General features: G+C 42.9%; 7 protein-coding genes across 11 annotated transcripts in view; 3 read left to right on the forward strand and 4 right to left on the reverse strand.

Annotated features, from left to right (window-relative positions):
- The first annotated feature begins 7,093 nt into the window (after window positions 1-7,093).
- LOC120064628 (transketolase-like) lies at window positions 7,094-28,215 on the forward strand. Of its 2 annotated transcripts, XM_039015249.1 has the most exons (14): window positions 7,094-7,200; window positions 9,345-9,462; window positions 9,791-9,904; window positions 11,549-11,646; window positions 12,511-12,702; window positions 12,909-13,027; window positions 13,454-13,650; window positions 14,019-14,183; window positions 21,971-22,127; window positions 23,609-23,739; window positions 25,494-25,577; window positions 25,956-26,049; window positions 26,608-26,730; window positions 27,895-28,215. In XM_039015249.1, exons 1-14 carry the CDS (start codon window positions 7,094-7,096, stop codon window positions 28,080-28,082), a joined length of 1,887 nt encoding a protein of 628 aa, XP_038871177.1. In that variant the 3' UTR covers window positions 28,083-28,215. The 2 variants fall into 2 exon arrangements, with proteins under 2 accessions (XP_038871177.1, XP_038871178.1); XM_039015250.1 differs by lacking the exons at window positions 7,094-7,200; window positions 9,791-9,904.
- An 11,974-nt stretch (window positions 28,216-40,189) lies between these two features.
- Window positions 40,190-47,713, reverse strand: LOC120065364 (zinc finger and SCAN domain-containing protein 2-like). Its single transcript, XM_039016297.1, has 2 exons — window positions 47,430-47,713; window positions 40,190-41,807 (listed from the first exon to the last, which is right to left on the reverse strand). The coding sequence occupies exons 1-2, from the start codon at window positions 47,620-47,622 to the stop codon at window positions 40,489-40,491; spliced, it is 1,512 nt and encodes a 503-aa protein (XP_038872225.1). The 5' UTR covers window positions 47,623-47,713; the 3' UTR covers window positions 40,190-40,488.
- A 12,578-nt stretch (window positions 47,714-60,291) lies between these two features.
- LOC120065365 (zinc finger protein 583-like) lies at window positions 60,292-65,271 on the reverse strand. Its single transcript, XM_039016298.1, has 2 exons — window positions 64,972-65,271; window positions 60,292-63,667 (listed from the first exon to the last, which is right to left on the reverse strand). Exons 1-2 carry the CDS (start codon window positions 65,162-65,164, stop codon window positions 62,685-62,687), a joined length of 1,176 nt encoding a protein of 391 aa, XP_038872226.1. The 5' UTR covers window positions 65,165-65,271; the 3' UTR covers window positions 60,292-62,684.
- A 14,526-nt stretch (window positions 65,272-79,797) lies between these two features.
- On the reverse strand, window positions 79,798-81,828 carry LOC120064823 (zinc finger protein 79-like). Its single transcript, XM_039015421.1, has 3 exons — window positions 81,636-81,828; window positions 80,565-80,932; window positions 79,798-80,495 (listed from the first exon to the last, which is right to left on the reverse strand). The coding sequence occupies exons 1-3, from the start codon at window positions 81,826-81,828 to the stop codon at window positions 80,037-80,039; spliced, it is 1,020 nt and encodes a 339-aa protein (XP_038871349.1). The 3' UTR covers window positions 79,798-80,036.
- Window positions 81,829-98,282: 16,454 nt separating this feature from the next.
- LOC120065366 (protein bicaudal D homolog 2-like) lies at window positions 98,283-131,016 on the forward strand. 4 transcript variants are annotated; one of them, XM_039016299.1, is made up of 9 exons: window positions 98,283-98,775; window positions 117,311-117,523; window positions 118,615-118,767; window positions 119,087-119,545; window positions 120,218-121,252; window positions 121,516-121,667; window positions 123,220-123,469; window positions 130,549-130,688; window positions 130,899-131,016. In XM_039016299.1, exons 1-8 carry the CDS (start codon window positions 98,536-98,538, stop codon window positions 130,618-130,620), a joined length of 2,574 nt encoding a protein of 857 aa, XP_038872227.1. In that variant the 5' UTR covers window positions 98,283-98,535; the 3' UTR covers window positions 130,621-130,688; window positions 130,899-131,016. The 4 variants fall into 4 exon arrangements, with proteins under 4 accessions (XP_038872227.1, XP_038872228.1, XP_038872230.1 ...); XM_039016300.1 differs by having other exon boundaries at window positions 130,553-130,688; XM_039016302.1 differs by lacking the exons at window positions 130,549-130,688; window positions 130,899-131,016 and adding exons at window positions 125,317-125,672; window positions 125,817-127,588.
- LOC120064824 (caspase recruitment domain-containing protein 19-like) lies at window positions 130,887-132,167 on the forward strand. The gene is made up of 4 exons (XM_039015422.1): window positions 130,887-131,055; window positions 131,347-131,412; window positions 131,541-131,606; window positions 132,058-132,167. The coding sequence occupies exons 1-4, from the start codon at window positions 130,887-130,889 to the stop codon at window positions 132,165-132,167; spliced, it is 411 nt and encodes a 136-aa protein (XP_038871350.1).
- A 3,085-nt stretch (window positions 132,168-135,252) lies between these two features.
- Window positions 135,253-144,179, reverse strand: part of LOC120064629 (ninjurin-1-like) — an 11,340-nt gene continuing 2,413 nt past the window's right edge. Inside the window, exons 2-4 of the mRNA XM_039015251.1 lie at window positions 140,057-140,303; window positions 137,422-137,605; window positions 135,253-135,991 (exon numbers count right to left, since the gene is read on the reverse strand). Coding sequence (XP_038871179.1) covers window positions 137,463-137,605; window positions 140,057-140,303 — 390 coding nt within the window. The 3' untranslated portion in view covers window positions 135,253-135,991; window positions 137,422-137,462. The remainder of the gene's footprint in view (window positions 135,992-137,421; window positions 137,606-140,056; window positions 140,304-144,179) is intronic.

Consider the following 144,179-nt stretch of genomic DNA (forward strand, 5'->3'; position numbering starts at 1 on the left):
TGTGTGTGGATGACACCAGGCCAGTGCTCAGTGATGTGTGTGTGTGTGTGTGTGTGTGTTTTGTGTGTGTGTGTGTGTGTGTGTGTGTGTGTGTGTGTGTGTATGGATGACACCAGGCCAGTGCTCAGTGATGTGTGTGTGTGTGTGTGTGTGTGTGTGTGTGTGTGTGTGTGTGTGTGTGTGTGTGTTGTGTGTGTGTGTGTGTGTGTGTGTGTGTGTGTGTGTGTGGATGACACCAGGCCAGTGCTCAGTGATGTGTGTGTGTGGATGACACCAGGCCAGTGCTCAGTGATGTGTGTGTGTGTGTGTGTGGATGACACCAGGCCAGTGCTCAGTGATGTGTGTGTGTGTGTGTGTGTGTGTGTGTGTGTGTGTGTGTGTGTGTGTGTGTGTGTGTGTGTGTGTGTGTGTGGGTGACACCAGGCCAGTGCTCAGTGATGTGTGTGTGTGTGTGTGTGTGTGTGGATGACACCAGGCCAGTGCTCAGTGATATGTGTGTGTGTGGATGACACCAGGCCAGTGCTCAGTGATATGTGTGTGTGTGGATGACACCAGGCCAGTGCTCAGTGATGTGTGTGTGTGTGTGTGTGTGTGTGGATGACACCAGGCCAGTGCTCAGTGATGTGTGTTTGTGTGTGTGTATGTGTGTGTGTGTGTGTGTGTGTGTGTGTGTGTGTGTGTGTGTGTGTGTGTGTGTGTGTGTGTGTGTGTGTGTGTGTGTGTGTGTGGGTGACACCAGGCCAGTGCTCAGTGATGTGTGTGTGTGTGTGTGTGTGTGTGTGTGTGTGTGTGTGTGTGTGTGTGTGGGTGACACCAGGCCAGTGCTCAGTGATGTGTGTGTGTGTGTGTGTGTGTGTGGATGACACCAGGCCAGTGCTCAGTGATATGTGTGTGTGTGGATGACACCAGGCCAGTGCTCAGTGATATGTGTGTGTGTGGATGACACCAGGCCAGTGCTCAGTGATGTGTGTGTGTGTGTGTGTGTGTGTGGATGACACCAGGCCAGTGCTCAGTGATGTGTGTTTGTGTGTGTGTATGTGTGTGTGTGTGTGTGTGTGTGTGTGTGTGTGTGTGTGTGTGTGTGTGTGTGTGTGTGGATGACACCAGGCCAGTGCTCAGTGATGTATGTGTGTGTGTGTGTGTGTGTGTGTGTGTGTGTGTGTGTGTGTGTGTATGAATGACACCAGGCCAGTGCTCAGTGATGTGTGTGTGTGTGGATGACACCAGGCCAGTGCTCAGTGATGTGTGTGTGTGTGTGGATGACACCAGGCCAGTGCTCAGTGATGTGTGTGTGTGTGTGGATGACACCAGGCCAGTGCTCAGTGATGTGTGTGTGTGTGTGTGTGTGGATGACACCAGGCCAGTGCTCAGTGATGTGTGTGTGTGTGTGTGTGTGTGTGTGTGTGTGTGTGTGTGTGTGTGTGGATGACACCAGGCCAGTGCTCAGTGATGTGTGTGTGTGTGTGTGTGTGTATGGATGACACCAGGCCAGTGCTCAGTGATGTGTGTGTGTGTGTGTGTGTGTGTGTGTGTGTGTGTGTGTGTGTGTGTGTGTGTGTGTGTGTGTGTGTGTGTGTGTGTATGGATGACACCAGGCCAGTGCTCAGTGATGTGTGTGTGGATGACACCAGGCCAGTGCTCAGTGATGTGTGTGTGTGTGTGTGTGTGTGTGTGTGTGTGTGTGTGTGTGGATGACACCAGGCCAGTGCTCAGTGATGTGTGTGTGTGTGTGTGTGTGGATGACACCAGGCCAGTGCTCAGTGATGTGTGTGTGTGTGTGTGTGTGTGTGTGTGTGTGTGTGTGGATGACACCAGGCCAGTGCTCAGTGATGTGTGTGTGTGTGTGTGTGTGTGTGTGTGTGTGTGTGTGTGTGTGGATGACACCAGGCCAGTGCTCATGTATGTGTGTGTGTGTCTGTGGATGACACCAGGCCAGTGCTCAGTGATGTGTGTGTGTGTGTGTGTGTGTGTGTGTGTGTGTGTGTGTGTGTGTGTGTGTGTGTATGGATGACACCAGGCCAGTGCTCAGTGATGTGTGTGTGTGTGTGTGTGTGTGTGTATGGATGACACCAGGCCAGTGCTCAGTGATGTGTGTGTGTGTGTGTGGATGACACCAGGCCAGTGCTCAGTGATGTGTGTGTGTGTGTGTGTGTGTGTGTGTGGATGACACCAGGCCAGTGCTCAGTGATGTGTGTGTGTGTGTGGATGACACCAGGCCAGTGCTCAGTGATGTGTGTGTGTGTGTGTGTGTGTGTGTGTGTGTGTGTGTGTGTGTGTGTGTGTGTGTGTGTGTGTGTGTGTGTGTGTGTGTGTGTGTGTATGGATGACACCAGGCCAGTGCTCAGTGATGTGTGTGTGTGTGTGTGTGTGTATGGATGACACCAGGCCAGTGCTCAGTGATGTGTGTGTGTGTGTGTGTGGATGACACCAGACCAGTGCTCAGTGATGTGTGTGTGTGTGTGTGTGTGTGTGTGTGTGTGTGTGTGTGTGTGTGTGGATGACACCAGGCCAGTGCTCAGTGATATGTGTGTGTGTGGATGACACCAGGCCAGTGCTCAGTGATGTGTGTGTGTGGATGACACCAGGCCAGTGCTCAGTGATGTGTGTGTGTGTGTGTGTGTGTGTGTGTGTGTGTGTGTGTGGATGACACCAGGCCAGTGCTCAGTGATGTGTGTGTATGTGGATGACACCAGGCCAGTGCTCAGTGATGTGTGTGTGTGTGGTTGACACCAGGCCAGTGCTCAGTGATGTGTGTGTGTGTGTGTGTGTGTGTGTGTGTGTGTGTGTGTGTGTGTGTGTGTGTGTGTGTGTGTGTGTGTGTGTGTGTGTGTGGATGACACCAGGCCAGTGCTCAGTGATGTGTGTGTGTGTGGATGACACCAGGCCAGTGCTCAGTGATGTGTGTGTGTGTGGATGACACCAGGCCAGTGCTCAGTGATGTGTGTGTGTGTGTGTGTGTGTGTGTGTGTGTGTGTGTGTGTGGATGACACCAGGCCAGTGCTCAGTGATGTGTGTGTGTGGATGACACCAGGCCAGTGCTCAGTGATGTGTGTGTGTGTGTGTGTGTGTGGATGACACCAGGCCAGTGCTCAGTGATGTGTGTGTTTGTGTGTGTGTGTGTGTGTGTGTGTGTGTGTGTGTGTGTGTGTGGATGACACCAGGCCAGTGCTCAGTGATGTGTGTGTGTGTGTGTGTGTGTGTGGATGACACCAGGCCAGTGCTCAGTGATATGTGTGTGTGTGGATGACACCAGGCCAGTGCTCAGTGATATGTGTGTGTGTGGATGACACCAGGCCAGTGCTCAGTGATGTGTGTGTGTGTGTGTGTGTGTGTGTGTGTGTGGACGACACCAGGCCAGTGCTCAGTGATGTGTGTGTGTGTGTGTGTGTGTGTGTGTGTGTGTGTGTGTGTGTGTGTGTGTGTGTGTGTGGATGACACCAGGCCAGTGCTCAGTGATGTGTGTGTGTGTGTGTGTGTGTGTGTGTGTGTGTGTGTGTGTGTGTGTGTGTGTGTGTGTGTGTGTGTGTGTGTGTGTGTGTGGATGACACCAGGCCAGTGCTCAGTGATGTGTGTGTGTGTGTGTGTGTGTGTGTGTGTGTGTGTGTGTGTGTGTGTGTGTGTGTGTGTGTGTGGATGACACCAGGCCAGTGCTCAGTGATGTGTGTGTGTGTGTGGATGACACCAGGCCAGTGCTCAGTGATGTGTGTGTGTGTGTGGATGACACCAGGCCAGTGCTCAGTGATGTGTGTGTGTGTGTGGATGACACCAGGCCAGTGCTCAGTGATGTGTGTGTGTGTGGATGACACCAGGCCAGTGCTCAGTGATGTGTGTGTGTGTGTGGATGACACCAGGCCAGTGCTCAGTGATGTGTGTGTGTGTGTGTGTGTGTGTGTGTGTGTGTGTGTGTGTGTGTGTGGATGACACCAGGCCAGTGCTCAGTGATGTGTGTGTGTGTGTGTGTGTGTGTGTGTGTGTGTGTGTGTGTGTGTGTGTGTGTGTGTGTGTGTGTGTGTGTGTGTGTGTGTGTGTGTGTGGATGACACCAGGCCAGTGCTCAGTGATGTATGTGTGTGTGTGTGTGTGTGTGTGTGTGTGTGTGTGTGTGTGTGTGTGTGTGTGTGTGTGTGTGTATGACACCAGGCCAGTGCTCAGTGATGTGTGTGTGTGTGTGTGTGGATGACACCAGGCCAGTGCTCAGTGATGTGTGTGTGTGTGTGGATGACACCAGGCCAGTGCTCAGTGATGTGTGTGTGTGTGTGGATGACACCAGGCCAGTGCTCAGTGATGTGTGTGTGTGTGTGTGTGTGTGTGTGTGTGTGTGTGTGTGTGTGTGTGTGTGTGTGTGTGTGTGGATGACACCAGGCCAGTGCTCAGTGATGTGTGTGTGTGTGTGTGTGTGTGTGTGTGTGTGTGTGTGTGTGTGTGTGTGTGTGTGTGTGTGTGTGTGTGTGTGAGTGTGTGTGTGTGTGTGTGTGTGTGGATGACACCAGGCCAGTGCTCAGTGATGTGTGTGTGTGTGTGTGTGTGTGTGTATGGATGACACCAGGCCAGTGCTCAGTGGTGTGTGTGTGTGTGTGTGTGTGTGTGTGTGTGTGTGTGTATGGATGACACCAGGCCAGTGCTCAGTGATGTGTGTGGATGACACCAGGCCAGTGCTCAGTGATGTGTGTGTGTGTGTGTGTGTGTGTGTGTGTGTGGATGACACCAGGCCAGTGCTCAGTGATGTGTGTGTGTGTGTGTGTGTGTGGATGACACCAGGCCAGTGCTCAGTGATGTGTGTGTGTGTGTGTGTGTGTGTGTGGATGACACCAGGCCAGTGCTCAGTGATGTGTGTGTGTGTGTGTGTGTGTGTGTGGATGACACCAGGCCAGTGCTCATGTATGTGTGTGTGTGTGTGTGGATGACACCAGGCCAGTGCTCAGTGATGTGTGTGTGTGTGTGTGTGTGTGTGTGTGTGTGTGTGTGTGTGTGTGTGTGTGTGTGTGTGTGTGTGTGTGTGTGTGTGTGTGTGTGTATGGATGACACCAGGCTAGTGCTCAGTGATGTGTGTGTGTGTGTGTGTGTGTGTGTGTGTGTGTGTGTGTGTGTGTGTGTGTGTGTGTGTGTGTGTGTGTGGATGACACCAGGCCAGTGCTCAGTGATGTGTGTGTGTGTGTGTGTGTGTGGATGACACCAGGCCAGTGCTCAGTGATATGTGTGTGTGTGGATGACACCAGGCCAGTGCTCAGTGATGTGTGTGTGTGTGTGTGTGGATGACACCAGGCCAGTGCTCAGTGATGTGTGTGTGTGTGTGTGTGTGTGTGTGTGTGTGTGTGTGTGTGTGTGTGTGTGTGTGTGTGTGTGTGTGTGTGTGTGTGTGTGTGTGGATGACACCAGGCCAGTGCTCAGTGATGTGTGTGTGTGTGTGTGTGTGTGTGTGTGGATGACACCAGGCCAGTGCTCAGTGATATGTGTGTGTGTGGATGACACCAGGCCAGTGCTCAGTGATGTGTGTGTGTGTGTGTGGATGACACCAGGCCAGTGCTCAGTGATGTGTGTGTGTGTGTGTGGATGACACCAGGCCAGTGCTCAGTGATGTGTGTGTGTGTGTGTGTGTGTGTGTGTGTGTGTGTGTGTGTGTGTGTGTGTGTGTGTGTGTGTGTGTGTGTGTGTGTGTGTGTGTGTGTGTATGGATGACACCAGGCCAGTGCTCAGTGATGTGTGTGTGTGTGTGGATGACACCAGGCCAGTGCTCAGTGATATGTGTGTGTGTGTGGATGACACCAGGCCAGTGCTCAGTGATGTGTGTGTGTGTGTGTGTGTGTGTGTGTGTGTGTGTGTGTGTGTGTGTGTGTGTGTGGATGACACCAGGCCAGTGCTCAGTGATGTGTGTGTGTGTGTGTGTGTGTGTGTGTGTGTGTGTGTGTGTGTGTGTGTGTGGATGACACCAGGCCAGTGCTCAGTGATGTGTGTGTGTGTGGATGACACCAGGCCAGTGCTCAGTGATGTGTGTGTGTGTGTGTGTGTGTGTGGATGACACCAGGCCAGTGCTCAGTGATATGTGTGTGTGTGTGTGTGTGGATGACACCAGGCCAGTGCTCAGTGATGTGTGTGTGTGGATGACACCAGGCCAGTGCTCAGTGATGTGTGTGTGTGGATGACACCAGGCCAGTGCTCAGTGATGTGTGTGTGTGTGGATGACACCAGGCCAGTGCTCAGTGATGTGTGTGAAGTGAGACAAGAGAAATAAAACAATTCTCTCTCACTCTCTTTCATCCTCTTTCTTTCGTTCTTTCTTTCTTTCTTTTTTTTTCTCTCTCTCTCTGTCTCTCTCTCGCCCCCTTCTCTCTCAAACAAACAAATTAAACCTTTAAACCTTGGCGTGCCACTGAAATTATTTAACTTTCTCTCTATAGCGTAGCCTACCTCTCTCTCGCTCTTTCGCTCTGTTACTCTCTCTCTCTACACACATAGACAAAGATACATCTTTATCTCTGTGACATGAAGCACACAAAACAAAGGCACGATCGACGAGGCGCACACTGAGGTTGACAGGAACAAAGGACAAGACTCACATATCTCAAGTCTGGTAATGAGTTTAGACACTGAAGCCTAAGGCAGATGGTTCAACTTTGGGCAACCCCCCCCCCCCCCCCCCCCCCTCTCTTTCAGACACACAACCCTCTTTCTAACACACACCCCTAACACAACCCTCCTTCTAACACACACCCTTAACACACACCTCTTTTTAACACACACCCCTAACACAACCCTCTTTCTAACGCACACCCTTAACACAACCCTTCCTTGCACACTCATGCATGTGCCCTGTCCTCTTTCTCCTCCTTCTTCTGTGTGTGTGTGTGTGTGTGTGTGTGTGTGTGTGTGTGTGTGTGTGTGTGTGTGTGTGTGTGTGTGTGTGTGTGTGTGTGTGTGTACACTCACTAGGGATAAATCCTGCCTCTCCTCCTTTCTTTCCCTCTTCTCTTTGCCACTCACACACACGAGCAGGGCTCCCTCTGCCAAACCTCACTCCCATACAAATACACACACAGCCCAGCCTCTGTGCAGTCTAGTCCACATTGGTTCTTTTGGTGCTTTGACATTTTGCCTTCATGGAGGACTACCACAAACCCGACCAGCAGACAGTGCAGGCGCTCAGGAACATCGCCAACCGCCTCCGAATCAACTGCATCAAGGCTACCACCGCAACGGGCAGCGGGTAAGACCCAGACACAGACAGACAAATACACACACACACACATACAAATACACACACACAGATTACACAGTCGTAAATCTAGGGAAGAGTGTATAAAGACTCATTCATAAACACATGAAAACGTAATAACACACACACACACACACACAGTCTTGTTTTGCTAACCTTGTGGGGACACACATTTGATTCCCATTCAAAATCCTATTTCCCCTAACCCTTACCCTAACCTTAACTCCAAAACCTAACCTTAACTCCAAACCTAACCTTTAACCCTTAACCCTAATTCTAACCCAAACACTAATTCTAACCCCCCCTAGAAATAGCATTTTCCTTGTGGGGACTGGCAAAATGTACCCAGTTGGTCAAATTTGTCCTTGTTTACTATACTAGTGGGGACTTCTGGTTAAACAGGTCCACACACACACACACACACACACACACACACACACACACACACACACACACACACACACACACACACACACACACACACACACACATACACACACACATACACACACACATCCATGTGAAATGCAAAGTGAAGCGCATGTTCTCTCTTTGTTGTTTGAGCTATGGAGAATGAATGAATGAAACAGAAACAGGATGTATGATATGAGTCCTTCGGAGAAAGTTCTGACACTTAATCTGCTTAATATCTTTAAATTGCAGAAAACTGTGTACTTATACACATTATTTATTTATGTCTATTGAACAAGATTGATTTTATGGCCATTGTGGCTCAATTCTTTTGTTATTAGAAATGTTCTATTGTGAACAAAATCGGGAAATTATATTGTCTTCATCTGTCTAACCGTGCGAGTAAGTGACGGAGGAGGCCTCGGAGTTTGTTAGCACAAGACAAAGCTCATGGTGATGAACCTGTCTGGGATGTTGGTCAGTAAATATTCATAATAAATAGTCAGCAATTCATCTTATTGTGTGAACACCCACTTGAAGTGCATTATTATTGCTAAATGAATAAACATCCCGTGTGCAAACAAGTGCACCAAACGGAATTTAATTTAGATTTTTGTGGGGGAAATCACAAATCTTTTTGAGTAAGCTATCAATCACTATATATTGCACATACACAAACTACCGCATCCATGAATTCCATTGTGGCTCCATCCTTCGACCGTAGCCTATCCACGAATAGCCCAAGAGCGTACACAGCCTAGACAATATAAGCAACAGCCATGCAGTCGATGATTGAGAGAAAACCCCTCTACGCATTTCGTTACTGGGGAAAGTCAAGTGTGTTTTTTTGGTTGGGCTAGGCTACTTGCCAGCATTACTGAGTTTTGTTGAGTTTTTAGAGCATCTGATCGGTACTTTTAGTTTTACGCAGATCTTTACACATTTTTTAAAGAGCATCTATTCCTTCAACAGAATATTTTTAGATTATGCCTCAGTGGTTATGTTAAGTATTTTGCTGGCTGGAGATGGAAGGTAACCGTTATAGGCCCGGTGATGAATGTGACTTCAAATGGCGCCCTCTGACTGATCGTCTGACTCCGTGCGCACAGAAGCCAAAATGGTCCCCATCTCTCCCCAGCCTCCGGTTAGTCTCGTTGTAGCAGGGATAGGTCTGTGTTGTGACCTGAACTGGCGCTGCAAGGGGCGGGTTTACCCCTCTGATGTTGACGTCACTGTAATTGGGATAAAGAGAGAGCAGGCTGCTGAGGGGAGAACGGCTCATAATAATGGCCGGAACAGAGGAAATGGAATGCCGTCATGATGTATTTGATACCATTGCACTGTTAATGCTCCAGTCATTACCACAAGCCCCTACTCCTTAATTAAGGTGCCACCAAACCTCTTGTGAGAGAGAGCCAATAGGGCATCTCGGTTTGAGCATGGCCCCCTCATTAGTATTTTGGATAGACTAGTACACTCTAAATAGTGTTACCCATCCTTCCCCATTGTGCCCTAAGATTTGATTGGCAAGCTCAGACTTTAGACTGTGCCACTTCGAATCCAGTTGGAGGCTCTGTGTCAATTCTGAATGTTTATGAGTTTGTAAAGTGGTCTGTCTGTTCTTTGTGTGTGTGTGTGTGTGAGTGAGTGTGAGAGAGAAAATCAGTCTGTGTCTAACTTGTTGTAACCTCCCTCCCTGCTCCTATATACCCCTGGTCTCCCAGACACCCTACATCATGCTGCAGCGTGGCAGAAATCATGTCTGTCCTGTTCTTCAACACAATGAAGTACCGCCCAGAGGACCCCAAGAACATCAACAATGACCGCTTCATCCTCTCTAAGGTGAGACACCGTAGATTAACAAAGTTCTATTGAATTGAAGTTTTACATTTTATTTAATTGATTTGACCACCAGCCACTGTTTTGGTTGGATAAAAGTCATATAACGGTCAACATCTGCTTCTTTATGGCTGTGTTGTGGCTTGTAATAGATTTTTCATAGATATTACAGTTGGTCTGCAATTGTCATAGGCATATGTACGATTATTTGGCTGGCAAGCAGCAACAGTGTATTTTACTCTTCCTGTACAGTTATATTGTGGTTGTGTTGTAGGTTTTGTTATAGTATCATATACTAGTACTATAGTAAGATGTCTGTTCCTCTCCTCAGGGTCATGCCGCCCCGGCCTTGTACTCCATGTGGACAGAGACTGGCTTCCTGAAGGAGAGTGAGCTGCTCTCTCTGTGCCAGGTGGAGTCCAACCTGGAGGGACACCCCACACCTGTAAGTGATAACTACTACACATCACCTTTAATAGCTTAGCACTAAATTATGTTTTTCCTCTGTTTTGTATCATATTGTACAACAGCTGTTGAAACTAACATTGTAAAAGTGCCCCAAAAAATGATCAGTGTTATTTCCTGATAGTTGCTGGTTGAAAATACAGTCTACACAGAACCTTATAATCAGCAGGTTTTGCATGGACGGGAGTTTCAGCTTGCCATGGTGACATCACCATGAGGTAAATTGGTCAATAGACCAATAACAAAGAGTGTTCCAAACCTCTCTGCCAATAACAGCTAGTTTTCAGTTTTCCCCTCCCCACTCAGACCACTCCTAGACAGTCCTAGCAAAATAATTTGTTGAGAAATAGTTTTTTGATAAAAAGCTATTTTTACCCATTAAATATATTACAGTAAGTTACTTAATTGTTACACAGAAATTATATGATATTGATATAAAACATCTGCATTGGGCCTTTAATAGCCTAAGAGTTAGCCTACACCTCACCTTTAATAGCCTAAGAGTTAGCCTACACCTCACCTTTAATAGCCTAAGAGTTAGCCTACACCTTACCTTTAATAGCCTAAGAGTTAGCCTACACCTCACCTTTAATAGCCTAAGAGTTAGCCTACACCTCACCTTTAATAGCCTAAGAGTTAGCCTACACCTTACCTTTAATAGCCTAAGAGTTAGCCTACACCTCACCTTTAATAGCCTAAGAGTTAGCCTACACCTCACCTTTAATAGCCTAAGAGTTAGCCTACACCTCACCTTTAATAGCCTAAGAGTTAGCCTACACCTCACCTTTAATAGCCTAAGAGTTAGCCTACACCTCACCTTTAATAGCCTAAGAGTTAGCCTACACCTCACCTTTAATAGCCTAAGAGTTAGCCTACACCTCACCTTTAATAGCCTAAGAGTTAGCCTACACCTCACCTTTAATAGCCTAAGAGTTAGCCTACACCTCACCTTTAATAGCCTAAGAGTTAGCCTACACCTCACCTTTAATAGCCTAAGAGTTAGCCTACACCTCACCTTTAATAGCCTAAGAGTTAGCCTACACCTCACCTTTAATAGCCTAAGAGTTAGCCTACACCTCACCTTTAGCCTACATCTCACCATTAACAGCCTAACAGTTAGGTCATGTTCTCCTGCTCAGACATTGATGACCATGCCAGATCTTACAACGCCTGGATAGGTATTTAACGTATCAGCTAACCATACCATATCATATGTTACAGCAATGTGGTGCCCGACTGCACAGTCAATGTGGCACGCAACCATTGGTTGATGCATGCAACGTCAGAGCAGGGGAACGCGACCTTAGCCTACTCCTCACCTTTAATAGCCTAACAGTTAACCTACCCATCACCTTTAACAGCCTCAATTAGGAACAGACAGATATCATCACACAACAACTCTAAACCTGGGTCATATTCCGAAGGACACACAGTAGCAAAAAGTTTTGCAACTGTAAACAAAAATCTGTGTTCTTATTGGACAAGTTCAGGTAGTGCCTCACTAAACTTGTCCAATAACTTGTAACTTATAATAATACATCAACGTTTTCCACCTACTGAACACATCCCTGCTCTCTATGGTGATAGTAACAGTCCTGTTCCTGTGTATGCGTTGGAGTTTCAGAAGCAGCAGTTTGTGGATGTGGCTACTGGCTCTCTGGGTCAGGGCCTGGGTGTGGCCTGTGGGATGGCCTACACCGGGAAGTACTTTGACAAGTCTAGGTAAGAGTTCACACACATGCACGCACAGATTTTAAGTCTTTGCATGCCTCTGAATTCTAAAGTGTTAAGCGTGGACTCTAGTTCATACTGTGGTATTTTAGAGGTCTTTAGAGCAGTGATCCCCGACCCTGGTCCTCCAGTACCAACAGAACACAGGTTAGTTGTAGCCCTGGACAAACACACCTCATGCAACTCATTAAGGGCTTGATGATTAGTTGACAAGTTGAATCAGGTGTGCTTCTCCAGGGCTACAATACACATGTGTACTGTTGGGGTACTCAAGGAGCAGTGTTGGGAAACATTGCTTTAGAGCATAGTGAGGTTTTTGAAGGTTCTCTGGGTGTACAGTGGCTGCATGCTCTGCTATCCCAATTGTTCTGCTCTAATTACCACAGCCCTGGCAGACACAACTCTGTTCTTTTTTACCATCCAGAAAGATTCTGTCTCAGAATCCGATTGGACCAGGTTTACATTAGTATTCATCACTCAGTCTATTGTTCAAAACCACACTCACATTCCTCAATCTAATTCGGCTTTTGTCTCGGAATGTGGATCTCCGATATGCAGAATGCTGATATTGCCAGTCTCCAAAATGTGCCCTAGATAGATTTGTACTGGAAAAGGATTTTGTGTGGACAGTGGTTAAAACTCATAACATAAGCAGATTATCAAACCATTTGATTAAAAGATGAGCGTTTGTTCTGTTCATAGGAGCCTGTGTGGCTAGAAGCCTCAGTGAAGATATGAGGGAACAGAGTAGGTGTAGGTGTTATAGAAAGAGAGAGGTGTAAAGGTTACCATCCAGCCCCCAGTCAGACACACACACACCCCTGTCTCACCCATCCGTCCCTTTCTCTTCCCCAGCTACCGTGTGTTCTGTCTGATGGGGGATGGGGAGCTGTCTGAGGGGGCAGTGTGGGAGGCCATGTCATTCGCCTCCTACTACCAGCTGGACAACCTGGTGGCCATCTTGGATATCAACCGTCTGGGCCAAACCGACCCTGCTCCCCTGCAGCACCACGTGGAGAAGTATCAGAAACGCTGTGAGGCCTTCGGGTGAGTGTGTGTGTGTGAAAGTGGGTTTACGGGGAGAGAGTGATCATCTTTGTGAATGTGCTGGGAGAACGAGTCTGTGAATGTGTGAAGGCATATGTCAACATTAGTGGGCATATGTGGAATGTATTGTTTATGTGTGTATGAGTAGAGAAAGTGTGTTCATGTGTTTCCATATGTGAAATGGGTTTTCTGACGTGTTTCTACAGTTGGCATGCCATCATCGTGGATGGGCACAGTGTGGAGGAGCTGTGTAAGGCTCTGAGCCAGGCTCGCCACCAGCCCACTGCCATCATCGCCAAGACCACCAAGGGCAAGGGCATCCCAGGTACTCTCAGCCTCACATGACTACTGGTTACATTATATTACTCATACTAGGCCTCTATCTCAGTGATGGGCTACCCTCTATCTCAGTGATGGGCTACCCTCTATCTCAGTGATGGGCTACCCTCTATCTCAGTGATGGGCTACCCTCTATCTCAGTGATGGGCTACCCTCTATCTCAGTGATGGGCTACCCTCTATCTCAGTGATGGGCTACCCTCTATCTCAGTATATGCACACACAAGTCACTACTGTATAATGTGTCGCGAAGGACTTTTTACTGACCATGTGACCTGACTTCAGTACCAGTTTTTACTGGTCAGGTCACATGATCAGGAAAAACTCCTGGGCCTATGTATGCGTATACAATATAATGTTGAGTATACTGTATGTATTTTGATGTTGTGTATTCTGCTGTCCACGCTTGCCAGCTGTGGAGGATAAGAGGGGCTGGCATGCCAAGCCCCTGCCCAAAGACATGGCTGAGGGAGTCGTGAAGGATCTGCAGGCGCGCATCATGAACAGCAGCAAGTGCCTGTACCCTGCCACGCCCATGGAGGACGCCCCGCCAGTCAGCCTGTGCAACATCCGCATGCCCAGCGCACCCGCCTACAAGCAGGGAGAGAAGGTAACACATAGAACACACACCTCACCACAGGAGGACAGGCTAGTGGTCTTCCCCTCAGCAGCCTCCATTGCACCTCACCATTTACAGTACATCTGGGATTGTGCTCTCATCCCAATCACAGAGGTGTCGACATTATTGACTGCACTGACACTAGGGACTCAGCCCACAGTCCCAAACAAGATATCATAAAATAAACTGTCACAACTTTGAGTACTGTCAACTAGAATGTCGTATAATGATGCATAAATAACAGGTAGACTTATTGGCTTATTGACTTATTGCTTTCGTATTATTATTAATGACTGGTTGATTGATTGATTGATTAGTTGATTGGTTGACTAATTGATTGAATGGTTGTCTTTCTACAGGTTTCCACCAGGAAAGCCTATGGCATGGCCCTGGCTAAACTGGGTCGTTACAACGAGCGCGTGGTGGTCCTGGACGGAGACACAAACAACATCACCTACTCTGAGATCTTCAAGAACGAACATCCCAACCGCTTTGTGGAGTGTTACATCGCTCAACAGAACATGGTAGGAAATGAAACCCTCTTGAGTTGGTCCTGGTCACAGGTGATGCTGTCAGGGTCAGGAGAAACCTATTGGAACTAAGTATGACCACTCTATAAACACAGACAAACACTTTCTCTAACCTCAACAAGCTTTTAAAAGATGACCTGTCCTCCAAACAAATATTTGTGTAAAAAATTAAATAAGAATCTATCCTGAAACATAGAGATATACTCAGATTAAAATAAGAAATACAATTGCAGCAGCATTTAGTGGCTCAGTTTAGCTGTCCTCTCTCCTCTACTTACGTCTCTCGCTCTGATGCTAAACAGAATGCCCTGTCCCCAGACCTGGGTTTGAACAGAATGCCCTGTCCCCAGATCTGGGTTTGAACAGAATGCCCTGTCCCCAGACCTGGGTTTGAACAGAATGCCCTGTCCCCAGACCTGGGTTTGAACAGAATGCCCTGTCCCCAGACCTGGGTTTGAACAGAATGCCCTGTCCCCAGATCTGGGTTTGAACAGAATGCCCTGTCCCCAGACCTGGGTTTGAACAGAATGCCCTGTCCCCTGATCTGGGTTTGAACAGAATGCCCTGTCCCCAGATCTGGGTTTGAACAGAATGCCCTGTCCCCAGACCTGGGTTTGAACAGAATGCCCTGTCCCCTGATCTGGGTTTGAACAGAATGCCCTGTCCCCAGATCTGGGTTTGAACAGAATGCCCTGTCCCCAGATCTGGGTTTGAACAGAATGCCCTGTCCCCAGATCTGGGTTTGAACAGAATGCCCTGTCCCCTGATCTGGGTTTGAACAGAATGCCCTGTCCCCAGATCTGGGTTTGAACAGAATGCCCTGTCCCCAGACCTGGGTTTGAACAGAATGCCCTGTCCCCAGACCTGGGTTTGAACAGAATGCCCTGTCCCCAGATCTGGGTTTGAACAGAATGCCCTGTCCCCAGACCTGGGTTTGAATATTATTTTAAATATTTTAGATCCTTTGAGAATTTGCTCTAGCCTGGTTGAGGTGGGAGATATGTGGGATGTTTAGACTTCTCTTCACTGTCCTTTCTCATTAAATACAATTTTTTAAAGGTCTGATTGGCTGAATCAAAAAATGTTCTCTCTCAGTGTTACTGAGGCTGGTCTGGTGAATAATGCATGTGGGTCCAATCATAATGTAACACTAGGACTGTAGAGAGAGCCTGAGATGTGGGTCCAACCATAATGTAACATTGGGACTGGAGAGAGAGGCTGAGATGTGGGTCCATCCATAATGTAACACTGGGACTGTAGAAAGAGGCAGAGAGGCTGAGATGTGGGTCCATCCATAATGTAACACTGGGACTGGAGAGAGAGGCTGAGATGTGGGTCCATCCATAATGTAACACTGGGACTGGAGAGAGAGGCTGAGAGGCTGCGACATGACCTACTTACAGTATGCCATGCTCCCTCCCTCCCTCCATTCCTCCGATGCCTCGCCATGCTCCCTCCCTCCCTACACACAGCTGGCTGCTGCCTATGGCTCTGCAGCCTCTCATACAGTATACTGCCCACCACTCGCTTTCTGTCTATTTCTCTCTTTCTCTTTCTATCTCTGTCTGTCTTTGTAGGTCTCTCTCTCTTTCAAATCAAAATCAAATCAAATCGTATTTGTCACATGCGCCGAACACAACAGGTGTAGACTTTACAGTGAAATGCTTACTTACAAGCCCTTAACCAACAACGCAGTTTTAAGAAAAATAAGTGTTAACAAAATATTTAGTAACTAAACTGAATTAAAAAAAAAATATATATATATATATATATATATATATATATATATATAAAAATAGGAAAATGTATCTGTATCTTTCTGTTTCTCTCTCTCCCCTCCCCACTTATTTCACCCTCTCATTGCAATCTGCCCATACATTAACATTTTGGAAGAGTCAGCCATTCAGGCCTGGCTGTACTGTATACAGTAGCTGCCTGGCCATTTGTCTGGTTCCTCCTGGCAGTCTGTTCAGATGTAGGTCAGGGCTGTGTTTGAGCAGCCGTTATAACAAGTCAGTCATGCTGAGTTGAGAGGTGAAATATTCATCAGAGAGGAGGGTGGATGTGGCCGTCTGGCTGATCTCACTGACTGACTGGCTGGCGGACTGGTTTACTGGGTGACTGGCTGACTGACTGCCTGACTGACTGGGTAGGTGACTGCCTGGCTGACTGACTAACTGACAGACTGACTGACATACTGACTGACTGGTTGACTGACTGGCTGGCTCGCTGGCTGCTAGACTATTATCATAAAGACGATGTGCAGAAAAGAGCCAGAATGACAGGTTCAAATGAGACAGACAGATTCTCTAATGAGGAATCATTAATATTGATATGAGAAAATCAGAGAGGCACCGGTGTTAATGTTATGACTGATTTATGACTGCATTATGTCATGTGTTTGTGAATACTGTATCAAAGGTGCAAGCTGCAATTCAAATAATCACACAGTGGACACCCCGCCACTGTTTTTGGTAAACAGAAAATAAAAAAAAATATATGTTGCGAAAGAGATACAGAAAAGGAGACTAATTAAATTCTCTTCTATACAATGACAGGAGTCAATAACAGGAGTTCTGTCCTCTTTGTCCAGATTCAAAGTAGTGGAGAATAGGGACATAGGATAATAGTTCCTCTGTTTGGTACTGCTATAGAATATGAATGAGTCCATATTACATTGAGGAGAGGAGCAGGGGGATTGGGGAGGGAGACAGGAAACAGGAAATGACAATGCATGAGAGTGATTCCTCACATATGGTACTGTAAGCTCCTGTGCTTTTGGACTGACTGACTTCTCACTGACTTTTACATAACTTCTGGAGGCATGAACCTTTGATTGTGATTGGCTCAGCAGTTATCGTTCCCATGGAGACCTCACTTGACCCTTTGGATCCTCAGGTCATAGAGATACAATAAATATTGTTCTATGTAATTTTGTGGTTCTACTGAACTTCAGAAGTACTGTATCTGCAGCTGATTTGTGTTCAGTAACTTCCTACATGTCTAAGACTCTGCAGGTGCAGGACCACCATACAAATGAAGTACAGTGCCCCCTGTAATTATTGGGACAGAGAGGGATTTCTTTTGGCTCTATACCCCAAAAGTTTGGATGTAAAAAAAATCAATGACTGGGGTTAAAGGTTAAAGGTTAAAGTGAGGACTGACAGCTTAAAGATGAAGGTATTTTCATCCATATTGGGTGAACTGTTTAGAAAATGACAGCACTTTTTGTACATATTCCCCCCCATTTTAGGGGACCAAAAGTATTGGGACAAATTCACTTATCTTTTCATTTTTTTATTTCACTTTTATTTAGCCAGGTAGGCAAGTTGAGAACAAGTTCTCATTTACAACTGCGACCTGGCCAAGATAAAGCAAAGCAGTTCGACACATACAACAACAAAGTTACACATGGAAAAAACAAAACATACAGTCAATAATACAGTTGAAGAAAATCTATATACAGTGTGTGCAAATGAGGTAAGATAAGAGAGGTAAGGCAATAAATAGGCCATGGTGGCGAAGTAATTACAATATACTAATTAGACACTAGAGTGATTGATGTGCAGAAGATGAATGTGCAAGTAGAGATACAGGGGTGCAAAGGAGCAAGATAAATAAATAAATACAGTATGGGGATGGGGTAGTTGGATGGGCTATTTACAGATGGGCTATGTACAGGTGCAGTGACCTGTGAGCTGCTCAGACAGCTGGTGCTTAAAGCTAGTGAGGGAGGTAAGAGTCTCCAGCTTCAGTGATTTTTGCAATTCATTCCAGTCATTGGCAGCAGAGAACTGGAAGGAAAGGCGGCCAAAGGAGGAATTGGCTTTGGGGGTGACTAGAAAGATATACCTGCTGGAGCGAGTGCTACGGGTGCTGCTATGGTGACCAGTGAGCTGAGATAAGGCGGGGCCTTACCTATCAGAGACTTGTAGATGACCTGAAGCCAGTGGGTTTGGCGACGAGTATGATGTGAGGGCCAGCGAACGAAAGCGTACAGGTCGCAGTGGTGGGTAGTATATGGGGCTTTTGGTGACAAAACGGATGGCACTGTGAAAGACTGCATCCAATTTGTTGAGTAGAGTGTTGGGGGCTATTTTGCAAATGACATCGCCGAAGTCGAGGATCGGTAGGATGGTCAGTTTTACAAGGGTATGTTTGGCAGCATGAGTGAAGGATGCTTTGTTGTGAAATAGGAAGCCGATTCTAGATTTAATTTTGGATTGGAGATGCTTAATGTGAGTCTGGAAGGAGAGTTTACAGTCTAACCAGACACCTAGGTATATGTAGTTGTCCACATATTCTAAGTCAGAACCGTCCAGAGTAGTGATGCTGTGCGGGCGGGCAGGTGTGGGCAGCGATCGGTTGAAGAGCATGCATTTAGTTTTACTTGCATTTAAGAGCAGTTGGAGGCCACGGAAGGAGAGTTGTATGGCATTGAAGCTCGTCTGGAGGTTAGTTAACTTCTTATGGCTGGTGGCGCTACTTTCACGTTCAGATGAAATGTTTCAGGCTTCAACTGTGAAGGGGGAGCGAATAAGAGCTGTTTGAACCAGGGGTCTGGCAGAATGCCATGAGCTAAGTCACGCGCGCAGCCTTGAGAGCGAGCTGCGTTCCCTTTCATTTCTAAAGACAAAGGAATTGTCCGGTTGGAATATTATTGAAGATTTATGATAAAAACATCCTAAAGATTGATTCTATACATCGTTTGACATGTTTCTACGAACTGTAATGGAACTGTTTGGACTTTTTGTCTGGACCAAGTGCCTGCGTCTTGTGAATTTGGATTTGTGAACTAAACGCGCGAACAAAAAGGAGGTATTTGGACATAAATTATGGACTTTATCAAACAAAACAAACATTTATTGTGGAACTGGGATTCCTGGGAGTGCATTCAGATGAAGATCATCAAAGGTAAGTAAATATTTATAATGCTATTTCTGACTTCTGTTGACTCCACAACATGGCGGGTATCTGTATGGCTTGTTTTGGTGGCTGAGTGCTGTACTCAGATTATTCCATGGTGTGCTTTCGCTGTAAAGCTTTTTTGAAATGTGACACAGCAGTTGCATTAAGGAGAAGTATATCTTTAATTCCATGCATAACACTTGTATTTTCATCAACATTTTTGAATATTTCTGTAAATTGATGTGGCTCTCTGCAAAATCACCGGATGTTTTGGAAGCAAAACATTACTGAACATAACTCACCAATGTAAACGGAGATGTTTGGATATAAATATGAACTTAATCGAACAAAACATACATGTATTGTGTAACATGAAGTCCTATGAGTGCCATCTGATGAAGATCATCAAAGTGATTCATTTTATCTCCATTTCTGCTTTTTGTGGCTCCTCTCTTTGGATGGAAAAAATGTTTTTTGTGACTAGGCACTGACCTAACATAATCGCATGGTATGCTTTCGTCGTAAAGCCTTTTTGAAATCGGACACTGTGGTGGGATTAACAACAAGTTCTTCTTTAAAATGGTGTATAATACTTGTATGTTTGAGGAATTTTAATTATGAGATTTCTGTTTGAATTTGGCGCCATGCACTTTCACTGGCTGTTGTCAAATCGATCCCGTTAACGGGATTTCAGACGTAAGAAGTTAACACAGTGTCCAAAGAATGGCCAGAAGTATACAGAATGGTGTCGTCTGCGTAGAGGTGGATTAGAGAATATCCAGCAGCAAGAGCGACATCATTGATGTATACAGAGAAGAGTCGGCCCGAGAATTGAACCCTGTGGCACCCCCATAGAGACTGCCAGAGGTCCGACAACAGGCCCTCCGATTTGACACACTGAACTCTCTCAGAAAAGTAGTTGGTGAACCAGGCGAGGCAGTCATTTGAGAAACCAAGGAATTTGTATGCCAATAAAAATGTGGTGATTGACCGAGTCGAAAGCCTTGGCCAGGTCGATGAATATGGCTGCACAGTAATGTCTCTTATCGATGGCAGTTATGATATCGTTTAGGACCTTGAGCGTGGCTGAGGTGCTCCCATGACCAGCTCTGAAACCAGATTGCATAGCAGAGAAGGTACGGTGGGATTCGAAATGGTCGGTAAACTGTTTGTTAATTTGGCTTTCGAAGACCTTAGAAAGGCAGGGCAGGATAGATATAGGTCTGTAACAGTTTGGGTCTAGAGGGTCTCCCCCTTTGAAGAGGGGGATGACTGCGGCAGCTTTCCAATCTTTGGGAATCTCATACGATACGAAAGAGAGGTTGAACAGGCTAGTAATAGGGGTTGCAACAATTTCGGCAGATAATGTTAGAAAGAGAGGGTCCAGATTGTCTAGCCCGGGCTGATTTGTAGGGGTCCAGATTTTGCAGCTCTTTCAGAACATCAGCAATCTGGATTTGGGTGAAGGAGAAATGGTGGGGGCTTGGGCGGGTTGTATGTGTATTAAATGTGTATTAAAGTAGTAAAAAGTTTAGAATTTATTAATATATTCATAGCACGCAATGACTACATCAAGCTTGTGACTCTACAAATTTGTTGAATGCATTTGCTGTTTGTTTTGGTTGTGTTTCAGATCATTTTGTGGCCAATATAAATGGATGGTAAATAATGTATTGTGTCATTTTGGAGTCAATTTTATTGTAAATAAGAATATAATATGTTTCTAAATACTTCTACATTAATCTGGATGCTATGGATAATTCTGACTGAATCGTGAATAATTATGAGTGAAAAAATGACAGACGCACAAATATCATACCCTCCCATAAATTCTAACCTCCCCTGTTATTGTAATGGTGAGAGGTTAACATGTCTTGGAGGTATGATATAAAATTCTAACCTCCCCTGTTATTGTAATGGTGAGAGGTTAGCATGTCTTGGAGGTGAATTTGGACCATTACTTTTGGTCCCCTAAAATGGTGGTACAATGTAGAAAAAGTGCTGTAATTTCTAAGCGGCTTAGCCGATATGGATGAAAATACCCTCAAATTAAAGCTGACAGTCTGCACTTGTCACGATCGTCGTAAGCATACTCGGACCAAAGCGCAGCGGGATATCGGTTCGACATATTTATTTATTATGTGACCCGCACAAAAAACAATAAAGAATAAACGAAACGTGACGTTCTGTAGTGCTCACAGGCATCAACACAAAAACAAGATCCCACAAAACACAGTGGGGAAATGGCTACCTAAATATGATCCAATCAGAGACAACGATAAACAGCTGCCTCTGATTGGGAACCATACCAGGCCAACATAGAAAAAGACAACCTAGATTACCCACCATAGTCGCACCCCGACCTAACCAAAATAGAGAATAAAAGGCTCTCTATGGTCAGAGCGTGACAGCACTTTACCCTCAGTCGTTGTTTGATTTTAAACCCAAACCTTTGGAGTATAGAGCCAAAATAATAAAAAATCCTTCACTGTCCCAATAATTGCGGAGGTCACTGGACATGTCCCCGAGGGGTTCAAGAGGGACTAGATTTACTGCCTGGCTCCAGAGGAGGCTCATCCAGGAAGGAAGAGGAGGATGGTCCTCCTGAATTTGTGCCTACATCTTGAATAGCACCCTATTCCCTTTATAGTATACTTTTAACCAGGGTGCACACAAAGTAATACACTATATAGGGAATATGGGGCCATTTAGGACGCATCCCTTGTAAATGAATAGACGGTGACTTGGAAGATGTCACCCTTGGCTTCATTAAAATAATTTCTATCCATTATTCGCCCAAACTAATCTTGCCAAAGTCACCAGCCGCCATTGTTATAGTATGATGGAACCCCTTCTTCCCCTCCTCCCTCTAGGTGAGTGTTGCCACTGGTTGCGCTGCCCGTGAGAGGAACGTTGTGTACGCCAGCACCCTGGCCTCCTTCTTCACCCGCGCCTACGACCAGCTCCGCATGGCTGCCATCTCAGAGAGCAACATCAATCTGTGTGGCTCCCACTGCGGCCTGTCCATCGGTGAGTCTGTCTGTCAGCCATTCATCCACCCCAAACACCCTCACTACATGCTACTCACACAACCTCCCACCATTACCCCCATGAACTGTAACCTATCATCTCACAACCCCACCCTTTCCCCAGTGACCTCACTCACTCTGCACTCTTTCTATTGGCTCCTCAAGTCTACGCATCCTCAAATGTTCTGAAAGCCTAACGTGACTGTCCTCCTCCTTGATCCAAGTTCCTATTTTTCTTTCTCTCTCTCCACTTCTGTGTTTTCCTCCTCACCTTCTCCTTCACCCCCTGAGTTCCCTAGCCTCCCTCTCTCCTCACCCTCCCTGACCCCTGACCCTGTCTGTCCTGGACGCTGTCACCTTCACCGGAGGACCTGATATCCCTCTCCTCTGTTAGTCCCTCAGGTACACTGCATGCCACCCTCTCAATCTGCCTGCCTGTCCTAGTGTCTGTCTGCACACCTGCCTACCACTCTCTCTGTCTTTCTGTCTCTCTCGCTCTGTCTGTCCTACTGTCTGTCTGCACACCTGCCTGCCACTTTGTCTGTCCTACTGTCTGTCTGTACACCTGTATGCCACTCTCTCTCTCTGTCTGCCTGTCTGTCTGTCTGCACACCGGCATGCCACTCCGTCTGTCTGTCTGTCCTACTCTCTCTGTCTGCACACCTGCCTACCACTCTGTCTGTCTGTCCTACTGTCTGTCTGCCCACCTGCATGACACTGTCTGTCTTTATGTCCTATTGTCTGTCTGCACACCTGCCTGTCTGTCTGTCCTACTGTCAGTCTGCACACCTGCCTGCCACTCTCTGTCTGTCTGTCCTACTGTCAGTCTGCCCACCTGCATGACACTCTCTCTGTCTGTCTTTATGTCCTATTGTCTGCCTGCACACCTGCATGCCACTCTCTGTCTGTCTTTCCTACTGTCTGTCCTACTGTATGTCCTACTGTCTGTCTGACTGCCTGCCACTCTCTCTGTCTGTCCTACTGTCTGTCTGCACACCTGCATGCTACTCTGTCTGTCTGTCCTATTGTCTGTCTGCACACCTGTCTGCCACTCTCTGTCTGTCCTACTGTCTATCTGCACACCTGCATGCTACTCTCTCTGTCTGTCTGTCCTACAGTCTGTCTGCACACCTGCCTGCCACTCTCGCTGTCTGCACACCTGCATGCCACTCTGTCTGTCTGTCCGTCTGCACACCTGTCTGCCACTCTCTCCGTCAGTCTGTCCTATTGTCCTCATTCCTTTCTGGTCTTATACACCTGCATGTCTGTCGGTCCACCAGGCCTTTCGCTTTATATTGGGTTGAAATAGTATTGAGGTTTTGTTGAGCCTGCCTGGAGTGTGGGATGGATGTGGTTTTCACCAGGCACGCTCAATGAAGCACGTCTAAAGTCCCTGACAAACAACATACTGTTTGCTTTCTGCTACATTTGACAACATTTTGGAATTAAATGATTCTAACTATGTGTATGTGTGTGTTCCAGGAGAGGACGGGCCGTCTCAGATGGGTCTAGAAGACATAGCCATGTTTAGGGCCATCCCCACGGCAACCATCTTCTACCCCAGCGATGGCGTTTCTATTGAAAAGGCAGTGGAGCTTGCCGCCAGCACAAAGGTACTTATTATATCCTCCCAGCAAAATGCTATTGGTCCTTATCCCCATACCTCCAAAAATATATTGGTTCTTATCCCCATACCCGCAAAATGCAATTGGACCTCATCCCCATACCCCCAAAAATATATTGGTTCTTATCCCCATGTTCCCAAAATGCAATTGGTCCTTATCCCCATACCCCCCCAAAAGCTATTGGTTCTTATCCCCATACCCCCAAAAGGCTATTGGTTCTTATCCCCATACCCCCTAAAAGATATTGGTTCTTATCCCCATGTTCCCAAAAAGATATTGGTCCTTATCCCCATACACCCCCAAAAATATTGGTTCTTATCCCCATACCCCCAAAAAGATATTGGTCCTTATCCCCATACCCCCCAAAAGATATTGGTTCTTATCCCCATACCCCCCAAAATATATTGGTTCTTATCCCCATACCCCCCAAAATATATTGGTTCTTATCCCCATACCCCCCAAAATATATTGGTCCTTATCCCCATACCCCCAAAAAGATATTGGTCCTTATCCCCATACCCCCAAAAAGATATTGGTTCTTATCCCCATACCCCCAAAAAGATATTGGTTCTTATCCCCATACCCCCAAAAAGATATTGGTTCTTATCCCCATACCCCCAAAAATATATTGGCCCTTATCCCCATACCCCCAAAAATATATTGGCCCTTATCCCCATACCCCCAAAAGATATTGGTCCTTATCCCCATACCCCCAAAAATATATTGGTCCTTATCCCCATACCCCCCAAAAGATATTGGTCCTTATCCCCATACCCCCAAAAAGATATTGGTCCTTATCCCCATACCCCCAAAAAGATATTGGTCCTTATCCCCATACCCCCAAAAAGATATTGGTTCTTATCCCCATACCCCCAAAAGATATTGGTCCTTATCTCCATACCCCCAAAAGATATTGGTTCTTATCCCCATACCCCCAAAAGATATTGGTCCTTATCTCCATACCCCCAAAATATATTGGTCCTTATCTCCATACCCCCAAAAGATATTGGTTCTTATCCCCATACCCCCAAAATATATTGGTCCTTATCCCCATACCCCCAAAAGATATTGGTTCTTATCCCCATACCCCCAAAAGATATTGGTCCTTATCCCCATACCCCCAAAAGATATTGGTCCTTATCTCCATACCCTCAAAATGTTATTGGTTCTTATCCCCATACCCCCAAAAGATATTGGTTCTTATCCCCATACCCCCAAAAGATATTGGTCCTTATCCCCATACCCCCAAAAGATATTGGTCCTTATCCGAATACCCCCAAAAGATATTGGTCCTTATCCCCATACCCCCAAAAGATATTGGTCCTTATCCCCATACCCCCAAAAGATATTGGTTCTTATCCCCATACCCCCAAAAGATATTGGTTCTTATCCCCATACCCCCAAAAGATATTGGTCCTTATCCCCATACCCCCAAAAGATATTGGTCCTTATCTCCATACCCTCAAAATGTTATTGGTCCTTATCTCCATACCCTCAAAATGTTATTGGTCCTTATCCCCATACCCTCAAAATGTTATTGGTCCTTATCTCCATACTCCCAAAATGCTATTGGTTTCTCATCCCCTCCCACAATATGTTATTTATCCTCCAACATTAATGTTTTCCCTCTACCTCCCACACCCCCCCAAAACCATGGGGTGGGCTTTGTGTTCTCACCCTACTATGTAATACCTGTTTACAATGAATTCCAATATACATTGTACTATGTTATCTTTTTTTAGGGTGTTTGCTACATAAGAACCAGCCGCCCCGAGAATCCCATCATCTACAGCAGCAATGAGGACTTCCATGTTGGACAGGCTAAGGTGAGCACAACTCAGCTCTGAAATATTTTCTACATTACGCTAACTACACAGACTAATCACAGCCTTGACTAAACCACTTTAGTTTTCTATCCTGCTTCAGGACGTGCTATGATTAGTAAAAGGATTAGTTTAATCAGTTGTACAGCATCCATAATAGGAACTACTGTATCTCACTGAGAACGTTTTGTCTGACAACTGAAAGAGTTTCTACTATGGATGCAGTACAAGTGGTTGAGTGGCTAGAACACAAGCCTGCAGACAGACAGGGTTGTCTTCTAGTAGGATAAACAATTAATCTCCCAACCAATAGTCTAGAGCAGGAAGAGCTGTATGAGATGTGCTAGAGCCTTGCTGTTAACCCTTCCCTGTCCATCTCAGGTGGTGCACCAGAGTACGGAGGACAAGGTGACCGTGATCGGAGCTGGGATTACTCTGCATGAAGCCGTGGCTGCAGCTGAGATGCTCAAGAAAGGTACAGTACAGCCAGATCAATGATATAACTATGTGGGTGTGGAGAAATACTTGGAACCCAGGACAAAACTTTATCTGAGTTTGATTACTCCTGTCTGGGGCAATGCTCTCTTTTCTTCATACGCTAATATTGGCTCCATGCACTAATGCGCTGTTATTTAATTCAATCAGTTCATTACCATTACGCGCACAACATCTTATTCTCCTATAAGTGTTAGACTTTCTCAACTATATGTTCAAGTTTATCCAGATTAGAAAGCTTTACCGCTCTCTCAATGATTTAAGGATCAGGTTTTAGAGTCATTCTCTGTGTAGCTGCCTGTGTCTTGTTATTGTTTCTCCACTGAAACACTCTACTCAAAGATCCTCAATTCCAGTAACTCCTGTAACAAATTTCCAGGTTTTCCAAAAATCCTGGTTGAAGGATTCCAGATGTCCTGCTTATTCACTTCTAATTCCGTGAATCTTCCAACCAGGATTTCTGAAAAACCTGGGAATTCTGCAATCCTCTGCACTACTGTTGATTAACGCTATGTTTTCCACCTTGTTGTTTTCCCAGAAAGGATCTTCATCAGGGTGATTGATCCGTTCACCATCAAACCCCTGGACTCCAAGACCATCATTGAGCATGCTCGCCAGACCAGGGGGCGTATCCTCACTGTAGAGGACCACTACTACGAAGGTACGCTTTTTCTGACCAGTGTTCCGACCTCCTTGGACCAAACATCAAGAAGTTAGAGAGGGACCAAACACCAGGAAGTAACCACTTCACCAGACTCCAGCACTCGAGGGTACTTTATGTAGTTTAGCCACATTGTAGTGTTTTAGCCATATATATTGCATGGCCTTTACAACCTGGCAACCTGAAATATTTTGCCATTATTTATTTATGAATATGCAGCCAGTGTCCTCTCATTGGCCCATAGACACTGGGGTGTGTTGTGGTGGCATGTTCCAATTGGATGAGTGGCTGAGACGTGATGCAGTGGCATGTTCTCATTGGCTCGAGAGGCACCACATGTTAGGCGTTGTCATGGTGGGCGAGATATATTCTGTTCTGGTGTATTTTGTTTGCTGAGGAGGGAGACTGTGTGTGTGTGTGTGTGTGTGTGTGTGTGTGTGTGTGTGTGTGTGTGTGTGTGTGTGTGTGTGTGTGTGTGTGTGTGCGCCAGGGAAGCAGAGTGCTGTCAGATTTCCTTAGTGGAGTGTGTTCCCATGGGGCTTTCTGTGACCCAGATATCACATAGACAGCTATGTCCAACACAGACAGCCATGCCTAGTCCTGCCCAGCCTGTGTAGGTTAGGTCCGGAGGAGATGAGAGTGGGGGTGGGGAGGGGACAGACTGGACCAAAGATGTGTGGCATCCAAAATCAGTAGCATCCCCCTCTCTGTCCCCTAAGGGGAGAGAAACTAGGGATAGCATGGGAGAAAAAGAGTCAGAGAACGAAAGACAGATAGAGGGTGAGAATATAGGGGGGGCTTGCATGGCAACAGAAATAGATCAATGGCTTCATCCAAATGACCAATGAGCAACGAGTGGCTACAGGTAGAACCTTTAGGCAGTGGGCACTGATCTAGGATCAGCTTATCTACCCACAATCATAACCTTTAAGTGTAGAGGGATAAACACAAAGCTGACCTTAGGTCAGTGTTTGAGCTCAACTTAATCCTAGTGTCTCAGATTGGGGTCAATTCCATTTCAATTCACCAAATTTCAGGAAGGAAACCGAATTTCAAATTGACTGAATTGAATATGAATTGACCATAACCCTGTCACAGAGAAGGTTCTTCCTGTCCCTTCCCTCTCTCATGTCACGTATTTAATGTATTGTTGCTGTTCCTCAGGTGGTCTGGGGGAGGCAGTGTGCTCAGCGGTGGTGAACGAGCAGGGCTTCACCCTACAGCGGCTGGCCGTGGCCCACGTTCCCCGCAGCGGCAAGCCCAACGAGCTGCTCAAGATTTACGGCATCGACCGCGAAGCCATTTGCCAGGCCATCAGGAAGATGCTCAGCGGCTCTTCCAACGCCAAGTAGCTCCACCCCTTTCTGCCTAAGCCCCACCCAATTCTACCACCCCTCAGATAAACGTTTCATGTCACATGACACCACCCCACCTGGTAACCTCGCCCCCTTACTGTGAAAGTCCACCCCTGTGTTTACTGAAGTAACGTGAGTTTGTGCTGTATGTACATTTTGATGTAACCGTCACACATTTCACCTTTTTTCCCTCATACATTTTACACACGCACACACACACACACACACACACACACACACACACACACACACACACACACACACACACACTTCCTGGTAACCATGGGTCATCACAGGGTCAAGTTTAGAAATTAAAATGAGTCATTGATTGTCAAACCCGGTTGGCAGGTGTAGATGGACATTCTCCATACCAAACAATCCAATAAAGACTGTACATGTTTTACTCAATGCAGGTACCTTTATGTGATGCTCATGTGTTTCTAAACTCTTCCTCTTTGATATTTTCAAACCCAAACAACCAGCAGCAGTCTATTTTAATACTTTTATATTGTTCTGATGATGTAGTTCTGAAGACAGGGTGGGGCATGTGGTAGTGAAATCTAGGTGTCGTCTCCATGACATGTTTGTAGAACGTAGTCCAATAAAAAATAAATACAGACGATCAAATAGAAATGTATGTGGGCCATAAATATCAGTGAAGTGAAAAGACCATACAGTTTGAACCATATGTCTCTTTATACCACAACACCCAACTTGTACTGGACAGCTCGTGTTAGCACAGCACACATTAACTTCCTTTCATCTCTACAGCTCAGGCGTAGACTAGCTAAACATATGGCGTCAGAACTGCCAAAATGTTGTGCGTTCAACCTTTCGCAGATATCTAACTCCATATTAACACCTTTTACCTGGATGAGCAAACCAGAAGAAGTACGTTATTTTTGTCATTTAGCGTATGCTCTTATCCAGAGTGACTTACAGGAGCAGGATCAATGTGTCCTCTACAGCAAATAGTTTGACTTGGAGGTCGGGGAGAGGGATAGCTAGGACTTACAGTAGGGTTGGGGTGAATTCCATTTGAATTCAGTCAATTCAGGAAGTGAATTGATCCTAACCCTGGATTAGAGAGAGTCTCTGTGCTTGTGGCCATGGTGATGTTGGGAGCATGCTGTTACATCTGAACTGTGAACCTAGTACAAACACCTCCTTCGTTACTTGAACTTCTGTATGTACCTTATACTTTTACTTATTAAAGCCCTCTGCATTTGAATTTTAGAGTGCAAGTAGTTGTGTGTTTTTTTGACTGTGTATCTGTGCGTTCTGTATGTGTGCATGCATATCAGAGTGTAGATCTATTGAAAGGCAGGTTGGTGTATTTGCTTATTCAAAACATTCGTATTAGACTGTTGTACATGGAAGACTAACCAAAGCGTACATTTTCAATAGATAAGACTAATAAACTAATATAAAACAATATGAAGAGTTTCATGACAAAACACTATATATACATTTTCAGAAATGTTAGTGAAAAAACACACCAAAGCTAATTTACCATCTAATCATAGCATGGGGCTGTTGAATGACAGATATGTACAGTATTTGTTTAAAATCTATCACTTGGTTTCATTTCAGAGAGACAAATAACCATGTTTTTTTCCTAAATGTTAAAAATCCATATAGTAGTATGAAATCTGTATGTAAAACATTTACATTTGACATCTTAGTCATTTAGCAGATGCTCGTATCCAGAGCGACTTACAGTACTGTAAGTGCATTCCTCTTAAGATAGCTTGGTGAGACAACCACATCACAGTCAAATATACAGGATACAAACGTTCCATTCCAGCTAAACAATAGATATATAGCGTTTAGCATAATTTTTTTTATACAATTCATACATCTAAAATCTGTTAATAAAAATCTGAGAGAAGTAATATTTTACACACACATGAAGGTACCCATAAGCAACCATTTCTGATGAGAAAAAACACAAATGTGAAGAATTGGTACATATAGCATTTTGGAAATAAACTTCATATTATAAACTTCAGGGGAGATATTTTCATGATAGAAAATATTTCAAATCTGTGTAAGAAATATTAGTACATTTTAAAATGTATTTTGTAGTGTGTCATTCAGTTTGAATAGGATTATAATTGCAGAAGGTTTATCTTTCTTTTCAATTCTGTACAATTTTCCATTTGATCAAAACCAGCAACTACAGAGAGTATCCAGATATGATTGTGAAAGATTGACAGATGACAGAGCAGAGTTGGTCCATCGGTCACCATGGTTATGCTGAGATCCTATCAGCAGACAGTATCAGTTTGAATATATCAGGTCCTGAGATCAGTTCATCCAATGGCAGCTCGGCAATGTGACCTTGTAGGTAGCACAGTAAATGCTACCTACAACTTAGTTGTCGTGTCTTTGGCTATGCTGGATTAAGTGATATGACATGCTATTCTATAAAATAATTTCTCTGTAATTAATATTACCTGATTTAAACTAATCATGTAAATGTAATTAACTAGAAAGTCGGGGCACCACGAAATAATGTTTATAGAGCTGTTATCTTCCGAATAAACTCTTAAAGACCTGGTAGTCTTTTACATCAGTAGTAGTCAATTATTAATCGTCACCTTACTCAGTCTCATCTGAAAGTTGTAAATTCTTGGCTATCTTCACGAACCCTGGCTAACAAGTAATACAAAATTTGGTTTAATTATTTATTTACTAAATACCTAAATAATCACACAGAATTACATCTACACAGAATGGATCATACATTGATTACAAATTATGTCATAAAGGAAAACGTTCCTAGCGGACGGAACAGATATGACGGCTGGTTACACAAAGAAAGGGGTTTGGGTTTTGAATGAAAGAGCGGGAAGACTGAGGAACAAAAATATTTTGTGTCTCTATCGGGTCGTAGGCAGCTATGCTATCGTAAATACAGTATCTTATGCATTCTAAATAACTGCCCATTTGGAAAATGAAAATGCAATAAATATTTACTCTGAGCTGCGCTTCGGTAGATTGGTCGTAGATAGAAGGCCAGGTTGTCCAGCATGGATCTCTTCTCCTCTGAAGAATGTCTAGTGGTGAACTGGAGCATGGTAGAATGGATACTCTGTCCGTCCTCTCCTAGCCCACGTTTACAGTTGCTGCGGCTAACTCAATCGGCTATGAGGTATCACTTCTTTAGTGAATAAGAGTTCAAAGTTCATACCAAGTTGCCATACTTTAAGCTCATGCTATATTCTGGCTGGTATAGTCGAAATTCATCCTTTCGGCGTGTTGATCGTCATCTTCACGTTGAAATTCAATGCTAATTTCGTTAGGTTCTTGTCGTTCAACCAGAGCTCACGCTCACGTAAGTTTATCTTGTACTTTTAACGCAGGGACCGCAAGTCCTCACCTCCTTGGAACAGAAAGTCGAATTTTCGTCAATGGGTTTGGTGAAAGAAGGGCGTGTTTCATAGTTTACAACCAATGTCTGTTCACTTGGGCGGGGCCTCTGAGTGAGCAGAGTTTACTCTATGACAACCAATTATCTCCTTTAGAAGCTAAAATTACATTTAATCTTTTCACAAATAGTTTCATATTTAAACATTTAAATTGCACAACAATTCCATGTGAATCTGATAACTAGAATGTGTAGACTTTCCAAGATAGAGTTTATGTCGTCCTATCATCCGTAATAATGTCTCAGACACCAACTGATCTGACATCATATTCATTAATTACCAACGCATATTTTCAACTGGTTGAATTACCGAAATATGGTTCCGTTTCCCACTTTTTGATGTTACCAGACTCTCTATGTTAACAAAGGGAATTTCAATAGTCACATCGGTAGAGTAGAGAGAGGAAAAAGGGGGTGGATATTTATGGGGGTCATAAACCTCCCCCAAAAGGCCAACGTCACGACATAGTGTTCTACAGTTGACAACGGCATGGGTCACCTGGGTCACCACCTTGCTATTATTTCGCTGGACAAAACCAACAGTGCATCCATACTTACATTTTAGTAATTTAACAGACTCTTATCCAGAGCAATTTACAGGAGCAATTAGGGTTAAGTGCCTTGCTCAGGGAAACATCGACAGATTTGTCACCTAGTCTGCTAGGGAAGTGTTCCCCTTGACAAACACACCTCATTCAGCTCATTGAGGGCTTGATGATTAGTTGACAAGTTGAATCAGGTGTGCTTGTCCAGGATTACAATACTAACGTGTACAGTTAGGGGTACTGGAGGACCAGGGTTGGGAAACACTGGGCTAAGGGGTTCGAAATAGCAACCTTTCGGTCTTAACCGCTAGGCTACCTGCCACCACATTTGACAGTATTATTTAGAATAGATGACTTAGATAGGATGACTGGTTGTTCTCCCTACTAAACTTATTCGCTCTGGATAAGATGTAAATGTAAAAAATACAAGTTTAGTTGGTTATAGGTCCATTTAGCAGGGTCTTTTGTCAATGATACCACAGCTGCCACACCATTTTACAGCATATACAGTGTAACACTGTAGTACACAGTGTATAGTGTAAGCACTTTCTTGTACAAAATAACATCCTGTATCACAAGTGTCTCTGTCAATTCACATGAGATATGGAAGCTTTCATTGTGCACTAGACAGCTGTGTTATATACAGTAGGTCTGTTGTCAGTTACCTACCATAGAGAACTGTATTTCTGCTTGGCTCCTCAAACTGCAAACACCATGATTCCACATCCATAAGACAGTGTGTAGACAGGGGAAATAATAATTCACATTTAATTATAATCAATAGTGAGTTCAACATGATTATATTTGTATTACAATCATATTACACTGTATTCATCACAATTACTTCAATGAATAATCAATTGTACCATAATATGAGGGAAGGTTTAAAACAGCCACAAACAGAGCAACAGACAACCCCCAGTAGACCTCAGAGAAGACAGTAATATGCTGTGGGTTGTTAAAGATACTAGGAAGGTAGAGGCAGAATGAGTTATCGTTGCATTCATCAAAAAGGTAGTTTTGTTGAAGTTCACTATGGATGTGAAGAAGAGTTTTGGACATCCTGTTGTTCTGTATTTGGGATGGACTTGAGGTTCGTGTGAGAGTATATATACGACATGCAGTACCTCTGCTATGATAGGGAGGGCCATCTTTTAATGTGAGCTGGCAGAGATGGAATGTATTGTGTTATTTCTCATTGTCATTAACTAGTAAGCCATTACACACACAAGACTATACACAAGAAGCTCATGCTTTTTACTATACATAAGACTATAAACACCTCAAATTACAGTATAAACATACACACAAGACGGACAGTACAGGTGACCTTACCAGAGAGCTTGACCACAAAGGAAAATGCAAGCGTCGAAACCACAGAGAAATGCTGGCGTCATACTGACTGGAAAGACAAGAACACTGATTGTAGACACAAAACCGCCCATATTGAGTGACGAAAAAACAAAGTAACAATTACTCAGGTTTCTTGAATAGTCAATGACATTTACTCACAGTAATATGGTCCGTAGACTGCCATACCACAACACAGTCCAAAACAAATTGAGAATACATTTGAAAAGTTATCTTCAAAAGAGAAGCATGTTGGTCAAAAGATTAAAAAGATCTTGCATTTTCTTATTTTAGTTTTAGCAAGCATGCAAACTTACAGTAGTGGAAGAAACAGATTTTTTTTAAAGTCTTGTCCTGGGTCCTGAAAATTGATACAATACACGAAAAAGATCAACATTTTAACTTTTGAGAGATTGATTGAGACAGAAAGAAGATGCCCATGGTTATTAACCACCATCCCATTCCCAACCCAGGGGCCTCGCATGGTGAGAGGTACCTACCATGAAGGAGTAGTAGGGTGTAGTAGGCCACTAGCTCCTGGCCCCTTAGTGTATGATGTAGCATTCAAGTGAAGCCAGACAGGCTCTGACAGTTTTACACTGCCTGTCAGACTGGTATACAGGTCCTATACTGCTCCGACCTTTCAGACTGGTATACAGGTCCTATACTGCTCCGACCTGTCAGACTGGTATACAGGTCTTGTACAACATCAACTTGTCAGACTGGTATACATCAGGTCCTTTACTGCTCTGACCTGTCAGACTGGTATACATCAGCTCCTATACAGCAACTTGTCAGACTGGTATACAGGTCCTATACTACAGCAACTTGTCAGACTGGTATACAGGTCCTATACTACAGCAACTTGTCAGACTGGTATACAGGTCCTATACTACAGAAACTTGTCAGACTGGTATACAGGTCTTATACTGCTCCGACCTGCAGACTGGTATACAGGTCCTATACTACAGCAACTTGTCAGACTGGTATACAGGTCCTATACTACAGCAACTTGTCAGACTGGTATACAGGTCTTATACTACTCCGACCTGCAGACTGGTATACAGGTCCTATACTACAGCAACTTGTCAGACTGGTATACAGGTCCTATACTACAGAAACTTGTCAGACTGGTATACAGGTCCTATACTACAGAAACTTGTCAGACTGGTATACATCAGGTCCTATACTGCTCCGACATGAGGGACAGTGGAAAATCCCAGACATATCACTTTCGTATTCACTTACCATAAACACAAACAAAAATACACTACATGAACAAATGTATGTGGACACCTGCACAAACATCTCATTCCAAAATCATGGGCATTAATATTGAGTTGGTCCCCCCTTTGATGATATAACAGCCTCCACTCTTCTGGGAAGGCTTTCCACTAGATGTTGGAACATTGCAGCGGGGACTTGCTTCCATTCAGCCACAAGAGCATTAGTGAGGTCAGGCACTGATGTTGGGCGATTAGGCCTGGCTCGCAGTCGGCGTTCCAATTCATTCCAAATGTGTTCGATGGGGTTGAGATTATGGCTCTATGCAGACCAGTCAACCTGTCAGGAGGCATTGTCATGCTGAAACAAGAAAGGACCTTCCCCAAACTGTTGCCACAAAGTTGGAAACACAGAATCGTCTAGAATGTAATTGTATGCTGTAGCGTTAAGATTTCACTTCACTGGAACTAAGGCGCCTAGCCTGAACCATGAAAAACAGCCCCAGACGATTATTCCTCTACCAAACTTTATAGTTTGCACTGGGGCAGGTAGTGTTCTCCTGGCATCCACCAAACCCAGATTCGTCCGTTGGACTGCCAGATGGTTAAACGTGACTCGAGAGAACGCGTTTCCACTGCTCCAGAGTCCAAAGGCGGCAGGCTTTACACCACTCCAGCCAATGCTTGGCAATCTTAGGCTTGTGTGCGCAGCTGCTTGGCCATGGAAACCCATTTCATGGATCTTCCTAACGAACAGTTCTTGTGCGGATGTTGATTCCAGAGGCAGTTTGTTACTCGGTAGTGAGTGTTGCAACCGAGGAGAGACGATTTCTACGCTCATCAGCACTCGGTGATCCCGTTCTGTGAGCTTGTGAGGCCTAACTCTTCACGGCTGAGCCGTTGTTGCTCCTAAATGTTTCCACTTCACAATAACAGCCCATACAGTTGACTGGGGCAGATCTAGCAGGGCAGAAATTTGACAAATTGACTTGTTGGAAAGGTGGCATCCTATGACGGTGCCACATTGAAAGTCACAGCCTTTCAGCAAAGCCATTCTACCGCCAATGTTTGTCTATGGAGATTACATGGCCGTGTGCTCGATTTTATACACCTGTCAGCAACGGGTCTGGCTGAAATAGTCGAATCCACTAATTTGAAGGGGTGTCCACAAACTTTTGTATACAGCGCATTCGGAACGTATTCAGACTCCTTCCCTTTTTCCACATTTTGTTACGTTACAGACTTATTCTGAAATTGATAGTTTTTTCTTATCAATCTCCACACAATACTCCAAATGACACAATATTCCAAATGACAAATTAAAAACAGGTTTTTAGAAATGTTTGCAAATTTATAAAAATAAAATAAAACTTTTTTACATAAGTATTCAGACCTTTTGCAATGAGACTTGAAATTGAGCTCAGGTGCATCCTGTTTCCATTGATCACCCTGGAGATGTTTCTATAACTTGGAGTCCACCTGTGGTAAATTCAATTGGACACGATTTGGAAAGGGACACACCTGTCTTTATAAGGTCTCACAGTTGACGGTGCATGTCAGAACAAATGCCAAGCCATGAGGTCGAAGGAATTGTCCGTAGAGCTCTGAGACAGGAGTATCGAGGCACAGATCTGAGGAAGGGTACCAAAAAATGTCTGCAGCATTGAAGGTCCCCAAGAACACAGCGGCCTCCATCATTCTTAAAGGAAAGAAGTTTGGAACCACCAACACTCTTCCTAGAGCTAGCCGCACGGCCAAACAGCAATTGGAGGAGATGGGCCTTGGTCAGCGGGGTGGCCAGGAACCCAATGGTCACTCTGACAGAGCTCCAGAGTTCCTGTCGAGATGGGAGAACCTTCCAGAAGGACAACCATCTCTGCAGCACTCCACTAATCAGGCCTTTATGGTAGTGGCCTGACAGAAGCCACTCCTCAGTAAAAGGCACGATAGCCCGCTTGGAGTTTGCCAAAAGGCACCTAAAGGACTCTCAGACCATGAAAAATAAGATTCTCTGATCTGATGAAACCAAGACTGAACTCTTTGGCCTGAATGCCAAGCGTCCCGTCTGGAGGAAACCTGGCACCATCCCTACAATGAAGCATGGTGGTGGCAGCTCTATACAGGATCGAAGGAAATATGAACGGCGCAAAGTACAGAGAGATCCTTGATAAAAACCTGCTCCAGAGTGCTCAGGGCCTCAGACTGGAGCAAAGGTTCACCTTCAACAGGACAACGACCCTAAGCACACAGCTAAGACAACGCAGGAGTGGCGTCGGGACAAGTCTCTCACTGTCCTTGAGCGGCTCAGCCAGAGCCCGGACTTGAACCCTGTCGAACATCTCTGGAGAAACCTGAAAATAGTTGTGCAGTGACGCTCCCCATCCAACCTGACAAAGCTTGAGAGGATCTGCAGAGAAGAATGGGAGAAACTCCCAAAATACAGGTGCCAAGCTTGTAGCATCATACCCAAGAAGACTCAAGGCTGTAATCACTGCCAAAGGTTCTTCAACAAAGTACTGAGTAAAGGGTCTGAATATTTATGTAAATGTAATATTTCCTTGTTTTATTTTTTATAAATTTGCTACAATTTCTAAAAACCTGTTTTTGCTTTGTCATTATGGGGTATTGTGTGTAGATCTACGAGGGAGGAAAAAAATGTAATACATTTTAAAATAAGTCTGTAACGTAACACAATGTGGAACAAGTCAAGGGGTCTGAATACTTTCCGAATGCACTGTATATCTTAAATTTGACATACTGTTTTATGGCATGCCAGAAAGTATAAGATGGATATCATGACTATGATTCTGAGCGATGGGTCTCTGAACAGGAAATTGTTTCATGGCAGCGTGTGTGCACAAATGAGGTGGCAGAGATGGACTGTATTTAATCTCTCTGCAATGTGGCTCTAGAATTCCTTTGACTGGAAACATCCCGTATGAGATCTCCTCCATTCACACGTGTGCGTGCACACGACATACACACTCACATACCCACCCCTGCTCATTTCTACCCCCTGCCGCCCCTAACACAGACACGCATCCCTGCACATAAATCCGCACTCACTCCTCCCCCGCCAAACACTAACAAACACATACCCAGACAGACACATACAGTCATCCATCCACTTTCAGTGGAAGCAATGTGTGTGCTGAACTGTAATTATGATAATGAGTAATGCACATTAATAAAGCATTATCCTAAGTGACAGAAAATGAGAGATGGGGAGGACAATAGTAGAGAGGGGCACACGGAGGGGGAGAGGAGCGATATAGGGAGGAAAGGGAGAGATGGGGGAGAGGGAGATATATATAGGGAGAGAGAGGAGACAAAGGGAGAGATGTAAAGGAGAGATACATGAAGAGAGGAGATGGAGAGAAGAGGGAGAGATACAAAGAGAGGAGAGGGAGAGATATAAAGGGAGAGATGTATGGAGAGATACAAAGAGAGGAGAGGGAGAGATAAAGGGAGAGATGTATGGAGAGAGGAGAGGGAGAGATATGGAGCAATATAGGAAGCGAGGAGAGGGAGAGATAGGGGAGACATAGGGAGAGAGGAGAGGGAGAGATAGGGGAGACATAGGGAGAGAGGAGAGATAGGGGAGACATAGGGAGAGAGGAGAGATAGGGGAGACATAGGGAGCGAGGAGAGGGAGAGATATAGGGGAGAGATAGGGAGAGAGGAGAGGGAGAGATAGGGGAGACATAGGGAGCGAGGAGAGGGAGAGATAGGGGAGACATAGGGAGAGAGGAGAGGGAGAGATAGGGGAGACATAGGGAGAGAGGAGAGGGAGAGATAGGGGAGACATAGGGAGAGAGGAGAGGGAAATAAAGATAGAGGGAGAGATATGAGAGCTATAGGGAGAATGTATAGGGAAAGAGAAGAGGGAGAGAGTGAGAGGGATAGAAATAGGGTCCACCACCCAAAGGACATCCAGCCGCCAAGCATTGGAGTCAACATCCAGCATCCCCGTGGAACACTTTCAACACCTTGTAGAATCCATGCCCCGACAAATTTTGGCTGTTCTGAGCGCAATATTAGGAAGGTGTTCTTAATGTTTTGTACACTCAGTGTACATCTTCTTGGACATATCATATAATTGAACACTTAAAGCCAAATTATGGTCATTCCGGAGTTTGCATTGGCCGTACAGCATTTACTGCGATGCGGCCTCTGCAGAAGTCAGGGCATTCATACTTCTTGCACTTCGCAGAGAGCTGTTGTGAAGGAAGCTGTCAAGGAAGTGAATTTGTTTCCACAGGACGTACCGCCCCCACCTACCTTCAACCAATCATATCAATGCAGAGCTATACGGAGCCCTCTGCATCGTTACAAAATACGGACGATGCGGTACAGAGCTTAATTTGGCATCCGCAAATGCGTCACACCCTCCGTACGGAAACTCTGGACCGCATAAATCGTCTTATAGGCAGGTAGCCTAGTGGTTAGAGTGTTGGGCCAGTAACCGAAAGGTTGTTAGAACGAATCCCTGAGCTGACAAGGTAAAAATCTGTCGTTCTGCCCCTGAACAAGGCAGTTAACCCACTGTTCCCTGGTAGGCCATCATTGTAAATAAGAATTTGTTCTTAACTGACTTGCCTAGTTAAATAAAGGTTAAATAAAAATAGGCTATCAGTGTCCTTTGTTTTGTCCTGGATGTGTTGTTCCGTCTATTTTGTATGAATAAACTACAGTAATTATTCTGAAAGACTTCAGCCCCTTTTAGACACATGGAAGTACATTTTTATTACATCAAAAGTATCATTTGATATGTAAATAACAGCAAGAATAACATTTGAGATGTAAATTTTAAAAAATCTAAAAGGAATTGAACATCAAGGGAAAACCTCAATTTCTCAATAATTTCACAACATGGATAGAAGGTTTTATTGACAGAGGAGGTAGCCTATGATGGTAGGCAAAGATCCTTCAACTACTTATTGTACCCCTCGAAATCGGGGAGGGGACTGTGGATCGGTCTCCGTCCGTTAATATGTTCGTCACATGCTTTGATTAAACTTGGGTGAATGATGTGTCTTGCCATAGAGCTCCGACATTTACAAAATTACACTGATTGGCCAGATGTTGGCGCCCCGTTTGATCAAAATTCATGAAATACGGTACATACACTACATGACCAAAAGTATATGGACACCTGCTCGTCAAACATCTCATTCCAGAATCATGGGCATTAATATGGAGTTGGTCTGTCCTTTGCTGCTATAACAGCCTCCACTCTTCTGGGAAGGCTTTCCACTAGACGTTGGAACATTAATGAGGGGACTTGCTTCCGTTCAGCCACAGGAGCATTAGTGAGGTCGGGTACTGTTGTTGGGCGATTAGGCCTGGCTCTCAGTCGGCATTTCAATTCATCCCAAAATTGTTTGATGGAGTTGAGGTCAGGGCTCTGTGCAGGACATTCATATTCTTCCACAACAATCTCGACAAACCATTTCTGTATTGACCTTGCTTTGTGCACGGGGCATTGTCATGCTGAAAAAGGAAAGGGCCTTCCCCAAACTGTTGCCACAAAGTTGGACGCACAGAATCGTCTAGAATGTCATTGTATGCTGTACAGTTGAGGCCTTGCCTGAACCATGAAAAACAGCCCCAGACTATTATTCCTCCTTCACCAAACGTTATAGTTTGCATTAGGTATTGGGCCAGGTAGCGTTCTCCTGGCATCTGCCAAACCCAGATTCGTCCGTTGGACTGCCAGATGGTGAAGTCTGATTCATCATTCCAGAGAACGCGTTTCCACTGCTCCAGGGCCCAATGGCAGCGAGCTTTACACCACTCCAGCCGACGCTTGACATTGCGCATGGTGATTAAACCTATACTCTTAGGGAGGGTTATTTAAGTAGGGTTTCAGACGTTTTCGGGCAGGGACTCCGCTGTACTGAACTTAGGGGGAAGCTTGTTCCACCATTGGGGTGCCAGGTCAGAGAAGAGCTTTGACTGGGCTGAGCGGGAGCTGCCCTCCTGTAGGGGTGGGAGGGCCAAGAGACCAGAGGTGGCAGAACAGAGTGCTTGGGTTGGGGTGTAGAGTTTGACCATAGCCTGAAGTTAGGGAGGGGCAGGTCCTCTTCCTGCTCCGTAGGTAGGCACCAGGGTCTCAAAGATGTGAGCTTCGACTGGAAGCCAGTAGAGTGTGCGGAGGAGCGGGGTGACATGGGAGAGCTTGGGAAGGTTGAACACCAGGCGTGCTGCGGCGATCTGGATATGTTGCAGGGGTTTGATGGCAAAAGCGGGGAAATGTATGATCTCTCCCCTGTGTGAGTCATAATATGATCTTTCAGGCATATCTTCTGACTAAAGCACTTTCCACAATCACTGCACTTATATGGTTTCTCTCCAGTGTGTATCCTCATATGTCCTGCCAAGTTTCTCATTCGGCTGAAGCATTTGCCACAATCTTTGCACTGATATGGTTTCTCCCCAGTGTGAATTCTCATATGTTCCGTCAGTGTTCCCTTCTGACTGAAACTTTTGCCACATACATTACAGAAATATGGTTTCTCCCCAGTGTGAATTCTCTGATGTGCTTTTAAAATGCTACTTTTCAGAAAGCATTTCCTGCAGACAGGACACCTGTGTGGTCTCTCCCCTGAGTGAGCCGCCCTCAATGGAACTTTCAGTTCACTGGCTTCCCTGGTCTTAATAGAGGTTTGTACTTTCTTTGTCCATGTTGTCTTTGATTTGAGTGGCTGTAACCCTGACATTAGTCCTCCACAGTCCACCCCATTGTCACTTTCACTGTTCCCAATCTGAGCTGCAGAGCAGTCTGGGTGTACTGCAGAGAGGGGTTGAGATTCACTTGTTGGTTCTGATGCACTGCAGCCCTCTCCATTAGGTTCTGTTTTGATGTCTTGTTCAGTTGTTTTGGTGGGAAGAGAGTCCCTCTCTCTGTTCTCCATAGTCTGGGTTTGGGGAAGATATACGGGCTGAGGGTCCTGATCATACTCACTTTTTACACAGGGTAGAGTGAATATGAACTCTTTGATATCAGACTCCAGCCCTTCAAGCTGCTCTTCCTCCTGACTGGTGCCAAACTCCTCCTGTTCCTCTTTAATCTGAGTGGGCTCTGGGTCCTCCTGGCCCGGACTGGGGCTCCAGTCCTGCTGCTCAGGAGGAATGTCTTCAGGGACAGGGAGAGTGAGCTGCTGGGAGTCTGAAGAGAAGAATAGGGTATCAATTAGATGTAGTTTCCAGTTCTACGTGGCCTTGAGCCCAACTATTAGATTAACAACAGTAAGCTACAATTGGAATGTTCAATTTCATCAGTTGTAAATAGTTCTAACATTACAGCTAAACAATTGAATGAATCAGGTGTTTAGTGGCAGTGGCCTGGCTAGCCCAGCTTCTCTAGACAAAGATTGTATCTCAGTCTAGCATTATAACACTAGCTCACAATGCACTGTGTGATTTATTTACCGACCTGTGCCTGTTTGGCAAAGCTTTTCCCACTTCGAGGGGTATATCCGTGGTCTGTGGACCGTTCTGATAAAGAATGTGTTGTTTGCGTCACCGTGTGATGCCCAGGAAATAATTAAATCCAATTGTTAGATGCTACCACCCCCCCCCCCCCCAAATTAAAACCAAACATGGATGTGAATGTTTTCGTGCGCTCCATTCTACTTCCAGTCTGCGGCAGCAAAAAAAGGTATTTCACTATACTTGTGCATGTTACATTAAAACAGACTTCCAGGCATTGCGCTAACGTTAGTTAGCATTGGCTGGCAAAACTACCTCCAACTTCCTTCATACTGGACACAGAGACATAAAAATGATATCCAAAAGTTAATCTGATGCTGGGGAAGTAGATAAATGGCATCATTGCAAAAATCTGAGCAAGAGAACAAGTACATTAGTGTCTAGTTTGAGAAACAGACGCCTCACAAGTCCTCAACTGGCAGCTTCATTAAATAGTACCCGCAAAACACCAGCCTCAAAGTCAACAATGAAGAGTCCGGGATGCTGGCCTTCTCGGCAGAGTTGCAAAGAAAAAGCCATATCTCAGACTGGCCAATAAAAAGAAAAGATTAAGATGGACAAAAGAACACACACACACACACACTGGACAGAGGAACTCTGCCTAGAAAGCCAGCATTCCGGAGTCGCCTCTTCACTTTTGACATTGAGACTGGTGTTTTGCGGGTACTATTTAATGAAGCTGCCAGTTGAGAACTTGTGAGGCGTCAATTTCTCAACATAGACACTAATGTACTTGTCCTCTTGCTCAGTTGTGCACCAGGGCTTCCCACTCCTCTTTATATTCTGGTTAGAGCCAGTTTGTGCTGTTCTGTGAAGGGAGTAGTACACAGCGTTGTACGAGATCTTCAGTTTCTTGGCAATTTCTCGCATGGAAAAGCCTTCATTTCTCAGAACAAGAATAGACTGACGAGTTTCAGAAAAAAAGTTATTTGTTTCTGGCCATTTTGAGCCTGTAATCGAACCCACAAATGCTGATGCTCCAGATACTCAGCTAGTCTAAAGAAGGCCAGTTGTATTGCTTCTTTAAATCAAAACGACAGTTTTCAGCTGTGCTAACATAATTGCAAAAGGGTTTTCTAATGATCAATTCGCCTTTTAAAATGATAAACTTGGATTAGCTAACACAACGTGCCATTGGAACACAGGAGTGATAGTTGCTGATAATGGGCCTTTGTACGCCTATGTAGATATTCCATTAAAAATCAGCCGTTTCCAGCTACAAATGTAATTTACAACATTAACAATGTCTACACTGTATTTCTGATCAATTTGATGTTATTTTAAATGGACAAAAAATTGTATTTTCTTTCAAGAACAAGGACATTTCTAAGTGACCCCAAACTTTTGAACGGTAGTGTATATTTCAGTTATGTGAGATACCCTGTAAGAGACTTCGTGCCCAAACCCATGAAGTGTGATAAAACGATTTGGACATGTGTCAAGTGTATGTAGACAGGAGTATTGTATGCCAGTTGAGACAAAATGCTGCAATTCTGGTAGTGAGCAAACACCCGATTCATGAAGTGCCCTGTTAGAGTGAAGGAGACAGAGGTGACAAGAATAAGGGCTGTCCAGCATGTCTCCTATCTGGAGGCGTTGAGAAGAGTAGAAGTGAGTAACGTTGAAGAAACCATGGTAGTTGGATTAGAGACAACCGTAAATGTTACTCGCCAACAGGATCCTGACATGATGCATGTTAAAAAGGTGGACTTCGTATCGTTTCTTGCACTGGTTATAAACTTGACAGCGCAAACAATGAGGAAATCTGAGAAAATAGGTATCGTTGAATTTGTATATAAACCCTTCCTGGGTTTCAAACACATTAGAACACTTACATTACATATTAAACAAAAGATAAAACCCCTACATATCTACCATACAAAATGTATAATACCACCATACAACAATATTACAATGCATGCGTGTGTCTGTACCTTTGTGTGTCTTCACAATCCCCGCTGTTCCATAAGGTGTATTTTTAACAGTTACATTTTTTTTCTGATTCTACTGCTTGCATCAGTTACCTGATGTGGAATAGAGTTCCATGTGGTCATGGCTCTATGTAGTACTGTGCACCTCCCATAGTCTGTTCTGAACTTGGGGACTGTGAAGAGACCTCTGGTGACATGTCTTGTGGGGTATGCATGGGTGACAGAGCTGTATGCTAGTAGTTTAAACAGACAGCTCGGTACAATCAGCATGTCAACACTTCTTACAAAAACAAGTAGTGATAAAGTCAATCTCTCTTCCACTTCAAGCCATGAGAGATTGTATGTATATGTATGTATATCATTAATGTTAGCTCACCGTGTACTTTTAAGGGCGGGCCGTGCTGCCCAGTTCTGAGCCAATTGTAATTTTCCTAAATCCCTCTTTGCGGCACCTGACCAGACTGAACAGTAGTCTCGGTGCAACAAAACTAGGAACTGTAGGACTTGCCTTGTTGATAGTGTTGTTAAGGCAGAGTAACGCTTCATTATGGACAGACTTCTCCCCATTTTAGCTACTGCTGTATCAATATGTTTTGAACATGACAGTGTTGCAGTTATTTCAGTAGCTGTAGTAGCTGACGTGTATAGTGTTGAGTCATCCGCATACATAGACACACTGGCTTTACTCAATGCCAATGGCATAACGTTAGCAAAGATTGAAAAAAGTAAGGGGCCTAAACAGTTACCCTGGGTAATTCCTGATTCTACCTGGATTATGTTGGAGGCTTCCATTAAAGAACACCCTCTGTTCTGTTAGACAGGTAACTCTTTATCCACAATATAGCAGGGGGTGTAAAGCCATAACACATACGATTTTCCAGCAGCAGACTATGATCAATAAATGTCAAAAGTCACACTGAAGTCTAACAAAACAGCCCCCACAATCTTTTTATCATCAATTTATCTTAGCCAATCGTCAGTCATTTGTGTAAGTGCTGTGCTTGTTGAATGCCCTTCCCTATAAGTGTGCTGAAAGTCTGTTGTCAATTTATTTACTGAAATGTATTTTATTACTAAGCGTTGGTAACAGGCTGATTGGTCGGCTATTTGAGCCAGTAAAGGGGGCTATACTATTCCTGGCCTGAGGGCACACACTTTCTAGTAGGCTTAAACTGAAGATATGGCAAATAGGGGTGGCAATATCGTCCGCTATTATCCTCTGTAATTTTCCATACAGATTGTCAGACACTGGTGGCTTGTCATTGTTGATAGACAACAATAATTAGTTCACCTCTTCCACACTCACTTTACAGAATTCAAAAGTACAATGCTTGTCTTTCATAATTTGGTCAGATATACTTGGATGTGTAGTGTCAGTGTTTGTTGCTGGCATGACATGCCTAAGTTTGCTAATCTTGCCATTGAAAAAGTCATTAAAGTAGTTGGCAATATCAGTGGGTTTTGATAAATGAGCCATCTGATTCAATGAATGACAAAGCAGTTTGCCTTTTTCCCAAAAATGTAATTTAAAGGTCCTCCAAAACAAATAAGTGATTCTTTATATCACTTATTTGTTTCATAGTATAGTTAATTTTTCTTAAATTTGCAGTACGCTTGCCAATTGATTGGGATGCCAGACTTATTTGCCATTCCTTTTGCGTCTCAATCATACAATTCCTCCTCAATCCAAGGGGATTTAACAGTTTTTACAGTAATTTTCTTAATGGGTGTATGCTTATTAGTAACCGGAATAAGAAATTGCATAAATGTGTCAAGTGCAGCGTTAGGTTGTGAGTGTGGCTGAATGTTTTTTGGGACTCAGAGATTTTACAGCAGAGGCATTACAAAGAACACTGTCAACTAACGTTCCATCCTCACAAGGCCCTGCGCCTGTATAGGGATGTGACTTGCTTGGATTATGACTGAAGGAGTGGCATGGGTTTTTGGATTAATTTTAGTACTGTATGTGATATTGGGTTTTTCCCCCTTTCCCACAATGGATTTTTTCCCCCTCGTTCACAGTAGGCGTTTGTTTGCGGACCACCATAATACCAGAGAAGAAGAAATGCAGGTGAGTGTCACCGTGACATGCGGTACTTCGGGGTGGACCCACCTGTCTCAATCAATGAGAGAAGATTGGAAATAGACAAGGTGGCGGCGTACAAATGGATCATTTTCTAAATTCAAACGCAACACCTGCATCTGGACACTGACATTTTAGAAGATACGTTTGGCCGAATCGATAACGAAGATGGTATTACTAAGTTAAGGCTGGTCAAAAATTCTCTGTGCTACACCAAACATAGCCCTTGATCATGTCTCTCAGTTCCAATTACTTTTATGTGTAATTTAATGGATGAAGGCGTCTTCTGTAGGAAGAAGTTTTATTAAGAGCCACTTGCGGCATGGCTTTGAAAGCATAAGGACATTATCTTTCATATCCGCAAGAAAAAGAAAAAAAAATACAATGTTAAATTGATACACACTTATAGGGTTAGGGTTCCCACACGGCCATATTACAGTGCTTGTTTGCGGAAAACGGACGTTAGACAGTGGACTATCTGTGCTAATTAACCATATGCATCTGTGAACATCAGTGTGTAAACGGAAGACAGACACCACAAACGTGTTGTTACTGAAAAACACTGTCGGCCAAACTGTTAACGGGTAAAATAGTGTATAGTGTATTTTGCATTTGTTAAATAATTTTGATGTGATATGAAAGTAGAGGGATTTATGTTTCTAGAACCGTACCGTGATTGAGAATCGATTCACGTTTAGTATTTGCCTTCCAGAGCCAATTCGCCTTTTAAACAGAAAATGTAAGGTCCTTGGACCAAGGAGCAACGTTGGGTCCAATATTTGGCTACACCAAACTGTACCTACCTCTTAAAAAAGATTTGGTTAAATCACATTCTGTTGTATCAATCTGTAGTTGCGAGGCTGACTAGGAAACACAGGTGTGCACACAAAGCAAGAACACATGAAATCTATGTTTGGTTTTCATTTCGATGGGGGGGTGTTAGCATCTACAATTGTATTTAGGCCTAATTATTTATTTGGGACTGATCTGTGATACAAACGAGGACTTCCTAATCAGAACCTTCTACCGATTACAGATATGCCCTGACGTTGGAAAAGTTGCCAAACAGGCACGGGTTGGCAAATAACTTGCCATTTAAAATGATCATTAACAATTTAGACTTTTCCTTTGAATGTTACAGAATGATATATGTAACAATAAAAGTAAAAAGTTACTATAAATTATTATTTAAATGGCTACTGTAGCTAGTTGCGGGACAAAGCTATGGCCTGCTAGGTGGTTCAATTAGATTGTTATAGCGGGGTCATAGCTACTCACTACTAACCTGCAATATGTAACTTTATGTCGGGTTTGAAAGCCAAATCCAGCAGCCTTTGTAGACGTTCGATCTCCTCCTTCGAACGGGATACTTCTTCCTTGTACTCTGCTATGGTATTTTCCACAGCCCCTAATATCTCAACAGCCGCTGCTGTTAAGCGCTCGTTTAGAAAAACCCGCAAAAGCTGAATTTTCGACATTTTGATGGAAATCTAAGTGCACTTTGTTTTACTATGAAGAGATGTGTTTTGCTGCTAACAAGGTGTCTAATGGTAGCAAGCATTATCAGCGTCTGGTCAGCGAAATAAATAAAAAAGTACTTCCGCGTCAGGGAATTTCAACAAATTTCAAAATAAAGGTCCCCATGTAATAGTAAAAAATAGTAACCTGTATTTATTCATGATGTATGGAACATAGTCAAAATATTAACAATTGTTAATATTTAAGTATTCAATGTCCATTCAATTTGGGTTTTAAAACATGTTCAAATAAATGCCCCCAAGTCAAATCACTGTATATGCATTCAGCTCATATTGGCTTATAGAGAAAAAACGATTATTTTTGTAAAAGTGGGGTGGGGAGTATTCAGTAGGGTTTGTAGAATCTAAATATAGTGTCATTTCATGGGGCTCTGAAAAAATACAGAATATTGCTGGCCTTTTACTGTGGTCAAACAGCTTAAAATTGGATGCCTTGATACTATATGGTTAAAATGTAGCACTGTACAGGAAAAACAATCGTGTGTCCATAAAACCAGTGTCCAGTCTACTCCCTAGAGTCCCTAAAATACAAAACAGGTGAGTTTGAACAAAAAGCTATGTTATAGGAAGCTTTATGTGACATTTGAACAGTGAGAGGCATATCAGCACCATTGACAGCTATCGTTTTAGAATGTTATGTTGTCAGCCTATTTTCAAATACTGTATGTGGCAAATATGTGGCCCAAAGCATGTCAATCCATCATTGGTAATAGGTCAGCATAATGACCCACTAGATTGATATATATCAATTACTCCCCTGGTTACAAGAATTGGGCATCAAACAGTGGTCAGTGCCATGCATACTGATAGCTGTGATCAGCATCTCACACAATGAGCTTTACTGCAACAAAATATCAGGTTCAACTAAATACAGACACATCATCGCTTGATATTCTATTCAAGCAATTAATCACAAAGGGGGGTCACCCACAAATTGCAGTCAATGTGATGGCGTATTGATTAGACAAACTGTTTGGACCACCACACCAGGTATTCTTGTTATTTGTATTCCCCGTGTAGCAGAAAATGGTAGTTAAGAGAAACCCAGTTCTTCCCATCCATTGCAATTAAAATCCCAGTTGGCAACAAGAAGCAGATGTACAGATTGAGCTCTGTAATATGTCACTCAGGCGCAAAATCTCAGAGGCTGCAGATCTGAATTTGACACCTTGACACCAATATACGAGCAGATGACTAACACATTTCTGTTGGCACGAGAACAGAAGGCGTTATATATTTCTAGGAAGTAGTTAATGAGCCTCACACACAAACAAATTGCAATGATGTACAAACACTTGATTCAGAATCAGAGATTTCTGTCATTCCACAGTATGAATACTTCTCCAATCACAAGTATATCGGACCAAATTATGAAAGACAAGAATTGTACTTTTGAATTCCGTAAAATCAGTGTGGAAGAGGTGAAATAGACAACAATATATATAGTTATCAACAATGACAAGCCACCAGGGTCTGACAATCTAGATGGACAATTACTGAGGATAATAGCAGATAATATTGCCACTCCTATTTGCCACATCTTCAATTTACAGTGGGGCAAAACAGTATTTAGTCAGCCACCAATTGTGCAAGTTCTCCCACTTAAAACGATGAGAGAGGCCTGTAATTTTCATCATAGGTACCCTTCAACTATGACAGACAAAATGAGAAAAGAAAATCCAGAAAATCACATTGTAGGAATTTTAATGAATTTATTTGCAAATTATGGTGGAAAATAAGTATTTGGTCAATAACAAAAGTTTCTCAATACTTTGTTATATACCCTTTGTTGGCAATGACAGAGGTCAAATGTTTTCTGTAAGTCTTCACAAGGTTTTCACACACTGTTGCTGGTATTTTGGCCCATTCCTTCATGCAGATCTCCTCTAGAGCAGTGATGTTTTGGGGCTGTTGCTGGGCAACATGGACCTTCAACTCCCTCCAAAGATTTTCTATGGGGTTGAGATCTGGAGACTGGCTAGGCCACTCCAGGACCTTGAAATGCTTCTTACGAAGCCACTCCTTCGTTGCCCGGGCAGTGTGTTTGGGATCATTGTCATGCTGAAAGACCCAGCCACGTTTCATCTTCAATGCCCTTGCTGATGGAAGGAGGTTTTCACTCAAAATCTCACGATACATGGCCCCATTCATTCTTTCCTTTACACGGATCAGTCGTCCTGGTCCCTTTGCAGAAAAACAGCCCCAAAGCATGATGTTTCCACCCCCATGCTTCACAGTAGGTATGGTGTTCTTTGGATGCAACTCAGCATTCTTTGTCCTCCAAACACGACGAGTTGAGTTTTTACCAAAAAGTTATATTTTGGTTTCATCTGACCATATGACATTCTCCCAATCTTCTTCTGGATCATCCAAATGCTCTCTAGCAAACTTCAGACGGGCCTGGACATGTACTGGCTTAAGCAGGGGGACACGTCTGGCACTGCAGGATTTGAGTCCCTGGCGGCGTAGTGTGTTACTGATGGTAGGCTTTGTTACTTTGGTCCCAGCTCTCTGCAGGTCATTCACTAGGTCCCCCCGTGTGGTTCTGGGATTTTTGCTCACCGTTCTTGTGATCATTTTGACCCCACGGGGTGAGGTCTTGCGTGGAGCCCCAGATCAAGGGAGATTATCAGTGGTCTTGTATGTCTTCCATTTCCTAATAATTGCTCCCACAGTCGATTTCTTCAAACCAAGCTGCTTACCTATTGCAGATTCAGTCTTCCCAGCCTGGTGCAGGTCTACAATTTTGTTTCTGGTGTCCTTTGACAGCTCTTTGGTCTTGGCCATAGTGGAGTTTGGAGTGTGACTGTTTGAGGTTGTGGACAGGTGTCTTTTATACTGATAACAAGTTCAAACAGGTGCCATTAATACAGGTAACGAGTGGAGGACAGAGGAGCCTCTTAAAGAAGAAGTTACAGGTCTGTGAGCCAGAAATCTTGCTTGTTTGTAGGTGACCAAATACTTATTTTCCACCATAATTTGCAAATAAATTCATTAAAAATCCTACAATGTGATTTTCTGGAATTCTTTTTCTCATTTTGTCTGTCATAGTTGAAGTGTACCTATGATGAAAATTACAGGCCTCTCATCTTTTTAAGTGGGAGAACTTGCACAAGTGGTGGCTGACTAAATACTTTTTTGCCCCACTGTAAGCCTACTAGAGAGCGTGTGCCCTCAGCCCCGGAGGGAAGCTAAAGTCATTCCGCTACCCAAGAATAGTAAAGCCCCCTTTACTGGCTTAAATAGCCTACCAATCAGCCTGTTACCAACCCTTAGTAAACTTCTGGAAAAAATTGTGTTTGACCAGATACAATGCTATTTTACAGTAAACAAATTAACAACAGAACTTAAGCATGCTTTTAGGGAAGGACACTCAACAAGCACAGCACTTACATAGATGACTAATGATTGGCTGAGAGAAATTGATGATACAATTATTGTGGGGGCTGTCTTGTTAGACTTCAGTGCAGCTTTTGACATTATTGATCATAGTCTGCTGCGTAAATGTGTTATGGCTTTACACACCCTGTGTAATGTGGATAAAGAGTTACTTGTCTAACAAAACACAGAGTGTTCTTTAATGGAAGCCTATCAAATATAATCCAGGTAGAATCAGGAATTCCCCAGGGTAGCTGATTAGGCCCCTTGCTTTTTTCCATTTTTACTAATGACATGCCACTGACTGAGTAAAGCCAGAGTTTCTATGTATGCGGATGACTCAACACTATACGTCGACCGATTAATCGGAATGGCCGATTAATTAGGGCCGATTTAAAGTTTTCTTAATCGGAAATCGGTATTTTTGGACACCGATTTTTTTTTTTACACCTTTATTTAATATTTATTTAACTAGGCAAGTCAGTTAAGAACACATTCTTTTTTTTCAATGACGGCCTAGGAACGGTGGGTTAACTGCCTCGTTCAGGGGCAGAATGACATATTTTTACCTTGTCAGCTCGGGGGATTCAATCTTGCAACCTTACAGTTAACTAGTCCAATGCTCTAACCACCTGATTACATTGCACTCCACGAGGAGCCTGCCTGTTACACGAATGCAGTAGAAGCCAAGGTAAGTTGCTAGCTAGCATTAAACTTATCTTATAAAAAAACAATCAATCAATCATAATCACTAGTTAACTACACATGGTTGATGATATTACTAGTTTATCTAGCGTGTCCGGCGTTGCATATAATCGATGCGGTGCGTATCGTTGCTCCAATGTGTACCTAACCATAAACATCAATGCCTTTCTTAAAATCAATACACAGAAGTATATATTTTTAAACCTGCATATGTAGCTAATAGAAATCCAGGTTAGCAGGCAATATTAACCATGTGAAATTGTGTCACTTCTCTTGCGTTCATTGCATGCAGAGTCAGTGTATATGCAACCGTTTGGGCCGCCTAATTTGCTAGAATTTTACGTAATTATGACATAACATTTAAGGTTGTCCAATGTAACAGGAATATTTAGACTCATGGATGCCACCCATTAGATAAAATATGGAACGGTTCCGTATTTCACTGAAAGAAAAAACATCTTGTTTTCGAGATGATAGTTTCCGGATTCGCCCATATTAATGACCTAAGGCTCGTATTTCTGTGTGTTATTATGTTATAACTAAGTCTATGATTTGATAGAGCAGTCTGAGCGGTGGTAGGCAGCAGCAGGCTCGTAAGCATTCATTCAAACAGCACTTTCCTGCATTTTGCCAGAAGCTCTTCGCTGTGCTTCAAGCCTATCAACTCCCGAGATTAGGCTGGTGTAACCGATGTGAAATGGCTAGCTAGTTAGCGGGGTGCGCACTAATAGCGTTTCAAACGTCACTCGCTCTGAGACTTGGAGTAGTTGATCCCCTTGCTCTGCATGGGTAACGCTACTTCGAGGGTGGCTGTTGTCGTTGTGTTCCTGGTTCGAGCCCAGGGATGGAAGCTATACTGTTACACTGGCAATACTAAAGTGCATATAAGAACATCCAATAGTCAAAGGTTAATGAAATACAAATGGTAGAGAGAAATAGTCCTATTCCTATAGTAACTACAACCTAAAACATATTACCTGGGAATATTGAGGACTCATGTTAAAAAGGAACCACCAACTTTCATATGTTCTCATGTTCTGAGCAAGGAACTCAAACATTAGCTTTCATACATGGCACATATTGCACTTTTACTTTCTTCTCCAATACTTTGTTTTTGCATTATTTCAACCAAATTGAACATGTTTCATTATTTATTTGAGGCTAAATTGATTTTATTGATGTATTATATTAAGTTAAAGTGTTCATTCAGTATTGTTGTAATTGTCATTATTACAAATAAATACAAATCGGTATCGGCTTTTTTGGTCCTCCAATAATCGGTGTAGAAAAATCATAATCGGTCGACCTCTACTATACACGTCAGCTACCACAGCGACTGAAATGACTGCAACACTTAACATAGAGCTGCAGTTAGTTTCAGAGTGGGTGGCAATGAATAAGTTAGCCTTAAATGTTTCTAAAACTAAAATAATTGTATTTGGAACAAAACACTCACTAAACCTCAACTAAATCTTGTAATAAATGTGGAAATTGAGCAAGTTGATATGACTAAACTGCTTGGAGTAAGACTAGATTGTAAAGTGTCATGGTCAAAACATGTTGATGCCGTAGTAGCTAAGATGGGGAGAAGTCTGTCTATAAAGCGATGCTCTGCCTTAACACTATCAACAAGACAGGTCCTACAGGCCCTCGTTTTGTCGACTGAACAGTACTCAAGGTGCGTGTGGTCAGGTGCCACAAAAAAGGACTTAGGAAAATTGCAATTGGCTCAGAACAGGGCAGCACTGCTTGCCCTTGGATGTACACAGAGAGCTAATATTAATAATATGCATGTCAATCACTCCTGGCTGAAAGTGGAAGAGAGATTGACTTCATCACTACTTTTATTTATGAAAGGTATTGACATGTTGAATGCACCAAGCTGTGTGTCTAAACTACTGGCACACACTACTCGGACACCCATGTATACCCCACAAGACATCTCTTCAGTCCTCAAGTCCAGAACAGACTATGGGAGGCACACAGTACTACATAGAGCCATGACTACATGGAACTCTATTCCACATCAAGTAACTGACACAATCAGTAAAATTAGATTTTAAAAAACAGATAAAAAACACCTTATGGAACAGCGGGACTGTGAAGCAACACAAACATAGGCACAGACACATGCATACGCACGCAAACACGATAACATACATACACATGGATTTAGTACTGTATGTAACGGATGTGAAATGGCTAGCTAGTTAGCGGGTACGCGCTACTAGCGTTTCAATCAGTTACGTCACTTGCTCTGAAACCTAGAAGTAGTGTTGCACCTTGCTCTGCAAGGGCCGCGGCTTTTGTGGAGCGATGGGTAACGACGCTTCGTGGGTGACTGTTGTTGATGTGTGCAGAGGGTCCCTGGTTCGCGCCCGTGTCGGGGCGAGGGGACGGTTAAAGTTATACTGTTACATGTAGATATGTGGTACTGGTGGAGTAGGGGCCTGAGGGTACACAGTGTGTTATGAAATCTGTGAATGTATTGTAATGTTTGAAAATTGTATAAACTGCCTTAATTTTGCTGGACCCCAGGAAGAGTAGCTGCTGCTTTGGCATAATAATAAATACAAAAAATACAAATCACAGTGGATAAAGTGTTAGCCATTTTAATGTTTCTGAATACTACATCAGTATTTTCTGAATGCCATAAGAGATTACACTGAACAAGTGAAACAGTCTCCTCACTTTAAAAAGGCCACTTCAGTTTGAAGCATTGAATTGGGGATATTTTCACAATCCATGGTTCAATAGCAACTTCATTAGTGGTGCAAAGGACATAGTTGAACAATTTTACACATCTCCAAATGCCGCTGTTCTCTTTTTCTGCCTCAAGTTTACAACTGGAGATTTTCTCGCCTAATTTGGGCTCTCCCTTCCGCCTCCAGTTGGAACTGTATTGAACGGACATCCCTCCTGGCATCACCGGTTGACTGTGGGGAGAGTGGGTCAAAACGGGGCAATGTGGCTGAGCTTTAGCCTCGCCCTCGTTCTCAGACACCAACGGGCTTACAGGAGCAGCAACAGCCCCTACAGGGGTAGTAGGCTCAGGCAGCGGTAATACAAGCACCTGCTCTTCCAACAACACATTTACCACTAGCTTTTTAACCTCCACCTTAACTAAACTCTGCGGAATCGATATTGAATAATGGTCAGCCAAGGTCATCAAATCAACTCTGACATTAGTCAAAAACCTCCCACGAAAGGTTATCCAAAAAGGATTTCAAATCAAAAGTAGCCATCTTGAAATACTACTTATATAAATAATACTTACTACTTACTCAAGAGCCAACAAATAGCAAACACTAATGCTACATCAGCTATGACGCTCAACTAAACCACTATCGACCTGCACGAGCAGCATGGGTGTCAGTACAGACAGATCCCGGACGAGCCCCCACTTATGTTACGCATCCCTTTGGCTCTACAGTCTAGGGGGATGGCAAGAAGACCCGTAACATAACTCATGCAAATTATAACAGTGGAAAAAGTAACAGTGAGAACAAATAACCACAGACAAATCTACCGTCAAACACTCATGGTTTATTTGGTAAACACACAGTAAAGGGGGGGGGGGGCAGGAAAAGGGGCTGAGCTGGACCCAAGGAAAGAAACAAATATCCAAAAACACCCCTAAGTTAGACTGCCTACTTCGATACAGCTAACTAACTAACCAAAAAATACAGTGGATGGTCCGCCCAGTTCTAACTAGTGTTCTTAAACAAAGTATTCCTACGGTAGTGTATGCCCATGGGCGACTTGTCTTGGTACCCCCTTTTCCCACCATCAAACAGTCAAACACCATAACAAAAACAATACTCACAGGGTAACGGACAAAGTGACATGTAGTTGCAAAAACAAGAGATCTACAGAGAGATTGCATAACAGAGAGATTGAGCTCCAGAGAGAACAACTGAATGGGATTTTTAACCAAGGGAAAGGAGATGTGATTGGGTAATGGAAACAGGAGGAGGTGTGTCTTCTGATTGATGACTGATTGGTGACTGATTGGGGAATGATGATTGAAAAAAAGGTGAGGGGAGAAGGAGAGAAAAGAAATACACACACAGGATACACACACACAGGATACCTGTACCCGTAACAGTTATGTAGGCTTCTTCTAACCCATCGCTTTCTACTACATATAATAATATGATACAATTATATAAATACATTTTAATTTTAATTGTATATTTTTTACCAGTAGGCTACTATGTTCTTGACATTCATTTACTTAAGCTCCAACTATTTCTCAATGTGCTGCACCTTATAATATTCTTTATCTTATAGAAAGTAGCAATTATCCTTGAGATTTTCCCCATGGAGTTATATTTGTTTTTACATTATGCAATATGCAATCATGCAAAAAAATATTGATTTTGTATCATGCACAGCACTTAAGGGCTTCCGAGTGGCGCAGCGGACTAAGGCACTGCATCTTAATGCAAGAGGCGTCCCTACAGTCCCTGGTTCGATTCCAGGCTATATCACATCCGGCCATGATTGGGAGTCCCATAGGGCGGAGTGCAATTGGCACAGCATTATTCAGGTTTGGCCTGGGTAGGCCATAATTGTCAATAAGAATTTGTTCTTAACTGACTTGCCTAGTTAAATAAAGGTTAAATAAAAAAAATATTGTTTACAGCGGACTTTTATTTTGAAGGCAAAATCCGAAAGACGGAAGTATAAATGTGGATAGGATCCAGTTAATGTTGCTGCCGTGACACGCATGCAAGCGTCCTGTCAGTGTAAACAATTCAAACTCTTCCTAGTCAAAGATATCAGTTTATAGTATGGGTGGTGATAAGGGACATATATCAGCCTAGGCACCCGTACCATCTGACATGATACCAACGCCTTACTAACGTCTGAGTGACGCCTACATCGCGTGTTAATGAGAGTCATAATGTACATCATTTATATTAATTAAATCTCAACCATAAATGTTAGAAACTTACTATTTTTCAGTGCAAGCAGACATTCCGAAGTAGCCACCTTGAACTATAGTGTAGCCTACGGCTTGTGTATTTCCTGTTATCGCTAATGGCCTAGAAAAGATGATGCCCAATCAATAGATAATCTCTCTTTCCCTCAACACCTCATGGCATGGTATGTTATCTTATCTAGCTGTATACAGATCTAAATGTTGTTAGCAATCACAGACTGTGTTGTTACCAGTTCCACATCAGACAACCAATCAGAGTTGTGACCACGGCTTTCAGAGGAGTTCATAGGTGCTATTCGGAATCCTTGGGATGTCCCTTCAGTCGAATAGAGCAGTTCATAGACTTTCCGAGAGGTTCGTGCTATTCGGGATGTCCATACCTCTATCAAGTATATATGTAAATTGGTTACGTTTAGTGTTAGTTTAGGGTTCAGGGTAAGGACATCCCAAGGAATCCGGATAGCAGTGACCGTTCATAGAGTGAGAGACTGGCACGGTATTTGAGAGTTCCGCGGCGACACACACATTCATAAAAAAAAATAATAATAATTACAAGCGGCAGAAGCGATTTGAGTGTCTGCCCCAGATAGTTTCATTAGAGACGATGGAAATAATTACCCAGATGTACTTGATCCAATTGAGGAGTAAGTAGGCTATATTTAAGTTGTCATCGTTAGGAAATATTTAGGGCTACAGTGTTAAGGCAAATGTGGTTTATTTGAAAATAATATTTTTTTGTTGATAACGTATTGTCAAAAGCACGAAGGCAATATTATTTACTGTGTCGATAGCGCAGTAGGCTAGTGTACAATAACGTAATTTGATGTGATAGTATTATTTATTTAATGGATTAATTCAATTGTAAATTAAATAACTACTTTTCACTGAAGGGAAACGAGGTACAACATGCAACTTCAATCGAAGACCTAAAATCATGCCTGACAATATCACAACGGTATCCTAATATAGTGTGAATACAGTAGTAGCCTATTCTACAACAATGTAACTGTATGTGCTAGTATTATTTATCTAATTTATCAATTAAATTGTGAATGTGGTTGGGTACGCTATTTCATTCAATGATTACGTAATTGTACAAGGTAGATACAGGAGTAGTCTATAGCCTACAATAGTAATGTAATTGAATGTGCTATAGCATAATTTATTTCATTGATGAATACAATTGTAAATGGGGATGGGTTGGCTACTTCATTCAGTGAATACTGCATGCATTGCTATCTCTGGGAGTATGTTAATGAAGGCTTTTCAGCTGTTGAACTATGCCAAAGTCGAACTAATTTCTAAATCTCTTTCTTTTAGTCAAGAAGATGTGATGAGCCAGAGCAACCAATCAGCTTCACTGCAGGTGCTCAACCCACCACCCTCACTGCTCTCCCTCCACAAGTAACCACATCCTCATCTCCTGTTCAACTACTGTGCCATCACACTGAAAATGACTGTACATACATACCCCTGTGCCCATCTCAGTGTAACATGATCCATCGAAGGCCTCAGCTGGATGCCTGAAATGTAAGCAAGATGCTATAGTATGTGTGTATGTATGTGTGTGTGTGTGTGTGTGTGTGTATGGAGTTCCAAGTAAAGACTTGAGAAGATGGCAAAGGAAATAGTGATGAGAGTGAGAGCATACAGTATGAAAATAAAGACCCTTGGGATCTAAAATGAGTGTGGGGTGCCTCTTGTGTCTCATTTTTTCCCATTTGAGGATACTAGTCACCCCTGGTGGAGGTTCTTGGAACACTGCGATTTAAGTCTGAGCAGAGGTTGACGAAAACCTTCAAAGGTGGGGGTGCTGTTGCATGTTTGGTTTCAGAGCAAGTGACGTAACTGATTGAAACGCTATTAGCGCGTACCCGCTAACTAGCTAGCCATTTCACATCCGTTACACTCACCCCCATTTCAACCTCCTCCTTTTCCACAGCAACCAGTGATCCGGGTCAACAGCATCAATGTAACAGTATAACTTTAGACCGTCCCCTCGCCCCGACACGGGCGCGAACCAGGGACCCTCTGCACACATCAACAACAGTCACCCACGAAGCGTCGTTACCCATCGCTCCACAAAAGCCGCGGCCTTTGCAGAGCAAGGGGAAACCCTACTTCAAGTCTCAGAGCAAGTGACGTAACCGATTGAAACGCTATTAGCGCGTACCCGCTAACTAGCTAGCCATCTCACATCCGTTACACTAGTCAAATGCTCTAACCACTAGGCTACTGCCTAAGATGCCAGAGATTCTGAGTTGAATGACTGTTCAAAACAAAAATCCCAGTCTGAGCTAATTTTTTCCCCCCCAGAGTTCCCAGTTGTCTTGAACATACTGAAGTCGAAAGTCAGAGATTGCCGACTTCCGAGTTGTTTTGAATGGGCCACTAGAGGCCTAGGCTACCTCTAACAAAGGAAAGGGGATACCCTAGAGACCTAGGCTACCTCTAACAAAGGAAAGGGGATACCCTTTCCTTTGTTAGAGGTAGCCTAGGTCTCTAGTGGCCCATTCAAAACAACTCGGAAGTCGGCAATCTCTGACTTTCGACTTCAGTTGCCTAGTCAGTTGTACAACTGAATGCACTCAATTGAAATGTGTCTTCCGCATTTAACCCAACCCCTCTGAATCAGAGAGTTGCAGGGTGATGCCTTAATCGAAATCCACATATTCGTTGCCCAGGGAACAGTGGGTTAACTGCCTTGCTCGGGCAAAACGACAAAGAACGTTTATCTTGTCAGCTTTGGGATTCAATCTAACAATCTTTAGGTTACTGGCCCAACGCTCTAACACTAGGCTACCAAGAAACCCTTGTGTTTCTATTGATGTGAGAAATAGGCATATCTACACAGTAATGGTGGCTGCAATATTAACTAGCCTAATAATTGTTGCATTGAGGTGATAAGCCTATTTTAGCTAAATCGACAAATGAAATTGATGAACTGAACAGACACAAACTAACACGTAACACATGTAGACGTTAAGGCTTTCATGGTAAGATCATTCATAATAAACTTACATGCAAACTGACACGTTACGCGAAGTGAACACCACGTCTACATGACGTGTATGTGTCACGTGTTGTGAACGCGTCGGCAGTTTGACGCTTTAGAAACAAACTTGTCTCCATTGACAGTCCATGTTAATTCATGCCGTTATTTTTATGGCGCTAGGAAGACGTTAGGTGACTTGGTGAGAGGTATCAGTAGCTTCACAAGGCTTAATTCTGGCATGAATCACCCCCCATATCGGTTTGTCTTTTTGAACCTGCACGAGGTAAAATTGTTATACCACCGCCTGCTGTAATGAAACTGTAGCGCATCTGAACTAAACAATCTCCTCCTGGCTGTGTTGCAATTCTATAATGCAAATCAAACACAGAGCAAAAGTTGTGGAGTAACTTTCCACTATATTCACAAATATATTCACTGTGAAATATCCTACATCTCATCTCTACCTGATGTATGACTAATAATAAAGGTTGAGAAACTACTCCATTTCTTTGAGCCCCTGTACTAACAAATCTATAAAAATAACCTACAACAAAAACATAAAAATGATAAACTAATTAAAAATAACATTTTATTAAGAAGCATGATATACCAATCCACTCTAAGATGCTCACAACAACATAGCATGGCATTACATGGACTGGGGCTATGTCAGGTTAAAGAGAAAGAACACCATGCAGTGGTGTCAAACCCACTACACAGACATAAGAGGTAATGACAGACTAGAGCTGGTGAGGTGACACTCCAACATTTGAACCAGGTGCCTTCTGCATGAAACAAAATATGTGCTGATTTTAGTACAGCTACAAGACAGTCACTGAAATGAATTGTGTATAATTCTAAACAAAAGAAAGGTAACTACATACATGTATGCTTAAAAATGCATGGTTCTGTTAGGCACAACATTGCGGGCTTCTACAATGTAGTGCATGTTTATCCCTTAATACATTCAGCCAATATCATTGACCTGATGGGTTCGTTTGTCCTCCTACTACAGGTATAAAGGTAGCATGTCTTCAAATCTGAAGCCCTTTCCCCTCTCTGAGGGTGACCCAGCAGTTGGATTTTTAACTGGAATCGGCAAGACAACATAAAGCTGATTTTCTGCTCAGGGTGAGGCTTTTTATTTGCAGTGAGAAAATAGTGGGCAAAGTTTTACAATATTTACAAAACAAAATAGACTGTTGGTTGCAACAGGATCATAAACTGTTCCACATAAGAGCTTGTTCAAAGAAAAATCCAGGCTACAATAATGTCAATTAACCCAGCAGCATGCCAACCTTTCCCTGGCTCTGTCCTGTCTCAAACAACGAAATGGCAAGGTTTAAATACCGCTACCCATAATGCAACGGCCAATGAGAATACATTCACAAAATGGTGATCAATTAACAAAGGCAACTATTACAATACATATGTAATATTCCCGGGAGGGACTTATAAAGGTGCTACAACATACCCCGTACCATGAATTAACCATGCACTCGAACACTCCCACTGTTTACCTGTCAAACTCTGATCAGGAAATGGACAGACCACCCTCAAAAATCACGGGGATAAACAAGGTAATCATTCACATTTCTTTAAATTAGCCTTCACGTTTTAAGTGTTACACATGATCACATTTTAGTTGAACTTTCTGATCGTTAAATGCATTAACAGAAAGAATAATATTATCGGAGACGCACAACAGAAGGTTTTAGCGACAAACCAATTTCCGACGTGCCAATGGGCGGATTCGATTATGCTGAGGCAGCAGTTTATGGCCCATGACATGAAAGGCCAAAAGCGGTGAGGAAAAAGCACCCTTCTCAAATGAAATAGTAACTGCACTGCTTGGTCATGTCGCCAACAAGGAAGCATGGTGAATCGGCCAGAACATAAATCTCTTTCCCATAAAATATGTTTGAATTTTCAAACTAGTTTTCATTGGGAAGGAAGATAAAGTTGTTTTTAAATCAAAAGCAATCACTTCTGCATGTGAAAACACAGAATCCTACTCATTATGCCACATGCTAAATTACGTCACTTTTGTTTTTAGCCGACTTCACCGTGGGCTTTGAATGGGGCACCTGGCTCATGCCAGGCAGCACGGTTCCAAAACAAATGCAATCAACTTTCACATGGTGCAAAACACGACTACCAGGGCGCCCGGTCCAGATGAATAGAATTCCCTCAATCTCAAACTCTAACACATTTCTTTTCCCAGGTGATCAACTATCAACATATCGGGCTTCTTATCATAAACCGTTTGTCATGTCTGGTCATTTATATAATAAGCAAGGCTTTAGATTAAGTGATGATGACCTAGGATGATCATCACCAGGGTAGAGGTGAATTCCATTTAAAATCCAGTCAATTCAGAAAGTAAACCAAATTCCAATTCCACATCTTCATAATTGAAAAGTGTTGAGGAGAATTGGAATTTCAATTAACTTCCTGAATTGACTGGAATTGAAATGGAATTAAACCCAACACCCTGATCGTCACACCCTCAAAATGTAAACATCCTTTAATGTATTTAGATAACACCAATGTACTAGATTGCTGTGACTTTATAGGGGATAGTCCAAGTGGGGAGAGGATTAATGTTGGAACAAATTAAAAAATCTTACTGTGGAAACAAAAATAACTAAGTTCTACAAAACATATTACCGTATATACATTTGTGCCATGCTCAGAAGGGTTATGAAACATCAGCGTTTTACAATGGAAAGGTCCTCCTACAAGTGAGAGTACAATTTTGCCCCAAGCAGCACTGTCATGTTTATCCCTCTGGGTTCATTCTCATCCTCAGTTCTTACAAGTGAAGCATTTACCACAAAGTCAGCAACGTGGTTTCTCTCCTGTGTGATGTCTTCGCTGGTGCCATTTTAGATGACTTGCTGATCTGAAGCATTCTACACACATGGAGCACTTATATGGTCTCTCATCTGATGGTGCATCTCACCTGTGTGAATCCTAATATGGCCTTTCAGGCTTTTCATCTGGCTGAAGCATTTGCCACATTCTTTGCACGGATACGGTTTCTCTCCAGTGTACTGTCCTCATATGTATGGTCAGGGTTTTCTTCTGACTGAAGCACTTGCCACAATCACTGCACTGATACGGTTTCTCTCCAGTATGTATCCTCATATGGTCTGTCAGGTTTCTAATCCGGATGAAGCATTTGCCACAATCTTTGCACTGATATGGTTTCTCCCCAGTGTGACTTCTCGTATGTTCTGTCAAGGTTCCCTTTTCTCTGAAACTTTTGCCACATACATTACAGCAATATGGTTTCATGCCAGTGTGAATTCTCTGATGGGTTTTTAAAATGCTACTTTTCAGAAAGCATTTCCTGCAGACAGGACACCTGTGTGGTCTCTCCCCTGAGTGAGCCGCCCTCAATGGAACTTTCAACTCACTGGCTTCCCTGGTCTTAGAGCTTTGTCCTTTCTTTGTCAATGTTCTCTTTGATTTGAGTGGCTGTAACCCTGACATTAGTCCTCCACCATCCACACCATTGTCACTTTCACCGTTCCCAATCTGAGCTGCAGAACAGTCTGAATTTACTGGAGAGAGGGGCTGTAATTCATTGTTTGGTTCGGATTCTCCGTAGCCCTCTCCATGTTCTGTTTTGATGTCTTGTTCAATTGTTTTGGTGGGTAGAGAGTCCTTCACTCTGTTCTCCACAGTATGGATTTGGTAAAGATGTGAGGACTGGGATGGGTTCTGATCACAGTCCCTTTTCACACAGGTAGAAATGAATATGAACTCTTTGGTATCAGACTCCAGCCCCTGAAGCTGCTCTTCCTCCTGACTGGTGCCAAACTCCTCCTGTTCCTCTTTAATCGGAGTGGGCTCTGGGTCCTCCTGGCCCGGACTGGCGCTCCACTCCTGCTCACAGTGCTGCTTCTCAGGGGGAACTTCTCCAGGTACAGGAAATGTGAGCTGCTGGGGATCTGAGACGATAGGATCAATTATTAGTATTCAATAGCTCTGAGCCAAGTTCAAATGAATATTAATTTTCATATATACTGAACAAAAATATAAATGCAACATCCAACAATTTAAAAGATTTTACTGAGTTACAGTTCATATAAGGAAATTTGTCAATTGAAATAAATTCATTAGCCCCTAATTTACGTATTTCTCACGACTGGGAATGCAGATATGCATCTGTTGGTCAGATACCTTTAAAAAAAGTAGGGGCGTGGATCAGAAAACCAGTCAGTATCTGGTATGACCACCATTTGCCTCATGCAGCGCAACACAATTCCTTCGCATAGAGTTGATTAAGCTATTGATTGTGGAATGTTGGAACTATGGAATGTTGTCCCACTCCTTTTCAATGGCTGTGTTAAGTTGCTGGATATTGGCATAAACTGTAAAATGCTGTCAATCCAGACTATTCCAAAATGCTCAATGGGTGACATGTCTGGTGAGTATTCAGGCCATGGAAGAACTGGGACATTTTCATCTTCCAGGAGTTGTGTACAGATCCTTGTGACATGGGGCCGTGTATTATCATGCTGAAACATGAGGTGATGCCGGCGGATGAATGGCACGACAATGGGCCTCAGGATTTCATCAAGGAACTCTGTGCATTCAAATTGCCATCAATAAAATGCTATGTGTTTGTTGTTCGTAGATTACGCCTGTCCATACCATAACCCCACCATGGGGCACTCTGTTCACAACGTTGACATCAGCAAACCGCTCATCCACATGACACCATACACGTGGTCTGCGGTTGTGATGCCAGTTTGACGTACTGACAAATTCTCTAAAATGACATTGGAGGTGGAATATGGTAGAAAAATGACCATTCAATCTGGCAACAACTCTGGTGGACATTCCTGCAGTCAGCATGACAATTGCACGCTCCCTCAACTTGAGACATCTGTGGCATTGTGTTGTGTGACAAAATTGCACATTTTAGAGTGGCTTTTTGTCACCAACACAAGGTGCATATCAGCTTCTTGATATGTCACACCTGTCAGGTGGATGGATTATCTTGGTAAAGGAGAAACGCTCACTAACAGGGAAGTACATACATTTATTCCCAAAACTTGAGAGAAAAGCTTTTTGTGTGTATGGAACATTTCTGGGATATTTTATTTCAGCTCATGAAACATGGGACCAACACTTGCGTTTATATTTTTGTTTAGTAGAATCAGCAAACGTTGGTTAATCGGTTGATTGCCAGGCCTGACTGGTTCAATCACACTGATTGATCTAGCAGCGGCCATCATTCACTACTAACCTGCTCTATGTAACATTATGTCGGGTTGGAAAACCAAATCCAGCAGCTTCCGTAGACGATCGATCTCCTCCTTCGAACGGGAGATTTCTTCCTGGTACTCTGCTATGGTATTTTCCACTGCCCCAAATATCTCAACAGCCACCACTGTTAATCGCTCGTTTAGATAATCCTGTAACAGCTGCATTTTAGACATTTTGAGGGAAAGTAAAGTGGAAACGTTTAGCCTATTTTCTGTGGAAGCTGGCTAGCTAGCCATCCCCTTGAGGTAAACAGCAAAGACACTTTCCTGTTGTATCTGTAAACAAGGCTAACTCTTCTTCTTCGTGTGGTTTCCTGGCAGACGTACTAGACGCTTTATTGCGTATTGCTGCCCTTCACAGGTCGGAGAGTGAATTGCATATTTTGTTCACAAGCAAGTCAATAGAAAGGAGAAAAAAGAAATTGCACCACCATCTAACCCTAGCTCAGCAGAGAAGTTGTTGGGTGTCAGAGATTTTAGTGCAGAAGAAATACAGGGGGTTTTAAGAGAAGGGGTTCCAGCCTCCCAGGCTGAGCGTCTGGTGTAGGATCTGTTAGGGCCAAAGTAGTGTGAAGGGGTGGTGGGTTTGTTGGGGATAATGATGTATAATATGGTGATTTTTCAGTAGCATTTTGTGAAATAATAATGTAATGAAACAGAATCATTAAAAGCTTTAAAGGAACCTGTAACCACACCTGCATAGCATAAGAAAAGCCTAAATACAAAAGAAATAGACACACATTGTAATCCAGGCATGCCTGGATAAGAAATGTCATAATTAATGTACTTATGACTATAGCTTGGTGGGTGCTGATATAATCTATATAATGAATGTACTTATGACTGCCGCCTGGTAGAGGCCCCTATTACTTTTTAAACCAAACTGTCACAGTTATAATATAATCGGTTCAGTGATTTGTAGTGTTAAATGATTTGTAGAGGTGGGAAAAAGCCCGCCTTAAAGAAGAATTTAGGGTGGGAAAACAATAGTGGCGCGAAGCCAAAAATAGTTGATCATTAACATAAAGAGGAGTAACTAAACTCATCAAAAAAATAAACGTCCTCTCATTGTCAACTGTGTAAATTTTCAGCAAACTTAACATGTGTAAATATTTGTATGAACATAACAAGATTCAACAACTGAGACATAAACTGAACAAGTTCCACAGACATGTGACTAACATAAATGGAATAATGTGTCCCTGAACAAAGGGGGGGGGGTCAAAATCAAAAGTAACAGTCAGTATCTGGTGTGGCCACCAGCTGCATTAAGTACTGCAGTGCATCTCCTCCTCATGGACTGCACCAGATTTGCCAGTTCTTGCTGTGAGATGTTACCCCACTCTTCCACCAAGGCACCTGCAAGTTCCCAGACATTTCTGGGGGGAATGGACCTAGCCCTCACCCTCCGATTCAACAGGTCTCAGACGTGCTCAATGGGATTGAGATCTGGGCTCTTCGCTGGCCATGGCAGAACACTGACATTCCTGTCTTGTAGGAAATCACGCACAGAACAAGCAGTATGGCTGGTGGCATTGTCATGCTGGAGGGTCATGTCAGGATGAGCCTGCAGGAAGGGTACCACATGAGGGAGGAGGATGTCTTCCCTGTAACGCACAGTGTTGAGATTGCCTGCAATGACAACAAGCTCAGTCCGATGTTGCTGTGACACACCGCCCCAGACCATGACGGACCCTCAACCTCCAAATCGATCTCGCTCCAGAGTACAGGCTTTGGTGTAACGCTCATTCCTTCGACGATAAACGCGAATCTGACCATCATCCCTGGTGAGACAAAACTGCGACTCGTCAGAAAAGAGCACTTTTTGCCAGTCCTGTCTGGTCAAGCGAAGGTGGGTTTGTGCCCATAGGCGACGTTGTTGTTAGTGATGTCTGGTGAGGACCTGCCTTAAAACAGGCCTACAAGCCCTCAGTCCAGCCTCTCTCAGCCTATTGCAGACAGTCTGATCACTGATGGAGGGATTGTGCGTTCCTGGTGTAACTCAGGCAGTTGTTGTTGCCATCCTGTACCTGTCCCGCAGATGTGATGTTCGGATGTACTGATACTGTACAGGTGTTGTTACACGTGGTCTGCCACTGCGAGGACAATCAGCAGTCAGTCCTGTCTCCCTGTAGCGCTGTCTTATGCGTCTCACAGTACAGACATTGCAATTTATTGCCCTGGCCACATCTGCAGTCCTCATGCCTCCTTGCAGCATGCCTAAGGCACGTTCATGCAGATGAGCAGGGACCCTGGGCATCTTTCTTTTGGTGTTATTCAGAGTCAGTAGAAAGGCTTCTTAAGTGTCCTAAGTTTTCATAACTGTGACCTTAATTGCCTATCATCTGTAAGCTGTTAGTGTCTTAACGACCGTTCCACAGGTGCATGTTCATCAATTGTTTATGGTTCATTGAACAAGTATGGGAAACGGTGTTTAAACCCTTTACAATGAAGATCTGAAGTTATTTGGATCTTTGGAAGACATGTCCTGAAAAAGGAACGTTTGTTTTTTTGCTGAGTTTATATTTATATATATTATATTATTTAATCCATGGATTATATTTTAAATACTCTTAAAATTGCGGTAAATATGTACATTTCCATGTTAATAAAAAAAAAAAATCAAAACAAGCTGTTGAGTTACTTACTAGTCTGCTCCTCAGCAGCTGCTCCACTTCCATGAGTGCATAGGTGTTTCCTTGGATTGTTTTGCCAGCTATTTGCTATGAGGAGGAACTGCAGCATAAATTATAACAGCACAAAGTAAATGGACCGTTCTGGGGCTCTCAAATGTGCATTCAGTCAGAACTTCTAGGTCTGTTCTAGACTCCCTCCCCACTGAGTCTCTCACGCCAGACGGCTTACTTCTGCACGTGAGACTAGATCTGCCCTATCAGGTACAGATGGCGCAAAAGCACTTTTTAAATAAATAATCAAACCAGTACAGGAGCCTGGGACCTGATAAACCAGACAACTACATCCAACAAGAGTCGAAGGACAGAGGGAGACACTAGCTAGAACCTTCTCATAGCGGATCTGGAAGGACAACACTTTTTTTAGCTCCAATTTTAAGTCTTTCTAAACTATCTGACTAACTCTGAAATATGAAGAAATTTCAGAATGAAGGTTATCTGGCTAGTGCATCTTGCTTTGTGACATGATATTAGCTAGCTATCCCCAGTTAGATCATGTTTTCCTTTATTGCATCTGCATGCTTATTTCGTTCTCCCTAATTTAAACAAACAATTGCTTTTAAGGTTAGCAGTATGATTAAGGTTAGGTTTAAAATCACATTTTCAGAAAAGAAACTGTAGAGCACAGGTGTCAAACTCATTCCACGGGGGGCCGAGTGTCTGCGGGTTTTCGCTCCTCCCTTGTACTTGATTGATGAATTAACATCACTAATTAGTTAGGAACTCCCCACACCTGGTTGTCTAGGGCTTTATTGAAAGGAAAAACCAAAAACCTGCAGACACTAGGCCCTCCGTGGAATGAGTTTGACACCCCTGCTGTAGAGGTTGTCCCATGTGGCTCAGTTGGTAGAGCATGGTGTTTTAAATGCCAGCATTGTGGGTTCGAAACTCATGGGGGACTAGTGTGAAAATGTATGCACTGTAAATCACTCTGGATGAGAGCGTCTGCTAAATGACTGAAAGATTTAATTTTTTACTGTTGAAATAGGCGGGCTTTATGACTTAGCATTGGTAACTAGTGACGACCGTTCTCCCTGGTGCACTCGTTCTTGAGCTGGCTGCTTGTTCTGAATAGTATAATCTAATCTGTTCAAAACAGTGGCAGCAGTGGTCATTTCATTTTTGACATGGTGGAAGTGAAATAAGTGTATTTATGCTGTTGTTCAAATGCACAGATAATTTATATATCTTCTCAAAGAAACTACCGGTATTTTGAAAACTATGCAGTGGTGTAAAGTACACCACATGACCAAAAAGTAGACACCTGCTCATCGAACATCTCATTCCAAAATCATAGGCATTAATATGGAGTTGGTATCCCTTTGCTGCTATAACAGCCTCCACTCTTCTGTGAAGGCTTTCCACTGAGGACAGACACATTTTACGCGCTAGGCGATTCAGCACTTGCCAGTCACCTTCTGTGAGCTCATGTGGCCTACCACTTCGCGGCTGAGGTGTTGTTGCTCCAAGACATTTCCACTTCACAATAACAGCACTTACAGTTGACTGGGGCAGCTGTAGCAGGGCAGAAATTTGACGAACTGACTTGTTGGAAAGGTGGCATCTTATGACGGTGCCACATTGAAAGTCACTGAGCTCTTCAGTAAGGCCATTCTACTGCCAATGTTTGTCTATGGAGATTGCATGGAGGTGTACTCGATTTTATACACCTGTCAGTAACGAGTGTGGCTGAAATAGCCAAATCCACTAATTTGAAGGGGTGTCTACATACTTTTGTGTGTATATATAGTGTACTGACAGTGCCTTCAGAAAGTATTCACACCCCTTGACTTTTCCACATTTTGTTGTGTTACTGCCTGAATTTCAAATGGATTAAAATTCAGATTGTTTGTCACTTGCCTACACACATTGCCCCATAATGTCAAAAGGGAATTGTTTTTTGAAATTTGTACAAATTGATTAAAAATTAAAAGCTGAAATGTCTTGAGTCAATAACTATTCAACCCCTTTGTTATGGCAAGCCTAAATAAGTTCAGGAGTGAAAATGTGCTTAAAAGTCACAATAAGTTGCATGGACTCGATGTGCAATAATAGTGTTTAACATGATTTTTGAATGACTACCTCATCTCTGTACCCCACGCATACAATTATCTGTAAAGTCCCTCAATTGAGAAGTGAATTTCAAACAAATATTCAACCAAAAAGACCAGGGAGGTTTTCCAATGCCTCACAAAGAAGGGCGCCTATTGGTAGATGGTGAAAAAAAGCAGACATTGAATATCGCTTTGAGCATGGTGAAGTTATTAATTACACTTTGGATGGCGTATCAATACACCCAGTCACTACAAAGATACAGGCGTCCTTCCTAACTCAGTTGCCAGAGAGGAAGGAAATCTCTCAGGGATTTCACCATTAAGCCAATGGTGACTTAAAACAGTTAGAGTTTAATGGCTGTGATAGTAGAAAACTGAGGACTGATCAACAACATTGTAGGTACTCCACAATACTAACCTAATTGACAGAGTGAAAAGATGGAAGCCTGTACAGAATACAAATATTTCAAAACATGCATCCTGTTTTCAACAACGCACTAAAAGTAATACTGCAAAAAAATGTCCTGAATTCAAAAGGTGTTATGTTTGGGACAAATCCAATACAACACATTACTGAGTATCACTCTTCATATTTTTAAGGATATTGGTGGCTGCATCATGTTATGGGTATGCTTGCAATAGTTAAGGACTGGGGAGCGTTTCAGGATACGAAAATAAACCGAATGGAGCACAGGTAAAATCCTAGAGCAAAACCCGGTACAGTCTGCATTCCAGAAGACATTGGGAAATTAATTCCCCTTTCAGCAGGAAAGTAACCTAAAGTTAAGGCCAAATCTACACTGGAGATGCTTACGAACAAGACTGAATGTTCCTGAGTGGCCGAGTTAACATTTTTTACTTAAATGTACTTGAAAACCCATGGCAAGACCTGAAAATGGTTGTCTAGCAATGATCAACAATCAATTTGACAGAGCTTGAAGACTTTTGAAACTAATAAAAGGGCAAATGTTGCACAATCCGGGTGTGGAAAGCGTTTAGACTTACCCAGAAAGACTCACAGCTGTAATCGCTGCCAAAAGTGATTCTACAAAGTATTGACTCGGGGTGTTAATACTTATGTAAATCAAATATTTATGTTTTTCATTTTAAATACATTTGCAAGAATTTCTAAAAACATGTTTAAACGTTGTCATTACAGGGTACTGTGTGTAGATGGGTGAGAAAAATAAATCGATTTAATCAATTTTGAATTCAGGCTGTAACACAACAAAATGTGGAATAAGTCAAGGGTTATGAATACTTCTTAAGGCACTGTAAGTACAAAAACTTTGAAGTACTACTTAGTTGTTTTGTTAGTTGTAACTGTACTTTACTTTTTATGTTTTACTACTTTTACATTTACTCCACTACATTCCTAAAGAAAATATGTACCTTTTACTCCCATTAATTTTCCCTGACACCCAAAAGTACTCGTTCCATTTTGAATGCTCAGGCAGGATAGCAATATGGTCCAATTCACATACCTATCAATATGACTGAGTCTGTAAGACCAACCTGTTAGAAGCAGACCACCATAGTCCCTATGCCCAAGAATACGAAGGTAACATGCCTAAATGACTACCGACCTGTAGCACTAACGTCTGTAGCCATGAAGTGCTTTGAAAGGCTGGTCATGGCTCACATCAACACCATTATCCCAGAAACCCTAGGCCCACTCCAATTTGCATACCGCCCCAACAGATCCACATATGATGCAATCTCTATTGCACTGCCCTTTCACACCTGAACAAAAGTAACACCTACGTGAGAATGCTATTCATTGACTACAGCTCAGCGTTCAACACCATAGTGCCCTCAAAGCTCATCATCACTAAGCTAAGGACCCTGGGACTAAACACCTCCCTCTGCAACTGGATCCTGGACTTCCTGACGGGCCAACCCCCAGGTGGTAAGGGTAGGTAACAACACATCTGCCACGCTGATCCTCAACAGGGGGGCCCCTCAGGGGTACATGCTCAGTCCCCTCCTGTACTCCCTGTTCACTCATGACTGCATGGCCAGGCACGACTCTGTCATGACGTGGCCCTTTTCGGGTGTAGATCGTGGCTTCCCCCTCTGTCACTCTCTTCTACACCCAGGTTCTGTTATCTCAGGTCATAAATTCCTGGTGGAGACTCTCTCCTCCTTTTCATGCAGAGAGAGAGACCAAAGTGAACAAAGGATTCACGTGGTCGAACTCCTAAATCCCCAAAATGGGAAAACTTAAACTATATGTCCACTACTGAGAATGTGGGAATGGTGGACACTTAAGGGACAGTTATGTTGAGTGTGTTTCATTTGGTGACCTCATGAAGGACAGGAAACACATATAACTACAGTGGGGGGGAAAAGTATTTAGTCAGCCACCAATTGTGCAAGTTCTCCCACTTAAAAAGATGAGAGAGGCCTGTTATTTTCATCATAGGTACACTTCAACTATGACAGACAAAATGAGAAGAAAAAAATCTAGAAAATCACATTGTAGGATTTTTTATGAATTTATTTGCAAATTATGGTGGAAAATAAGTATTTGGTCAATAACAAAAGTTTCTCAATACTTTGTTATATACCCTTTGTTGGCAATGACAGAGGTCAAACGTTTTCTGTAAGTCTTCACAAGGTTTTCACACACTGTTGCTGGTATTTTGGCCCATTCCTCCATGCAGATCTCCTCTAGAGCAGTGATGTTTTGGGGCTGTTGCTGGGCAACACGGACTTTCAACTCCCTCCAAAGATTTTCTATGGGGTTGAGATCTAGAGACTGGCTAGGCCACTCCAGGACCTTGAAATGCTTCTTACGAAGCCACTCCTTCGTTGCCCGGGCGGTGTGTTTGGGATCATTGTCATGCTGAAAGACCCAGCCACGTTTCATCTTCAATGCCCTTGCTGATGGAAGGAGGTTTTCACTCAAAATCTCACGATACATGGCCCCATTCATTCTTTCCTTTACACGGTCCCTTAGTCGTCCTGGTCCCTTTGCAGAAAAACAGCCCCAAAGCATGATGTTTCCACCCCCATGCTTCACAGTAGGTATGGTGTTCTTTGGATGCAACTCAGCATTCTTTGTTCTCCAAACACGACGAGTTGAGTTTTTACCAAAAAGTTATATTTTGGTTTCATCTGACCATATGACATTCTCCCAATCTTCTTCTGGATCATCCAAATGCTCTCTAGCAAACTTCAGACGGGCCTGGACATGTACTGGCTTAAGCAGGGGGACACGTCTGGCACTGCAGGATTTGAGTCCCTGGCGGTGTAGTGTGTTACTGATGGTAGGCTTTGTTACTTTGGTCCCGGCTCTCTGCAGGTCATTCACTAAGTCCCCTCGTGTGGTTCTGGGATTTTTTTGTGATCATTTTGACCCCACGGGGTGAGATCTTGCGTGGAGCCCCAGATCGAGGGAGATTATCAGTGGTCTTGTATGTCTTCCATTTCCTAATAATTGCTCCCACAGTTGATTTCTTCAAACCAAGCTGCTTACCTATTGCAGATTCAGTCTTCCCAGCCTGGTGCAGGTCTACAATTTTGTTTCTGGTGTCCTTTGACAGCTCTTTGGTCTTGGTCATAGTGGAGTTTGGAGTGTGACTGTTTGAGGTTGTGGACAGGTGTCTTTTATACTGATAACAAGTTCAAACAGGTGCCATTAATACAGGTAACGAGTGGAGGACAGAGGAGCCTCTTAAAGAAGAAGTTACAGGTCTGTGAGAGCCAGAAATCTTGCTTGTTTGTAGGTGACCAAATACTTATTTTCCACCATAATTTGCAAATAAATTCATTAAAAATCCTACAATGTGATTTTCAGGATTTTTTTTCTCATTTTGTCTGTCATAGTTGAAGTGTACCTATGATGAAAATTACAGGCCTCTCTCATCTTTTTAAGTGGGAGAACTTGCACAATTGGTGGCTGACTAAATACTTTTTTGCCCCACTGTATATCTCTGAATGTGTACATTTCTCAATTATGGTGTTTGCATCTAATTCTTGTATAAAATGAATGAGTAAAGATGAAACTATTTGTGAAATTATGTAATGTGATGTTAAACCTTTAATGTGAGAGAATTGTAATTCCCTTTAAAGTTAACTAAGTCATTGGCCCGCCCCCGTGAGCACAGACATGATCTGACGTCATGGAACCGCCCTTTCCTATTGTTAAGAATAAAAACCCCACCTGAGGATATCCTCTTCAGCACGCATACCTCGGTGTAAGCTGGGGTGGCACAGGTTTGAGTACCAAGACTAAGCAAACCCACAGCATGAGCTGTGATTGTGAATAGTTATTGAATTCCTAACCATACCACATGGAGCATTGGCTACACGGCTGGAAATGGTTCAACTCTGAGACTATCGATCCCGACAGAATACGAGCAAATCTTAGATACTAATTACTAGTCTGCAGCTAGATATGGTGGAAACCTGGGACGAGAATAACGACAATTGCCGAAACATCTATCTATGACAACATTTCTGAATGGTACTCTGAAGTATCCATTCTAACCAACTACTTTGATCTTCAGGGAAACAGAAAGAGAGCGAGACGGATGAACTTTCCAGCAGACGAACCGGATTCCAACAGAGAAATTCACAACGACACATGGGCGTAAATATATATTGATTGCAATTATTCCCGAATGAGTGAGCGTTCATGTGCAAAGGATTTGCATTTCAATTAATATAATTATCAACTGTGTGTAGTGATCCCTTTTTCCTTTCCTGCTCTCTCTGTCCACACCCACTTCCCTTTGTCCACCAAGCCGTCATATCGGCTTAGCCCACAAGGGAATTTCCCCTATCCTTGTTAGTAACCAATATCTACTGTTTATTTGTTTGTGCATTTCTGTGATTATTTAGTTAGTTAGTAAATAAATGATTAAGCCAATTGGTGTATGGATGATTTATAGTAAAAGCTGGGTTCGTGCAGATAACCAACAATTGACAACGTTTGGAATGAGACTGACGTGAGGTAAAGAATAATTCATTAATAGAAGAATTATTGATCAGATAGTTTTATTCTGAAAAATATAACTTTGTAATCTGAAGATTTTCTGTGGTGCCCCGACTTCCTAGTTAATAAAATGTACATGATTAGTTGAATCACGTAATAATAATTACAGAGAATTGATTTGATAAAATAAGTCTTCACCTTTAATGATGGATAAGATACGACAACTCCAACACCATCATTAAGTTTGCTGACGACACAACAGTGGTAGGCCTGATCACAGACAACGATGAGACAGCCTTTAGGGAGAAGGTCAGAGACCTGGCAGTGTGGTGCCAGGATAACAACCTCTCCATCCAAACACACCAAGACAGTCGTGAAGAGGGCACAACAAAGCCTATTCCCCCTCAGGATACTGAAAAGATTTGGCATGGGTCCTCAGATCCTCAAAACGTTCTACAGCTGCACCTTTGAGAACATCCTGACTGGTTGCATCACTGTCTGGTATGGCAACTGCTTGGCCTCCGACCACAAGGTACTACAGAGGGTAGAGCGTACGGCACAGTACATCACTGGGGCCAAGCTTCCTGCCGTCCAAGACCTCTATACCAGGCGGTGTCAGAGGAAGGCCCTAAAAATTGTTACGACTCCAGCCACCCTAGTCATAGACTGTTGTCTCTGCTACCGCACAGCAAGCGGTACCAGGGCACCAAGTCTAGGTCCAAAAGGCTTCTTAACAGCTTCTACACCCAAGCCATAAGACTCCTGGACAGATAATCAAATGGCTACCCAGACTATTTGCATGTGACAATTTGATTTAACACATTGTCATCCCTACTGCCTCTGATCTGGCGGACTCACTAAACACAAATACTGCGTTTGCAAATTATTTATGAATATTGGAGTGTTCGCGTCTGTCCGTAAAAAAATATATACACGTATATTTTAAAAAATTGCGGCCTCTGGTTTGCTTAATATAAGGAATTTGAAGTATAGCATTTACTTTTACTCAAGTATTACAACTGAGTGCTTTTTCCACCACTGTACTTAAGTACATTTAAAACCAGATGCTATTAGACTTTTACTCAAGTAGTATTTTACTGGGTGACTTTTACTTGAGTCCTTTTCTATTAAGATGTCTTTCCTTTTACTCAAGTATGACAACTGAGTACTTTTTCCACCACTGAAACTATGGCATCATACTTTTGTCATGAGCTTCATTGACCAGCAGCATACCACCCTGCATACCACTGCTGGCTTGCTTCTGAAGCTAAGCAGGGTTGGTCCTGGTCAGTCCCTGGATGGGAGACCAGATGCTGCTGGAAGTGGTGTTGGAGGGCCAGTAAGAGGCACTCTTTCCTCTAGTCTAAAAAATATCCCAATGCCCCAGGTCTGTTACCGACCTGTTTGGTATATCGGTGGTCGGTCCAAACTTCTGATAAAGAATGCATTGTTTGCGTCGCCGAGCTGCTTATTGAAATTACCATCAATAAAATGCAATTATGCCTACCAATACCATAACCCCACCATGGGGCACAATGTTGACATCAGCAAACTGCTCTCCCATAAACACTATCTGCCCGGTACAGTTGAAACCGGGATTAATCTGTGAAGAGTACACTCCTCCAGCGTGCCAGTGGCCATCGAAGGTGAACATTTGCCCACTGAAGTTGGTTACAACGCCGAACTGCAGTCAGGTCAAGTCCCTGGTGAGGACGACGAGCACACAGATGAGCTTCCCTGAGATGGTTTCTGAAATGTTGTACAGAAATCCAGGTTTGCAAGCCCCTAGTTTCATCAGCTGTCCAGATGGCTGGTCTCAGACCATCCCACAGGTGAAGATGCCGGATTTGAAGGTCCTGGGCAGGCGTGGTTGCATGTGGTCTGCGGTTGTGAGGCGGGTTGGACGTACTGCCAAATTCTCTAAAATGACATTGCCGCTTATGGTAGAGAAATTAACATTAAATTCCCTGGAAACAGCTCTGGTGGAGATTCCTGCAGTCAGCATGCCAATTGCATGCACCCTCAAAATTTGAGGCATTGTGTTGTGTGACAAAAGTGCACATTTTAGAGTGGCCTTTTATTGTCCCCAGCACAATGTGCACCTGTGTAATGATCATGCTGTTTAATCAGTTTTTTGATATGCCACACCTGTAGGGTGGATGGATTATCTTGGCAAATGAGAAATGCTCCCTAACAGGGATGTAAACAAAATTTGAGAGAAATACATTTTGCGCGTATGGAACATTTCTGGGATATTTTATTTCAGCTCATGAAACATGGGATCAACACTTTACATGTTGCATTTATATATATTTTTCAGTATATACACTACCGTTCAAAAGTTTGGGGTCACTTAGAAATGTCCTTGTTTTTGAAAGAAAAGCTAATTTTTTGTCCATTAAAATAACATCAAATTGATCAAAAATACAGTGTAGACATTGTTAATGTTGTAAATTACATTTGTAGCTGGAACGGCTGATTTTTTATGGAATCTCTACATAGGTGTACAAAGGCCCATTATCAGCAACTGTCACTCCTGTGTTCCAATGGCACGTTGTGTTAGCTAATCCAAGTTTATAAATTTAAAGGGCTAATTGATCATTAGAAAACCCTTTTGCAATTATGTTAGCAAGGTCGGTGGTAAACACAGGCTTAGGAGATCTTATATAATTTATTATATGCCATAATATCAGTCAGTTAACCTGACCTTTATGAATTATTAAGCCTTATCTGCTTTGTGCTTTTTTAAACCCTTTTGCAATTATGTTAGTTTGAGAAACAGACGACTCACAAGTCCTCAACTGGCAGCTTCATTAAATAGTACCGGCAAAACATCAGTCTCAATGTTAACAGTGAAGAGGCAACTCCGGGATGCTGGCCTTCTCGGCAGAGTTGCAAAGAAAAAGCCATATCTCAGACTGGTCAATAAAAAGAATAGATTAAGATGGGAAAAAGAACACACACACTGGACAGAGGAACTCTGCCTAGAAGGCCAGCCTCCCGGAGTCGCCTCTTCACTGTTGCTTTGTACGCCTATGTAGATATTCCATTAAAAAAATCTGCCGTTTCCAGCTACAAATGTCATTTACAACATGAACAATGTCTACACTGTATTTCTGATCCATTTGATGTTATTTTAAAATGGACAACATTTTTTTGCTTTTTTCAAAAACAAGGACATTTCTAAGTGACCCCAAACTTGTGTGTGTATATACACACACACACACACACACACACACACACACACACACACACACAGTCTATCAAACATTAGGAACACCTTCCTAATATTGAGTTACACCCCCCCTTTGCCCTCAGAACAGTCTCAAGTCATCGGGGCATGGACTCTACAAGGTGTCAAGCGTTCCACAAGGATACTGCCCAATGTTGACTTCAATGCTTCCCACAGTTGTGTCGAGTTGGCTGGATGTCCTTTGGGTGTTGGATCATTCTTGATACACACCAGAAACTGTTTAGCGTGAAAAACCGTTGCAGTTCTTGACACAAACTGGTGCGCCTGGCACCTACTAATATACCCTGTTCAAAGGCACTTAAATCTTCTGTGTTGCCCATTCACCCTCTGATTGGCACACACCTAATCCAAGTCTCAATTGTCTCAAGACTTAGAAATCCTTCTTTAACCCGTCTCCTCTACACTGATTGAAGTGGATTTAGCAAGTGACCTCAATTAAGGGATCATAGCTTTCACCTGGATTCAGCAGATTAGTCAGTCATGGAAAGAGCAAGTGTTCTTAATGTTTTGTATACTCAGTGTATATTTATACTCCGGACTCCGACATTGCTCGTCCTAATATTTCTTAATTCCATTCGTTTACTTTTTAGATTTGTGTGAATTGTTAAATATTACTGCACTGTTGGAGCTATGAACACAAGCATTTCACTACACCTGCAATAACATTTTTTTTTTTTTTTTTTTTTTACACCTGTCAGCAACAGGTGTGGTTGAAATCCACTAATTTGAAAGGGTGTCCACATACTTTTGTATATATAGTGTATTTAAAGACAAAACATAGCCTAAATACCACACCCTAATAGGTTAACTGCAATTATGTAATCCTGAGATACTATGCCTTCTGCTGACATTTGAAAAACATTCCCCAAAAAAATATTTTTTGATTTTGATCAATAAAACTTTCAGATTCTGTAACATCCATAAGTTGTTACAATCTTTTGAAAATTAGTTTTTTGTGATCGAAATGGCAATCCATGTTTTGACCTCACTCAGACTTTTGCTAATATGTTCAATTCCCTGTAACATCCAGAAGAGAGGGTGTGTAACATCCAGAAGAGAGGGTGTGTAACATCCAGAACAGAGGGTGTGTAACATCCAGAAGAGAGGGTGTGTAACATCCAGAAGAGAGGGTGTGTAACATCCAGAAGAGAGGGTGTGTAACATCCAGAACAGAGGGTGTGTAACATCCAGAACAGAGGGTGTGTAACATCCAGAACAGAGGGTGTGTAACATCCAGAAGAGAGGGTGTGTAACATCCAGAACAGAGGGTGTGTAACATCCAGAAGAGAGGGTGTGTAACATCCAGAAGAGAGGGTGTGTAACATCCAGAAGAGAGGGTGTGTAACATCCAGAAGAGAGGGTGTGTAACATCCAGAACAGAGGGTGTGTAACATCCAGAAGAGAGGGTGTGTAACATCCAGAAGAGAGGGTGTGTAACATCCAGAAGAGAGGGTGTGTAACATCCAGAACAGAGGGTGTGTAACATCCAGAACAGAGGGTGTGTAACATCCAGAACAGAGGGTGTGTAACATCCAGAACAGAGGGTGTGTAACATCCAGAACAGAGGGTGTGTAACATCCAGAACAGAGGGTGTGTAACATCCAGAACAGAGGGTGTGTAACATCCAGAAGAGAGGGTGTGTAACATCCAGAAGAGAGGGTGTGTAACATCCAGAAGAGAGGGTGTGTAACATCCAGAACAGAGGGTGTGTAACATCCAGAACACTTCTTATTTGCGTTATTTGTCCAACATGTCAATATTTACAAGTCTGCTTTTAGGGGGTAAACACTTCCCCCAAGGGGTACTATAGACACACATCAAAAGTTTCATTTACATTTTGTTTGTCCATTCTGTGAGACATATAAATTGTGATTTTGCGTGCAAATAATGCTGGAATTGCCAAATAACTACTAGGTTCTGAAAAACTTATTACAGTATATACATTTGTGCCATGCTCAGAAGGGTTATGAAACATCAGCGTTTTACAATGGAAAGGTCCTCCTACAAGTGAGAGTACAATTTTGCCCCAAGCAGCACTGTCATGTTTATCCCTCTGGGTTCATTCTCATCCTCAGTTCTTACAAGTGAAGCATTTACCACAAAGTCAGCAACGTGGTTTCTCTCCTGTGTGATGTCTTCGCTGGTGCCATTTTAGATGACTTGCTGATCTGAAGCATTCTACACACATGGGGCACTTATATGGTCTCTCATCTGTGTGAGTCCTCATATGAACAGTCAGGTTTCTCATTCGGCTGAAGCATTTGCCACATTCTTTGCACTGATATGGTTTCTCCCCAGTGTGAGTTCTCATATGCTCAGTCAGGTGTCCCATCCGGCTGAAGCATTTGCCACATACATTGCAGCAATATGGTTTCTCCCCAGTGTGAATTCTCTGATGAGTTTTTAAAATGCTAATTTTCAGAAAGCATTTCCTGCAGACAGGACACCTGTGTGGTCTCTCCCCTGAGTGAGCCGCCCTCAATGGAACTTTCAACTCACTGGCTTCCCTGGTCTTAATAGAGCTTTGTACTTTCTTTGTCCATGTTGTCTTTGATTTGAGTGGCTGTAACCCTGACATTAGCCCTATACTTTCACTGTTCCCAATATGAGCTGCAGAACAGTCAGAATTTACTGGAGAGAGGGGCTGTAATTCATTGTTTGCTTCAGATTCTCCATAGCCCTCTCCATCCGGTTCCGTTTTGATCTCTTCACTTGTTTTGGTAGGTAGAGCGTCCCTCTCTCTGTTCTCCACAGTTTGGGTTTGGAGATGATGTGAGGGCTGGGGAGGAGAGGGAGGAGAGAATATGACCTCTTTGATATCAGACTCCAGCCCCTGAAGCTGCTCTTCCTCCTGACTGGTCCCAAACTCCTCCTGTTCCTCTTTAATCGGAGTGGGCTCTGGGTCCTCCTGGCCCAGACTGGGGTTCCACTCCTGCTCACAGTGCTGCTGCTCAGTGGGAACCTCCTCTTCAGGGACAGGGAGAATGAGCTGCTGGGGGTCTGAGAGGATTGGATAAAAAATTAGTCAATCAGTTGATTGGCAGGCCTGGCTGGTTCAATCACATTGATTGAGCTAGCTTGCAGCGGTCTTCATTCACTATGAACTATCCATTCATAGACACTAACTGCTTCAGCGCCTATTGACGACAGTATGTTCTGATCTGACCAGGGGAGTTTTGCTAAGAGCCCCGATGCTTGCTCTAAACATTAATACGCATCGCTTTCGGTACGATTTTGGAAACACGAGAAACATCTTTCATATCAGCAAACAATAAGGTTCAATTACACACCTTTTATCGGGTTAGGTTCCCACAAGGCCATATGATATGTCCATGTTACAGCACTTGTTTACGGAAAACAGACAGAAGACAGAATAGACTACCTGTGCTATTAGCTGTCTGTGAACACCTGTATTAATGGAAGACGGACGCCATAAACATGTTGTCACTGAAAATATCTGCTGCAACTGTTAAAACCGGGTAAAACAGTGTATGTGTGTATTTTTCAGGTAAATTATTTTGTGATATTAAAATAAGGAGATTTATGTTTATAGAACCGTGCCGCAATTGAGAATCGATTCATATTTACATGGAGTATTTGGCTGTTTTGGCTTCGAGTGCCAATTTCCCTTTACACAGAACTTGTAAATTCCTTACGGAGTAAAGTTGGGTTCCTTTAGTCCATTATTGGGCTAACTACTAACCTGCTCTCTGTAGCTTTATGTCGGGTTGGAAAACCAAATCCATCAGCCTCCGTAGACGTTCGATCTCCTCATTTGAACGGGAGATTTCTTCCTGGTACTCTCCTATGGTATTTTCCACGGCCCCAAATATCTCAACAGCCACCGCTGTTAACCGCTCGTTTAGATAAACCTGCAACAGCTGCATTTTAGACATTTTCAAGGAAACGTTTAGGCTATTTTGTTGCTAACGCGGAGCTTGTGAACGCTAGCAAGCAACAACCATTTCCCCTAGGTTCAAGATTGAAGATACTTTCCCCTTTCATCTGTAGCCTTTTATCATTTATATTTGTTCACCTCCTGCATCACTACTATTACGCTAGCGACACTAACGACGACGTCAGTTTACTATGGTAATGAGGAAACCTTCAAAATAAAACATTGCAAGGTGGATAACGTAACAAATATCACATTTTAATCAGTCGATTCATTTTTTCTTCACTTATAAGCAAATACAAGTAGGGATTTATGAATATATATATGTTTTTAAACATATTATTTTAAGACCACCATTGACAATACAATGTTCTGGCTTGTATGTTGAAAATATTGGGCTCTATAGTGATTTTTATTTTATTTGTGCCGATCTAAAAGTGGGGTTGGGCGTACTCAGTAGAGTCTCTAGAATATACAAGGAACAATAATACAAACACAACATGCAACAATTTCTAATATTTGACAGTTCACATAAGGAATTCAGTCAATTGAAATAAATTCATTAGGCCCTGGTCTATGGATTTCACATGACTGGGAATACAGATATGCATCTGTTGGTCACAGATATCTTAAAAAAAGGTAGGGGTGTGGATCAGAATACCAGTCAGTATCTGGTGTGACCACCATTTGCCTCATGCAGTGACACATCTCCTTCAAATAGAGTTGATCAGGCAAATGATTGTGGCCTGTGGAATGTTGTTCCACTCCACTTAAATTGCTGTGCAACGTTGCTGGATATTGGTGGGAACTGAAACACGCTGGGTGACATATCTGGTGAGAATGCAGGCCATGGAAAAACTGGGACATTTTCAGCTTCCAGGAATTATATACAGATCCTTGCGGCATGAGGCTGTGCATTATCATGCTGAAACATGATGTGATGGCGGCGGATGACTGGCACAACAATGTCACGTGTGGCTCAGTTAGTAGAGCATGGCACTTACAACGCCAGGGTTGTGGGTTCAACTCCCACGGGGGAACAGTACATATAATAATGTATGCACTCACTACTGTAAGTTGCTCTAGATAAGAGCATCTGCTGAATTACTAAAATGTATAGGTATCTCTGTTTATTCTAATTGCCATTAATAAAATGCAATTGTGTTCGTTGTCAGTAGCTTATGCCTACCATAACCCCGCCATCACTATGGGGCACAATGTGACATCAGCAAACCGTTCTCCCATACACACTGTCTGTAATTTGCCCAGTACAATTGAAACTGGAATTCATCCAAGAAGAGTACACTTCTCAAGTGTGCCAGTGTCAATCGAAGGTGAGCATTTGCCCACTGAAGTCAGTTACAGTGCCAAACTGCAGTCAGGCCAAGAGGATGACGAGCACGCAGATGAGCTACCCTGAGACGGTTTCTGACAGTTTGTGCAGAAATTCTTCGGTTGTGCAAATCCAGAGTTTCATCAGCTGTCCGTGTGGCTGGTCTCAGACAATCCCGCAGATGAAGAATCCGGATGTGGAGGTCCTGGGCTGCTGTGGTTACATGTGGTATGCGGATGTAAAGCCGGTTGGACGTACTGCCAAATTCTCTAAAACCATGTTGGAGGCAGCTTATGGTGGAGAAATTATCATTAAACTGCTCTGGTGGACATTCCTGCAGTCAGCATGGCAATTGAACACTCCCTCAAAACTTGAGACATATGTGGCCTTTTATTGTCTCCAGGACAAGGTGCATCTGTGTAATGATCATTCTGTTTAATCAGCTTTTTGATATAACACACCTGTCAGGTGGATGGATTGTCTTGGCAAAGGAGAAATACTCATTAACAGGGATGTAAACAATTTTGTGCACAACATTTGACACAAATAAGCTTTTTGTGCATATGGAGAATGTCTGGGATCTTTTATTTCAGCTCATGAAACATGGGACCAACATGCATTCAAGACCCCTTGACTTTTCTCCCATTTTGTTACGTTACAGCCTTATTCTAAAATTGATTTTTTTAAATTCCCTCATCAATCTATACACAATACCCCATAATGACAAAGCAAAAACAGAACGACTTTTTGCCAGTTGTGCGCCGACTCATGGGTCTCCCGGTCACAGTCGGCTGTGACACAGCCTGGGATCCAACCCAGTGCTATAGTGATGCCTCAAGCACTGCGATGCAGTGCCTTAGACCGCTGTGCCACCCGGGAGGCCCTTACTCAGTACTTGGATGGGGAGTGTTGCTGCACAACTATATTCAGGTCTCTCCAGAGATGTTCGATCGGGTTCAAGTCCGGACTCTGGCTGGGCCACTCAAGGACGTTCAGGGACCTGTCCCAAAGCCATTCCTGCGTCGTCTTGGCTGTGTGCTTAGGGTCATTGTCCTGTTGGTATGTGAACCTTCACCCCAGTCTGAGGTCCTGAGGGCTCTGGAGCAGGTTTTCATCAAGGATCTCTCTGTACTTTGCTCCATTCATCTTTCCCTCGATCCTGACTAGTCTCCCAGTCCCTGCCACTGAAAAACATTCCCACAGCATGTTGCTGCCACCACCATGCTTCTCAGTAGGGATGGTGCCAGGTTCCCTCCAGATGTTACGCTTGTTGTTCAGGTCAAAGAGTTCAATCTTGGTTTCATCAGTTCAGATAATCTTATTTCTCATGGTCTGAGAGTCCTTTAGGTGCCTTTTGGCAAACTCCAAGCGGGCTGTTATGTGCCTTTTACTGAGGAGTGGCTTCTGTCTGGCCACTCTACCATAAAGGCCTGATTGGTGGAGTGCTGCAGAGATGGTTGTCCTTCTGGAAGGTTCTCCCATCTTCTCAGACGAACTCTGGAGCTCTGTCAGAGTGACCATTGAATTCTTGGTCATCTCCCTGACCAAGGCCATTCTCCCCCGATTGCTTAGTTTGGCGCGGTGGCCAGCTCTAGGAAGAGTCTTGGTTGTTCCAAACTTCTTCCCTTTAAGAATGATGGAGGCCACTGTGTTCTTGGGGATCTAATAGACAGGTGTGTTTCTTTCTAAATCATGTCCAATCAATTGAATTTACCACAGGAGGACTCCAGACGAGTTGTAGAAACATCTCAAGGATGATCAATGGAAACAGGATGCAGCTGAGCTCAATTTCGAGTCTCATAGCAAAGGGTCTGAATACTTATGTAAATAAGGCATTTCTGTTTTTTTTAAATTATACATTTGCAAATATGTCTAAAAACCTGTTTTCACTTTGTCTTTATGGGGTATTGTATGCAGATCTATGAGGAAAACAATTTCCGAACTTTCCGAATGCACTGCATGGTGTCCTTTCATCAGGCGCTGCGTAATACAGAGTGTTTCTGGCTTTTTACTGCACCCATTCCATAGGCCACAACGCAAATCCCTGTATATGAAATACATATCTGCGTTATAGTGAAAAAACTATTATTTTTGCTGACGTAAAATTAGGGTTTAGAGTACTCCATTTAGAAAGTGCCTACAGAAATTCATAGCATACCCCTTGACCTATTCCACATTTGTTACAGATTCAATTTATTTAATTGATTTGTTTTTTCACCTATCTCCACACAATACCCAATAATGACAAAGTGAAAACATATTTGTAGAAAATTGAGCACATTTATTGGAAATGAAATACAGAATTATTTAATTTACTGTACATAAGTATTAACACCTTTTTGCTATGACACTCCAACTTGAGCTCAGGTGCGTCTAATTTCCTTTGATAATCCTTGAGATGTCACTACAATTTGATTGGAGTCCACCTGTGGCCAATTCAATTGTTTGGACATAATTTAGAATGAAGCACATCTGTCTATATAAGGTCCCACAGTTGACAGTGCATGTCAGAAGGCAGTTAAAAGACTATGAGATTATAAGGGAAAATATGTTGTGGTCTGAGGAGACAAAAATGTTACTCTTTGACCTGAATGCAAAGTGCTATGTCTGGAGAAAACCAGGCACAGCTCATTACTCGTCTAACACCATCCCTACCGTGACACATTGGTGGTGGCAGCCTCATGCTATGGCGATGCTTTTCAGTGGCAGGTGCTGGGAGACTGGTAAGGATAGAGGGAACAATGAATGGAGCCAAATACAGGCAAATCCTTGATGAGAACCTGCTTCAGAGTGCAAACAACCTTAGACTGGGGAGAAGATTTACGTTCCAACAGGACAATGACCCCAAGCATACAGCCAAAGCAACAATAGAATTGCTTCAGAACAAGGATGTGAAGGAACTTGAGTGGCCCAGCCAATGCCAAGACTTGAATCCAATTGAAAATCTGTGGAAAGACTTGAAGATTGCTTTTCACTGCCACTCCCCATCTAACTTAACAGAGCTTGAGAAAATCTGCAAGGAAGAATTGGAGAAAATCCCCAAATCCAAATGTGCAAAACTGATACAGGCATACCCAAGATGACTCAACGTTGTAATCTCCACCAAAGCAGCTTCTACAAAGTATTGACTCAGGGGTTTAAATATGTATGCAAAAATGTATATTTCTGTATTTCATTTTCAAGGAATTAGCAAAAGTTTCCTAAAACGTTTTCACTTTGTCATTATGAGGTATTGTATGTATATTTTGAATTCAGACTGTAACACAACCAAATGTGGAGTAAGTCAAGGGGTATGAATACTTTCTGAAGGCATTGTATATGTGGTGGCGCTGAATAATGCCAAGTGTTGCTGGCCTTTTACTATACCCATTCCATAGGCCATATGGCAAGTATTGTCTTATAGTGAAAGCGTTTTTGTGCCGATGTAAAAGTGAGGTTGGGAGCACTCAGTAGGGTATTTATCGTACACCTCTTTGAATTATCTAGTATCGTAGTGTTTTCTGATAATTACACATTTGTGAAATCTATCTGGTATCATACGAAAATAATACAACATTTTCTTCATAAAGACAAGTCATCTGTGCTCTAACAAATACACATAGAATGACTATCTGGGTCTAAACATCAAATTGCAAAGACAACCAAAACTCTTCCCACTGGGCACAGGCGTCAGTTCAATGTCTAGTTTTGATTTACATTTGTTTGAGTTGTGAACTATCGTGAATTCAACATGAAATCAACAAAACCATTCACCATGTCATTGGATGTAGGTGAAAAAATGGGTGAAAAAAAGACTAAATGCTCTTAGGTGATGATTTTCTGCAAATCAAATTTGTTTTCCACATTGATTGAATGTCATCGCATTGATTTTGGGGGTTGAAATGATGTGAAAACAACGTTAATTCAAATAGTTTTTTCCCAGTGGGTTCCATCTCCACTAACTAAAGAGGATTATAACATATTAAGCAATGACAGAATAATGAATGGGTACAATGATCTGTTAAAGTTACATCTGAAGGAACAAATTAGGTTAATGTGCACTGTATTTTTTGCGAGTCAGAAATTACAGTCTGTTTTATGACAGCGAAGAGGTTATGCCAAATTTCCCTAGAATGGCCATCAACTGCTGTGGTTTTAAGCATGTGATAGTGCCAGTGAACTTAAGGTCACACTGGACAGTAATTGAGAGATATGCAACATAAAGTTAGTAGTAGTAATTGCGTTACTTTACATTTTAAGATGATGGATTCCTTAAACCAGCATGAAAGAGAATTAGAGGATACATGGGGTTGTGGTGTATGTTGCAAATCAATATTAGGAAGGTGTTCCTAATGTTTGGTATTCTCAGTGGCGATTCTACAGACCCTACTGAGTAATCCCAACTGAGTAAATTATTTATACTTTTACTTTTGATACTTGAATATATTTAAAACTAAATACTTTTAGACTTTTACTCAAGTAGAATTTTACTGGGTGACTTTTACTTTTACTTGAGTCATTTTCTATGAAGGTATCTTTACTTTTACTCAAGTATGACAATTGGGTACTTTTTCCACCACTGCCAAAATGTAGCATGTTTTTTAAAGGGAACTCTTATTTTGATAAACAAAACTGCGATCGTGTGACAGCATAATATCCTGCTGCCAGGAGAACGATAATTACTAGCAAACAACGCAAACGCTTCCTCTATTTGCGTGCCTGTAAGGGAGGGAGCTGTCGCTGTCTGCTGTACTGGAGGTCCAGAACTCCAAGATTCTATAAAATGGTTATGTGTTGAGACTCGATTGTAAATATACCATACAACATCTTACAGACCCAAAATAATATCTACGCAACGGTCACAGATTGAGGAAGCATTTTGTAGACAATGAGGTTGTGGCTAGATGGATTACAGCATTTTAACTAAGCTTAACTATTTTTCTAACCTTAACCTAATTCTCCTAACCTGCAACGTTAATTCTCCTAACCTGCAACATTAATTCTCCTACCCTGCTACTCTAATTTTCCTAACCTACTACTCTAATTCTCCTAACCTGCTACGTTAATAATTCTCCATCTAGCCACAGCCGTAGAAGTCACCAGTTCCGTGAAACTATCAGTGTCACCATACCAGGACAGTGACACCAGTTTTGTTTAGGTAGGGCTACTTATGTTTTTGTACACAGTTTGTCTCAATGGACTAAACAATGTAAGTACAAAATACGTCCATTGTAGCATGAATTAATATCATTCCCCTTACAAAAAAAAGGCCGTTTTGAACCTGCAGTAAAAGTGCAGTAACTGCAGTCGACTGTGGTATCTTGGCCGCAGTAATTGCAGAATATCTGCAGTGTGCTGCAGTTGAATTGTAGTTATACTGCACTCTAAATGCAGTTACACTGCAATCTGACTGCAATCTTTTTCATAAGGGTCTGTATAATTTGTTATGTTAGGCTTACCCTTATGAAAAAAGATTGCTTCCAGAGTGCAGTATAACTGCAGTATGCTGCAAATACTGTGTCCAAAATAAAATAAAAATGTAGGCAGTAATTTTGCATTGTAACTGCAGTTCAATTACTGCATCCAAAATACCCCAGTCAACTGCAGTTACTGCACTTTTACAGCAATTTCAAAACTGCAATCTTTTTTTGTAAAGGCAGATTGTCGAGTGAAGGGGCCAAGTGATAGTCGGTGTCAGCAAGAGTCTGTTGCTTTAGCCAGGCAAGCCAAGTGACAGGGGCATTTAGAAGTAGGCTAAATCTTTTTTAACATCAACTCAAGAATATGGTACCACCTCATTTGACTGTGGTATAACAGCAATCTTACTTGAAAGTACAACAAGTCCTCCAACTTGACGTGAATTCCTGAATGGATGGTAATGTGATTGATGTCTGTTTGTTTGTCCAGTTTCTCTCCACTCTACTAGGTAGCCTGGTATGGCAGCATGGTGCAACCCACAGATTTCAATGGGAGCTCATTACGGCAGTGGCTTTATTGTTGGACAATTCCACAGTTACTGAATAACGCTGAGACTCAGATTTTTCACTTTAAAATGTACGCCAAACAAAAAACATTGATTTCACAAACCATACAACTCTATGCTCTACTTTTAACAATGCACACTTACAAAAACACATTTACTGGAAGAACTGTGCAGATGAAAAGTTTGGTAACAGGATTTCGGTACAATCTACCTCCATTTTTTATGTGACTAAATTTTCCAAAAACGGTTACATTTTTGATCTGAATTAAGATTCAATTATGTCTGCAGAAAGAATGGGGTGTCAGCTATGACATGACACCTTGAATTGGAAAATATCTATTTTGGTTAATGAACTACCGTAAGTGTCACGGCCGTTGTAAGAAGTGGACCAAAGCGCAGCGTGGTGAACGTACATATTCCTTTTTATTAGAAATGACGCCGACAAAAACAATAAACAATACAAAACAACCGTGAAGCTTAAGGGCTATGTGCCACAAACAAAGTTAACTTCCCACACTGAAAGGAGGGAAAAGGGCTACCTAAGTATGGTTCCCAATCAGAGACAATGATAAACAGCTGTCCCTGATTGAGAACCATACCCGGCCAAAACATAGAAATACAAAATCATAGAAAATAAAAACATAGAATGCCCACCCCAAATCACACCCTGACCAAACCAAATAGAGACATAAAAAGGCTCTCAGAGGTCAGGGCGTGACAGTCCCCCCCCCCCCCCCCCCCCCCAAAGGTGCGGACTCCTGAAAAAACCTGAACCTATAGGGGAGGGTCTGGGTGGGCATCTATCCGCGGTGGAGCAGACCCCACTCCACCACTGGCTCACCCCACTTTGGTGGCACCTCTGGTGAGGGGACCCTCGTTGCGGTCCCCGGACTGGGCACCCTCGCTGTGGGCCCCGGACTGGGCACCCTCATTGCGGGCCCCAGACTGTGCACCCTCGTTGCGGGCCCCGGACTGGACACCCTCGTAGCGGGCCCCGGACTGGGGACCGTCGCTGGAGGCTCCGGACTGGAGACCGTCGCTGGAGGCTCCGGACTGGAGACCGTCGCTGGAGGCTCCGGACTGGAGGTTCCGGACTGGAGACCGTCGCTGGAGGCTCCGGACTGGGGACCGTCGCTGGAGGCTCCGGACTGGAGACCTTCGCTGGAGGCTTCGTGCCATGACTCCTCACTGGTGGCTTCGTGCCATAGATCATCACTGGAGGCTTTGTGCCATAGATCATCACTGGAGGCTTCTTGCCATGGATCATCACTGGAGGCATTGTGCCATGGATCATCACTGGAGGCTTCTTGCCATGGATCATCACTGGAGGCTTCGTGCCATGGATCATCACTGGAGGCTTCGTGCCATGGATCATCACTGGAGGCTTCGTGCCATGGGTCATCACTGGAGGCTTCGTGCCATGGGTCATCACTGGAGTGAGGAGACGTATGGGCAGTCTGGTACGTGGAGCTGCCACAGGGCTCACCAGGCTGGGGAGACATATGGGAGGCCTGGTTCTGGCAGCAGGCACAGGACTCACCAGGCTGGGGAGACATACAAGAGGCTTAGTTCTGGGCGCAGGCACAGGACTCACCAGGCTGGAGAGACATACAGGAGGCTTTGTCCTTGGCAGAGGCACCGGATACACTGGGCCGTGGAGGCGCACTGGAGGTCTCGAGCTTAGAGCTGGCACAACCCGTTCTGGCTGGATGCTCACCCTAGCCCGGCAGATGTGGGGAGCTGGGATGTAGCTCACCGGGCTGTGAACGCGCACTGGAGACACCGTGCGCTCCACCTGACCAGTACGACGCTCACCACGGTAAGCACGAGGAGTTGGCTCAGGTCTCCAACCTGACTCAGCTAATCTCCTCGTGTGCCTCCCCCCAAATACAAAAACATAGAATGCCTACCCCAAATCACACCCTGACCAAACCAAATAGAGACATAAAAAGGCTCTCTAAGGTCAGGGCGTGACAGTAAGTGAAGTGGATTTACACCCAGTAACAGAATTACAGTAATGGAATTTCATCATGGGTCCCTGATCGGTACTGCACAGAAATGCATAAATTATGGCTATGAATATCCTTCTCTTCATGGTGATATAGCCTGAATACGTACACAAAGATACAAAATTGCAATATCCTATTTTGAAAATGTGGGTATTATTCTACACAATGGCTATTATTTTAATGAGATCCGCCCCCAAACAAGACCAAATTTGGTTGGTCCATAAAAAATCTGAACCAATCATAGATGTCTATGTTTCGTAAGTTTGAACATTAAAGTACAGTGCAGTAGAGCTCAGTAGAGTACAGCACATTACAGCACTGCACAGAACAGTTGAATAGAGCACAGTAAAGTAGAATATAGTTCAGTAGAGAACAGTACATTATACTGTACTCAAGTCTAGTGTGCTCTGCTGTACTGAACTGATCTATTTTCTACTGTACTTTACTGTACTCAACTTTTCTTTACTTTACTGTACTGTACTCTACTGTACTCTGCTGTGCGTCACTGTACTGTACTGTACTGTTCTTTCCAAACTTGTGAAACATAGACATTTATGATTGGTTCAGATTTGGTCCGGTCCGGACCAAATCTGAACCAATCATGGACGTCTATGTTGGGGCCAAATCAAGGCCGGTACCCCCCGCAAAAAATGTGTCTGTGTACATTGAAATTAAAGCTGCTGCGGACCATAACAAAAAAAGTTGTCTGTGGACTTTGAAATCAAGGCCAGGGAGGACTGACCAAATTTAAACTACACTGCTCAAAAAAATAAAGGGAACACTTAAACAACACAATGTAACTCCAAGTCAATCACACTTCTGTGAAATCAAACTATCCACTTAGGAAGCAACACTGATTGACAATACATTTCACATGCTGTTGTGCAAATGGAATAGACAAAAGGTGGAAATTATAGGCAATTAGCAAGACACCCCCAATAAAGGAGTGGTTCTGCAGGTGGTGACCACAGACCACTTCTCAGTTCCTATGCTTCCTGGCTGATGTTTTGGTCACTTTTGAATGCTGGCGGTGCTTTCACTCTAGTGGTAGCATGAGACGGAGTCTACAACCCACACAAGTGGCTCAGGTAGTGCAGCTCATCCAGGATGGCACATCAATGCGAGCTGTGGCAAGAAGGTTTGCTGTGTCTGTCAGCGTAGTGTCCAGAGCATGGAGGCGCTACCAGGAGACAGGCCAGTACATCAGGAGACGTGGAGGAGGCCGTAGGAGGGCAACAACCCAGCAGCAGGACCGCTACCTCCGCCTTTGTGCAAGGAGGAGCAGGAGGAGCACTGCCAGAGCCCTGCAAAATGACCTCCAGCAGGCCACAAATGTGCATGTGTCTGCTCAAACGGTCAGAAACAGACTCCATGAGGGTGGTATGAGGGCCCGACGTCCACAGGTGGGGGTTGTGCTTACAGCCCAACACCGTGCAGGACGTTTGGCATTTGCCAGAGAACACCAAGATTGGCAAATTCGCCACTGGCGCCCTGTGCTCTTCACAGATGAAAGCAGGTTCACACTGAGCACATGTGACAGACGTGACAGAGTCTGGAGACGCCGTGGAGAACGTTCTGCTGCCTGTAACATCCTCCAGCATGACCGGTTTGGCGGTGGGTCAGTCATGGTGTGGGGTGGCATTTCTTTGAGGGGCCGCACAGCCCTCCATGTGCTCGCCAGAGGTAGCCTGACTGCCATTAGGTACCGAGATGAGATCCTCAGACCCCTTGTGAGACCATATGCTGGTGCGGTTGGCCCTGGGTTCCTCCTAATGCAAGACAATGCTAGACCTCATGTGGCTGGAGTGTGTCAGCAGTTCCTGCAAGAGGAAGGCATTGATGCTATGGACTGGCCCGCCCGTTCCCCAGACCTGAATCCAATTGAGCACATCTGGGACATCATGTCTCGCTCCATCCACCAACGCCACGTTGCACCACAGACTGTCCAGGAGTTGGTGGATGCTTTAGTCCAGGTCTGGGAGGAGATCCCTGAGGAGACCATCCGCCACCTCATCAGGAGCATGCCCAGGCGTTGTAGGGAGGTCATACAGGCACGTGGAGGCCACACACACTACTGAGCCTCATTTTGACTTGTTTTAAGGACATTACATCAAAGTTGGATCAGCCTGTTGTAACGGCTGTCTATCTCTTCCTCCTCATCTGACGAGGAGAGGCGAGAAGGATCGGAGGACCAATACGCAGAGTGGTAAGTGTCCATGTTTTAATAATATAAACTGAACACGACAACAAATACAAAATAACAAAAGTGAAACTAACCGAAACAGTCCCGTGTGGCACAAACACTGACACGGAAGACAAACACCCACAAACCAACAGTGAAAACAGGCAACCTAAATATGGCTCCCAATCAGAGACAATGCAAAACACCTGCCTCTGATTGAGAACCATATCAGGCTAAATGAACAAACCTAAACATAGAAACAAATAACATAGACTGCCGACCCCAACTCACGCCCTGACCATACTAAATAAAGACAAAACAAAGGAAAATAACAGTCAGAACGTGACACCTGTAGTGTGGTTTTCCACTTTAATTTTGAGTGTGACTCCAAATCCAGACCTCCATGGGTTGATACATTTGATTTCCATTGATAGTTTTTGTGTGATTTTGTTGTCAGCACATTCAACTATGTAAAGAAAAAAGTATTTAATAAGAATATTTAATTCATTCAGATCTAGGATGTGTTATTTTAGTGTTCCCTTTATTTTTTTGAGCAGTGTACTTTTCAACGTCAATTGACATCTGATGTCGGTCGGTGCTCAGTCGGTAAGGATGTTGGGGGGGTCCTATCTCTAAGGATTGGAGACTGCACCCCTCGGTGGTGGCCCACATATGGGACTGGTTCGGCAGGGCCGATGTAGCTCTTACATATCGCCAAAAAATGCGTATTGCCATCTTTTCTTCTCAATAAGGGATCTAGGTGATCTGTTGGGAAAGGATGCTTTGGCGTATCAGTGGCCTCGGACCCTGCACTATACGTTCCTCCAGGGGACCTAATTCAGGCCACTGGAGAGGGTCCGTCAGGATGGTCTGTTGTTGATTTTGGTGGCTACCCGTCGGCCTAGACAACCGTGGTTCCCGGAGTTTATCCGAATATTGGCTGGGGACCCGTGGGGGGTTCCGTGTCGTCGGGATTTATTGTCGCAGGCGTTATGGGAGAATTTGTCACCCACAACCTCAGATATGGGATGTGTGGGTTTGGCCCCTGAAAGGTTGAATTTGACGGCTAGGGGTTTACCCTCGAATGTGCGCCCTTTATAAAATGGCGCCAGAGAAGAAAGCATACGTTTTACCTGTCCCCAACTGATTGTGTTTTTTTGTTTGTTTCTTTGCGGTTTTTGAAACTTATTTTTTTACTTGTTTTGTACATAATGTTGCTGCTACCATCTCTTATGACCGAAAATAACAGGAAAATAACAGGACTGTGGCAGAATCCTTTTTTCCCTTTAATGGGTCAGACAGGCCGACGTGAACGATATACTGCTTTCTTGGGAACAGGCCCAGATCCCCGGGATTTGCATGAAGAGGAGGCGGAGAAAAATGGGCCAAAGGGCAGGCTGCTTTCTGAGAATTCATAGGCGATCGAATAAATCCCCACTTCCTTCCATTCTGCTAGCAAACATGCAATCTTTGGATAATAAAATCGATGACCTAAGCGCAAGATTAAACTACCTACAGGATATTCCAAACTGTAATATCTTTTGCTTCACGGAGTCGTGGCTTAACGACGACACCACTATCAACATACAGCTGGCTGGTTATATGCTGTCCCGGCAGGATAGAACAGCGGTGTCTTGTAAGACAAGGGGCGGCGGACTATGTATTTTTGTAAATAACAGCTCTTACACGATATCTAAGGAAGTCTTGAGCTATTGCTCGTCTGAGGTAGAGTATCTCATGATAAGCTGTAGACCACACTATTTACCTAGAGAGTTTTCACCTGTATTTTTATTAGCTGTTTACATACCACCACAGTCAGAGGCTGGCACTAAGACAGCATTGAATGAGCTGTATTCCGCCATAAGCAAACAAGGAAACGCTCACCCAGAGGTGGCACTCCAAGAAGCCAGGGACTTTAATGCAGGGAAACTTAAATCCATTTTACCAAATTTCTATTAGCATGTTAAATGTGCAACCAGAGGAAATAAAACACTGGACCACCTTTACTCCACACACAGAGACTTATACACAACTCTCGCTCGCCGTCCATTTGGCAAATCTGACCATAATTCTATCCCCTGATTCCTGCTTACAAGCAAAAATTAAAGCAAGAAGCACCAGTGACTAGATCAACAAAAAGTGGTCAGATGAAGCAGATGCTAAGCTACAGGACTGTTTTGCTAGCACAGACTGGAATATATTCCGGGTCTCCTCCAATGGCATTGAGGAGTACACCACATCAGTCACTGGCTTTATCAATAAGTGCATCGATGACGTTGTCCCCACAGTGACCGTACGTACATACCTCAACCAGAAGCCATGGATTACAGGCAACATCTGCACTGAGCTAAAGGCTAGAGCTGCCGCTTTCAAGGAGTGGGACTCTAACTTGGAAGCTTATAAGAAATCCCGCTATGCCCTCCGACGAACCATCAAAAAGGCAAAGCGTCAATACAGGACTAAGATCGAATCGTACTACACTGGCTCTGATGCTAGTCGGATGTGGCAGGGCTTGCAAACCATTACAGACTACAAAGGGAAGCGCAGCCGAGAGCTTCCCAGTGACAAGAGCCTACCAGACGAGCTAAACTACTTCTATGCTCGCTTCGAGGAAAATAACACTGAAACATGCATGAGAGCACCAGCTGTTCCAGAAGACTGTGTGATCACGCTCTCTGCAGCCGATGTAAGTAAGACCTTTAAACAGGTCAACATTCACAAGGCCAGACGGACAGCCTATAGGAAGGAGGTCAGAGACCTGGCCGTGTGGTGGTAGGACAACAACCTCTCCCTCAAGGTGATCAAGACAAAGAAGATGATTGTGGACTACAGGAATTTACGCACATTTGGATAGGACCAAGGATATCCGTGTTAGTCACCAGATTTTTTTGTCTGTTTCGCTAATCTAGCTGAGGGTAGTGTGCTTTCTAAGCAGGGTCTTTCTCATTGGATTGTGGAGGCATATGCCAGTATCTGACAGCAAAGGACAAGAGTTGCCTAGCGCTGTGTGTACTCAGTCCACTAGGGGTGTGGCAGCTTCTTGGGCATTGTTCAAGGGCATAACAATTGGTGATATCTGTGCTGCAGCGAGTTGGGGTTCTCCACATGCCTTTGTGGGGTTTTATCGCTTGGATGTAACTGCTCCCAGTGTGGCTCATATTGTTCTTATGGCTGGGTCTGAAAGTGGGTGTTAGGCATCGCGTACAGGTTGCACATTTATCTGGGTTAACACAGTTCCCCTGTGGGTTCCTTGTGTGAGTTCTGTCATTCCAAACTCCTCAGGTCTTAGTGTGAGCCTTTTTGGATCCAATAGAGTTCTATGGACTTGGGTCGATGATAGGTAGCATTTTTGTCCTGGTTAACAGTTTCCTGTGGGCTTGAGGTGAGCGTTGGGCTGCCGTGGCAGCCCGCAAGTACACAGTTTCCAGGTTACTGCAGATTTCCTGTGGGTTTGAGCCTCGGGTTGTGTTCTGTTGTTTTGGACTTGAGGTTCCTTGTACTAGTTCTGACATTTCAGTCTCTCAAGGTAAGTGTTGTTCTTGGAACCGTGGGGTCTAGAGACTTGGGCTACAGTGGTATCGTGTCAGTGGTGTCAGGTTAAAGGAGCAAGCTGAAATTAGCCAAGTTGCAGCAGGTTCTGGTTCCCTATATGGGCTCAGGCCCTATGAGGCTCTGACAGTTGGCTTCTGTAACCCCTCTTTTATTGCCGGTGGAACCTATGTGTGCATGGGCTGCCGTGGGTCTCCTAGTTTGGCACCCTCTGAGCTGGCTTGGGGCATGATTGTATGTCACCATAGTATGTTATACCGAGTGACCGAATGAAAGGGAATGTACAGTTATGAATATGACTGCTGTTCCCTGAAGGAGGGAACGAGGTATAACATATTTTTGCCTCACACAGACAGGGGGTTTGGGCTTGCTGAAGAGTGGTACTGATTTGAGGAATGGATGCTAGCCCTGGTATTATAGCCAGGAAGGCGGGGCTTCCGAAGGCGGGCTCTGCATCCATTGGGACGATGGGCATCGTTTCAGTTTGCTTCAGGTGAAAAAGATTGGTTATTGACTCCCCATAGTATGTTATACCTTGTTTCCTCCTTCAGGGAACAGTAGTTATATTCATAACTGTACGTTCCAGAGTAACCTCTTCAGGCAGCCTTTAAAAGGAGAGCCCATGGTCTATGTCCGTCTACATGGAACTCCTGAGGGGACACACCCTAGCGCTGGTATGTTTCATTGGCCCTGTCTGTCTAGTGCCATTCTACAGTCACCTGAACTCCCGTTACTGACCACAGACAGAACTCTACCATTCTTTTGAACACCACCACATACTGAACCCCTGTAACCGACCACAACAACAAACTCAATCATTATTTTTAATTAGTATATAAATCATCTCAAAATCATAATCTTGCCCTATGTTCTGATTTCAAATGAGTATAGTCATGTGGGAAATGACTCATGCTTACTTTTTTTGCACTGAGCTCTTTAATGCTATGATGTTCTGATGATGATATAACAATACAGAGAAGTAATTCTCTAGTAAGTACTGTAGCAGCAGAATAATTTAGTGTGAGTCGTCAGGCAAGCACAGATGGGCCTTCACACAGATTAACCACATTGCACTTGTAATAACTCGATCATAACTGTACTGCAGTATCGTTTTAAATCCCTAGATGGCAGTCTTGTTAAAGAATCCGTGTTTCCAGGGGCCTGTGGGCCTGTAGGGGTTACCATTGACAGTAGGGTTTAACCATATGTTTCTTCCATAGACCGCGTTTAAGCGCTACGGCTCATCAACTCCCGAAGGACCATGGTAGTTGAAGTCCATATGCTAAACAGTGGGCGTAGTCTTTCATCAAATCGTAATGGGAAAAAAACTACATCTCCCATGGCGCACAATTGTAGACCTGAAACGCACCGTATTCCAAATCGACGATCTCCGTTTATTTAATTTCCTCTATTGGCATGACGTAGGTGGGGGAGGAAGATAGAGATCGACTATGGAACGAGCTGAAGATGCAATCTTATAACGGTACCGGCTGATAGATAGCTGAACTTTTTGTTCACATCAAAAAAAAGTGGAGGTCCCGACGAGACAGACAAAAACACAGCCATGCAGTTCAAATACAGAAGGCACTGATTTATTTGTATAGGATATTTTTCTGTGCTCCTTCAAGGGCTGGGTCCGTTATCGCTGTTGTTGGCGGAACCGGCTGGCCAAGATGTCTGTGGAGGAACAGGAATATCCCGAGGCGACTCTGGTGGCAGAGGCCGGGCCGCAGTGGTTTCGGGCGGAATTAGAGCGCCTATCCCGGGAGCTGAGCGAGACGACTCATGAGAAGATCCAGGCGGCGGAATACGGGCTGGCGGTGCTCGAAGAGAAGCAACAACTCAAACAGCGTTATGACGAGTTGGAGACCGAGTTCGAGACTGTTCGGCAGGAACTCGACCAACTGAAGGAGGTAGAGTGAGGTCACAACATTCCATTGCTACAAATGTGTTCAATTTACTGTCAAAGCGCGGGTGTATTGTAACCGTTAACGGATACATTGTTTCTAACAAAGAGCAAATTAGGCACGTAGCCTACGTTTCTCATTCGATTCAGGCAGTGCTATGTTGCTTTGTTTCGAAAGTTTTTAATTTAATTCAGCTGTGATGTTGTTATAACCTAATCCTCAACACTTTATAGCCCACCCAGAATGCTCTCTGAACGATTGAATACGTTTGCTTGTTGACTCAAGTGGTAAACAAACACCACAAAGTTGTATTAGAAGTTACTTAGCCTACTTTGATAACAACATTAAAGTTGGCCTAGTGTGATAAAAGACAATGTTCAAAAAGACAGAACACTAACTTCAGGCAAGAGGGCAGATGTTTTCGGATGTATACAAACACATACATGTGAAATATGTGTCAAAATGTTATGTGTTAAAATATGGGTGCTATTTGAATATCTTTGTTAAAGTTATCATCTCTGCTTGACATTTATCAGCAGCAGCCTTCACAAGTCCCAACATGCTGTTGGTGTGACAGTGGAAATTGTTCTGGTGAAAGCAGTAAGTACTATATTTAAGCTAGTCAGGCTCATGCTGGCTCTGTCTCTGCTAGATAAGGGTTTCCCTCCCTCTGGCTTCTCAAATGGGAGAGAACAGCAACCAGGTTGTTTGGCAGTTTTTGATCAGCTCTGCCCTTATGCTTTAGCCTTTTTTCAGAGAGACAATGGCCTCTATCTTGTGGACATACTCCTATGTGTTACAGAAGAATCCTGTTGCAGTTGCTCCCTGCTTCATAGGAGCTAATACCCATTGTTAAACAGGGCTGTACTTAATTGCCTCAATAACTAAATTGAGTCATTCTGTCTCTTGTGAGTCCAGAGGCCTTTCTAGGTCCAGCCCATATCCTTACAACGTTTAAGGGGATTTTAGTTACCCTGAAGCATGTGAATCCCTCTCAATCGCTTGCAGTATACTGAAGTAAACAGTTAGACTATGTCTTATATCTAAGAAAGAACATTCTCACAGAATTCTGACTATGGTGCTCTAGCAGAATGACAGCAAGCTCAGCCACACAACACAACTGGCTATCATGCTAACTTCACTAGCATTGTTTATGTTTACCTGATTATTTCTGTCTCTATCAAGAATAGCTAGTTTATTTCTGTCTCTATCAAGAATAGCTAGTTTCTGTTGTCATTCATTTCAAGCATATTGATGGTAAATACACTCCACTGAGCTCAGCCTCACTTTTGAACTTCATTGTGTGAGAGACAAAGAAGGCGAATGAAAGGACATGAGTTCCCAGGCCAAGCATCAAGCATATGTGTCCCTTGTACGGTGCCTTCAGAAAGTATTCATACCACTTGAATTCAAAATTGATTAAATATATTATTTTCACACCCATCTACACACAATACCCCATAATGATAAAGTGAAAATATGTTGTTGGAATGTATCTCATTCACATACTATCTCATTCACATACTGTGAATAATCACACCCCTGAGTATTGTAGAAGCACCTTTGGCAGTGATTACAGATTACAGATTACAACTGATTACAGCAGTGATTACAGATTACAGATTACAACTGATTACAGCAGTGATTACAGCGGTGAGTCTTCAAACTCAGTAACATGTTCAGGTCTGGCCATGGATTTTCAAGTAGATTTAAGTAAAAACTGTAACTCAGCAAATCAGGAACATTCACTGTCTTCTTGGTAAGCACCTCCAGTTTAGGTTTGGCCTTGTGTTTAGGTTATTGTCTTGTTGAAAGATTAATTAACCTCCCAATGTCTGGTGGAAAGCAGACTGAACCAGATTTTCCTCTAGGATTTTGCCTGTGTTTAGCTCCATTCTGTTAATTTTTTTCATAAACAAACTCCCCAGTTCTTAAAGATTACAAGCATACCCATAACATGCCATCAAGGACAACAACCACCCGATCCACTGCCCATAACATGCCTAGTGGTTAGAGCGTTGGGCCAGTAACCGAAAGGTTGCTAGATCGTTCTGCCCCTGAACAAGGCAGTTAACACACTGTTCCTATGCCATCATTGTAAATAAGAATTCGTTTTTTACTGACTTGCCTAGTTAAATAAAGGTTCAATAAAAATACAAAAATAAAACATGATTCAGCCACCACTATGCTTGAAAATATGGAGAGTTGTACTCAGTAATGTGTTGTATTGGATTTGCCCCAGACATAACACTTTTGTATTCAGGAAAAAAAGTTGCTTTGCCACTGTAAGGGGTGCGTAACCGGTGGCAGGGAAGTCAGACGCAGGAGAGCAGAACTTGGTAATAGCCTGAGCAGTTTAATAGCAAAACCCACGGCATAAAAATAACAAGACATTTGGGTACAAAACCCGTCGTGCACCAATCAACACGTGCATAAGCACTTACAATAAACAATCCCACACAAAGACATGGGGGGGAACAGAGGGTTAAATACACAACAAATGATTGAGGGAATTAAAACCAGATGTGAGGAAAAACAAGACAAAACACATGGAAAATGAAAAGTGGATCGATGATGGCTAGAAGAGCGGCGACGCCGACCGCCGAGCGCCGCTCGAACAAGGAGAGGACCCGACTTCGGCGGAAGTCGTGACAGCCACATTTTTTTGCAGTATTACTTTAGTGCATTGTTGAAAACAGGGTGCATCTTTTGTAAAAAAAAAAATCTGTACAGGCTTCCTTCTTTTCACTCTGTCAATTAGGTTAATATTGTGGAGTGACTACAATGTTGTTCATCCATCCTCAGTTTTCTCCTATCACAACCATTAAACTCTGTATTGGTTTTAAAGTCACCATTGGCCTCATGGTGAAATCCCTGAGTGCTTTCCTTAATCTCCAGCAACGGAGTTAGGAAGGATGCCTGTGTCTTTGTAGGTATTGATATACCATCCAAAGTGTAATTAATAACTTCACCATGCTCAAAGTAATATTCACTGTCTAATTTGTTTTTTTTACCCATCTACCAATCGGTGCCCTTCTTTGCGAGGCATTTGAAAACATCCCTGGTCTTTTTGGTTGAATCTGTTTTTGAAATTCACTGCTCGAAATGACTTTACAGATAATTGTATGTGTGAGGTACAGAGATAAGGTAGTCATTCACAAATCATGTTAAACACAATTATTGCACACAGAGTGAGTCTGTGGGGGTGAATACTTAATTATTGACTCAAGACATTTCAGCTTTTCATTTTGTATTAACTTATAAACATTTCTAAAAACATAATACCACTTTGAAATTATGGGGTATTGTGTGTAGGTCAATGATAAAAAAAAATCTAAGGTTGTAACACAATAAAATGTGGAAAAAGTAAATGGGTGTGAATACTTTCTGAAGGCACTGTATTTTATTGTATTGTATTGTACATGTGTACCCCAACACACACACACACACACACACACACACACACACACACACACACACACACACACACACACACACACACACACACACACACACAACCTCTATCACTCCAGTATCCCTGCTCGTTGTAAATGTGGTGTTGGAACTGACCCTGTATATAGCTTCCTTCTTCTCGTGTTCTTATTTTTATTTGTTGTTTGTTTTTGTTCTAGCTTATGTTATTTTTAGTACTATATTGATTACTGTATTGTTGGGTTTAGAGCTGGCAAGAAAGGCATTTCACTGTACATGTGCATGTGATATTAAAACTTGAAACACAGAGCCACACACAGCCACACACAGCCATACACAGCCACACACAGCCACAGGACAACTATGTTATTTCTTATAGAGACACTTAATTGATTGGGTCAGTCATTGTTTGATTCAGTCATTGTTTGGATCCGTCATTGTTTGGTTCAGTTATTGTTTGGGTAATCCATTCAACTGTATGGCGCCGGCGGATAGGGCTGCCGTGCTTCTAGCTCTTAGGAAACTTTGCGGTATTTCGTTTTTTATGTGTTATTTTTTACATTATTAGCCCAGAAAAGTTTTGGTGTTATTACATACAGCCCGAGATAACTTTTGGATATCAGAGCGGCGGAAACTCACCAGCATTACCAGCATTACAATCAGGAAAACAACTTTCCCGAATTGGATCCTTTGTTTGTACCCCCCAGGGCAATTGAACTGATTCCAGAGGCTGAGCCAAAACACCACCGGTGGAAAAGAGGCACTCGGAGTGGTCTTCTAGTCCGACTCAGGAGGCGCTCACACCACCCACCGCTTCCGAATATATTACTTGCTAAAGTTCAGTCTCTGGATAATAAAGTTGACAAGTTCAGGGCGAGGATTTCCTTCCAGAGAGACATCAGGGATTGCAACATACTCTGTTTCACGGAAACGTGGCTCTCTCGGGATATACTGTCTGAGTCCGTACAGCCAGTTGGGTTCTCAATTCATTGCGCAGATGGGAATTAAATACCTCTCTGAGAAGAAGAAGGGCTGGGGTGTATGTTTCATGATTAACTACTCATGGTGGGATGGTGATAACATACAGGAACGCTCAAAACTGAAAGCGCGAACCATCACATTTAACCATGGCAATTTGACTGGGAATATGGCCGAATATAAACAGTGTAGTTATTCCCTCCGCAAGGCAATCGAACAGGGAAAACGTCAGTATAGAGACAAAGTGGAGTCGCAATTCAACATCTCAGACACGAGACGTATGTGGCAGGGTTAACAGACAATCACGGACTACAAAGGGAAAACCAGACATGTCGCAGACACCAGCGTCTTGTTTCCGGACAAGCTAAACACCTTCTTCGACCGCTTTGAGGATAACACAGTGCCACCGACGCGGCCGCTACCAAGGCCTGTGGGCTCTCCTTCTCCGTGGCCAATGTGAATAAGACATTTAAGCATGTTAACCCTCACAAGGCTGCTGGCCCAGATGGCATCCCTGGCTGCGTCCTCAGAGCATGTGCAGACTAGCTGGCCAGAGTGTTTACAGATATATTCAATCTCTACCTATCACAGGCTACTGTCCCAACATGCTTCAAGATGTCCACCATTGTTCCCGTACCCAAGAAAGCAAAGGTAACTGAATGAAATGACTATCGCCCCTTAGCACTCACTTCTGTCATCATGAAGTGCTTTGAGAGACTATTCAAGGACACCTCTACCTTACCTGCCACCCTAGACCCACTTCAATTAGCTTACCGCCCCAATAGATCCACAGACGATGCAATCGCACTGCACACTGCCCTATCCCATCTGGACAAGAAGAATACCTATGTAAGAATGCTGTTCATTGACTATAGCTCAAGAACATAGTACCCTCCAAGCTTATCATTAAGTTTGAGGCCATGGGACTGAACCCTGCCCTGTCCATCTGGGTCCTGGACTTCCTGACGGGCCGACCCCAGGTGGTGAAGGTAGGAAACAAAACCTCCACTTCGCTGATCTTCAAAACACTGGGGCCCCACGAGGATGCGTGCTCAGCCCCCTCCTGTACTCCATGTTCACCCATGACTGCGTGGCCATGCACGCTTCCAACTCAATCATCAAGTTTGCAGACAACACAACAGTAGTAGGCCTGATTACCAACAATGACGAGACAGCCTACAGGGAGGAGGTGAGGGGCCTGGGAGTGTGGTGGCAGGAAAATAACCTCTCACCCATTGTCAAAAAATTAAGGTGCTGATCGTGGACTACATTTAACAACAGAGGGAGCACTCTTCTATCTAAAATCGACGGGACCACAGTGGACTAGGTGAAAAGCATCAAGTTCCTCGGCGTACTCATCACTGACGATTGGAATTGTCCACTCACACAGACAGTGTGGTGAAGAAGGTGCAACAACGCCTCTTCAACCTCAGGAGACTGAAGAAATTTGGCTTGGCACCTAAAAGCCTCACAAACTTTTACAGATGCACAACTGAGAGCATCCTGTCAGGCTGACTGTCGATGCAGTTGCCTGGTACGGCAAATGCACCGCCTGCAACCGCAAGGCTCTCCAGAGGGTGGTGCGGTCTGCCCAACGCATCACTGGGGGCAAACTAACTGCCCTCCAGGACACAAAAAGATCATCAAGGACAACAACCACCAATCTACTGGCTGTTCACCCCGCTATCATCCAGAAGGCGAGGTCAGTACATGTGCATCAAAGCTGGGACCGAGAGACTGAAAAACAGCTTCTATCTCAAGGCCATCAGACTGTTAAATATCCATCACTAGCACATTAGAGGTTGCTGCCCTATATCCATAGACTTGAAATCACTGGCCACTTTAAAAATGGAACCCTAGTCACTTTAATAATGTTTACATATTTTGCATTACTCATCTCATATGTAGAACTGCATTCTAACCTATTCTACTGTATCGCTCTGACTTTGCTTGTCCAAATATTTATATGTTCTTAATTCCATTCCTTTACTTTAGATTTGTGTGTATTGTTGTCAAATTTTTGGATATTACTTGTTAGATATTATTGCACTGTTGCAGCTAGAAACACAAGCATTTTGCTACACCCGCAATAACATCTGCTGAGCACGGGTATGTGACAAATAAAATGTGATTTAATTGATAATATTTTGTAAACAGTCCTAAAAAAGGTCTAAATCTCCCACTGGGTTCTAAGATGGTTCATCCCTATCTCTCTCTGAGGAAGGTTTGTGGACTGGACCTAGGAGTATTGCGTGTTCCGAAACTCGGAAGTTTAGTTATTTGTGTAGAGCTCCCTATTGGTTGATTCTAGTAATTCAAGTGAAAAACTCAGAGCTCAACTAGTTTCCAAGTCGGACATTTCAGAGTTTCCTAGTTCCCACTAGCACGTGAACGCTGCATATGCTTGGAGCAGGGGGGGACTAAGACTTGGGGGATTAGTAGTAGAGGTTGACCGATTAATCGGAATGGCCGATTAATTAGGGCCGATTTCAAGTTTTCTTAACAATCGGAAATCGGTATTTTTTTACACCTTTATTTAACTACGCAAGCAGTTAAGAACACATTCTTATTTTCAATGACGGCCTAGGAACGGTGGGTTAACTGCCTTGTTCAGGGGCAGAACGACAGATTTTTACCTTGTCAGCTCGGGGATTCAATCTTGCAACCTTACAGTTAACTAGTCCAACGCTCTAACCACCTGCTTTACTACATTGCACTCCACGAGGAGCCTGCCTGTTATGCGAATGCAGTAAGAGGCCAAGGTAAGTTGCTAGCTAGCATTAAACTTATCTTATAAAAAACAATCAATCAATCATAATCACTAGTTAACTACACATGGTTGATGATATTACTAGTTTATCTATTGTGTCCTGCGTTGCAAATAATCGATGCAGTGCGCATTCACGAAAAAGGACTGTCGTTGCTCCAACGTGTACCTAACCATAAACATCAATGCCTTTCTTAAAATCAATACACAAGTATATATTTTTAAACCTGCATATTTAGTTAATATTGCCTGCTAACATTAATTTATTTTAACTAGGGAAATTGTGTCACTTCTCTTGCAACAGAGTCAGGGTGTATGCAGCAGTTTGCGCCGCCTGGCTCATTGCGAACTGTGTGAAGACTATTTCTTCCTAACAAAGACAGCCAACTTTGCCAAACGGGGGATGATTTAACAAAAGCGCCTTTGCGAAAAAAGCACAATCATTGCACGACTGTACCTAACCATAAACATCAATGCCTTTCTTAAAATCAATACACAGAAGTATATATTTTTAAACCTGCATATTTAGCTAAAAGAAATCCAGGTTAGCAGGCAATATTAACCAGGTGAAATTGTGTCACTTCTCTTGCGTTCATTGCAAGCAGAGTCAGAGTATATGCAACAGTTTGGGCCGCCTGGCTCGTTGCGAACTAATTTGCCAGAATTTTACGTAATTATGACATAACATTGAAGGTTGTGCAATGTAACAGGAATATTTAGACATGGATGCCACCCGTTAGATAAAATACGGAACGGTTCCGTATTTCACTGAAAGAATAAACGTTTTGTTTTCGAGATGATAGTTTACGGATTTGACCATATTAATGACCTAAGGCTCATATTTCTGTGTATTATTATGTTATAATTAAGTCTATGATTTGATAGAGCAGTCTGACTGAGCGATGGTAGGCAGCAGCAGGCTCGTAAGCATTCATTCAAACAGCACTTTCGTGCGTTTTGCCAGCAGCTCTTCACAATACTTCAAGCATTGCGCTGTTTATGACTTCAAGCCTATCAACTCCCGAGATTAGGCTGGTGTAACTGATGTGAAATGGCTAGCTAGTTAGCGGGGTGCGCACTAATATCGTTTCAAACGTCACTCGCTCTGTGACTTGGAGTAGTTGTTCCCCTTGCTCTGCATGGGTAACGCTGCTTCGAGGGTGGCTGTTGTCGATTTGTTCCTGGTTCGAGCCCAGGTAGGAGCGAGGAGAGGGACGGAAGCTATACTGTTACACTGGCAATACTAAAGTGCCTATAAGAACATCCAATAGTCAAAGGTATATGAAATACAAATCGTATATGTAACAATTGTTCTCCTCCTCGTCTGAGGAGGAGCATGGATCGGACCAATATGCAGCGTGTTGTGAAGACATAACGAATTTATTTAATAAGGACGAAAAAACACTTAATAAACTACAAAACAATAAACGACGTTACAAGACCTGAACATGTGAACTTACATATAACGAAGAACGCACGAACAGGATCAGACTAAACAAACGAAACAGTCCCGTGTGGTACAAACACTGACACGGAAAACAATCACCCACAAACAAACAGTGTGAACAGCCTACCTTAATATGGTTCTCAATCAGAGGAAATGTCAAACACCTGCCCCTGATTGAGAACCATATAAGGCTAAATAACAATGAACCTAAACATAGAAACAAATAACATAGACTGCCCACCCAGCTCACGTCCTGACCAACTAAACAAAGCTAAACAAAGGAAAATAAGGTCAGGAACGTGACAGTATAGAGAGAAATAGTCCTATAATTCCTATAATAACTACAACCTAAAACCTCTTACCTGGGAATATTGAAGACTCATGTTAAAAGGAACCACCAGCTTTCATATGTTTCATGTTCTGAGCAAGGAACTTAAACGTTAGCTTTCTTACATGGCACATATTGCACTTTTACTTTCTTCTCCAGCACTTTGTTTTTGCATTATTTAAACCAAATTGAACATGTTTCATTATTTATTTGAGGCTAAATTGATTTTATTGATGTATTATATTAAGTTAAAATAAGTGATCATTCAGTATTGTTGTAATTGCCATTATTACAAATACATTTTAAAAAATCGGCCGATTAATCGGTATCGGCTTTTTTGGTCCTCCAATAATCGGTAGCGGTATCAGCGTTGAAAAATCGTAATGGTCGACCTGTAATTAGTAGTATCATTGAGAAAGGATATATTTTTCTTCTCAGTAGCTAGGACTAGCATCATAGAGTATTGGGCCACCATTAAACTCATATCTCTACTGATTGAACAACATCAGAATGAAAATATATGTATTTATTCAGATAGCCCTACGTTCGCTACATACTCTCGCTACATACTCCGAGTTGTTGTTTGTAAAAACAGACATAGGAGTTTGAGAAAGAGAGAGAGGCATCAGATGGGATGGGTATAACCAAGGCAAGCTAGTAGGCTCACCACATTCCTGTTACACACATTCTCACACTAACACCCTCTTATTCGTGGAATTCCCAGGTCAGTAAAACCTTAGCTTAGTTAACACAGTAATTACATGTTTATTTGCTGACCTTTACGTGAACCGCTTACAGTACATCCGTGTGGGATTGTCTGTTCCTGTGAAGCCGACGTCGCACACACACACACACACACACACACACACACACACACACACACACACACACACACACACACACACACATGCACACACACACACACACTGAGCGCTTGTTACGTACGTGGACATGGGGTCAGACAGAGGCTTAGAAACAGGTGGAGGTAGTTAACACTAAGCTCCTCATGTCTCCGACGGGCCTCCCGCCTCGCTTCAACTCTACTGCGCCAAACACACTTCAGGAACTATTAGACAGTGCAAAAACAGGCCTAGCGTTGGTCCAACCAGGATTTCTGGAAAACCTGGGAGTTTTGGGAAAGTTACTTTTGCAACCCTACCAGAAACTATGGGACAGTGCAACAACAGTCCTCTAATCAATGACAATCCTTTTATGTTTATATGTATTTCCTTTTGGCCTTATTCTTTAATCAATTATCACATATCTGATCTGGAGTCCATCACATGACATGTCAGAGAGTGTCCAAAAAAGCAACACAGGAGTGACATACTGTAGATCTGATCTCAAGAACAGGTGATTGTATGAAAATGACTGTCTGTATTTTGTCCACTGAAGGCATGTGGCCTATAATTATGTGAAAGTCTGTATTGTAATTATGACTTATAGTTCACTACAGTTAAACAACAGTGTTGTCACAGTTCCTCAGGGAGAGGGGGCTGTATACAGTAGCACTGTTTGTTCAGTAAGGCCTCTTCTGTTCATCAGTAAATTATGTTATGTTTAATGCACAAATGGAATAATTTCATTCATAATTTGAACTTGTATGTCATTATTTGAAACGGAAATGAATGCAAATTTCATTTTTCTGTTGTTGTGACACTCCCTTCTAATGCAGCCTGTGATCATCATAGAGGGGATCAGAAGGCACGTCCATGCTCCAGAGAGTAGCTCATTGCCAAAACGGTTCAAATGCTAGAGCCAAATTCATAGGAAGAAAATAAATTCAACATGCCACATTGGCTTCAGAAACCTTCTGCTGGCTTCAGAAGTTTCTGTTTACCACAGTGAGTGTTTGATTCTATCTGTTCTCCTATACCTTTCCTGTCAGGATAAGGACCAGGATGTTGTCTCTGGTTTTGAATCTAAATTGAAAGAACTCAATTTGAAAACTGAATCTGTATGTATTTTAGAAGTTGAATATAGGAAACTTTGGTAACACTTTACTTGACTGTCATAATATGTCATAACGGCTGACATAACTTGTCAAAACCTGTAATAATATGGTCAAAACACCGTCATGACACATATATTTAGACCTGTTGTGACATGTAATGCATTATTTCATGGCTGGTTATGACACCAACATAAGTGTCAAAACCCACAAAACCTACCACACAAGACAGAACATTCCATTACACCATAGCCTACTTGTCAACAGTAAGTTTGTTATATTTTCTGAAATTGACCATATTAAATTATCATTGTAATTGCACACACAGTTATATCAGACATGCAGCTACCCCAATGCACTTTTGCTGTTGTCTAGGATGAATGCAGGAGCAGATTTCAGGAGCAGGACAAGACACCCTATTTTTGACTGATGATTGACATAAGGGCATGTACAGTACTTGATAGGCCTATCTGGCTTATATGTTTATGATGATCATAATGCTTCTTGACAGTGTCATAAAGTGTATTTTCTTAGTCCAAGTAAAGTGACACAGGATGGTCATAATGCTTCATGACAGTGTCATAAAGTGTATTTTCCTTTATTTAAAATAAGATGGGGAAAAACATGACTGTGAAGAATGAATTACAACAACAATAAAGGACTTAAGAAACCAATTTTCAAACAAAAGGAAACTTATGTTCAGTTGAAGTCGGAAGTTTACATACATTTAGGTTGGAGTCATTAAAACTAGTTTTTCAACCACTCCACAAATTTCTTGTTAACAAACTATAGTTTTGGCAAGTCGGTTAGTACATCTACTTTGTGCATGACACAAGTCATTTTTCCAACAATTGTTTACGGACAGATTATTTCACTTATAATTCACTATATCATAATTCCAGTGGGTCAGAAGTTTACATACACTAAGTTGACTGTGCCTTTAAACAGCTTGGAAAATTCCAGAAAATGGTGTCATGGCTTCAGAAGCTTCTGATAGGCTAATTGACATAATTTGAGTCAATTGGAGGTGTACCTGTGGATGTATTTCAAGGCCTACCTTCAAACTCAGTGCCTCTTTGCTTGAGGCACTGAGTTTGAAGGTGCCTTTTGGCAAACTTCAAGCAGGCTGTTATGTGCCTTTTACTGACAAGTGACTTCTGTCTTGCCACTCTACCATAAAGGCCTGATTGGTGGAGTGCTACAGAGATGGTTGTCCTTCTGTAAGTTTCTCCCATCTCTACAGAGGAACTCTATAGTGCTGTCAGTGGCCATCAGGTTCTTGATCACCTCCCTGACCAAGGCCCCTCTCCCACTGATTGCTCTGGTTGGGCGGCCAGCTCTAGAAAGAGTCTTGGTGGTTCCAAACTTCTTCCATTTAAGAATGATCAATGCCACTGTGCCGATGAAAAACATCCCCACAGCCTGATGCCATGGGGATGGTGTTCTCGGGGTGATGAGAGGTGTTGGGTTTGCGCCAGACATAGCGTTTTCCTTGATGGCCAAAAAGCTCAATTTTAGTCTCATCTGACTAGAGTACCTTCTTCCATATGTTTGGGGAGTCTCCCACATGCCTTTTGGCGAACACCAAACATGTTTGCTTATTTTCTTCTGGCCACTATTCCGTAAAGCCCAGCTCTGTGGAGTGTACGGCTTAAAGTGGTCCTGTGGACAGATACTCCAATCTCCGCTGTGGAGCTTTGCAGCTCCTTCAGGGTTATGTCTCTTTGTTGCCTCTCTGATTAATGCCCTCCTTGCCTGGTCTGTGAGTTTTGGTGGTCCTCTCTTGGCAGGTTTGTTGTGGTGCCATATTCTTTCCATTTTTTAATAATGGATTTAATGGTGCTCCGTGGGATGTTCAAAGTTTTGTATCTCTTTTTATAACCCAACCCTGATCTGTACTTCTCCAACAACTTTGTCCCTGACCTGTTTGGAGAGCTCCCTGGTCTTCATAGTGCCACCTGCTTGGTGGTGCCCCTTGCTTAGTGGTGTTGCAGACTCTGGGGCCTTTCAGAACAGATGTATATATACTAAGATCATGTGACAGATCATGTGACACTTAGATTGCATACAGGTGGACTTTATTTAACTAATTATGTGACTTCTGGAGGTAATTGGTTGCACCAGATCTTATTTAGGGGCTTCATAGCAAAGGGGGTGAATACATATGCACACACCACTTTTCTTTTTTTCTTTTCTTTTTTAAAATTTTTAAACAACCTATTTCTTTCATTTCACTTCACCAATTTGGACTGTTTTGTGTTTGTCCATTACATGAAATCCAAATAAAAATCAATTTAAATTACAGGTTGTAATGCAACAAAATAGGAAAAATGCCAAGGGGGTGAATACTTTTGCAAGGCACTGTAGACAGGTCTGTGCCTTTCCAAATCATATCCAATCAATTGAATTTACCACAGGTGGACTTAATCAAGTTGTAGAAACATCTCAAGGATGATTAACGGAAACAGGATGCACCTCAGCTCAATTTCAAGTCTCGTATCAAAGGGTCTGAATACTTATGTAAATAAGGTATTTACGTTTTTTTTGCAAAGAAAATCTAAAAACCTGTTTTCGCTTTGTCATTATGGGGTATTGTGTAGGTTGATGAGATGTATTTATTTTTTAATCTATTTTAGAATAAGGCTGTAACAACAAAATGTGGAAAAAGTCAAGGGTTCTGAATACTTTCCGAAGGCACTGTAAGCAGCACGTGAGTTTCAAGTTTGAGGGAAAAAATATTTTATTTATTTTTTGCACAGAATAGAACAGGTATACTTTTGTACTATGGGGGATAGTAAATTGACATAGGCAAGTGCTTTTGCTGTTCGTTAGGCCTACACACCTTGTTGGCTGACAAAGTAATTATGGATAGTTCTTCCAATATTTTCATAATGCACCTTGGAATTCGCTAAGGCCACGCGCAGTTGCGTCCTCTGTGACTGTCTTCACTTGTAGCCTGTGAGAAAGACCCGATCACGTGATGAAGAGCCATGTGAGTGAGAGGCATATCGGATTGCGCAGCACTCAGGGAGAAGGGCACAACGCAGCACTCCGGGCCGCAGAAGGCATGGATTTTTTTAGGGTGCATTACGGCCACAAAGGGGATGCCGCTGTGAAATTCGAGGCATTATCAAGTGATTGTCAAATTGGGAAGGAGAGACGATTGAAGTGTGTACAGCCTGCGCAAAAAAACAACAAATCAGAGATCATGCCTTTCAAGCAACTTTTTTCAAATCATCATTATGGTCTCATCATGCTGCCTTAGAGTGTATTAAAAATCAAAACATATAGCCCAATGTTTGTAAAACAACTAAAGTTACATTAATAACTCTAAATTAAGCATATAGGAATACCTATTTCTTTGTTAACTGCTCAACACAGAATAGCCGCATGTGCGCACTCCCTCAAATCGTTTGTATTCTTTATACTTTATACTATTAAATAATGCCACAGAATTCTTAGCAAATCTTGTCTGCTAAATGAACTAGTGTAGCCATTTTGCGTAGCCACATCAGGACCTAACATAAGGAGAAATCAGAGTATTGTCGTGTCTTTGGCTATGCCGGATTAAGTGATATGACATGCTATTCTATAAAATCCTCTGTAAAACTCTTAAAGACCTAGTAATATTTTACATCAATAGCAGTCAATATTAATCGTCACCTTATTTCAGTCTCATCTGAAAGTAAATTCTTTCATCTGAAAGTAAATTCTTGGTTATCTTCACAAACCCTGGCTAACAAGTTGAATCAGCAATACAAAATTGTGTTTAATTATTTATTTACTAAATACCTAACTAATGACACAGAATTACATATACACAGAATGAATCATACCTTGATTACAAATTATGTCATAAAGGAAAACGTCCCTAGTGGACGGAACAGATATGACCGCTGGTTACCCAAAGAAAATGGGGTTGGGTTTGAGTGAAAGAGCGGGAAGACTGAAGAACAAAGGGAGAAGCAATGTTACTATCGGGCCGTAGGCAGCTACTCTATCGTAAATACAGAATCTTATGCATTCTAAATTACCGCCCATTTGGAAAAGGAAAATGCAATAAATATTTACTCTGAGCTGCGCTTCAATAGGTTGGTGGTAGATGGAAGGCCGTGTTGCCCAACAGAGTCATTTGTCCTTTAAAGAGTGTCTCTGGTGGTGAACGGGAAACGTTGTAGTGTCGTCGTTGTGTGGTAGACGGGATACTCTGTCCGTCCTTTCCTAGCCCACGTTTACTCCGGCCGCTGCTAACTCAACGGCTAGGAGGTATCACTTCTGTAGCGAATAAGAATTCAAAGTTCATACCATTCGCAACCAAAGCTCACGCTGAGGTTGGCTTCGTTCTGTAGTTATTATCTGAATTCTTCTGACATCGGACCGTCATCCTAATGTACCCGGAACAGGAGGTTACATTTTCGTCAAGGGCTTATATAGTGGAAGGAGAAGGGTGTGTTTCATAGTTTATAACCCATGTCTCTTCACAGGGGCGGGCCACTGATTGAGCAGAGCCCTAACCTTATGAAAACCCAAATATCTCATTTGGAAGCTAAAATTACATTTAATCTTTTCACAAATAATTTTATATTTAAACATTTGAATTGGACAACAATTCCATGTGAATCTGATAACTATAATGTGTAGACTTTCCCAGATACAGTTTAGGTCGTCCTGTCATCAGTCATAACGTCTCAGATGACAACCGAACTGACATCATATTCATTAAGTACCAACGCATATTTTCAACTGGTTTTATTACCGAAATATGGTTCCTTTCCCTCCACTTGTTTGATGTTCCCAGACTCTCTATGTTTAACAAAGGCTATTCAAGAGTCCCTCTGTAGAGTCAAGAGAGAGGGAAGGGAGAAAGGTATTTATGGGGGGGGTCATAAACCTTACCCACAGTCCAACGTCATGACAGTTTGCTATTATTTTCTTCTGAAATAGACTACATTTTCTTCATATCATGCTTCTTTAGACCTGTTTAAAATGAATAATGGATTTATTGTGAAGGTGTAGGTTATATTACATGGATTTATTAGACTTTTTAAAATGTAGATGTTCCAACGGTCTGCACCAGTGGCTTGTAGGAAGCCAGGAGATGCAAAATGTGTTATGTTAATTAATGGTCAATTACCGTGAGACTGACAGTTATTTGCTTGACAATCATCATCTGACTAAATTTCGTGACCGCCACAGCCCTAGTCATGACAGTGTTATGGCCATGTTATGGCAAGTTATCTCAGCTGTTATGACATATTATGACATGGTTATGACCGTGTCATAACATATTAAAACAGTCAAAAACAGGAAGCAAATTTGAATCTCTAAATAGATTAATTGTAATGCATCTAGCTATACGTTCAAGGATGAAAAATAAGACGTACAACTAGCTTAGGAGTTCACCTTTCAACCTATCATTTGCTAACAGAATTAGTTTCAAATTTGAAGATGTTTTCTGAAATAATTGTGCTAGAACTACTATTTCAGCTAACTAGCATTGTCACCTCCAGATTGTGATGGCAGAGCTTTTGGTGTTATGACATGCTATCTATCAAGAAGTTCGAAGATAGCTGTTGTTGATTGCAAGCACTGCATCCACATTATGGTACGATCAGTGGTGGAAAAAGTACCCAATTGTCATACCTGAGTAAAAGTAAAGATAACTTAATAGAGCTTTTCCCAAGTAAAAGTGAAAGTACCCCAGTAAAATAAAATGTGAGTAAAAGTCTAAAAGTATTTGGTTTTAAATATACTTAACTATCAAAAGTAAATGTAATTACTAAGCTATACGTATGTATCAAAAGTAAAAGTATAAATAATGTAATATTCCTTATATTAACCAAACCTGACAGCACAATTTCTTTTTTTTTTTTTTTTTTTTTTACAGATAGCCAGGGGCACAACCCAACACAGACATAATTTACAAACAAGGCATATGTATTTAGTAAGTCTGCCAGACCAAGGCAGTAGGGATGACCAGGTATGTTCTCTTGATAAGTGTGTGAATTGGACCATTGTCCTTTCCTGCTAAGCATTGAAAATGTAACGAATACTTTTGGGTGTCAGGGAAAATGTATGGAGTTAAAAGTATATTAAAAGTTGTCAAAAATATAAATAGTAAAGTACAGATACCCCCAAAAATAGTTTTAATAAAGTACTTTACACCACTGGGTACAATTGATGAATAAGGAGGGATTGCTTTGGTAATGTTCTCCAGTCCAACCCCCTAGACTCTCCTAGCTGCCTCCTTCAGCCCTGTGAACATTATCGTCAGCTGGCCAGACAGAGAGGGAAGGTAGTGCTGTGCTGTACTGTACTGTGTGGCTGCTGGCTAGAGAGCCACTGATATGTGCTATATCAGACCCAGGGTCACTATGGGTGCAGTGGCTAATAAGATGACCCAGATGGGCAGCTGCTAGAAAAGCAAAGCAGCAACTGGACTCTAGTCTCTTGAATCACCACCCAGTCATTCAGCCCTGCTGCTGCTGCGTACTGTACTGTAGGTTAGACAAGTTGGCCACTACAGATTCTGCTCAGCTTATGAAGCAGCTGTCAGGTAGCAGTCTTTTGAACAGCCCTGCACTAAGTGAATCATTCTGTAATTATGACTCCGTACAGATCTCTCAGGTTCTGAGTGGGCTCCTCCTTGTTGGGAATTGAATATGCACACAGAACAGTGATGTAGCAGTGATGTATAAAAAATGTAATAATACATGTCACCGTGTCAGAGAGAGAGAGAGATCTGGCTGAGCCAGTCGAAACAGAGCACCCACCAAAATATTTCCCTGCAAGGGGGGAGAGAGAGAAATATTTTGGTGGGTGCTCTCTTGTGACTGACAGCCATATCCAGCACTGCCTATCTGCCCCCCCAGGCCTCTATTAGTAATTGAACATTTGCCTTGTCAGAATGTAGCAATGCCTCAGTGCTCCAACTAGCAAACTTTTGTCATTGCGTCAGCCACACTGACTGACATGCCGGTTTATTACAGGGTGCAGAGAATTAAAGGTTAGGTAGGCACAAGCGAGGCAGGAGAAGAACCCATGGGCTTTTGGACTGTTCTGCTCCAGAATCCTCTTACATCATCAGTTGGCACAGAGTGTCCCTGGCTATGTCCCAAATGGCACCCATTTCCCTATATAGAGCCCTATGGGCCCTGATCAAAAGTAGTGCGTTTTATAGGGAATAGGGTGCCATTTGGGACAAAGACCCTGTGATGCGGACTGGATGTTTTATAAGCCCGGGGGTCAACTGTCTGTGGGAATCTCACATTGATCTGTTCAAGCCATTTAAACTGTTGTTTTGTTTACCCTTACTGGTTAATGACATCTGGTTTATCATGCTAAATGTCTGTCTTAATCCTACATGTATCATATGTATTATTTATTATTATGACTTATATGACTATACTGTCTATTATGGTATTATGACTCTCAACCTGTCATGATGCTCACAACTGGTCATGCTCACAAGTCCTTCTCCCCCAATGTTGTACTCATATCACTGTTCAGTCCTGGTACTAATCCATGTCTGGGTATGCTTCTCCTCTCTTCTACCCAGGCGTCCAGCCAGGCCTACTCCCCACATGGGAAGGTGTTCAGTCCTGGTACTAATGTATGTGTCTCCCTTCCTCTCCCCAGGCATTCGGCCAGGCCTACTCCACCCATAGGAAGGTGGCTGCAGATGGGGAGAGCAGGGAGGAGTCACTAATGCTGGAGTCAGCCAGTAAGGAGGCCCACTACCAGCAGATGGTCCTGGAGCTGCAGAACGAGCTGCGGTTGGCCAGGACTGCCCTCACCAGCAACCAATCAGAGAATGAGCGCCTGGCCTCCGTTGCCCTGGAGATGAGAGAGGTGAGCTGGAGGGTGGAGGACCTGCCCAAAACACAAACATGGTCAATGTGGAGAGGTCAAATCTCAATGTGCAAAGACTTGTGTATCTCACCAATCTGACGAAGAGGACCTAAACTGCTCAGTCAGTAATGATGAAGTAAAACAGGGACAATGGGACAGAGAGAGCGTGTCAGAGCTAATGGGATAGTGGGACAGAGCGAGAGCGAGTCAGAGCTAATGGGATAGTGGGACAGAGAGAGAGCGAGTCAGAGCTAATGGGATAGTGGGACAGAGAGAGAGCGAGTCAGAGCTAATGGAATAGTGGGACAGAGCGAGTCAGAGCTAATGGGATAGTGGGACAGAGCGAGTCAGAGCTAATGGGATAGTGGGACAGAGCGAGTCAGAGCTAATGGGATAGTGGGACAGAGAGAGAGCGAGTCAGAGCTAATGGGATAGTGGGACAGAGCGAGTCAGAGCTAATGGGATAGTGGGACAGAGCGAGAGCGAGTCAGAGCTAATGGGATAGTGGGACAGAGAGAGAGCGAGTCAGAGCTAATGGGATAGTGGGACAGAGCGAGAGCGAGTCAGAGCTAACGGGATAGTAGAACAGAGAGAGAACGAGTCAGAGCTAAGTGGGACTGGGAGAGGTTTAAACTGGTATAGAGTCTGTAAGGGTGGTTGATTGGTCAGCTGGCACCAGTCACACTGATGATGTAATAGTCGTCAGTGAGAGACACACTATTAGGCTCTCTCACTCTATGGCCTGGTTTGGTAACTGGATTTTGTTCCCCCCTGGTTAAAGTTGCCAAGCTGCCAAGATCTCATCCTAACACAGTTCCACTGACATACAGCCACATAAGATGCTGCTTTGACATTACAGTACAACCATTGGGTGCATTCTGGATCAAATCCACACGTCCTTGTATTGCACTCTCTGACATGACGTTTTCCTCTTTCACTTCTTCTCTCGCCCTTTTCTTCCCCTCGTCTGTTGAAAGTGCCATATCCATTCAAGACAAACTTGCTTATGAACAAACTTTCTTGATGATATGCACACTTCCTTAAAGTAGAAGCCTACTTTCAGATTTTTTTCCATCTGGTTTGCTGTGTAGAGTTCTGAGCTGGTGGAGCTGCAGCGCAGCCAACTGCGTGATGACATCAGAGAGTATAAGGTGCGAGAGGCACGCCTGCTGCAGGACTATAGTGAGCTGGAGGACGAGAACATCTCCCTGCAGAAACAGGTGTCCCTGCTCCGACAGAGCCAGGTGAGAGGAAGGGCAAGGGACCAGGACTGGGGCAGGACAGGGGGAGGGAGGAGGGTCCACTGAGGCAGGAGAAGAAATGGGCACTGTTGGGTATGGAGATGAGGGCAGGATGAGGGCTATTATGGATAATGGGTAGAGGTAAAGGTTGTAGAGTGGCCAATACACTTTGGGTGGTAAAGTGACAGGACCAACGAATTAGGCCGTTGATACAAGAACCAACTGGAGGGGATGAGACAAAACAATGCTTTTGTAATGAGGAGTGGAAGGGATTCTCCGTATTTACTTAGTGATTCCTCTGATGTGCTGTGGACTCTCTTAGGTGGAGTTTGAGGGTCTGAAGCATGAGATCTGTCGTCTGGAGGAGGACTCCCAGTGCCTCCACAGCCAGTTGGAGGAGGCCATGCGCCTGCGGGAGATCGCCGAGCGCCAGCTGACCGAGGCTCTGGAGACCATTAAGACTGAGCGCGAGCAGAAGGCCGCCCTGCGTAAAGAACTGTCCCACTACATGACCATTGGGGACAACCTGTTACTGTACCACCACAGCCCCCTGAACATCTCCCTGGACGGCCTCAAGTTCAGCGAGGATCCCACTGCTGCCACCAACGAAACCAACAATGATGACTCGTTCCATGGCTATGAGAACGGCCTGGCTAAGATGGCTGCCGACTGCAACGAGGATAACAGAGCCAAGCTCCGGCCCGCCCCCAGCCTAGTGGATGACCTGCTGAGTGAACTCAACATCTCAGAGATCCAGAAGCTCAAGCAGCAGCTCATGCAGGTATGGAGAACTCTGTTTACAGATGACACAATTCAGATGACCACATAGTAGCAGCAGGCAAGGACTTTAAAAATGGTTAGCCTGTTTGCTTTATTCACAGTCAACTGTCAAGGTGTCAACTTCCCTGGTAAAGAAATAAAGTAATTCTTAGCGTTATCAAGCTTATCAAGCTTTGTGTGTGTTGCCTGGAAAATAGATAGGCTTACATCCCTCCAGCTGTAAACAGTCCTTTGCCTTATGGTTGGAAAGTCCATTAAGCTTTGTGGAACACAGTGGTCATCCATTTAGGGACATTGATTACTTATACTGACCTGAGCGGCAGAGTCAAAAACACATCAATGGAACCCTATGTGGGACTTGATGGGCTACATGGACTGATTAGGATACTTCTCTTATCCTGGTGAATAAATACTGTGTGAAATTCTTGAGTGACAGTGTCTCACACTACAGTGTGAAAAACTAAATTCGTATGGCGTTTTGGGTTACACTTCATTCTAGAGCCAGCTATTTACCTGGTATTTACATAGAAATTGTATAGTAAAATGATAAATACACAGTAATTGCCTAATCATTTCTCAATCAATACTAATAAACTCCAAGCTGAAATAGGACTGTGTTGCAGACATTTCTCAGTGCTGTTGTGTGACTGTGTCCAATGTCTGTGTTGTCCAGGTTGAGCGGGAGAAGGTAGCGCTACTTTCCTCTCTGCAGGAGGCCCAGAAGCAGCTAGAGGTGGCCCATGGGACTCTGTCTGAGCAGCAGGAGATTGTAGGACGTCTCACCGAGAACCTCAGCGCCATGAGGAAACTCCAGGCCAGCAAGGAGCGCCATTCGGCCCTGGACAGCGAGAAGGAGCGTGACAGCCGTGACGATGGTGACGGGGACTATTACGAGCTGGACATCAACGGGCCTGAGATCCTGCAGTGTAAGTACACTGTGGCTGTGTCCGAGGCCGGGGAGCTCAGACAGGAGCTTAAGACTCTTAAAGCAGAGTACCAGTCATGCCGGAGCCAGTACGAGGAGGAGCGAGCCCGCCTGGAGAGCGACGTGGCAGGGCTGAGCGAGAAGCTAGCTTCCCTGGAGAAGAGCAGCCGGGTGGAGCACGAGGAGATGGAGCGCCTGGAGAAGGACCTGCGGCGGGTGAGCGAGGCGGCGGGCGAGTCGCAGGGCAGTCTGAACGTGGCGCAGGACGAACTGGTGGTGTTCAGTGAGGAGCTGGCCAACCTCTACAACCACGTGTGCATGTGCAACAACGAGACGCCCAACCGGGTCATGCTCGACTACTACAAGGAGGGCAAGGCCAGCGTAGGTGGCGGGGGCGGCCGGGAGGGGAAAGGACGACGTCTGTCCCACGTTCTGCTCTCCAACGGGCTGGTCCCTGAAACTGACCCCAGTAAACCTGAAGCCAGTGACCCAGCCGCCTCAGCCCCAGTCTCAGCCCCAGTCTCAGCCCCAGAATCACGCCCAGAGCCTATGAACATCTATAACCTGGTGGCCATCATCAGGGACCAGATCCGTCACCTGCAGCAGGCGGTGGACCGCACCACAGAGCTGTCCCGCCAGAGGATGGCCACCATGGAGCTGAGCACCGTGGCTGATAAGGACAGCGAGGCCTGCATGGGGGAGATCCTCAAACTCAAGTCCCTCCTCAGCACCAAGAGGGAGCAGATCGCCACCCTGAGGACCGTGCTCAAAGCCAACAAACATGTGAGCAGGAGTTTGTGAGTGTGTGCATGCTTGAGTGTGTGTTGGTGTGTGCATGAGCAGTTGATACTGTTTAAAAGTGAAAGTGATACTGTATGAAATTCACAGTAGTTGAGAGTATTTACTTTTTGTGTAGGAGTTCAGACAGAGTTAAAATTAGCAAAAGGTCAAGATAACCTAGTGACCTGTGACCCCAGCCCTCCATTATAATAAACTTGACAATAATGTATTTATTCTATTCTACTCTGTTCTATTCTACTCTGTAGACGGCTGAGGTGGCGCTGGCCAACTTGAAGAGTAAATACGACAAGGAGAAGACCATGGTGAGGGATACCATGTTGAAGCTCCGCAACGAGCTGAAGGCTCTGAAAGAAGACGCTGCCACCTTCTCCTCACTACGGGCCATGTTCGCAACAAGGCAAGGCTTAGTCGATACACGCTAAGAGCAGTTATCAGTAGACCTACTCAGTCTACTCTTAATACACCAAGAAATAAGGCACCTTTGGCACCTTAATCTATACACTCTTAGAAAAAAAGGTGCCATCTAGAACCTAAAAGGGTTATTCGGCTGTCCCCATAAAATAATCCTTTAAATAACCCTTTTTGGTTCTAGGTAGAACTTTTTTGAGTTTTGTGTAGAACCCTTTACACAGAGGGTTCTACATGGAACCCAAAAGAGTTCTCCTATGGGGACAGCCGAATAACCCTTTTTGAACCCATTTTTCTAAGAGAATCCATTTTTCTAATTGTTCATGTTGTCCATACCCATCATATCCAAACAAGGGGTAGGTCTACAAAGGTTTATTGGAATTCAGTACAAATAAATAGTTGAAATATGAATTGTTCATGTTATACTAAGGATAAAATCATTAAAACACTAATTAAACCCTATATTACATTTTTATTCATCTATTATAGTGGGCTTTTTCCCCCATATTATCCATCCCTCCCTCTTGAACTATTTAGAAAATCTAAGGGAATAAGAACAGAACAGATTGGTCCCTTTTAGCTAGAAGTGAGAGACCAGTGAGCTTTGAGGTTGTTGAGGAGCTGTTTTTCTGCCAGAGTCTGCATATGTGTGTGTAGGAGAAACAGGGCATTGTGGGAGCTGTCTGATGTAATACTGAAGTGACTCAGAGTCCGCTGGCAGGATCCTCCTGACAGCATCTGGAAAATGCGGCTCTGTGAGTCTAAATAGTGAGTCTAAATAGAGAAAACATGCACCGACTGGCAGCAGCAGTAAAAGAAGATTTGTGCCACGTGGTGGAGAAAGTTATACATTGATCTTTTGTGTTATTGAGTACATTTACATGCACACTAATAATTCAATATTTAACTGATTATGGCAGTAGGCAGATTATGCAATAGTCATGTAAACACCTTACTCTGCTTATCTTAATCGTCGTAAGGTCAAAATAAAAGTAAGCATACGCCGATTAAAATACCTGGTTTTCTGATCTTTTGAATTATTAGGGCATGTGAAGATGCACATGTGCTAGCACCAGCCAAGCAAGCCTCCCTCTTTAGCGCGAGTAAAGTGTGTTTGAAACAACTGAATGTATGCATCTTAGAAGTAGTTTCCAAACTCAGAATCAAATATGCTTCCCGAAAATAGTGTTCGCTGTGGTAGAACGTTTATTTTTATTGCCGATTTTCTGCGTTTATCAGAGTGCCATCAGCTAGCCTGATTTCAGATGTGTCCATGTAAACAGGATTATTAGGAAAATCGTTTTTTCTTGCAAAGCATGTAAACGGTTTACTCTAACTATTATATTAATCTGACTATCCAAAATAATCACATTATTGTGTGCATGTAACCGCACTCAATGTTGGACTCATGCTACTCTCTCTCTTATCTCTTGCTTTCTCTCTCTCTCCCCCCCTCTCTCCATCTGCCCCTTCTTTCTCTCTTTCCCCCTTCTTTCTCTCTCACTCCCTCTGTCCACCCTCCCTCTCTCTCCATCTCTCAGGTGTGATGAGTACGTAACTCAGCTGGATGAGATGCAGAGACAGCTGGTTGCAGCGGAGGATGAGAAGAAGACCCTGAACTCCCTGCTCCGCATGGCCATCCAGCAGAAGCTGGCCCTGACCCAGCGTCTGGAGGACCTGGAGTTTGATCATGAACAGGCGCGCCGTGGCGGGGTTACAGGAGCAGTGACGAGCAGTCGGGGCAAGACCTCCTCGTTAGCGCGGGGCAAAAGGGCCTCGGCCAATCATCATGTAAGTCAGAGATGCTCCTGCAGAGGCCCTGTGTCCTGGGAGGCCCTGTGGTCCTCTGCAGAGAGGAGTACAATATCTACTGTGACCTTTGAACTCTATAACCTCCATCATAACCTCTACCCTCTCATCACGCTTTGCACTGCTGAGCTTCACCGGCATGGTTCTGTCAAGGCTGTTGCTGTAACCATGACAATGGTGGCTAACGGTGTAGCATGTATGCGTTATTACATGAATTTAGAGCAGGAGTGTACATGACATAATCTGTATGACTATGTTATGTCATGATTATGACAGTGTTATGTAGCTCTTATGACGAGAGGGCTTGAGTAAAGTGTAAGAGAGTATAACCGTCAGTCAGACAGGCGGCAGTGTCGGCTGCAGACAGGCAGACAAAGACAGACAGGCAGACAGACTTAAGGCCCTTTCACTGCCAGAGGCTTCTACCCTGCTGCTTCTGTCTGGTCCAAAACCACTCAGGGATAACTAAAGAAGTGCAATTACATGTACTGTAGCTACTAAATAAAAATGGACTGTGAGTTTAGGCACTTTAGTGTTTTGATTTGATATCATAAAGTGATAATGTGTGATGTGGTTTGTTTTCGTGGCACTTTATGTAATGGAGATTGTCAAACAAGGTTTGTTCTGAAGAGAAATACCAGAGCATTGATACATTAGGCTTAGTTAAAGTTAGGAATAAGCATTTAAACATGGGTCCGGTTTTGTATAAATTAAACCAAGAAATGATTATCAGCGTAGGTTGGTTGTGAAATGTTTATTGAGGGTTTTCAGGCCGACGTTACTGAGGACTAGAAACTCTATATACTCTACTGAGGACTATATACTCTACTCTAATGAGGACTATATACTCTACTGAGGACTATATACTCTACTCTAATGGGGACTATATACTCTACTGAGGACTATATACTCTACTCTAATGGGGACTATATACTCTACTCTAATGAGGACTATATACTCTAATGGGGACTATATACTCTACTGAGGACTATATACTCTACTGAGGACTATATACTCTACTGAGGACTATATACTCTACTCTAATGAGGGCTATATACTCTAATGAGGACTATATACTCTACTCTAATGAGGACTATACTCTACTCTACTGAGGACTATATACTCTACTCTAATGAGGACTATATACTCTAATGAGGACTATACTCTACTCTACTGAGGACTATATACTCTACTCTAATGAGAAATATGCTCTACTCTACTGAGGACTATATACTCTACTGAGGACTATATACTCTAATCTAATGAGGACTATACTCTACTAAGGACTATATACTCTACTGGGGACTGTATACTCTACTGAGAACTATATACTCTAATCTAATGAGGACTATACTCTACTAAGGACTATATACTCTACTCTACTGAGGACTGTATACTCTACTGAGGACTATATACTCTACTGAGGACTATATAATCTACTCTAATGAGGACTATATACTCTACTGAGGACTATATAGTATACCGAGGACTGTATAATATACCTCCTGCTGTTCTCTTATAACCCTATCACCCTATTGTCAACCCACCCTCCTCATCATCTTCTCTAACCTGTCATCAGAAAACTCATCTCCTAAATCATTATCAATCCTCTAACCTGCATGTGAATACCATACCTGTGAGTCCTCTACTTCCTGCAGCCAGCAGGCCTGCACTGTACATCACTAACCATCCTCTTGACCCCATTGACTCCCCACTGCCACTAACAATGGTAACAGTTTAATCAAACAAGATTTATCAAATGAAGACTGGCCAGATGATTATCTAACCCTCAGATTTTAATGTAATTTTCTTATCTCTCTATTTTACAGTAATTTAATCAAGCCGTGTCCTTCAAAGGTTGACAGTCACCTTGCCGATGATTACTTCAGTGTCCCCTCCTGGCCTGAGACAAATGTCAGAGACACGTACTGCTGTAGTGTGAGGACTTTGTTTCTGTGCACACACACGCACGCACACGCACACACACACACACACACACACACACACACACACACACACACACACACACACACACACACACACACACACACACACACACACACACACACACACACACACACTCTTGACCTTTACAGACGCGTGAAAACCCCAGGGGTTTGGTATCTTGGTGTGGATGCAGGAAACAACAAAGACTCATGGGTATGATGACCATAGAGATATCTAGGTCTATTTCAATGGGTATGACCATAGAGCTATCTAGGTCTATTTCTGTGGGCATGACCATAGAGATGTCTAGGTCTATTTCTGTGGGTATGACCATAGAGATGTCTAGGTCAATTTCTGTGGGTATGACCATAGAGATGTCTAGGTCTATTTCAATGGGTATGACCATAGAGCTATCTAGGTCTATTTCTGTGGGCATGACCATAGAGATATCTAGGTCTATTTCTGTGGGTATAACCATAGAGATATCTAGGTCTATTTCTGTGGGTATGACCATAGAGATGTCTAGGTCTATTTCAATGGGTATGACCATAGAGATATCTAGGTCTATTTCTGTGGGTATGACCATAGAGATATCTAGGTCTATTTCTGTGGGTATGACCAACAGTATGACCCCCATTGTGATTCAGTCACTCATCCCACATTGTCCACCACTATACTGGTATTACTCTGTCTATGTTTCCCCTGATTACTGCACACTTTTCATGTCTTTTTATTTCTCTTTTTTTGCTTGTAATTCACACCTCAGTGAATGTGTGAGGTGTTCATAAGCTTTTAAGAATTGTTACATGTTTGGTCATTGGAGCATTAATTAGTCATTTAAATATTTTAGCCTTTGTCATTATATAACTGGCAGATTGATAACAACATTTCCATGGAGAGCAAACCAGCAAAGTCTTCGGAACTAACTTGCTCCAGTTTTCTCTGGGGTCAATATTCAATGGGACTCACAAGCTAACAGACATTCTCTGCAAGCACATAGATGAACATCTTAAATTGGAAATAGTATTTTCTCTCTTTTTTTCAAATCTTGTCACATATTGATAATGTACTTAAAAAAAGTTAACCAGGGAGAGCAGGATGTTCCAGCAGGACATTCAACCAGTGTGTGCCCAGTGGGTACTTTCTGGCCTTAGTTTAGACCAGTAGTTTGTTCTGTCCACAAAAGAGAAGCTGGTTTTAATTTTGACTAGTAGTTTGTTCTGTCCACAAAAGAGAAGCTACATTTAGATTTGAATGTTTTCTATGTCTTTGAGAATTGTGGCGAGAGGTTATGATCCCAGTCAATAACAGATTGAGGAAAATAATAGGAACTGTGGTGAATTGTGTGAAGTGATTCTGCGATCCTGCAAGCATGCAGTTGCAAATTTAGGGGCTATTATTATGATTATTAGGTAAACCTTATTTTAAAAGTAATGATACCACAGCTGTTAACTTTGGCTGCCTAGTTAATAGTGGTTCAGAGCGTTTTCGATGATGGCTGAGGGAGAGATTACTAATGCAAATACTTATTTATACTCTACCTTTGTATGGCAAAGTTCAGGCGACTATGGTGGAGACTTTTTGTATTGTCTGTTTTAATGCAATTTTATGAACCCTTTTTACATCCTCTAAAAGCGTTGTTGTGATTTCAACAAACAGACTAAGTTAAGTCATGAACACATCTGCAGTGCCATTTAATTTATTGTTGACGCAATAAAAGTTACATTTGGGATTCTCTTTTTTTACAAGTGCAATTTGAACGCAATATCGATATAGAAACATAGTATAAACATTCTCTGTCTGTTTGTCTGCTGATGCTATTGTTACATTTTACTACTACTTCTTACTCACAATCTTGATCCTAATTGAGTTGTATATCTTTGTACTAAATAACTTCACTTGTTTGTATTTATTTTAAACAATGTCATGTATGTTGGCATTGTCGATAATGTGGATTATGATTATTGCCATGTTGATGCCTTTTTTCATGTCATCTTCAAGAGACTTTGGGTGAAGATGGTAGGTGAGATGTGTGCTCAATAGAAATCAATAGCCTACTTGTATGATGATGATGTTGCACTGGCAAGGTGCATGCTTCATAGTTACCTTTATTCTGCCTAAAGGTATGCCAAATAAACTTAACTTTAGTCTTAATGTGGTGTTGGGATTATATTTTATATAGTGTGAGCTCCAAAAGTATTAGGACAGTGACAAATGTTTTGTTGTTTTGGCTCTGTACTCCAGCACTTTGGATGTTAAAGGATACAATGAGGTTATCCTATGAGGTTAACGTGCATGTCACGTTCCTGACCTGTTTTCTGTTGTTTGGTATGTGTTTATTGGTCAGGGCGTGAGTTTTGGGTGGGCAGTCTATGTTTTCTGTTTCTATGTTGGTTTTGGGTTGCCTGGTATGGCTCTCAATTAGAGGCAGGTGTTTGACGTTTCCTCTGATTGAGAGTCATATTAAGGTAGGTTGTTCTCACTGTTTGTTTGTGGGTGATTGTCGTCCGTGTCTGTGTCTGCGCACCACACGGGACTGTAGCGTTTGTTCGTTCGTTTGTAATTAGTCTGTACCTGTTCCTACGTGCTTCGTGTTGTATGTAAGTTGTCATGGTTTAGGTCAGTCTACATTCGTTTTTGTTATTTTGTATTTCTAAGTGTTATTTCGTGTTTCGTCGTTTTTGTTTAATAAATCAGTATGTATTCAAAACCCGCTGCACTTTGGTCGAATCACTACTCCTCCTCTTCGTATGAAGAGGAGGAGGAATGCCGTTACAGTGCAGACTGTCATCTTTAATGTGAGGGTATTTTCAACCATATCGAGTGAACCGTTTAGAAATTAGAGCTTTTTGTACATAGTCCCTTCATTTTAGGGTACCAATTCACTTATGTATGTGTATAATAGTAAAAAGTTAAGTATTTGGTCCCATATTCATAGCACAGATAATCCTGAATGAATTGTGAATAATGATGAGTGAGAAAGTTACAGACACATAAATATCAAACCCCCAAGACATGCTAACCTCTCACCATTACAATAGTGTGAGGTTAGAATTTTGAGGGGGTATGATATTTATGCCTTTGTAACTTTCTCATTCATCATTATTCACTATTTATTCAGGATTATCTGTAATTATGGAATCATCCATATTCATGTAGAAGTGTTTAGAAACATATTATATTCTTATTTACAATAAAAGTGACTCCAAAATGACAATACATTATTTACCATTCATTTCTGCACAAAATTATCTGAAACACAACCAAAACAAACAGCAAATGCATCCAACAAAATCACAAGCTTTGTGTAATCATTGTGTGTTATGAATATGGGACCAAAATACTATAATTCACAAATGTGGATTTGTCCTAATACTTTTGGTCCCTTAAAAGTATGGGTGAAAATGACCTAAAATTAAAGCACTTTAACCTCATAGTCATTGTATATTTTCAATCCAAAGTGTTGGAGTACAGAGCCAAAACAACAACAACAAATGTGTGTGTGTGTGTATTTATTGATCTATTCTACAGTATCTTCACTATCTAATCATATTTATGCTTCAGTCATTCAATGTGTCCCTCTAAAATGACCTGTGTATTAATTTAGGATGTTTTCCAACATGCATTAGTCAATACAAATATAGCCATAATAGCTTAATCCTAAAATGCGTGTGAAATTGGGCCTTACTGTAAATCAAACGAGATCAAATCATAACACATTTTCACAGCATTTACAACTTTTTTTTACATATCCCGCATTATGGATGTTAAATCTCACTGAAATAACCGAAAGTTAGGCTACTTTATATTCAATGTATACCTGTGATACATTTAGTCATGGCTACGTGGTATTGGGCATTTCCGGGGAAAGTTATAGCCACTCCCTACAGTTGTGTTGGGTTGATGGGTTGTCACTAGTTACCCCAGCCACAAAGTTGGCTATGAAGGTCATCGTAAAATGTATGGGGGAAAAGTTCGCCCTAATTTAAGGTTAGGGTTGGATATAATGTTAGCAGTGTGGTTAAGGTTAGGTTTAAAATCAGATTTAAATTAGATAATTTGTAGAAATACGCGGGTTTAGCCATAATTATGACTTTATGGTTGTGGTAACTAGTGAACACCAGGTTGATGATCTCGAGGGAGGGTCCTATCAAGGAACAGAAGGGACTCCACAATGGGAGGTTTGGCGGAGACTTCTTATAATATAGTACTAGTGTATTTTCTGTTTTTATGCCATGGATATGTTTTATTTTTATTTTTATAATTTACACTTACCCACATGATATTGTGCTTGAACGTAACGTAGCCAGTCTGGGCGGGAGAGCATGGTTGTCAACAAGTGGACAGCTTCTTCCTTGTCTTTTCGAGAGTTTTGAATGGCAATGACATGGCACTTCCAACTTCGAATGTAATGTTTGCTATCGTGCTAACACTTGGTAGCCTAACCCTTTGCAAAGTGTAGTGTTCCCGGCAGATACGTCTATTTCTAGCAACATTGTTTCTGGTGTAGGCTACACCTCGCGCCTGCCTTTGACATAATGTAACATGATATCTATCACAAGTTGCTGTACCCTACCCGTTTACACATTGTAACACATATAAGCAAATGACACTGACAGCTAGAGACGTTTTGGCGAGATACTGTACATTACTAGCATTAGACACACAGACTGAGCTGAATTCAACACATTTTCTGAAGAGGCAAGTATAGGCTACCGAAGAAAATCATGTACCAGAGAGCAGCCAGCGAGGCATAAGGCATTTAACTTACATTTCACCCTCGAGTCACTACGTGTACTTGGCTATTTTAGGACAAGCCATGTCCAGACAAGCAATGTCGACCTGGCATAGCCTACCTGTTCTGTCAAAACGTTCCAATTCTTAAAAATGGAACTAGATTTAGTTCTGCTGTAAATGCCTTTTCAAATTTTGACTCTAGTAGCATATTTTGAGATTTCACTGTCCTAGTTTGTTTATACTGTATATCCCATATCCTCATTATTAGGGAGTCAATCATTCCATATCCTGGCCCAAATATGAACTGTGTGATCCTCATGTTTTCCCATTTTATTATTATAATTTTCATGTTGTGATTCATTCCATGTGACTGTCAGACAGCTTCCATCACCAGCTGCTGGAGGACAGTCGGTTCCTTAGGGCAGACTGTCGCCTGGACACAGAACTAGTGGATAAACTCATCCTGCAGCTCAACAGGATCTATCCACAGATCCTCACAGACAAGGAGGCCACCAAAGTGAGTCTTGCTCCCCAGTAAAATAATTTTGACCCAGGGTAGTGGTAACTTCCACTGGTAGTAAGAGTCCGAGAATGACTACTTGTTTCATTGTCAGACCAGCGCCAGACAGACTGTAACACAATGTTAAAATTGAGTAATAGGCTAGCGTTCACAGGAAATGTGTTTCTGAATTCCTGAATTCCTGGAATGCTGAATATGATGATCCAGTTTAGGGACCTTGATGTGCCCACCTGCATCCGACTGGCCGAGCTCCTGGCTCACCTGCAGGGGAAAGGTGAAGAGGCCTGCCGGGAGTTCTACCGGGCGCTTCACCTGCATGTGGAAGAGGTGTACTTCAGCCTACCCACGCGTCTCCGCCTCAGAGGTTAGTCTCTCCGACTGTCAGTCAGTCACTGGAGATCTGACATTTGCTCTCATTATTATTCACACCAAAATACCTTTTTATACTCCAGTTTATTTTAGTAAATAGTTTCTTAACACTTATTTTTCTAAACTGTGCATTGTTGGTTAAGGGCTTGTAAGTAAGCATTTCACTGTAAGGTCTACACGTGTTGTACGTGTTGCACGTGTTGTATTCGGCACATGTGACAAATAAAATGTGATTTGATTGAGTGAGGATGACATTATCGCTGACATTTTGCAATCTCTTTCCCAGATTCTATAGACCCGTTCACGACTGCAGCCTCACCCACTCAGCAGAGATATGTGCTAAACGACAGAGGTAAGCTATACACACAGAAAGTGCACACTCCGTCACTCACCAACACATGTACTGTAAACACACATGCCCTTTACGGTACATACCTCTCTTTCTCACATACTGTCTTCTGCTCTCTCTTCCCTCTCCAGGTCATATGTTCTTCCTGAGTTGTTTCAGTGTTGCAGTTGGGGTGGCTCTACTACATTACTATGGCGGTGAGTAAAATTAGTTTGTTTTCTTTCCCAAAGAAAACAGACCAGTAGGAACACCAGAAATCATACATTTTTACAGATCGTCTGTACTCCTGTAGACTTAAAAAAAAAAAAATCACGCATAACATTGCATCTTCATGTTATGACACATCAAATCAAACTTTATTTAAAGTGCAATCGGATGACACTTTACAGTGAAACAAACAAGGAAGAAGCAGTGAAAGGAATGAGAAAAATAACATAACGCAAAGGATGTCTAAAACAATAACATCACTGATTTAATGTAATTTAAAAAGCTCTAGTGTCTGCATCTCATACCTGACAGGGCAAGCTTTTTCATTGGTTTTGGGCTTTTACACCTATTCGGTTTTCATTAGGTTGAAGTTGTCAATGCTATCATGATTATTTGTTGAGGAATAAAACAAAGTTGAACCGTCCATGTGTTGTCCTGCAGAGGCCAAAGTAACAAGGGGCAGCAGGGCTCTTGGCATGGCTGCTCTTGGATTGGGTCGACGAGCCCGAGAGGTTCTCATATGGTACACTGAAGACCCCATCAGGAAGTAGTGGGTGTGTCTCCAACACCACCAGCACATCAGAACACACACTCCAAAGGTGCTTCCGGACATCCACACTACACTACACCCTTTTCACACTACCGTGCCAGCCTGAACCAAACTGTGCTAGTTACAGAAACTACGGTTAGTACAGCTTGGTTGGGCTCTTCGATTCGTCTCAGTAGTATGAAAAGCCCTTAAGTCATTGTTTTTTTACAACTCTGTAAATACTATATATATATATCTATCATTTGGGTTTAGGGATCTTACTTTCTCTGACAATTTTTCATACAGCTGTTTTTTATGGACTTTCATTGTCCTAATAATGGTTAGTTATAGACATGCCTCTTCTCTGGTGAAAGCGACAATTATTACACTAAACTTAAGCCTCTGTTACTGAATAGCATCAGAGATCCTGTCTGCATTCAGCTTCATTTGTGTGGCGTGGACACAGTAGACATGAATACGCAGAGACCAGGCTCACTTTAAATACGGAACCTTTTCCAGGGTATGTGTTGTACTGCTCAGTATACTCAGGGGATTGACATTAGAAAACATCAATTTTATTTGGCGTATTTATAAGATGATGTTTAATTTGCGTATTCAAGAAAAAAACAACCAAGCACTACATTTATTGCAATTTGTTTTGTGATAATGTCTCTGTCGGGGAGATTATGATAAACATGAATGTAATAACAATGTTATAACATGTTTTGCCCAGTGTTTGGCTTGGGTTAAATGTCTACCACATAATGTCTTTACATTAGATGAATCCAGGTCCACTATGTTTGTATATCTAGGCACGGTTTAATGAATGTGTGACCTAGCTATATCAGAGAGATTGCAATATGTTCACTAGAACTATCACGTTATAGTGATTGACTTATCTCCTGATGTTTAAAGCTGGAATCCTGGTGAAACTGCTATGTCCGTTTGCAATATAACAACAACAAAAAGGTTACTGTAAACAACGAACACAGTTTTTCCTCTCTGACATCATTGGACGTGTGCATTTTTATTTTGGTGTGAGGCTCCTTTACCCCCGGTTCGTCAACAAAACAATGGCGGTGTGGCGCTGTTTTCCCTACTGCGGATTCCATCTTTAAATATTTTTTGAGTGAAAATAGTACTTAGTCACTGTTTTTGAAAGTGTTCTTTATTTATTATTATGCCCACTAAAAAGCCAATACAACTTAACACATTTCAGGTCTCAACCGTGTTGTTTCACCTCTATTTCTCTCTCACTTTTCTCAAATGTTAAGCATTTCCAAAGCCTTCTCTAACCAACATGTGTCTTATGTTTTCTCTTACACATGCATGAAGCCTTTGTTCACTAACTTGCTGTAATTTATGTTTAGTTTTGTTAAGGTCAATATTGTTAATGGGGGAAGTAGATTATAACGGTTATACTGTTTTATAGTAGGGAACATCATGTTAAATACACATGTAACCTACCAGATATAATCAATGTGTAGACATATTACTGGTGTATCACAGCTCTATCTACTCTTTTTATGTCTAAAAGTGGAAGTTAGGATTCTCCCCACAGACTAACTGTCTTAGTCTCTCAAGTGCCATCATTAGCCTTTCCATGCATGGACAATAAAAAAAAAACAATATCTGAACAAACTGTTGTATTTTATTCACAAACTTCATTTCAGAATAGTAAAGTGTTCTACTGCATATAGTGCATAAAAAAACAACGTATATTAAGTGGGGTTAAATTATTTGGTCCTTAATTTACAAAAATAGAAAAGGCCTAAGAGAATGTAAAAAAAACTATTATACTGTCAAGGCTAAACGAGGCATGGCATACACACTTCCAACACAAATATATACACTGAGTGTACAAAAGATTATGACACATTCCATGACATAGACTGACCAGGTGAAAGCTATGATCCCCTATTGATGTCACTTCAATTCACTTCAATCAGTGTAGATGAAGGGAGGAGACAGGTTAAATAATCATTTTAAAGTTGAGACAATTGAGACATGTATGTGTACCATTCAAAGAGTGGGGAGTGGGCAACTCCATAAATATTAGGAAGGTGTCCTTTAATATTTTGTACCGTATATAACAGGAGGTTGGTGGCACCTTAATTGTGGAGGAAGGGCTCGTGGTAATGGCTAGAGCAGAATGAGTGTGATGGTGTCAAATATGTTTGATTTCATTCACTCAATTCCGGCCATTATTATGAGCCGTCCTCCCCTCAGCAGCATCCTGTGGTGTATATACATGTACATTTAAAATCTAACTATACATACTGTATCTGACAGATCTGAGATTACATATATAAGGCAGCATGCACAGTCCCCTCTGATACCAAGTTGAGGTTTGTTGACTGTTAGGTTGCAAAAGTCTGGTAACTTAAACCTGGTTATTTTGGGATAGTTACTTGAATTGTTTAACCCTTATCGACTGTAAACTGTACAGTACTGTACAGTACTGCCTGAATATATATATATATATATATATATATATATATATATATATATATATATATGATATGTAGGCCCAGGCTCATACAGGACTCTGATTATATCCGCTCCTCTCTGCTGTACAATGATGTACACATGTTTAGCATGGGGCTGTGGGCAAAGCATTTACACAGTGGTGGAAAAAGTACCCAATTGTCATACTTGAGTAAAAGTAAAGATACCTTAATAGAAAATGACTAAAATAAAAGTGAGTCACCCAGCAAAATACTACTTGAGTAAAAGTATTTGGTTTTAAATATACTTAATTAAGTATCAACAGTAAATGTAATTGCTAAAATATATTAAAAGTCCAATTTAAAATTCCTTATATTAAGAAAACCAGACAGCACAATTTTCTGTTTGTAATTTACGGATAGCCAGGAGCACACCAACACTCGGACATCATTTACAAATGAAGTATTTGTGTTTAGTGAGTCCACCAGATCAGAGGCAGTAGGGATGATTAGGGTTGTTCTTTTGATAAGTGTGTGAATTGGATCATTTTCTGTCCTACTAAGCATTCAAAATATAAGTACTTTTGGATGTCAGGGAAAATGTATGGAGTAAAAAGTACATTATTTTCTTTAGGATTGTAGTGAAGTAAAAGTTGTCAAAAATATAAATAGTAATGTACAAATACCCCAAAAAACTACTTAGGTATTACTTTAAAGTATTTTTAATTAAGTACTTTTCACCACTGCGTTTACAACACACCCAGATAAGCTGAAGTCCAAAAACATCTGTAAACCTCTACTGTATTAACGATAGCAGTTAAGACAGCTGTGCTTTGGGTTTTAGCTAGGGTGGTAAAAATATAAAAATATTGGTTTTGTACAGAGCTGAAAGCAGACCGAAGACTCTTGCGCGCGTGCACAAACACACGCGTGCGCAGCAGCTGGGTGTGTACATCAAGTATTTCTAGAACAAAGTCACCACGAGCGGCTCTGGGATATGTATAAAATAACCCTGTAGATCATATTTGAAAAGGCAATAAATGAACGGCATTGGTCATTTGAACAATGTAATGTTCTCACAGCATGTAAATAGCAACTGATGAAGTGTGTGACGTGACATCATGAAGTAGGGTACATGACCAGGGGAAGACAAAGTTGACCAATTCTGAGCTTGATAATGCAACTGAGAATCTGATTGAGATCCTGAGAAATTAATATAGAAAGCCAAAGACAAAGATGGTGAACTCTGAGTTTGTAATTGCCTCTGAAATGTTGACTGGCTGTGGATATAAAAGGCCAGTGTGAGTCCTGTAGAGTTGATCTATCCATTGTCTTTGACGTAACAGAGAACCTGATAGCTTGAGGCCTATGGAAGACTGGATCCCTGAAATTCTCTGGCCTGTAAAGTAGCAGTAACTGGGTTAGTACAGCTTTGCAGCTATGGTAGGTAATTCCAATATCAAACATTTAATATAAGATTCACCTATGTGTGACAGTACTGTAACTGTAACAGTAGGCCTACCTACATATACACTATATATACAAAAGTATGTGGACACCGCTTCAAATTAGTGGATTCGGCTATTTCAGCCACACTCATTGGTGACACTCATTGCTGACAGGTGTATAATGTCGAGCACACAGTCATGCAATCTCCATAGACAAACACGGGCAGTATAATGGCCTTACTGAAGAGCCCAGTGATTTTCAATGTAGCACCTTCATAAGATGCCACCTTTCCAACAAGTCAGTTTGTAAAATTTCTACCCTGCTATAGCTGCCCTGGTCAACTGTAAGTGCTGTTATTGTGAAGTGGAAACATTTAGGAGCAAGAAAGGAAGTGGTAGGCCACTTACGCGTTGAGTGTAAAAATCATGCAACACTCACTACTGAGTTTCAAACTGCCTCTGGTAGCAACGTCAGCACAATAACTGTTTGTTGGGAACTTCATGAAATGGGTATCTATGGCCGAGCAGCCGCACCACACAAGCCTAAGATCACCATGCGTAATGCCAAGCGTCGGCTGGAGTGGTGTTACGCTCGTCGCCATTAGATTCTGGAGCAGTGGAAATGCGTTCTCTGGAGTGATGAATCACGCTTCACCATCTGGCAGTCCGACAGACAAATCTGGGTTTGGCGGATGCCAGGAGAATGCTACCTGCCCCAATGCATAGTGCCAACTGTAAAGTTAGGTGGAGTAATAATAATGGTCTGTGGCTGTTTTTCGTGGTTTGGGCCCCTTAGTTCCAGTGAAGGGAAATCTTAATGCTACAGCATAAAATGACATTCTAGACGATTCTGTGCTTCCAACTTTGTGGCAACAGTTTGATGAAGCCTCTTTCCTGTTTCAGCATGACAATGCCCCACGGCACAAAGTGACGTCCATACAGAAATGGTTTGTTGAGATCTGTGGAGATCTGTGTGGAAGAACTTAACTGGCCTGCACAGAGCCCTGACCTCAACTCCATCGAACACATTTGGGATGAATTGGAATGGCAACTGCATGCCAGGCCTAACTGCCCAACTTCACTAATGCTCTTGTGGCTAAATGGAAGCAAGTCCCACTGCAAAGTTCCCTCATCTAGTGGAAAGCCTTCCCAGAAGAGTGGAGGCTGTTATAGCAGTAAAGGGGGACCAACTCCATATTAATGCCCATGATTTTGGAATGAGATGTTCGACGAGCAGGTGTCCACATACTTTTGGTAATGTAGTGTATTTATAAAGCGCATGTAACCTGAATTTGACATACAACTCTCATACATGTATGATTACCAAACACTACCAAAGTATTTCCGTATTGTACATATAACACTAGTATAATGCCTTTACCTGTGTACTAGCTGATGACCATGGGTAAGGAGTGAGGGCAGTTAGGAGTTGGTGTTGGGCTTCTGGACGCCAAATGCTGTGATGAAGACATTGACTACAACAATGATGAAGACGAGTGCTGTGGTGACATTCTCCATAATGTTCAGCTTGAAGTGCATGCTCTCATCGTTCACGTTCCACTTTACTACAGAACAAGAGAGAGACACCAAAATATGTTGAGGATTAATTTACTGTCTCCAAGCATGTCCTCAATCCAACCAACAGAGGGAGCTATGCCAGTGTTTTCAAGTGTTGCTTCTAAAACTGGGGCCCTGTTTGAATTCCTTAAAAGTACATCTTTCCCCTCTCCCTTCTTTGAAGTAATCACTGAGTGAGTAGACAAAATTGGACAAGTAGACAAGATTGGACAAGTGAACTCAAGGGCTCTACCACATGGTGGCCCGCCTGGCTTTTGAACCATCATTTATTCAGCGTTGTCTTACTAATCATTATTGAACCATCTGATATGAAGATACAGCCTTTGACATTTCCTACCCTCAGGTGAATTATTATCTCGGACATTCATTATATTCCTCACTGGAGATGAAGGCTAATATGTTGTGGAGGTTGAGGTGAGAGTTAGTTAGGGCCCAGTTTAGTTTAGCATTTTTCAAATTGCTCTCAGTGCAGACACACAACTTCTGTAAAGTTAGCAATTCCCCCTCAGGACATTAAGCTGAGTATTCCTAATTGGAACCAGCTCAGAGGAGAAATACAACATCCAATGGTCTCATTCCTGAACTCTCCCACCCACACAATGGGCGCCCCTGGCAGGGGAACATAAGAATATTATGGCCAGGGGTGTGATGGACCAGGCTTCACTCAGTACACAGATAATATTGTGTTTGCTGAGAGAGCCATTCTCAGGCCTACAGACACACATATGGCTCTATTTTTGTCTGGTGTTGAGGCACAAGTGTCAAAAAGCATGTTTGTTTGCAATTTCGTCATGCAAAAACTGGCACACTGGCATTTTCTAGCCCTAACGGCAGGTTCGGCAACTGTCTAACATCAGCCCGTTTGCGCTGAAGTGCGAGGGGTGGCAATATTTGAGTAGTGTCTTTAAAAACAAGTGCAAAAGTGACAATTTCATGCAGCGCTAGCGGGAAGTTAAAGACCCACAAAACGCAGGTCTTAATGGTAACACAGTTGATGATAGCATGGATTTTGGGAGCGGAAGCTCAGCCTATCCAGCCGTGACGCACAATGCCCATAGAAGAGAGAGTGCCTTTTGTGCCGGTGAATCTCATATTTAGAAACATTTAAAAAATGATTGGTTTCCCCTATTTCATTTAATTTGATTAAAAACCAAGCATAGCCTACCCTCCCCTTACTCAAGGCTCGTTTAGCAGCATCGCATAGATGCGTCTTTTTATCCTGGTCATTAGCCAAGTAGCCTATGAAATAACAGGGTTTTAAATGGTCTACTGAGAGTGCTTTGAAATATTTTGTTTTTTTCCCTCATGCTTTTTCATTATTCACAATTCACATACCTGCATACTTAATTTTGCTTGTTCAAGTAGGCTGTCCATCCCTATTTCCAAAGACCGCCTCTCGTCCAATTAACTGCCTCGCACATAGGCAACGATACAATTGACAGGAGCCTAGTTTCTCGCATAGATGTGCAAATCTTATAACTAAAGACATTTAGGCCTACATGTGCACACAGTGCCATGGAACTAGAGAAGCGATTTATGATGTCATGCTTCTGACCCCATCCTATTTAGAAATATATATATATATTTTTTAAAACAGACTGTTTTTTGTTTGTTTTCTGTTTCATACCGAGCCCTCCATAGGCTACCCTTACCCTAGGCCTAAGCTACTAAGACTGGTTCAACAGCAAAGTGTTGTGCCTTTTTTATCCTGGCCTGTCACAGTAGCCTATCCATAAAAGGTGTTTAAATTATTTGTTAGTCAGAGAGCCTTGAATTTAAAATGTACTGCACATCCTAAAACATTGCACATATGCCTGCTTGCATACTTAATTTTGCTTGTTCAAGTCTCCAGGCATGTAGCCTAGCGGTTAAGAGCGTTGGGCCAGTAACCGAAAGGTTGCTGGTCTGAATCCCTGAGCTGGCAAGGTGGAAAAATCTGCTGTTCGCTCCTTGAGCAAGGCAGTTAGCCCCCAGCAACAACTCCTACCCAGGCGCAGATGATGTCGATTAAGGTAGCCCCCCGCACCTCTCTTAACACCAGGTGTTTTTTAGTTTTTTTTACTGTTGTATTACTCGTTATTGTAGCCTATGCTATTAATAAACTGTTGTATCGATCAACATTGGACCAGGAAGTGAATATTCCGTGCCCACAGCCGAACTGGAGTTGATGACAACACAAAGACCGCCAATAACCTACAAAACTTGGGACAAACGCATGCTGTATTAAGCCATGGAACACGTTGATTGGCCAGTGAGTGGCCAAGCCCTCGTCACACCTATAACTTCTTTATTCATCAACCTCTTCAGGAGAAAGGCGATATTATTGGGAAGCAAACAGTTGCTAGTTAGCGCCAGAGCCAGACAAGAGTGTTGATTACTTTCTTCATTTACCCCTGGGGGGGATTAATAAAGTTGAATAGAATAGAATTGAGACCCACCGATGAAGATGAGCAGGATGCCCACAGTGACCTGCAGGATGAGGGAGATGGAGATGAGGGTGATGAGAGGGTTGTAGAAGGTGAAACCTGGGCCCTGCTCCAGGACAGCCTTCAGCTGGGAGGCGTTGGCCATGAGTAATGCCACGTCCAGCATGCTCTCTGCTGCACTCTTCTTATTGGCGTAGTGGTTCATGTTCAGAGCACCCCCCCCCGTCGCCCTGTGATTCCTGCCCCTAAGGTGTGGAACCTAACATGAATACAGAGAGACTAACATTAGTACAACATAGACTAGACAAAGACATCAATTATGTTCAATATAAACATAACGTATATCTATCCATATGTCTATGGACTTAACTCGGGTACATCACTGTCTGTTACAGTTGTAAGTGAACCTGTAGGAGAGCACACTGTTAGTTATATTATTATTATTATATAAGAGGCTGGTCCTATGCTACATTATATGAACACTATGATGAGTTAATGTCCTCACTGAACTTTTTACTATGTCATACTGACCTTCAGCTTATTTAGGATAAAAAAGTTTTAATGGAAGTATGTTGACATTTTGGGGATTCCTACAGTGACTCTGCTGTGGATTTGTGGGAAATTAAAGTGTTGTATGACTATTTTAACAGGAAGTGTGACCATGCCCTCGGTCCATGGTGACTGCGCACCGTGCACAGAGAACTGATAGAAAGGAAGAGAGGTCAAGAGATCATGTGCTATGTCTTCTCTTCAGTTTCTTGCCAACCAGGGTGTAGATACTGAAACTGAAAACCAAGAGAAAGCAGTTCACCCTGTGGAGGAAGGTCTCTTCTCTACTTTACCACCCTGCAGTAGAGCGGGTTGGAAAATATGAAGTTAAATTGTTATATCATTGAAAAAGTGGGATTCCTAAACCAAACATTACCCAGATGTCTTTGTGGGTTGAGGACAGAGTGTTTATTTTGGGTGGAAGGGTCCAGTCTGACCATCCAAAAAATAACAAGGAGAGCCTTGTGCCCAGGTTGGCAGTGTAAAACAGAGAAACCCACATGCCTCTCACCACCTCTAAAAACACTCACAGCCCACAGAGGAAAAAGTTGTCCCTGTGACCGAGGCTAGCAATGGTTGGACAAATACTTATCTCTGAGAAGCAGCTTGCTTTCCTTCACTGACTTATAACCCTCAAATTCCTGCACTGATCTTTCTTTGTCTTTCATTCATTCCATTCTCTGACTTTCACTCCCTTTCTCTGGCCCAGTTTTTTGTGTGCCATTTTTCTCAATCAATCTTGTTGCCCATCTCTCTGTCCTTCAAATGGGCTAGATTCCTATACTGCTGTATTCAAAACTTAACAATGTTCTAGAAATACTTAATGAGGGAACTTGGCCTTGTTTTCAGTGTCTGGTTATCTGTCCCTCTCCCTCTCTTGGGCCAACAAGGAACTTATCTCTGCTACTTATGTCCAGAGTGTTATAACAGGCTGAGATACAGTATGTGTACTGTATTACATATTCTGGTGATGCCAAACACTTTTCTTAAGCATGATTATTGAGTAACAGACAGATCATTGTGGGTCTGAACAGACACTGCTGACCAGTCAATGTTGTTGCTCATGTAAGAGATGGGAGCCCTTCTCAGCTCTCCTTTTTCCTTCTGCCTTCCTTGTTCATACACTGGTAGTACATCAACTGAACAACTGTTGTTGTTTTACTGTGAGATTCATATGTGGGCTCTTCATGTTGCTTCTATCTGAACAACTAGACTCAACAATTAGTATAAGCCGCAGGTTTAAGATCAACACTGATGGGTAAAAACAACAAACTCTAACAGAGCTCGATGATTGCACAGTTGTTTTCCATCGAGTTTGATCAGGGCTTTTCTGAGTAACATAGTCATCATTTAAAAAAATATATATATTTCACCTTTATTTAGCCAGGTAGGCTAGTTCAGAACAAGTTCTCATTTGCAACTGCGACCTGGCCAAGATTAAGCATAGAAATTCGACACATACAACAACACAGAGTTACACATGGAATAAACAAAACATACAGTCAATAATACAGTACAAAAAAAGTCAATATAAAGTGTGTACAAATGAGGTAAGATAAGGGAGTTAAGGCAATAAATAGGCCATGGTGGCGAAGTAATTACAATATTGCAATTAAACACTGGAATGGTAGATGTGCAGAAGATGAATGTGCAAGTAGAGATACTGGGGTGCAAAGGAGCAAGATAAATAAATAAATACAGTATGGGGATGAGGTAGATAGATGGGCTGTTTACAGATGGGCTATGTACAGGTGCAGTGATCTGTGAGCTGCTCTGACAGCTGGTGCTTAAAGCCAGTGAGGGAGATATGAGTCTCCAGCTTCAGTGATTTTTGTAGTTCGTTCCAGTCATTGGCAGCAGAGAACTGGAAGGAAAGGCGACCAAAGGAGGAATTGGCTTTGGGGGTGACCAGTGAGATATACCTGCTGAGCGTGTGGTACGAGTGGGTGCTGCTATGGTGACCAGTGAGCTGAGATAAGGCGGGGCTTTACCTAACAGAGACTTGTAGATAACCTGTAGCCAGTGGGTTTGGCGACGAGTATGAAGCGAGGGCCAACCAATGAGAGCGTACAGCTCGCAGTGGTGGGTAGTGTATGGGGCTTTGGTGACAAAACGGATGGCACTGTGATAGACTGCATCCAATTTGTTCAGTAGAGTGTTGGAGGCTATTTTATAGATGACATCGCCGAAGTCGAGGATCGGTAGGATGGTCAGTTTTACAAGGGTATGTTTGGCAGCATGAGTGAAGGATGCTTTGTTGCGATATAGGAAGCCGATTCTAGATTTCATTTTGCATTGGAGATGCTTAATGTGGGTCTAGAAGGAGAGTTTACAGTCTAACCAGACACCTAGGTATTTGTAGTTGTCCACGTATTCTAAGTTAGACCCGTCCAGAGTAGTGATGCTGGATAGGTGGGCAGGTGCGGGCAGTGATTGATTGAATAGCATGCATTTAGTTTTACTTGCATTTAAGAGCAGTTGGAAACCACGGAAGGAGAGTTGTATGGCATTGATGCTCGTCTGGAGGTTAGTTAACACAGTGTCCAAAGAGGGGCCAGAAGTATACATAATGGTGTCGTCTGCATAGAGGTGGATCAGAGAATCACCAGCAGCAAGAGCAACATCATTGATGTATACAGAGAAGAGTCTGCCCGAGAATTGAACCTTGTGGCACCCCCATAGAGACTGCCAGAGGTCCGGACAACAGGCCCTCCGATTTGACACACTGAACTCTATCAGAGAAGTAGTTGGTAAACCAGGCGAAGCAATCATTTGAGAAACCAAGGCTGTCAAGTCTGCCAATAAGAATGTGGTGATTGACAGAGTCGAAAGCCTTGGCCAGGTCGAGGAATTTGGCTGCACAGTAATGTCTCTTATCGATGGCGGTTATGATGTCGTTTAGGACCTTGAGCGTGGCTGAGGTGCACCCATGACCAGCTCTGAAACCAGATTGCATAGCGGAGAATGTACGGTGGGATTCAAAATGGTCGGTAATCTGTTTGTTAACTTGGCTTTCGAAGACCTTAGAAAGACAGGGTAGGATAGATATAGGTCTGTAGCAGTTTGGGTCTAGAGTGTCACCCCCTTTGAAGAGGGGGATGACCGCGGCGGCTTTCCAATCTTTGGGAATCTCAGACGATACGAAAGAGAGGTTGAACGGGCTAGTAATAGGGGTTGCAACAACTTCGGCAGATCATTTTAGAAAGAGAGGGTCCAGATTGTCTAGCCCAGCTGATTTGTAGGGGTCCAGAATTTGCAGCTCTTTCAGAACATCAGCTATCTGCATTTGGGGGTGAAGGAGAAATGGCGGGGGCTTTGGCGGGTTGCTGTGGAGGGTGCCGGGCAGTTGACCGGGGTAGGGGTAGCCAGGTGGAAAGCATGGCCAGTCGTAGAGAAATGCTTATTGAAATTCTCAATTATAGTGGATTTATCGGTGGTAACAGTGTTTCCTAGCCCATTACCTTCAGTACTGGTCAAAAGTTTGGACACACCTACTCATTCCAGGGTTTTTCTTTATTTTTACTATTTTCTACATTGTAGAATAATAGCGAAGACATCAAAACTATGAAATAACACATATGGAATC

The sequence above is a fragment of the Salvelinus namaycush genome, chromosome 20 (assembly GCF_016432855.1).
Source record: "Salvelinus namaycush isolate Seneca chromosome 20, SaNama_1.0, whole genome shotgun sequence".
Taxonomy (NCBI): domain Eukaryota; kingdom Metazoa; phylum Chordata; class Actinopteri; order Salmoniformes; family Salmonidae; genus Salvelinus; species Salvelinus namaycush.

Excerpts from the sequence above, each read along its gene's own strand:
- LOC120064628 (XM_039015249.1), top strand. The coding sequence starts at position 7,094 with ATGGAGGACTACCACAAACCCGACCAGCAGACAGTGCAGGCGCTCAGG. Across the intron at positions 11,647-12,510 it reads AAGTACTTTGACAAGTCTAG|CTACCGTGTGTTCTGTCTGA; the intron begins GTAAGAGTTCAC and ends TCTCTTCCCCAG. Across the intron at positions 13,028-13,453 it reads CAAGGGCAAGGGCATCCCAG|CTGTGGAGGATAAGAGGGGC; the intron begins GTACTCTCAGCC and ends CACGCTTGCCAG.
- LOC120064824 (XM_039015422.1), top strand. The coding sequence starts at position 130,887 with ATGATGATCCAGTTTAGGGACCTTGATGTGCCCACCTGCATCCGACTG. Across the intron at positions 131,056-131,346 it reads CACGCGTCTCCGCCTCAGAG|ATTCTATAGACCCGTTCACG; the intron begins GTTAGTCTCTCC and ends TCTCTTTCCCAG. Across the intron at positions 131,607-132,057 it reads TCTACTACATTACTATGGCG|AGGCCAAAGTAACAAGGGGC; the intron begins GTGAGTAAAATT and ends GTTGTCCTGCAG.
- LOC120065364 (XM_039016297.1), bottom strand. The coding sequence starts at position 47,622 with ATGTCGAAAATTCAGCTTTTGCGGGTTTTTCTAAACGAGCGCTTAACA. Across the intron at positions 41,808-47,429 it reads CATAAAGTTACATATTGCAG|ACTCCCAGCAGCTCACTCTC; the intron begins GTTAGTAGTGAG and ends TCTTCTCTTCAG.
- LOC120064823 (XM_039015421.1), bottom strand. The coding sequence starts at position 81,828 with ATGTCTAAAATGCAGCTGTTGCAGGTTTATCTAAACGAGCGGTTAACA. Across the intron at positions 80,933-81,635 it reads CATAAAGCTACAGAGAGCAG|ACCCCCAGCAGCTCATTCTC; the intron begins GTTAGTAGTTAG and ends CAATCCTCTCAG. Across the intron at positions 80,496-80,564 it reads AATTACAGCCCCTCTCTCCA|CCACTCAAATCAAAGACAAC; the intron begins GTAAATTCTGAC and ends TCAGGGTTACAG.
- LOC120065365 (XM_039016298.1), bottom strand. The coding sequence starts at position 65,164 with ATGTCTAAAATGCAGCTGTTACAGGATTATCTAAACGAGCGATTAACA. Across the intron at positions 63,668-64,971 it reads CATAATGTTACATAGAGCAG|ATCCCCAGCAGCTCACATTT; the intron begins GTTAGTAGTGAA and ends CTATCGTCTCAG.
- LOC120065366 (XM_039016299.1), top strand. The coding sequence starts at position 98,536 with ATGTCTGTGGAGGAACAGGAATATCCCGAGGCGACTCTGGTGGCAGAG. Across the intron at positions 117,524-118,614 it reads TTGCCCTGGAGATGAGAGAG|AGTTCTGAGCTGGTGGAGCT; the intron begins GTGAGCTGGAGG and ends TTTGCTGTGTAG. Across the intron at positions 121,668-123,219 it reads CGGGCCATGTTCGCAACAAG|GTGTGATGAGTACGTAACTC; the intron begins GCAAGGCTTAGT and ends TCCATCTCTCAG.